Source organism: Orbicella faveolata, unplaced genomic scaffold, assembly GCF_042242905.1.
Source record: "Orbicella faveolata isolate gen_17 unplaced genomic scaffold, um_ofav_v1 contig_35, whole genome shotgun sequence".
NCBI lineage: Eukaryota > Metazoa > Cnidaria > Anthozoa > Scleractinia > Merulinidae > Orbicella > Orbicella faveolata.
The window spans coordinates 7,738,692-7,881,165 of NW_028301564.1; the positions used below are offsets into that span (position 1 = coordinate 7,738,692).

General features: G+C 39.4%; 7 protein-coding genes, 1 long non-coding RNA gene, 27 other non-coding genes and 2 pseudogenes across 37 annotated transcripts in view; 11 read left to right on the plus strand and 26 right to left on the minus strand.

The window, feature by feature from the left end:
• The window catches only part of LOC149102847 (uncharacterized), a 7,776-nt gene extending 5,467 nt beyond the window's left edge, over window positions 1-2,309 (minus strand). Inside the window, exon 1 of the mRNA XM_089274292.1 lies at window positions 1,610-2,309. Coding sequence (XP_089130418.1) covers window positions 1,610-2,232 — 623 coding nt within the window. The 5' untranslated portion in view covers window positions 2,233-2,309. The remainder of the gene's footprint in view (window positions 1-1,609) is intronic.
• Window positions 2,310-2,794: 485 nt separating this feature from the next.
• Window positions 2,795-4,717, minus strand: LOC149102848 (uncharacterized protein F54H12.2-like). The gene has a single exon (XM_089273554.1). The coding sequence runs from the start codon at window positions 4,331-4,333 to the stop codon at window positions 2,930-2,932; it is 1,404 nt and encodes a 467-aa protein (XP_089129680.1). The 5' UTR covers window positions 4,334-4,717; the 3' UTR covers window positions 2,795-2,929.
• A 9,174-nt stretch (window positions 4,718-13,891) lies between these two features.
• Window positions 13,892-13,964, plus strand: Trnai-gau (transfer RNA isoleucine (anticodon GAU)). The gene has a single exon. It is a non-coding gene; the product is annotated as a tRNA-Ile (tRNA).
• A 2,384-nt stretch (window positions 13,965-16,348) lies between these two features.
• On the plus strand, window positions 16,349-16,421 carry Trnaa-cgc (transfer RNA alanine (anticodon CGC)). Its single transcript has one exon. It is a non-coding gene; the product is annotated as a tRNA-Ala (tRNA).
• A 361-nt stretch (window positions 16,422-16,782) lies between these two features.
• Window positions 16,783-16,855, minus strand: Trnai-gau (transfer RNA isoleucine (anticodon GAU)). Its single transcript has one exon. It is a non-coding gene; the product is annotated as a tRNA-Ile (tRNA).
• A 9,206-nt stretch (window positions 16,856-26,061) lies between these two features.
• On the minus strand, window positions 26,062-26,134 carry Trnav-cac (transfer RNA valine (anticodon CAC)). The gene has a single exon. It is a non-coding gene; the product is annotated as a tRNA-Val (tRNA).
• Window positions 26,135-26,625: 491 nt separating this feature from the next.
• On the minus strand, window positions 26,626-26,699 carry Trnat-agu (transfer RNA threonine (anticodon AGU)). Its single transcript has one exon. It is a non-coding gene; the product is annotated as a tRNA-Thr (tRNA).
• A 2,317-nt stretch (window positions 26,700-29,016) lies between these two features.
• Trnav-aac (transfer RNA valine (anticodon AAC)) lies at window positions 29,017-29,089 on the minus strand. The gene has a single exon. It is a non-coding gene; the product is annotated as a tRNA-Val (tRNA).
• Window positions 29,090-34,081: 4,992 nt separating this feature from the next.
• Trnav-cac (transfer RNA valine (anticodon CAC)) lies at window positions 34,082-34,153 on the minus strand. Its single transcript has one exon. It is a non-coding gene; the product is annotated as a tRNA-Val (tRNA).
• Window positions 34,154-34,236: 83 nt separating this feature from the next.
• On the minus strand, window positions 34,237-37,667 carry LOC149102855 (uncharacterized; annotated as a pseudogene).
• On the minus strand, window positions 36,985-37,058 carry Trnat-ugu (transfer RNA threonine (anticodon UGU)). The gene has a single exon. It is a non-coding gene; the product is annotated as a tRNA-Thr (tRNA).
• Window positions 37,668-40,457: 2,790 nt separating the features above from the next.
• Trnav-uac (transfer RNA valine (anticodon UAC)) lies at window positions 40,458-40,530 on the minus strand. Its single transcript has one exon. It is a non-coding gene; the product is annotated as a tRNA-Val (tRNA).
• Window positions 40,531-41,273: 743 nt separating this feature from the next.
• Trnan-guu (transfer RNA asparagine (anticodon GUU)) lies at window positions 41,274-41,347 on the minus strand. The gene has a single exon. It is a non-coding gene; the product is annotated as a tRNA-Asn (tRNA).
• Window positions 41,348-43,591: 2,244 nt separating this feature from the next.
• Window positions 43,592-48,523, plus strand: LOC149102859 (uncharacterized). Of its 2 annotated transcripts, none has more exons than XR_016202110.1 (2): window positions 43,592-44,240; window positions 46,582-48,523. It is a non-coding gene; the product is annotated as an uncharacterized LOC149102859 (long non-coding RNA). The 2 variants fall into 2 exon arrangements; XR_016202109.1 differs by having other exon boundaries at window positions 43,592-43,892.
• A 2,998-nt stretch (window positions 48,524-51,521) lies between these two features.
• On the minus strand, window positions 51,522-51,594 carry Trnav-uac (transfer RNA valine (anticodon UAC)). The gene has a single exon. It is a non-coding gene; the product is annotated as a tRNA-Val (tRNA).
• Window positions 51,595-52,337: 743 nt separating this feature from the next.
• Window positions 52,338-52,411, minus strand: Trnan-guu (transfer RNA asparagine (anticodon GUU)). Its single transcript has one exon. It is a non-coding gene; the product is annotated as a tRNA-Asn (tRNA).
• Window positions 52,412-56,192: 3,781 nt separating this feature from the next.
• Trnai-gau (transfer RNA isoleucine (anticodon GAU)) lies at window positions 56,193-56,265 on the minus strand. Its single transcript has one exon. It is a non-coding gene; the product is annotated as a tRNA-Ile (tRNA).
• A 7,978-nt stretch (window positions 56,266-64,243) lies between these two features.
• Trnat-ugu (transfer RNA threonine (anticodon UGU)) lies at window positions 64,244-64,317 on the minus strand. Its single transcript has one exon. It is a non-coding gene; the product is annotated as a tRNA-Thr (tRNA).
• A 4,738-nt stretch (window positions 64,318-69,055) lies between these two features.
• On the plus strand, window positions 69,056-70,742 carry LOC149102864 (uncharacterized). Its single transcript, XM_089273600.1, has one exon. The coding sequence runs from the start codon at window positions 69,457-69,459 to the stop codon at window positions 70,405-70,407; it is 951 nt and encodes a 316-aa protein (XP_089129726.1). The 5' UTR covers window positions 69,056-69,456; the 3' UTR covers window positions 70,408-70,742.
• Window positions 70,546-73,416, plus strand: LOC149102865 (uncharacterized). Its single transcript, XM_089274147.1, has 4 exons — window positions 70,546-70,553; window positions 70,661-71,263; window positions 71,503-71,863; window positions 72,232-73,416. Exons 1-4 carry the CDS (start codon window positions 70,546-70,548, stop codon window positions 73,414-73,416), a joined length of 2,157 nt encoding a protein of 718 aa, XP_089130273.1.
• Window positions 73,417-75,245: 1,829 nt separating this feature from the next.
• Window positions 75,246-75,318, minus strand: Trnav-cac (transfer RNA valine (anticodon CAC)). The gene has a single exon. It is a non-coding gene; the product is annotated as a tRNA-Val (tRNA).
• Window positions 75,319-75,977: 659 nt separating this feature from the next.
• Window positions 75,978-77,288, minus strand: LOC149102867 (uncharacterized; annotated as a pseudogene).
• A 790-nt stretch (window positions 77,289-78,078) lies between these two features.
• Window positions 78,079-78,152, minus strand: Trnat-ugu (transfer RNA threonine (anticodon UGU)). Its single transcript has one exon. It is a non-coding gene; the product is annotated as a tRNA-Thr (tRNA).
• Window positions 78,153-80,491: 2,339 nt separating this feature from the next.
• On the minus strand, window positions 80,492-80,564 carry Trnaa-agc (transfer RNA alanine (anticodon AGC)). Its single transcript has one exon. It is a non-coding gene; the product is annotated as a tRNA-Ala (tRNA).
• Window positions 80,565-82,566: 2,002 nt separating this feature from the next.
• Window positions 82,567-82,639, minus strand: Trnav-uac (transfer RNA valine (anticodon UAC)). Its single transcript has one exon. It is a non-coding gene; the product is annotated as a tRNA-Val (tRNA).
• A 940-nt stretch (window positions 82,640-83,579) lies between these two features.
• Trnat-ugu (transfer RNA threonine (anticodon UGU)) lies at window positions 83,580-83,653 on the minus strand. The gene has a single exon. It is a non-coding gene; the product is annotated as a tRNA-Thr (tRNA).
• A 2,420-nt stretch (window positions 83,654-86,073) lies between these two features.
• Window positions 86,074-86,145, plus strand: Trnap-ugg (transfer RNA proline (anticodon UGG)). Its single transcript has one exon. It is a non-coding gene; the product is annotated as a tRNA-Pro (tRNA).
• Window positions 86,146-87,066: 921 nt separating this feature from the next.
• Trnav-uac (transfer RNA valine (anticodon UAC)) lies at window positions 87,067-87,139 on the minus strand. The gene has a single exon. It is a non-coding gene; the product is annotated as a tRNA-Val (tRNA).
• A 1,215-nt stretch (window positions 87,140-88,354) lies between these two features.
• Trnan-guu (transfer RNA asparagine (anticodon GUU)) lies at window positions 88,355-88,428 on the minus strand. Its single transcript has one exon. It is a non-coding gene; the product is annotated as a tRNA-Asn (tRNA).
• Window positions 88,429-89,112: 684 nt separating this feature from the next.
• Window positions 89,113-89,185, minus strand: Trnai-gau (transfer RNA isoleucine (anticodon GAU)). Its single transcript has one exon. It is a non-coding gene; the product is annotated as a tRNA-Ile (tRNA).
• Window positions 89,186-91,698: 2,513 nt separating this feature from the next.
• LOC149102876 (uncharacterized) lies at window positions 91,699-94,552 on the plus strand. Its single transcript, XM_089273423.1, has one exon. The coding sequence runs from the start codon at window positions 91,829-91,831 to the stop codon at window positions 92,903-92,905; it is 1,077 nt and encodes a 358-aa protein (XP_089129549.1). The 5' UTR covers window positions 91,699-91,828; the 3' UTR covers window positions 92,906-94,552.
• Window positions 94,196-96,818, minus strand: LOC149102877 (uncharacterized). Of its 2 annotated transcripts, none has more exons than XM_089273424.1 (2): window positions 96,671-96,818; window positions 94,196-95,289 (listed from the first exon to the last, which is right to left on the minus strand). In XM_089273424.1, exon 2 carries the CDS (start codon window positions 95,278-95,280, stop codon window positions 94,579-94,581), a length of 702 nt encoding a protein of 233 aa, XP_089129550.1. In that variant the 5' UTR covers window positions 95,281-95,289; window positions 96,671-96,818; the 3' UTR covers window positions 94,196-94,578. The 2 variants fall into 2 exon arrangements, with proteins under 2 accessions (XP_089129550.1, XP_089129551.1); XM_089273425.1 differs by having other exon boundaries at window positions 94,196-95,284; window positions 96,671-96,772.
• Window positions 96,819-96,992: 174 nt separating this feature from the next.
• On the plus strand, window positions 96,993-101,831 carry LOC149102878 (uncharacterized). Its single transcript, XM_089274148.1, has one exon. It carries the CDS (start codon window positions 96,993-96,995, stop codon window positions 101,829-101,831), a length of 4,839 nt encoding a protein of 1,612 aa, XP_089130274.1.
• Window positions 101,832-107,110: 5,279 nt separating this feature from the next.
• Trnat-agu (transfer RNA threonine (anticodon AGU)) lies at window positions 107,111-107,184 on the minus strand. Its single transcript has one exon. It is a non-coding gene; the product is annotated as a tRNA-Thr (tRNA).
• A 22,167-nt stretch (window positions 107,185-129,351) lies between these two features.
• On the plus strand, window positions 129,352-129,425 carry Trnat-agu (transfer RNA threonine (anticodon AGU)). Its single transcript has one exon. It is a non-coding gene; the product is annotated as a tRNA-Thr (tRNA).
• A 7,981-nt stretch (window positions 129,426-137,406) lies between these two features.
• On the plus strand, window positions 137,407-137,479 carry Trnai-gau (transfer RNA isoleucine (anticodon GAU)). Its single transcript has one exon. It is a non-coding gene; the product is annotated as a tRNA-Ile (tRNA).
• Window positions 137,480-142,465: 4,986 nt separating this feature from the next.
• The window catches only part of Trnat-ugu (transfer RNA threonine (anticodon UGU)), a 74-nt gene continuing 65 nt past the window's right edge, over window positions 142,466-142,474 (plus strand). Inside the window, exon 1 of the tRNA in view lies at window positions 142,466-142,474. This exon is cut by the window's right edge and continues 65 nt beyond it. This is a non-coding gene — a tRNA (tRNA-Thr).

The following is a 142,474-nucleotide window of genomic DNA, read 5'->3' on the forward strand; positions in this document are numbered from 1 at the left end:
CTCTCTTACAGCAAAATCTTCCTTTTCAGCTCTGAGATTTCTGAGCCTCTCCTCCTCTCGTACCAAACGCTTTTCTTCTTCTTGGGCTTTTTGAGTTTCAAACTCTCTTCTCTCCCTCTCTATCTCCCTTTCTGCCTGACGCCTTTCTCTCTCCACCTCCCTTTCCAACTCCCTAATTTCCCTTTGTTCCTGACTAATTTTTCTCCGCAGTTCTTGCATCTGCAGCTCACGCTCTTGTAACTGTAATCTCTGCTCAAAATTGAGACTAGTTTCCAAAGTCCCCTCTGCAAGGTTTTCCCTTTCCTGAGCATCGAAACTTTGGCCTATCCGATCGAATGTTCTAAGTTTGCTCGCTAAGGTCTTAACTCCATCCTTTGATGAAAAATAAATACTTCGTTTGGTAGCCTCATCTCTAAGATCTTGTAAGGACCAAGAATCATAGTCGATGGCTCTAGCAGCCATAGTAAATCCCTACTATTTGTTTGCGTGTCTCCTATTGAGCTGTTTATGCGAACTGTTAAAGAGCGATCCCACTTCTGACACCAAAAATCTGTGACGAAACCGCGCCACAAAGGTGGGCTCTCTCTAACAAAAAAAAAAAAACTAAGCGTAAACGAACCCGAGAAAACACGCAACAACTACCTAAGTCTACAAGCATTTATTACAACAATTACAATAAAATAACATTATACTTTAAATAGGGTAACTAACAATAATACAATAAGCTAAATAATTAACCTTAATTTATTTACAAGAATATAATAAACAAGCTAAATACTTCAGTACACTTAATCTATTTACAAGAATATTCCTTAAAAAAAATAGGCGTTTCCGTAGTTCAGTTCAGTTCACCTTGCGTTTGAAGTCCTTGTCCATGAACTTGACCCCAACAACGTTCCACCAACACATGACACACACAACGAACCAATTCAAACTCCCGTTTATAACTCCCACCTTTCAACTTACTTCTTCCGATTACGTCTTCACTCAGTCCGGTATATTTCAACTTGACTTCTCCGATTTACTCCAGCTGTCCGGTTTACAACGGCCGACTTCGACAGAACTTTACGCTTGTCCTTCGATTGCTTCGACCAGAACTTTACGCTTGTCCTTCGATGGCTTCGACAGAACTATTTAGCACTCACGTTCCCCGGCAAATGGCTCTTTGTCGTGAATTTAGGAATGGTTTACTGATGGTTTCTCAGTAATGAAAATGTGCTTCCGGACGTGTTCCTGCCACTTTCTAGCCTCGCTCGTAACTACACTTCAACTTGCTTCTTCTACACACAGAAAAACCTCTCAACACGTATCACCCCAAAAAACCCTAAATATGTAAACATGTTAAAATATGTTACAATCAAAGAAAGGAAAAGAAAACTATTGGTCAAGGACCAACTACAAAAGCACCGAACAGAACTGGTTACACAATCAAAGAATACAAATCACATAATCGAGTGCCACGGAATAAACACGATTCCAAATAAGCCGTTCCCATGGGATGTAATTAAGCATTCCATGACACCTACACCAAAACTATTGTTACGGAATAAATATGATTCTAAACATGCTGTTCCTATGGGATGTAATTAAGCATTCCATGACACTGAGAATCCTTTGATCGTCCAAACTACCAGGATGTAAATCCAAGACCATGTATCCGAACGGACGTTCTGTCAAACGTTGAAACGTGTCTTGTAAAACTTGCCATTGGGTGGGAAACGCCTGTAACAGTAAATTTCTTATGCCTAATTGATCTCGTGGATTCTTGAAGGCAACGATGTAGTGGGCGTTTCTGGAAATGCTCTTGGCATATTTTCCTGGCGGAAACATGTCTTGGCACAAGTAGAGCACTGTGACGTTTTGATGGTGAGAATGTTTGGTGAACAGATCCAACACCCGTTTATCGTTTCCTCCCTCAGCCATTAGATCGTCCAACACGAGTAATCCGCCTTTAGGAAACCACGTTTTCAATTGATCTGTGTCGGGAACGCCTTCGTGAAACTTGACTCCTTGTTCTTTCATAGGTTGAAACCCGTCTTGCCACACTCCATAGCAATAATGTATTTGGGAGGGTGGGATATGAAACAAATCGAGGTTGTTCAGTAACAGTTTGGTTGTGAACACCGTCTTGCCACACCCTGAAGGACCCACCACCAACAGACTAGAAGGGGTGTGAAATCGAAAAGCCTTGTGTCGTTCCATGAGTCCAAATGACCAAAGGGGCATGGGCATGCAGCTTTTGATACCACATGGAAAAATTGATCCTGCGGGGAATCAAGTGACAGTCGCGGATACTAACCATTGTACTACAAGATCATCACACAAAACATGTTTTCAATCGTATTTTAATGTCAAACCAACAATCATTGCACTAAATGTCTCGCACCGCAACGAGAAGTGTCTTGGTGATGTTTTACTTTGCACACTTTATCCCATTCTAACTCTTTCTCGATCAACTTCTTTAACATCTGGCCTACTTTGTGATCATTGTCTACATAATCATGCTTCGAGAAACGCCTCAAGAACTCGTTCATGCTTTGACCCCTCGCTCTGTCTTTTAAATAGAACAAGGCGTAATCACCACAACTTTTACTGTAAATCGATTGCAGAGACTGTCCGTTGTAAATGACATATTTCCATTGACTTTTTAACCAGTTATGCAGAGGCTCTGTTGTCGCGTAAGACTCCAAAGGTAGGGCGTAGCTGTCCATCACCTCGCACACATTCCCACTATAGGTCCAAAGCGCCAGCCAGTGTCGACCCGGTCTATGGTGTGGATCCGTGTTCACAATGTACCCACGAGGTTCTTTCTTGATCGGTCGACATGGTAATCGATCGCAAGCCACCGTCCCGTAAAAGTAGGGTTTCAAGATGGCATCCGCGGTCGCCAAATGATCCAGTTGTACGTTATTTAGGGGTACTTTCTCCATTAGCGTTGGTAAATGTCGTACAACACGGCTTTGTTCTTGTCTATTTCCAAGAGGTTCTCAAACTCTCCGTACAAGATGACTGTGATGTTGTTACCTGGTGGTACACCGAAGTTCAGCACGATCTGTAACTTTCCTGACTGCTTGGGGTTCAACACCGGACTGTCCAAACATCCGTTGGCTGCATTGTCAAATACAAACAGTGTGCAATTCTTGCCTTGACCCCAGTCCTCTCTTCTGACCATGTTTCCTTGATGTTTGCACAAACATCCTGTGGCTTGTAAGAACCGATAGTAACCTCTCAGATCTTGGGTACCGTCGTTGCGCACTAGCTCCAGGGTCTCGAAAGGGTACTCTTCTCCTCTGACCAGTTGCCTGATGTTACTCACGCCAAACTTTTGAAAACAGAAAGGGTCATGTGCCACAGTACCATTGAAGGCTTCTGAAAGCCCGAGTCCAACGATGACTCTGTTAGGAATTCGGCCTTGAAATAAACTGTTGCACTCGTATCGTTGCTGGTTCCCTTGCATGTTGAAGGTCCTAATTTCACTTTTGACGGTGGGGTAAGCCACTATGCTTCTGTTGACGTTCATTTTCGTCATCAACTCTCGGTAGACGCTGGAGTTGAGCCTTACTTGACACAGGTACATTCTTACTTTGACCTCTTCGTGCGACAATCTGCCAGCGACATTCACACCATTCAAAGACAAATTGGGAGAATTGAAGTACATCTGGATTCCAATCTGCACGCCAGGTACCAACAATTTGTTCAAGTGGAACACCTCGATGTGGGGTGTGAACCTTAGCACGTGTCGTTTTCCATCCGTGTAATTGCCTTGTTCTGCTTTCATGAGTTGCACTGAAGCTTGTTGGTTGGAGGACAATGCTTGGAAAGCCTCATGCCCATCTCCTTCCGTGTTTGTGTTGTTCACAGTCAATGGCGCTGGAAATTCCAGGGCATTGTGCCAACCTTGAGGTTTTAGCACGGTTTCTCCATCATCTCTGTTGTAGTTGAGCAATGTTTCCAGGTATGCTTTGTAGTGATAAGTGTCGGTTTGAGGACTGATCAAGGTACCATTGAGTCTCACAGTGATCTGTTTGAACAAAGTGTGGGCCAAATTGTTCGTGGGCCAGAGTCTCGTGGCCTTCACAACGTTATCACCATTCGCCAGTTTGAGTGCCAACTCAATCTCAAAGAAACTTCGACTGAGATCCACGTAATCTTCTTGAGGATCCACTTGGAATTCCACGGGGTTGATGCTTGTCGTGTAGGTCTGAATGGGTACAATGCGATAACTGGACATGCTGAGATCAGTGGGTGGAACGGTGAACAGGTTCAGGTGAGGATTCAGGACTGATTTGGAACCCGGATGTAACAATCCATCGTCCATCAAGGTATCCGTCATTTTTTTCTTCTTCTTCTCCTTTGTCTTCTCGCTAAGATGTGATCCCAATCGTAGCCAACAGGTTTACTGACCTCAGGGCTAATCCATCCGCCTTTTTGTACCTTTCGTTGACGTTTCGAGGTTTGTGGGAACCCTTCACGACGTAACGTTGACATCCCTTTTTTAGATTTGACGAGTCTCGAGCTTCTGGAGTAGATGAGATTCATTAGTCGCCGAAGATGTCGTTGAATTTTCGCTTGATGGTTCTGTCTAGGACTTCGTAAGCTTTACGTTTCACGGCTTGTTTAGCGCTCTATCTTGCACCCTCTTTGGCCTTTCGAATGCGATCTTGAACGCCGCGACCGCTTTTTAACCATTTCAGGCCTCCCATAACACTCGCCTTCAGCAATTCTTGAACAAACCCGCCTCCGTCTTGTGGGTCAGGTTTGAATCGCGTTAAACTTCCACCTTTCATGCTCGTTTGAAGTGAAGGGTGAGAATCGTGTTTCCTTCACCAAATTCGGTCAGTTCACCTGTTGTCTCCGACACTTGCGTGTCAATAATGTCCAACTGGGCCTTGCGCAACGGAATATATTGAACGTGGAGCGGTTCAAAATAGTGACTTTCATGCCCTGTGCGTCGATAATTGACCTCTCGCAGTAGATCCGTGACTTGATTTCCAACCATTGAACTTCCTCCCACGTCGGAATAAATGAATAAGGAACGTAATGTCGAACCCACCACGTTTTGAAAGGCTTTGTTGAGATTCGTGAAGCGCCAATCGCAAGTAACGCTCCGATGAAAAAGGTCTTCTGCTATCAACCAAAACAGAGGCTCACCCCTGTCGTTTTTCAGATCGTGTGTCATCGTTTCTAAATTGGGTACCGTGTCTGTAAAAAACTGTTGACGTAAATTGGGTCCCAAGTCATAATTTTCAGAGCTTCTCTCCTTCAACCATCCCATCTTTAAAGCCAACATCTTATTAATCTTCAATGCTGGTGAGCCATTGGAGCGTACGTGTGTCGCTTTGTTATCCGTCAACAGATCGTCTCCATCCCAACGAAATTTCACGTACATTCTCTTTCCATCGGATGCTGTATAGCTGCTACCGAGATGGGGTCCTTAGTAATTCAAGATGCGCCGCTGCTCGAAAAATGTCACCATACTTTTCATGAAACCAACACCATAAATGTACTCAACCACGGTTCGGAGATCGTTAGGGTCATAGTGAGCTCTACCAAACTTTAACGCACCAGAAGGGTATTTCATGATCCAGTCCATGGTAAACAGGATTTCGTTGCCTTCGACCAACTTGGGGAGATGCACTTTCACATCTGGTAACGAGATGCTAATCAATCCCACTTTCCAACTTGACCCTTGGAACCTGAAGGGGTGGGGTAATCGAATCTTGAAATTATTGCTTTGGTTCTGTGGAAACTCTGCGCGGTTGCTGTGACTAGGCAAGGTGATGTAAAACTCCTCATTCATCCTCAAAGCTTTTTCACGTCCTTCTTGTCAATCCAACTGTCGTATTTATCTGACCAACTTTTCCAACGTACAAGCAATTTATTCCCTTTTCGTTTCAGCACTTTTTCTACTCGATACAAATCGTCGTCCGATACGGTGACTTTCTGTAAGTCTTGAGAATAAAAAAAGTACCTTCCAAAGGTGTATCATCCATCTCTTTGATTTTGTAAGTGACCACACTTCCAGGGATGACTCTGGATACTATAAACACTTCTTCCGTCCAGGCTGGTAGGTAGCCTTTCTTAAAGGTTCTAAACGTCTTATTGAGTCTCACGCGATCATTGACTTTAAACTTTGGCTTGAGACGCTTGGCGTTCAAACGTTTGGCGTACAAGTTGTTCCAGACTTCTTTTTGATTACTTGCAGTCACTTTGTCGGTGGCCATCTTGATGCTGCGATGACACGATCGATTGTAACCCAAGACCAAGTCCTGCAACACGGGTAAGAACGTCAACGTATTCTTGATGGTAAAATATCGATACAATATTTCTTTCAAGGTGCGATTGAATCGTTCCACGACGCTGGCTTTGGTGTCTCCACTGGCGGAGAAATGATGGATATTTTTCCGTTTGATCAAGGTTTGGAAGTGTTTGTTGTAAAATTCTTTGCCGTCATCCGTTTGAAGATTCTGTGGTTGGCGACCTTGACTTCGTTTCAAAATCTTCTCGAAAGCAGTCGTCACGTCTTGACCACTCTTGGACTTGACGGGCTCCACCTAGGCGTACTTGGAAAACACGTCGACTACTGTCATTAGATACCTGTAACCACGATTGGATTTGGCAATGTTGATCACTTCGATCAGATCTGCCACCCATTGTTCGTCGATACCAAACACCATCACGGGGAGGGTCGGAAAATTTCGTCTTCGGGGTTTGTGCAAGGTATAACCCAAATCGCCCTCCAATGTCTCTCGAACTTTTCTGAACGGTAATTTTTGAGCTCGTGCGAAACGAGCCACACCCCCCAAACTACCTGGTGCGGTCGGATCTCGATAGGTCGTCAACAGAGATGCATAGGGATTCTTCTTTTTCCTTTTACTCTTCATAGCACCGCCAGTCTGTAAAGACATCGCCTCCAGAGGTCTGGGTAACGTTCACGAATAGTCAGAAACCACTCGAATGACTGAGATTGATGTTTCAACCACAAGATAAAGACCACGAAACGAAATACGTTTTTACTCACATCAACGACTTCAAATTCTCTTAAGGGGTTGTCTGAGGGTTCTGCAGGAAGGACTATATCGTTTCCATATTTGTTAACGATACGCTCGCATCTTTCGCATAAACTTGACCAATAAAGTCGACTAGACCAATATTGACCGTCAGGCATGATGATTCAAAATGATTGCTTTATTGACACGTTACACTTACTTATAGATAGTTTTACGTAGTTTCGGAATCCAAACAATCTTGTTTGTAATATCTACAGTTACGCCACACACAACTCCCTTGGCCAGGTCTCCACTTCAAAGCAGCCGTTCGATCTTCGTTATCGTAAAAGGTAAGACACATGGGCCGTTTACAGTCCTCACAAAGATCTTCATCCTCGGCGTCCATGGCACCGAAGAAGGAACGATCCTTCCACCGAGTGACCTCCTGATCGAGTGAAATAGCACACCCTCATCACGTGAAAGTCAAAGGTCGGATCACGCCACCCTTCCTAATATGGTCATGAAGTGATGTCAATGGTCAGATCCGAAAATCATGCGTTGGAAAAGTACTGAATCATGTAAAAGTCAAAGGTCGGATCATGTCATTTTCCTTATATGGTCATGAAGTGATGTGATTGGTTATGTTCGAAATCACGTCATGATACTTGGCATTCGCTGATTGGTTTGTCTCACTGGCATGAGCCGTTCACCCCCTCATTTGACATCATTCACAAGTTGAGAGTAGTGCCAGAACAACTTATGTCCGTCGAGCTTACCACAAACATGGAACACAAATCTCCTACTCGCTACATGTTGAGTGAAGGAAGTGTGTGTTTACCAAAACAAGAGAAAGAAGAAGACGCCATGATAGATTGCTCTTACAATCCATATTCACCAGCTACTTATCTGATTTCCACCCAAAAGGGAAAGAGGGTAGTCAAGAAAGAGAAAGCAGAAAAGAAAGCAAAGACCAAGAAGATCAAGCAGGAACCCGAAGGAAAGACATTTCACGAAGTTTTCCCGGTTGTAGAGAATGGGGAAATAGTGGAAGGGCAAGTCCTGGAGGAAGGAGAGATCTTTGACCCTGACGTCTTTTTGGACGGGCTCGCACAGCAATGGCAACCCCTAGCACCTAGTACTCCTCAAACCTCTACAGAACCCTTTAGGAATCCGTCACCACCGACCCGAGGGAACACGGAGATCCTGTACTCTTGCCCTGTGCATCCAAATGATGCTTTACTAAAGAAAGAGACTAACGCTCAGTACGGCCATTGGGAGTACTACAAGTGCCCCGTACAAAATTGTTTTGTCAGCTGCGGTGTAGACAATGTAGAGCCTTACTTAGACTCGGTCAAACGTCAACTCCACAAGTTCTACCTGGCCAAACCCGTACACATCATGAAGTGTTACTGCCATCGTCCATTGATCATGTCCTTGTCCCAGTCAGAGAAGAATCCAGGGAGATTATACCTAAAATGTCCCAAACGTTGGTGTGACTTTTTCCAGTGGGTGGATCAAGAACCCCGAGGCAAAGCCAAAGCTTGGATGGAAGGGGGTAGAATCCAAGAAGGGTATCCACGACCCCAAGGGTTGTTCATACCCCAGCAAAGACACTTCGAGAGGAAGAAGGCCGAAATTCGAGAAAGTGAAGAAAGAAGAAAGAGAAAGTATGCTGAACGATAAGAGAGGGAACGTCAGTATGTAGAGATAATGAGAAATGAAACTCTTGAAGAACGGGAACGAGAACGCATCAGGCAAAGACTTCATGACCAAAAGCAAAGAAAACTACGGCAGAATATCGTGCGTTTTGGGGCCAGGGACCAAGAATCTGTGAAACTGGAAACGAGTTTAGTTCAAAACACTTTGTAACCTGTCAAGACTTTAAGAGTTAAAATTATAATCAATTCTTTCTTTTGAGTTATTATTCAATAAACGTTGTAAAGACTTAGACTCTGTTTTGCTTATAACAATTTAATGACATTACTGTGCGGTATAACCCCTATCCCCCGTCTTCTCATTGATTCTTGACCACGTGATATCGCGTACCCCCCATCCCCCATCCTCTCATTGGTTGTTAACCACGCGACATTGTTTATTGTTTTGTGAATACCCGTTTATAAGTCAATCGGTCTTGAGAGAATTCATTTTACTTGTGACAACGTTCAGCACACGTCTTCTTTTCTAAGCGTAACATTCTTTCCTGTCTTCGTGGCTATGGAGTTGAGCGATTGCTAGTTGTGTGACGCTTTGAAGGAAAGGACTATATTTGATGTAAGTGATTTATTTTGGCGCTATTGGAAACCCGCTTAGACAACTATAATTGTTGAATTAGGAGCGATTTGCAGTGTTTGTAAATGAAGTTAAATCTTTACTTCAAGCGCGAAACGTTTGTTTGAAATTCCTTTGATTTTATTCTCAAGGGTTAAGATACAGTCTATCATGATTTCAGCTTCTAAACATGTGCTTTTCGGTTTTAATTTATTCCATGTTTCATCTCTGACTAATTATGTTAATTCTTCAATGGTCGCCCAAAATGCCTTTTGTTTGTTCAAGATTCCTTTGAATGATGCTTTTCTCAAGGGAACAGTCGAGATCAAGGAGTTTAGATTTTATTGCAAACTGCCATGAGCAATTCATTTTCACTTGAAGCATTTCAACGGTATTTTTTTCTTCTCACCTTTTAGCCTATAAATTTTTGTCTTCGCTTATTATTCGCTACTCGTCAAAGATTGCATTTACGCTAGATCAAATTGTTTCTGTTGCATTTCTTTCATAGTGTTATCTGATTTGAGACAATGACCAGCTTTCTGTAATTTTAGCGCAAACGTTTTGGACATAAAAGTTCATTTGAAACATTGTGCGATGACGATAGAAACCGCTCTTTTTACTCGATCAACATGGCAATGACGTCATATCTTTTAATGTTAGCGCAAAAGATTTGTTATTAAAGTTCGTGACAACTGACATTGTGTGATGTTTGGTTTAGTGCTCTCCTCAAGAGAATAGGACTGGGGAAGCCACTGTTTTAAATTCATTCTGATTTCATTCCTCTGATTGGATACCGGTGATGTCATTGTCCCTTGATGCTTTGCACCACCCCTATATAGGTTAGACTTGGACCCAAGTCTCTCGGTCTTCATCATGGCCGCTTGCCGGACAGACCCCTGTCGTTTAAGACCACAGGACACTGTAAGTATCGAGTTTGAAGTTGCATGACATTTTTTTGCGTGACCCTGGCGTGATTTGTGTCGCCATGGAAATCCGTGAGACCGATCCCAGTCCTCCGTCGAGGCTGGTGAGCTGTTTTCCAACATGGCCGACTTTCGTGGGCGCCGCAGTCTTGAATTCTTAATTCGGCTCCGGATTGGCTGAAATTTGTGGCGGCCATCTTGGATTTGGAAAACAATAGCATCCATTGTTCTTAATTCGACTCCTGATTGGTTACCGCTCATATTAGCGTCTATTACTACTAGCTATTACTATTACTATTACTATTACTACTACTATTACAATAGCATCCATTGTTCTTAATTCGGCTCCTGATTGGTTACTGCCCATACAAGCGTCCTATCCTACTGATATTCAAGGAAAGCGGGTCCATTTTGCTAACAAAAGGCTTTGTTATACAGCACAAAATTAACCTAATATGGCCATTTTTTAACAATGGCGGCAGCAGCTTAAAAATACTCAAGGGACTTTCAAAATTTCTCGTGCGATACGATTTGAACGATTGTAAAAAGCCAAGTAACGACAAATTCTCCCCGGGGGAGGCATTACGGGTACAATTTGTTGTGTGTAAGTCGTTACCCTGGGGCGGCTGGTAGGGGTCACCATTGCGGCTATCGATGATATCACCATTGCTGTTTGGTTTCTCTGTTGGAAATTTAGTGTGGCTTCAAACTGGAAAAAGAATTATTCCCCCCTTTCATCCCTCTTAAATTTTCTGATTGTAATGTACAACAGCTACAAGATGAAGGACATGCTGTAAAATATTTGCGGAACTTCGAAGAAAGCTGCCAGGTAATTAAGATTAAATAGAAGTGTGCTGTCCCCTTAAGCTGTTTATATTCATACTGGACCAAAATTCAGTTATGCTCAACAAGCGACAAATTTGCCGATTGTTTCACTTTGCTGCATTATTCTCTCGCCCAAAAGATTTCATGTTACTACTTGCTTTGATTATGGAAGCACTGCAAAGCCGGAGCTAGACCAGATCGACATTTTAAGCCAGTCTTTATCACCGACACCATTCGAGGACGTTTTTCAAAGGCCCCGCTCTTTATATCTGACTTAATTGGCCGCGTCACGGGTAACTTGATTTAAATATTAACAACTCTGATGTTCAGCAGACCGTTATAACCTACGACGTATAATGAACTTGTCTGAACGACTCGCCCCTTTCGGCAAAGAATAAAAAGTTTAATCGCTCACAGACCTCCGAATGTTATTCACGTAACAATTCCAAGACGGATAAAATGTTTATAGAGCGTTTTCACTGTGACGCAATAAAAAAAAAAATCGAAAATCATTTATTTAATTTGTGTTTAGAAATCTTACTGAAAACCCGACTGGAAGAAATATTGGTTGGTAAATTTCGTTGAAGGCACTCTCCATAATTACGCATGCGCTGATGCTTTCAGACTAACAGCGGTAACCACAATGATGGAAAACCAGTCGGTCTAAATAACTAGATTTTGCAGCATTCAATCTTTTCAAGCTTAAGATCGGCCAGAGGCCTCCTATGAGGGTTCCATGGTTTGCATCAAATACGCGGCAACGTTAAATGGGGTTGGTGTCCCGGTGCAAGTCCTCCCATTTAACCAATCTTAGGGCATTCCGCTCTCAAGCTTTGCGAAACTGGTGAGTTGCGCCACCACGTAAGTCGGTGAGAAGGGATGTTCCACTGCGGTTCTTTTAGCACTTTATTTAAACAAGGGTTTTACATTCAGTAGCCAGGGTAGTATTCTAAAAGAGCCCTGCGATAAGTAGATTTTAAATACTAGAATATAAAATAGTAGTCGGACGTGATAAAAAAATACTATTTAGCATTCTGTTATTGTTGCTGTTGTTTTTGTTGTTTGTATATGTTTGAACATTCTGAAACGAACAAACGAAACGCACGTCCGAAAATTTTAGTTTCCGCGTAAAGAGAAATAAGCTCCGTCAATTAATTTGGCTGATTAAACTAACACCGCGTGCCGTTAAGTATCAGAGTCCTGGCTTCCCTTGATACGCCGCACATGACGTACCCAGGCCATGATTTTTCCTGACACGCCGCAACGTACGTATCAGGAATATGGCACTCTCCGACACGTCACGTTTCTTGACACATCACGTTCTGATCTCGGACTCGCCGAGTGTCGGGGAATTTCACGGCCACGAAACTGGATGCGTGTTACAGAAGTGTGCGAAATAAGCTTAATGTTGAACTTGTTGTGAATGATCATCTCCGCTTTCCACAGGCAACGAAAAAAAATCCGAAGGAAGTCTGCGATCAGTTGGCAATATTTTGCTTGCACTAATGATAACTGAGTTGGGTAAACTTTTGCTCTGTTTTTTTTTTTTTTTTTCTTCACTTTTAAATTAGGTAAAAACAAAGCATCTTAATTCGTTAATCGGCTATTAGAAATCGCACTTGTTTCTTTTCTTTTGACTTACGCCGCCTGCTTTGGACGCGACAAACAAAGAAACGAACTGTTGTGCACAATGACCGCTTTTTCTCTTGCCTGATATTATCACAGCGATAAAATAAGTCAAAAAATTTATGAAGGCCAAATTTATTAATACATAGAAATGTATTACATCAATCACTCCTCAGCTTCTCTTCTTGTCCCGGCCGTTTAAGTTTAAGTTTAAGTTTAATAATACTTTGTCATGCTAGCACAAGTAACTAAATCATTTTATCTTTTGCCAAATCAAATCGATATAAAAGCGAACATTGCCAATCAAACTTGTAAGCTAATGCTTATTCCAAACGTCGTGCTACTGCAGTGATGAACTCAAATGAATTTGACACACTAGTGGTATGAGAAAAGAACGCCAGTGGTTTCAAACATCGAATTTAATTCAGTCGCCGAAGATGGGAAGAAGTTTGCCTTGCTGAAGACCATTTTAAATAATAGAAAGCAACGGCAGCTGGTAACAGGGTATGAATTCAGTTCGGCCCTGCAAGAGCACGCCGTTTGAAGCCAAGTCGCATGCCCGCAAGTAGCACTGAAAGGCTAATCTAGGCGGGCCATGCCTTGATAGCCGATTACAAAAATATACGTTGTGCAACTGCCGTGCTTAAGCCAAATTAAGTTCTCGAATTTCGTTCGGCATGGCAGTAGCACGACGTTTGGAATAAGCCTAAAGCTCTTACTTTATTGGTGAGAGTCTGGCCGATACTCATACAGCCGGTCAAGTGTCCCTTTGGGCTCCCCTGGTGGAAATTGATCTTGTCATAACAAAAATTACACTCCTCACTCCCCCAAGGTAGCTAATTCGTCACGCCGACAATTTTTCCGATGATCACAAGTTTTCTCGCTAAACTTCGGAAAAAGAACTCGGCGCTTCTAATAACAAAAGCGCTATTGTTTAGGTTTAACAAAAGGGCTATTGTTTAGGTTAAATCACCAAAATGGACCAAAATGGACCCACTGATATTGACGAGACATGATTATAAAATAACTGGGAAACAACTTCTAATAGATAATTTCGGGATAACTATATTTCAACAAAAATGTCCTCATCATTTGAGAAAGCACGTTAACAATATATACATAAATCTTAAAGAATAAAACCAAATCAGTTTGAACAAAGCCAATCAGCGGGTGCTGTTCCTCATTAGGCCAAACTTTTGACAACGTTCCTGTACAAAGGCAGTAGTATTTAATAAAAAACGGCACAAGGATAATGTGTCTGGTCCGTTAGTTCAGTCGGTAGAGCGTGGTGCTGATAACGCCAAGGTCGTGAGTTCGACCCTCACACGGACCAACTTTTCCTTTTAAGTAAACCACCTGGAAAATACTATTTTAAGATTTCTTACTGACTATACTCTGATTTCTCTTTTCCTGTATTTTTTAAAATTAGTTTATTCGCCCTGATCGGTTTAAAACAAGAGGACTAGATCAAAATTACTTTAGATTAATATTTTCCTAGAAGTCGTTGGAAACGTTTCCCGGCCAACAGAAACAGTTGGTTAAGTGATATTTTAATCTAGGGTTTTATGGTAGTCAGTTGGAATTGTCTGCAAAAAAAGGAGGCAGGTGTTCCGTTGTTTCATATGGCCATTGTGACGTCACAAAAGCCATCGTAATATTGCCTGCTTCGTTATTAGCATAAACTACTGATATTGACGAGACATTATTAGAAAATAAATGGGAAACAACTTCTAATAAATGATTTCGGGATAACTATATTGCAACAAAAATCCCCTCATCATTTGAGAAAGCACGTTAGCAATGTATACATACATCTTAAAGAATAAAACCGAATTAGTTTGAACAAAGCCAATAAGCGGGTGCTGTTCCTCATTTGGCCGAACTTTTAACTACGTTCTTGTACAAAGGCAGTAATACTTAAAAAAAAAAAAAAACAAACAAAAAACGGCACCGAGGTTAACGTGTTTGGTCCCTTAGCTCAGTCGGCAGAGCGTGGTGCTGATAACGCCAAGGTCGTGAGTTCGACCCACACATGGACCACGAAAATTACTATTTTAGTGTGGGTGGACCCAAATTATTAAATATTTTAAAAACACTCGAAAATTACTTTTTTGCTATTAAACAAACATGAGGTGATGCTATAGTCTGTGTTTTGCATTTTGTCGTTGGTTTTCGTTTTTTTGTTAATTTCTCTGTTTCTGCTTGTTTTTGTTTTTGTTTTTGTTTTATTTTTAGCAATTTTGATAATTTATTCATCCACGTCTTATTCAGCAATGCTGAGTTTAGTCTCCCAAGTAAACCAAGTTAAGATCGATTTTACAACAATAATAAAGCTTGAAATCTTGTTTTACCAGGTAAATGAAAACTTTAATTTAAAACTGCCAAGGACAAGTTTTGTGTCAAAATGTAGCAGTAACGTTATTAATAGTGTTCTACCAAGTAATCAGCTTTGTTTTAATATGCACTTGTTCCAGCAATTGGTCCGTTAGCTCAGTCGGCAGAAGGTGGTGCTAATAACGCCAAGGTGATGAGTTCGACCCCCACAGGAACCAGACAGTCGCCAATATTTTCCCCACATTTTTAAACAATTGTGTTGAATACATTTAATTTGTTTTCTGAGCGCAACTTGATCATGGTTTTTTCTTTGGTGATCGACGTTCCAAGATTCCTGACTGTAATAAACTGTCAGTTTTTCAAACAAAATAGCAATAAATGGAGACAGTTTAGAGCTCTGTTAGGAAGCTTTACTCTAGTTTAAAGGGTAAAGGTTGTTGTAAGAAACCAAACCATGTCGTGAATTCAAAGCGCCCAAGAAAATACAAGTGACAAGTGGGATATTCATGATATACCACGAGATGGCACTGCAAAACTATTTTATACTATGTCATAGAATATGCTATGTTACGTTTATTGTATTGCAGCTCTGGAACAAATGTGCTAGGTCGTTCCACGATTAAATAAAGATTCTGATTACCCTGCTGAACTAGCTTCAAATTGTCAAGCTATTTTGTGTCAGTATTGTCTGTTTATTTTCTTGTTAAAGGAATTAACCTATTCACCGCAGATAATGATCTACTAGATACCGTAATATAAATCATGTAAATCTCTAAATTTACTCAGTCAAAGTAATTTCACTCATAAGTTTCCCATGGGGGAAATATTCTGGGGAATTAGCTCAAATGGGCCGGTAGAGCGCTCACTTTGCATGCGGGAAGTACCAGGATCGATACCCGGATTCTCCAAAATAAAGATAATTTATTTGTCTTTTCTTTTTTTTGCAATTCTTTTTTTTTTTCTCATTTTTCTGCTCATAAAACGAAACTAAATGTGACATAATCTTATGAAAAAAATAGTTGTTTGCGGATAGCTGAATAGCTTTGACGAACTAAGAATATAAACTAGATCGTAAGATTTAAGTTCAAGTCGTGTATATATGCAATGAAAACTGGTAAAAAATGTTTACGTTGTTGAAATGTTTTCTCTGAATGGAAATACAAAATTCAGATCTATAGTAATTCTTTAATGTTATATGGTAAATTATCACTTCTTGGGTAATTTTAAAATAGCATTTTTAAGTGTTTTAAAATCAGAGTAATTGTATCGCATTAATATCTCCTCTTTATTTTCAGCCAAATTTGTCGAAAACATGGATATAGTTTCGCATTATAACTTTATTTCATTACATGACTTTCTTTTTCAATAAAACACCTGAGGAATGGGGAATTAGCTCAAATGGTAGAGCGCCCGCTTCGCATGCGGGAAGTACCGGGATCGATACCCGGATTCTCCATTTTTTGTAATATAACAGAAACTCAATTTAACTTTCGATTTTAATTTGCCAGTACATGACTTGAGACTGCTGCAAAAGTAGAAGAATCATTTCGTCGAAAAACTGAAAACGTTCGAAATTTGTGACTTCAGTTTCTATAACTGCATAGACTTAAAGTAGCTCAATTTTATGTTCAAATAGAGAAAACTGACTCAAAACAACATGGGAATTGTAAGCTAGTTCAGGCAGGGTAGCCTGTGTTCATGATTCAGGTAATGCTGTCAGGGTTGTCCTTATAAGAGTTTGCTTGAAAAAAAAAGAGACGAATATAAGCTTTAAAATGTTTTTGAATCAGCATACCATAAAAAAAAAGGAACTTTGGTGGTCCGTGTGAGGGTTTAACTCACGACCTTGGCGTTATCAGCACCACGCTCTGCCGACTGAGCTAACGGACCAACGGTTATTACTCAAGTGTTAAAATAAAAGACAAGTTCCTTAATTAGTCTACTACAGGACCGGAGTTTAAATGTTACCATCTAATTTTGATAAGGAATGAGCGCCTGGCATGTTAAAATAAAAGCCATATTAGATTCTAATCTACTGCAGGACCAGAATTTAGATTTTATCTGTGATCTAATTTTGACAAAAAATAAATGCTTGGCATCTTCGCTAGACTCCTTTCGGGATTTCGTATCACCCGAGTCATCAGACACTCCAAGGTCGTCATCTTCGCCATCCTCGGCTGCTGGAGATAGAGAGTAAACGACAACGACCAGGCTTTGTTCTAGTGCGAGTGGATAGCAGAGTGACTGGAATACAGTGATTTTGTACAGAAAGTCATCATCGTCCACTATCCGAGTTTTATGAGTGGATAAAAGTTGAAAAAATAACTGCCAAAAGAAAAGACAAAGAAAAGACAAAAAAAATATATTACTATGGGTCAAAAATCATGATCTTAGAGAATCCAGGTATCGATCCCGGTACTTCCCGCATGCAAAGCGGGCGCTCTACCATTTGAGCTAATCCCCCATTACACAGGGAATTCAATGAAAATCAAGACATGTAATGAATTATACTACTCATTGTTGTGAAACCATTTGAAAAAACTCGTCTCCATTTTTGGCTATACTGTTGCTATGGTAACCCTTTGTGTCACGAAAATGATAACAACGTGTTCATGTGATTGGGTAGTTTGTTGATCGGTTATCATGAGAGTGATAACAAAATCGGACGACCGCGCAGCAGGAGACCGATTCGTTTATCACGAGTTTGATTACTGACCAAAATTGGACGACACGAAGTCTTATTACCAATTAATCATAAAAATTACAATTTCCGAGAAAAGAAGAATAGCCAAGTTATGAAAGAAAGAGAAAGTTTCCATTAAAATACCTACAAAGGAGATGTAAACATTCTAAGGCCACCGCGCCTCCTACCGGCAATTAGGCACCAAAAACACAAAAGCAAGTGTACGCGCTTACGCACGCACGTAACTACAACTTTGAATTTGATTGGTTGATTTAAACTACAACTTTGAATGTGATTGGCTTATGGAACTGTCCGATAACAAACTGACCAATAACAAACTGTCCAACAACAAACTGTCCGATAACAACTTGACAAGTGAATTAGTGGAAAATAGGAGTTTTTTAAACCAATCACAATCGAGGAAATGGTAATTTTTATGTTTAAGAGTGGTTATAATGACCCATAAAAATCTAACTACTGGAAACTGTTTTAAGCCACCTTAAATTAGCCTTTTTATTTCTGTAAGCCTCGTCTCTCGACGTAATGTAAGAGCGCGGCGAGGAAAAAGCAAACTGTCACATCTGCCGAATTCTTTGTATACATTTTGTTTGATACATGTATCCTCAAACTCCACTAGTCTTTATTCACCATTGTGATTATTCACTATTCAGTAACCGCATGTTCTCTCTGTTTTACAATTGGTACTAGCAACTGGTCCGTTAGCTTAGTCGGCAGAGCGTGGTGCTGATAACGCCAAGGTCGCGAGTTCGACCCTCACATAGACTAGACAGACGAATATTTTCCCCAGTTTTTTTCTGTGTGCAACTCGATTATGATTTTCCTCTGGTGATCAACGATCCAAGATTCATAGCCTTTTGTGGGACTTAAGTAAGTGTAATTCCTGACTGTACTAAACTGTCAGTTTTCCAAACAAAATAACAATAATTCACTGAGAATGGAAACAATACAAACAAAACACTCCATTTTAAAGCTCAGTTTATGGGTAACGTTTGTCAAAGTCGCTGTAAGAAGCCAAACAATATCATGAAGCTTTCAAGTGGTATACCATAGAATATCTCACGCTGGAGATAGAGAGTGAACGACAAGGACCTTTGTTCTAGTGTCAGTAGATAGCAGAGTGACTGCAATACAGTGATTTTGTACAAAAATTCATCATGGTCCACTATCCGACTTTTATAAGTAGATAATTAAATGATGAAAAAATGTTGCCTTTCACAGCATTTGATGGCATTTCGGGCAGCGAAAGACACAAGTATAATGCTGAACAAAAAAAACACAAGGAAGAGGCTTTTTATTGGAGTTCTATCCGTATTCTATTGGTAATAATTGAAAATTCTCGTCAAAAACTAATGGCTGTCAATGAGATTAGGATAGTTGTTTACAAATATAGTGTGGAATGTTGTGCCTCGATCTCTTTGCAGACACAAAGGTTGCCATGTAAGAAATTCGTGTTAAACGGTACAGAATTCGGGACACATTTCATTCTCTGTTTATTTCTCCAGCCTCGTCTTTATCTATCTATTCAGTGTAACAAGTGTGGGCTCCGAAATTACTAACAAGGAGCTGCGTTACCTAACCTTAAAACCCCTAACATCTGATACAAAACGTTCATATTCCACCGTGATATAAGTACTAAGAGTCCAAAATAAATGCTTATAGCAGTTGACATACATTTATTTCATCCTAAATAGCTGACCATTGTTGAGGCCCCATTGTGGGGGAAGGGGGGGGGGGGGGGGAGGGTGTCGGTGTATCCCTTATCCTGTTAATTTTTGTCCTAAATATCTCGTATCCTGTTAAATCCAGCTCAACGATTTCCTACTCAATTAATGTCCTGTTTTATCTGATCTAAACATGCTCTACCCCATTAATATTTCTCCTAAATTTCTTGCATCCTATTAACTTTTAATTTTACCCAAATATCCAGTATCCTGAAAACCCCTAATAGGGCCTCACTGGCCTCAGTGATGAACTGATAAAGCTGATCAAGATACACAGACCATAATCTTTTGACCTGATACTGTCTCTCGTTTTCTTTTTTCTTTTTTTTTAATACACGACCTCCCCCCCCCTCCTCACCTACTCTGCAAAAATAACCTAGAAAATACCTGCAAGCAGAAGCTCATGTTCAAATCATTCTGGGAAAGGCAGTTACTAGTTTAGCCACAGAAATGCGTAAAATGGCTTTAATATAATGTCGGTTACATTTTCACTTCCTACCCACCCTACCCCTACCCGTTGGAATGCGCATTTGTCAAATGTAACGCAATCTGTGGAATGATGGCGAGTGCATAACAGGTCAAAACAGAACTGAGCTTAAACGAGTTCTTGATGAGAATCCTCGATTAAAAGGAAGATTTTAAAGGCTGCTAACAAACTTCTGGGTCAGTTAGGATCTCAGCAAACTGGTAAACTTCTTGTAAACGGCAGCTTATGAGGCAAAAGACAAATAATATTGATAGATGTTATGAAGCGGGCTTCGGAGAGTTGAAATCTGCTTAACCGTGGCGATGTCTGAGAGTGATTTCGTACACTAATCACCGAAAATGCGGCTGAAACATACTGGAAATATAACATGAGGCATCGTGGAACATCCAGTTGTCGACATGTCGCGAGGTAAGTGGAATATATCATTATTTTCTCTGTGCATCGTTATTTTCATGTTATTATGCTAATTAGGACGGCGGTCTTTGTTGACAAAAGCACAGCTTAAACTTCTTCTTCTAACATTTTACAGTTTTAACTGCCCCAAAATTTTATTACATATTTTTACAGGTGAGACATTGCTCTTTAAGTGGAGGGTAGTTTTGGGATCTCAAGTGATGTACTTTTGGCGATATTTTCCTTTAGACTTCGCCTATTTTGTGGCGCTTCATGAGTAGTCCGAAAGGGAAGAAATTTAAAGGGTTTTTACCCGGATTTAGATCGTTTTCTTTGTATGGCAAATTGTTAAAAATGTGCCCTAAAATGGCCGCTGAAAGCCCTCTCAGAGGGGCAAAACCAAGATGGTGGCCCCAGCGCTAAAATACGAATCGAATTGAACTGAAAGTTGTATTTTTGTGAATCACTTATCTAGACCATTCATCTGAGAAAGTTTGAGGAATTTGATTTTTTCTGGTCCAAATGGCCATAGTTGAAAATTACAGAGGGCACCTCTTAAGAGTCACTGACTGGATATATCGAGAATGGCTGGCCAGGTTGGAAAAATCGAAAATCCTGAAACTTTGCCTAAAGAACGCCTTTAGAGAGCCACTTTCGAAAAGATTATTCCGATTTCAATAGAATTTAAATTCTTCGAGAAATTCGCAAAAAACGAAAATATAGCTTTTTGCTTCATTAAATATGCAAAAAAAATATGCAAAAAAAAAAGTTCTCGGTATTCGCATTGAAACAATTTACAAAACTAGAACTCGGAGTAAACTTAGCATAAGAGCTATACTTTTCTTCTATCTAACAATAAGAAGTTTTAAATTTTTCAGGCATTTTGAAGAATTCCGTCGACCGTTGAAGAATTGCCTTCTAAAGCCCCTATGAAAACGGCAAAAATTGCGTAGTTTTACGGGCTTAAAACGCATCTTGGTATGTCCGATATGGAACTAAAACAAGTACAGTGCAAACGAGTGTCGTTTCTACTATAATAATATGGAAAAAAAAATTCTGGGCAATCGAGGTTCACACAGGTAAAATGCAAAAGTTCGCGACAGTCTCTTCTCAAATTTGCATAATGCGGTATGTTCAAAGAACTCTATTGTTGAGCACTCTAGTCTGTTTTTGTTCCATTTGTGGGCCTTGCTTTGTGGGAAATATACAAAAAGAGAGTTTATCCATGTCGTTGTTACAACATTGTTTCATTGTTTCACGCAAGGTTCATAAAACTACAGACAAAGCCCAAAATATAAGTTCAAGCTCGCTACATGTATTACGTGACTGGCGTCACGTAATATTTATTTTCAGTTAGCTCCAAGTGGAATTACTAGATTATTGAGGTTTAGACACTTGCTTATAATAGATACATAGCAGGGTTTGCCTTTCCCGTTTATATACAGTTGATTAGTCTGCAAATATTCGAAAGGAGACTGGTCTTTTAAAGTATTTTTTAACCATTGCGTGTCGATTTTGATCTTGATGGAAAACGGATTAATTAGAAGCACTAAATGAAACGAAGAGGCTTTATTAACGTGATCCAGCCAGAAAGCAAGTTTTCTTGAAAAATAGAGTAAGACTGTTTGAAATCGAGACTAATATACTAATATACTTATCAAAATTTGATAATATAAAAAATTCTCCATGTCGTTTATGAATTATAAGCCCCTAAACTTGTAATTAAGTGTGTTTTTAGCAGGTATTGCTATGGTAACCCATTGTGTCACGAAAATGATCACAACGAGTTCAGCGATGATTGGGCAGTTTTTTGATACAATGATTTTAGCATCAAGTGATAAAGAGCGGTTATAATAACCCATCAAGATATAACTGCTGGAAATTGTTTTGAGCCACCTTAAATTAGTCTTTTTATTTGTTTAAGCCTCGTTTCTCGACGTAATCTAAGGGTGCGGCGAGATAAATCAAACTGTCACATGTACTGAATTCCTTGTATATGTTTCTCTTTACATTTTCTTTGATACATGTATCCCAAACTGCACTAGTCTTTATTCACCATTGTGGTTATTGACTATTCAGTAACCACATGTTCTCTTTGTTTCACATTTGGTACCTACAACTGGTCCGTTAGCTCAGTCGGCAGAGCATGGTGTTGATAACGCCGAGTTGGAACCTCACACGGACCAGACAGTTGCCAATGTTTTCCCCAGATTTGTCAACAATTATGTTGAATAATTTTTTTTTTCTGTGTTCAACTCGATCGTGTTTTTCCCTTGGTGATCAACGGTTAAAAAATCATAGCCTTTTATATGACTTAAGTACCTGAATGTAACTCCTGACTGTAATAAACTATTAGTTTTACAAACAAATTACAATAATTAACTGAGAATGGAAACAATATAAACAAAACACTCCATTTAAGAGCTCTGTATATAGCTAGCTTTTGTTAATTCTAAAGGGTAAAAGTTGCTGTAAGAAGCGAAACAATGTCATAATGTTATGCAACGCTTTCAAGTGGTATACCATAGAATATTTTACGAGCCTCTTGAATTTCCTCGGTATATAAACGAGCCTTTAGGCCAGTGTGTATACCAAGAAAATACAAGTGACAAGTGGGATATTCCATGGTGTACCACGAGATAGCGTTACAGAACTGATTTATACCATGCCATTGTGAAGGCCTTATGCGTCCGATGGCGGGATGAGGACTGATGATGATATCGCTGACCAAGTTGTGTTCCCACGGATGCTTCTCTTACATGAGCTGTACATTACTCTACTTTAAATTTCACATATGTTGAAGATTAACAGCTCTTCCTTTACACAGCAAAAAACTAGCTGGATATATTTAGATATAGCAGAGCTTCAGGACTTCATAGTTTCCTAGGTCCTCTTGTCACAGGCTTGCGAGGAATTTGTCAGTCTATCGCGACCGAAAAGTAAAACAAAATAATTGCTAGTTTGAGTTTCGCTTGAATTGTAAGTAACGCTTGATGTTTCATCAAGGCCCAATAACTTTACGTCCGTAGATACTGCTCAGTTTTATCCTTGTATAAATCCAGTAAATTCTCAGTTGTCGATGAATGAGAGCGCCCGCCGATGCGTGTTTTGTACAGTCAGTAAACATGACAAATTGTACTTCCGCCGCACTTTCGTATGAAAGCGTATATCGAACTCAAACAATAACTATATAGTTTTAAAATACGTTTAAGATTGATAAATGTTTGAGAACATATTAAAAGCTAAGCTGAAAACATGTGAATAAAGCAGAAGTAATCAACAAAGTTACGATGACGCTTTCTTTAATCAACTTGGAATAACGATTTCGATTTTGTTGATCGAGTTATCAAAACTCCTTGTCTATTTTCATTTTCGCAGTGTAAAACTTCATTATGCTTATGTTGAAGAAACACACATGACGTTAGTAGCCTTTTTTGCGTTCGTGAAATTTGTTACAGCATCTCAGCACAAAAGATAACGAAAGAAATCTTTGTCAAGACTTGTTGACAACTGAAAACACCGACTCGCACTTGAAAGTGCACGAGCTGCACTATGCAAATGAGCTAATCGTACGCGTCAGACTTTCCTTTCAAAACTTTCGCAAACTCACCAAACAAGCAGAAACAATAAGAAACCGTCAAAACAGGTTTTGTTTATAATGAACCATTGTCTGAGAAACTCACAAATTAACTCGATACCAGAGTAGAGAGTTTTCTTGCTATATTCTTAAATCAGAACAAACGCAGAAACATACTCGTAAGCTAACAACTAGCGCGAGCAGATCTTATTATTCATTCCCAGCGCGAAATTAAAGTCTTGTTTTCGACCCTGAAAAACCCACCTTTTCCGTTAGCTCAGAGCATAAAACTACATATAAGCGCCCTGGTTCGTATTCCCTGCCTTATTCCCTGCTATCGCTGTGAAAAATACGCAAGAGAACCTCTCAACTCTCACCATTTGATCACGCAACGTGACAACATCCACGCGAGAGCCCCCGACATGTGCGTGAATCCGCGCAGATATATGACGTCAGGATGGCGCAATCTGTTCTAAAAATAGCAAAATTGTCCCATATCATAGGTGCGCGCGAATCCCGAGTTACGGTCTCCGTCCCCGATTATGGCTCCTGTGAACACTGATGATGTGTAATACAGTGATTTTGTGCAGGAAGTCATGGCACACTACCTGCGTTTTAAGAGCAGATAAATGAGGTAAAAAGAACTGGAAACAGAAAAGAAAAGCCCAAAAAAAATGTTAACATTGCTAGCAAAAGTTTTGATTTTGGAGAATCCGGGTATCGGTGCCGGTATTTCCCGTATGCTAAGCGGGCGCTCTACCATTTGAGCTAATCCCCCATTGTACAGATGCCTTAGCTATTGCGAGGCTATTTTGAAAAACAGGTTACCAGTTTTCGTCAAGTGTTACCGAGCATGAAAAAAGAGATTGAAATACACCACATTAACTAATTTAAAACTAGTAGTAATCAGAGATTATGAGAGTGCGTTCGACGCTCTCACTTTAATATATATATACCGTAAATAAATGATTTCACTAGCTGACTTTCAACTTTTTCAGCAGCAACCAAGGTTTTACAGTCAGATATGCATAGTGTCAAAGTCCATGCTAGTGAAGAGGTCACGATTTGTTGATACGTTGCGTGACGCTGCCAGTTTCTGTAGACTCTCAAGCTTCATAGAATATTTAAATTACGTACATTATTCTAAGCTAGCATTTGCAATGGCGTGTTCGTTTCGCGTGGTCGTTTATCGTAAACAAACTCCGTGCGACTAATTCGAGTATTTCCCCTGATGAATAAAGTAGTCTCATGGGTCTTGCCTTCAGAGTACTTTTCCACCGATTCCAAGCAATAAAATTTCGACCGGATAAAGACTGAGCTCTCTGTCGCGACTGGAACTAATCAACAAATGCAATCAAAATGTAGCTGTTCCCACGGTCATCATCCCAAAGCCAAGTCGTGTTAATAAACAAGGACAATTCCCTCTGAGAGCACATAATAGCGAAGCGTACGGCGACTGAATGGAGAGAAGTCAAAGAAAGATCCATCGGAAAGACGAGCTTACATGGCCTGCTCACATACTCACATGTTCGCCACATGTCTCATCACATGTCTTAGCATTAAATGGTACCAGTTTACTGGCCGTGACATGGCCCTGCAAAAATCAAGCGGGGTGGCCATTTTGGTGTCCTTACAGGAATGTGTTTTTTTCGGCCTATAACCGTGCACAGACACAGCAACTCTGAAAAGCCACAGGTCAAAATTAGGTGTGCGTTCCACTTCGTCGAAGGAAACAATTAAAAAGACTTACTGCTATTTGTAAAATTTGGAATAAAATAACTTGCCAAATAATACTTAAAAATCACTCGATCTGAATTTTGTCTTTTAGAGTGAAATAACATTATTTGGAGAATCCGGGTATCGATCCCGGTACCTCCCGCATGCAAAGCGGGCGCTCTACCATCTGGGCTAATGCCCCGATTGTTACATGAAAATCAGAGTCTTAGATAAAACGAATTACTAATTTTGGAAGAATTTTTGTCATAATATTACTATTGTCATAAGATTACAACAGGAAAATAACTACTAAATAATTGAAATGGCGCAGCAAAATCTTCTATTTAATTTTGACATCCCTCAACTGTGGTTAATTTACTTGACAAGATTACTATTACTTGAGTATATTTTCATTGCCGTAAAACAGTCCATAAAGAAATCGAGACGTACAATTATAAAAAAAAAACTGCAGAAGTCAAATAAAGAAATGAAAAGGAATGTTTCCGGCCGGGCTCGAACCGGCGACCTTCCGCGTGTGAGGCGGACGTGATAACCACTACACTACGGAAACTACGATGAACACGTTATTAAGAAACAAGGAAGCCTAAGTCGTGTGTTACACCGCGATAAAACACGATGGGCATTTGAGAACACGAGGGAAAAGTAGAAATGTAGATTTCTCGAGTGGTCTCAATTGTGCAGAGTGTTTTATCACATTGTAATACACGGCTTAGGCTTTTTCATTTGCTTAGTGATATAGATTTTACATGCGAAAAACAATAAAACATGCTTTTTCTATTCTTTATACTCTGATCTCCAGAGTAAAAAGCATGGGTTTTTGACTAATCAGAGCGTGCGCAGGGTCCTATCTATATTATAATGGTCATTAATTCGCAAGTTACGTTCCATATAATTCTTGAAATTTTTCAGTCGACTCTGGCGTAATCTTAAAAGTTAATCCATCGGATAACACAACCAAAAAAATTCCTAGGGGTACAACATGTGCAGCTTCGTTGAGCAATTTTCAAAAGTAATAACAAATTAAAAAGTGCAACATCTGTAAGGCACCGATGGGATTTGAACCCATGACCTCCTGTTTACTAGACAGGCGCTCTAACCAACTGAGCTACGGCGCCCTACATTAGATAACCTCGTGTATTACTGTTTATTTGCTAATGTTTTAAAACTAAAAAGAAAAAATATTTAAAAAAAACATTGTTTATACAAGTAGTACTAGGTTGGTCACATGTCCACTTTCACGCTTGGTAATTTCCAGCAGTACTAAGATAGCTCAATACTTAGGGTGTTCAGCCTCAAAAGGTCCACAGCGGGAGCTTTTATGTACCTTTTAGCGTATTGAGCCAAAAAAATATGACAGGAGATAATGTGTCGTTTTAGAATTGGCACCTCTTAGGGGTCCCTCGGGGACCACCTGGGCTTTGATTGGGCGTTTGAAAGGCGGGCTCCGAAAAGTCCCAGAGGTCAAAGTCTAAAAATAAAAAGATACTAGAAAGGGTTGAATCCTAGGGTTGGTATGGGAGATGGACGCTCTGGGTCATGAGCTCCTGATCTTGCTTTATTGACGGGACGCGGAAAATCAATCAGCGGAGTTGGACTGGTAACTACAAGACTGCACAGAACAATAATCATAATAATACATGTTTAGTAGGGCGCATACTTCATCAAAGGTGTTCTTCATTGGGGCCCTGCAACTGTTCTCAGATGAGTTTACACATTGTGCAACAACATTTACACGAATGTCAACATGGAAAAACATAGTATTAATTCCAAGTTGCAGGCAAAGATGGGACATTCACTCGATGTTTCCCTCGCTCGTTATCTTCCTGTTAGACTTTCAGTGAATCCGCTGACCAATTTAAATTGCTAAACTAGTAGTAATCAAAGATTATGAGAGTGCGTTCGACTCGGACGCCTTCACTTTAATATATATACCTTAAATAAATGGTTTCACTAACTAACTTTCAACCTCTGTCTATTGCTAAAATCAACGTTTTTCATCGACAACCGAGGTTTCACAGACAGATATATCATAGTGTCAAAGTCCTTGCCTGTACTAACTATAATTTCTTGATTCGTTGCGTGACAGCGCCAGTTTCCGTAGACTAAAATTTTGTGCTTCATATTCTCACATTAACTGGTAACGTTTAAGCGTAATGGTTAATTTGAAAATGTGTATTTTATATACATTATTCTAAGCTGGAAGCACAAATATAAGCAAGCATTTGCAATCGTGTGCCCGCTTATCGTCAGCGTAAACAAACCCCGTGCGACTGATTCGAGTATTTCTCCTGATGAATAAAGTAAACAGTATTTACATAATTTGCCGTTCCTCGGTTCAGGCACACTCTTAAGAATCTTTCCCCGCCCATTCCAAACAATATTTGACCGGATAAAGATTGAGCTACATGTATCTGTTGCGACCGGAACTAATCAACAAACGCAATCAAAATATAGCTGGTTTCCCACAATTAACATTCCAAACATACAAAATAAACAAGGACAATGCCCTCATATTTCGATAAATGCTACCATCGGAGCGTTTATATTCACTAGGATCCAACGCTGAGAGCACAAAATAGCGAAGCTCACAGCGCCTGAATGGAAAGAAGTCAAAGAAAACAGCGCAAAGTCGAGCTCGCATGGCCTGCCTCCATGCTCATATGTTCGCCACATGTCTTATCACATGTAATCACATGTCTCAGTATTAAACGGCACCAGTTTACTGGCCGTGACATGCCCCTGTAAAAATTAAGCGGGGTGGCCATTTTGGTGTCCTTACAGGAATGTGGAGTTTTTCTGCATATAACCGTGCACAAGGCAACCAACTCTGGAAAGCCACAGGCCAAAATTAGGTTTGCGTTCTTCGAACGCAAATACTTTACACCCTCAAAGATGTTCCCATCATGCTTTACAATAATAGAGGTTAAAGTTATGGGTTGTTTGGTATGGATTGGGTCGATGTCATCATCTTCCTGTTTCGCCAAATCTTATCAGCAAAACGTATAAAAGAAATTGATTAATTACTCCATTTAAAATACCCTGGAACACAACAAAGAGAATAGAAAAGTATAAAACGATGATTTTGTCGTTGGAGAATATGAAAGTTGAAATTGACATTTGACACAAAAATTCTAGTCAACCGTCAACTAATTGCCAATAGATTTTTGGTTTCTCCGACTAAAACTCGTACATTTTTGGTTACCAACCCACTAACAATCAATAACATAAGCTTCATTAAGATCATAGCTCGCTACCGTTATTTAAGGTATCGATCCTAATATGAAATTGCTAAAGGATAAAAGATTGATGGAGCTCAGTTACGTCAACACCTTTCGTTTTTTTCCTTTTGTTTTGTTTTCGCTGACCGAAAATTTTGTAAGAGCTGGCTAGAGTTGGGTAGCAAGATATAGTCTCATAGAAAAAAAAATCATATGTTTCCGGCCGAGCTCGAACCGGCGACCTTCCGCGTGTTAAGCGGACGTGATAACCACTACACTACGGAAACTGGCTACGAATGAAAGCTGCCATACTCTGTGGTGTGCTAATCTGGAACTGGTACTTTCTAGTTTTTTGATCAGGAAGACAGAAAAAAATAAGTCTACGAAGTACAGCAAACAGTTGAACATTTGCATACTTCTCACGATGCTCAAAACTGAAGTTTTTCAAAAACGATGCTATCCTTGTTTTAGCGATAGCCAGAGGTCTCAATGGGGTTAACCGTCAAATAACCAAAACATTAACTGTCAACCGTCAAAACCGCAATATTTTTACCGTCAACCGTCAAATGAGCAAGCCAATATTAGCCGTCAAATGCCTCAGATATCTTTAATTAAGAACTAAACGATTGTCTAGGGGCAAGGTATGCTGTTTATAAAAGAACGTTTTAATATATCACAAAAAGTATGCTTATGTTCAAGTCCTTCAACTTCTAGTCACGGGAGCAGGCGATTAATGCGCCCGGCGGTAATAAAGGTGATGTAATTACGTTAATAAGACAAACATTTGAAGACTAAAGACGTAATATTCAATGCACAAATTATAGTACTAATTGGATCATTCAAATATGGACAAATTTTTACCCTTTTATGAAAAATTAGAGCCAAATTTGCTTCAACTGTAAAAAAAGCCAATAATGATAACGATCACGATAACAACGGTTTATTTACATCACATCCGCGCAGGGTTTTTTTGTTTGAATAGACCTTCTTACATGCAATACAACTAACAATTACGCTAACAGGAAGGATGGATGGAATCCTGACGCTAACTATATAGAAAATAATTATCAAAAGAAAATGAACGGTCCTCGAGTGGGCTTGAATCGCCAACCTTTCGGTTAACAGCCGAACGCGCTAGCCGATTGCGCCACGGAGACTTCCATGGAGGGAGTATGTACGATTTTTATCAAATTGAATAGTGTGGATGAAGTTTTAACTAGTACATTACTGTATAAAAATACTGTAGTTGTAGTCAGGCATAGTAATAAAATCTTAAAAGTTGTTGTCACTGACTTAAAAATCTTAAAATAGACGTTTCGGCTAAAATGCTATAACCTTCTTCAGTGATGAAATGAATGTTAACGGCGTCTAAATATAAATGAGATGTTTATAAAAATGTGAGGAACTCGCTAGGGATTAATTTAGCATTTTATAAATGTCTGGAATATGCGCGTGGTCATTAATTGAGTTCGGTTCGCGAATGGAATGCCACGCTTCCAAGAACAATCCACGCGACCACAAGGGACAGCGGTCTATGACCTTGACATTATTAAAATCAAATTCGTGGTTGTTTTTCATAGAGTGTTGCGCCAAAAGAGAAATCTTGTCACATGTGAGGACGGCTCTTTTGTGTTCTTTTGTTCTGGATCTCAGTGCTCTGGATGTTTGACCGATGTAAAGTTTTTCACAGTTTTTACAATTGATTTTATACACGACACCAGTTGACAGGTCTTGATCGAATTTGTCCTGCGGCTTCTTCAGGATCGAACCAACCGTCTTGACGGGTTTATGAGCAACATTTACGTCGAATTGTCCCAAAGTTCTTGCAATTTTTTTTCAGAGATTCCTTGAAAATATGGCAAAGTAACAAAGCCTCTGTGGCTTTGTGGCTGATTATTTTGGGGCTGATTCTATGCTTTAGGTGGTTTGGTTCTTTGGCAGCGTTTTAAGAATTGGTCCGTGTAACCATTGGTTTTGAGTGCGTCCACCACGTGTTGTACTTCGGACTTTTTGTCTTCGTCAGTCGACGGAATATTCTTTGCTCTGTCAAGAAGGGTTCTGGCCACTGAGCGTTTGTGTTGCAAAGGGTGGTGGGAGTTGAAATGGAGACACTTGTCGGTATGGGTTGCTTTTCTGTAAACACTGGTTTTAATTGATCCATCAGTATTTCTAGTTGTCTTCGTGTCGAGGAATACGATGGATCTATCACTCTCTTCTTCGACTGTGAATTTGATGTGCTGGTTGATCGAGTTGAGATGGGAGTGAAATTCAGTGAGATGCTCACGGGCGAGGCAAACATGGCTATCATCGACATATCTGTACCACTACTTAGGGGGGTGTGGTGCAGTACTTAACGCTCTCTCTTCGACGCGTTACATCACCAAATTTGCCAAGATGGCGCTTACAGGTAAACCCATGGGACAGCCGAATATTTGTTTGTAGAAAACGCCACCAAAGACAAAGTAGTTGTTGTCAAGCACGAATTCGAGCAACTTCACGATGTTGTCTACGGACATATTAGCTCTTTCGGGGATGGTCGAATCGGACTCGTCTGGGCTTAGTCACCTCGAGTGCCAGTGCCGTGGGGATAGATGTGAAAAGCGATACAACATCAAAAGACACCATGATCTCATGCGGTTCGACTATTTTAAGATTTTTAAGTCAGTGACAACAACTTTTAAGATTTTATTACATTACTGTATCTTGCTCGAAAGACATGAAAAGCGAAAAACCAGGGAAGCTGGATGGTAACTAGAGGGTAACTAGTGTTATTTCGTACTAGTTCAACAGAGAGAAGTAGGTTAGGACCTTTATCAAATAGCCTTTATCATATTGGCCTGTTGATCTAGTGGCATGATTCTCGTTTAGGGTGCGAGAGGTCCCGGGTTCGACTCCCCGACGGGCCCCATGTTTACTATATTGTCAAAAAAATTTTACAAGTCGTAACAGTATCCATTTTTATGGCTTTTTTTTATCGCTGCTTATTGCATTTAAAGAACTGAGCGAACGAGCGAAAGAAGGAAAGCGAAGAAAGTAAGCGAAAAAGATACTTTATTCGCACGCGAAAGCTAGGGCTTGCGTTGAACTGTGAAACTCTCCCTTTAATTTGTTTCATTACCATATACAAAGCCTTCTTTGAACGTTTTTTAATAAATATCTGTTGCCATGAACATGTCTTTTTTAAATCAGGAAGGAAACATTTCCCGCGCAAAGAAAGCAAAATGAGAAACACAAATTTGGCTTGCTTTGGTTTGGGTGCAGTCCTTATCAAAACAGAAAAGGGAGTTTTTAAACTGCTTTTAAAGAAAGCACTATAAAAATGATAATAGAGATGTCGTTGGTTGTCCTATTACTGAAGTAAAAAGCTGCGCATGGTTAGGCCCAGTTATCACTAGAGACACAAGCACAAGCGCAAGTACGAAGGCAAGCATCAGGGATGACCCAAGTAAAAACGCAATTCAACGCAAACACAAGCACAAGGAAAATCATTTGAACTTTCCGCCATTTTGAAAAACTGTTTAGGCGTGAGGTGATCTGGATCCAGTGTTTTCATTGGGCAAACATAACCACGTGTAGTTAATATCCTTGGCTTGTGCTTTCCCTTGTGCATATGCCTGCGTTAAGGCCGTTTTGATGGTGAAATAAGAATTATTGTGTTTCCACTTGTGCTTGCGCTTGTACTTGCGTCACTAACGAAAACCAGGCTTTACTGCACGTGTGACTCTCTTGTCACCCTGTTTCCAGAGCAGGAATTAAAGGATTGAAAATTAACGGAAGGCAACGATAGATTTGCTAAGAATCTGGAATGACTGAATAAATAATCATTAATTATTAAACACGATGGAACTTAAGCCATAATGTGGTGGGTTCATGTCCATGTCGCGATAAGAAAACCCATCTAAAAATTATCCAAAAAAATCCACTTTGGGGAACGAGATGACGACGGGTGCATTTACCAATAATTCTTAGCGTCAAAATCCCTAAAAAACGCTCATGAAAAACGCGCAGAAAACTTCCTAAAGCTTTAAACCTAGCGTACACAATTAATGTAATACAGCGACAATATTGCAAAGATATGATTTTACGCCTACTTTGATAATCCATTTACGCAATGCATTGTGGTAAAATGTACAGCCGCCATTTTTTCCCACTGTGGATTTTGGCCCGCTGTTACTGACGCCATGACAACTTGTGTCGAAGAAGCCGTACTTAGGTTCCGCCACTAGTGAGTCAGCTCATCTTAAAGGTTTAAGAAAATAATAATCGCATTCAATAAATCTATTTTAATGAAAATCTGCTTAACATTGAGAATATTGTGCATTCACGGTTTCCTACGGAAATTTCAATGCACGTTTTAAGCTATAACAATGAAAAACAAATATCCAATGACAAAATTGAAAATCCGAATAACAGTCAGTACTGATGATGAGTAATACAGTAATTTTGTGCAGGAAGTTATGGGACACTACCTGCTTTTTATGAGCAGATAAATGAGGAAAAAGAACTGCAAACAGAAAAGACAAAAAAACAACAAAAGAAAAATGTTAACATGGGTAGCAAAAATCGTGAACTTGGAGAATCCGGGTATCGATCCCGGTACTTCCCTCATGCGAAGCGGGCGCTCTACCATTTGAGCTAATCCCCCATTGTATAGATGCCTTAGCTATTACGAGGCTATTTTGAAAAATAGGTTACCAGTTTTCGTCAGGTGTTACCGAAAATGAAAAAGGAGATTTAAATACACCACATTAACTAATTTCGAACAATAAAAAAAGACTTACTGCTATTTGTAAAATTTTGAAGAAAATAACTTGCCAAATAATATTAAAAAATCAGTGTTGATCTGAACTTTGTCCTTTGAAGCAAAATAATATTATATGGAAAATCCGGGCATCGATCCCGGTACCTCCCGCATGCAAAGCGAGCGCTCTACCATTCGAGCTAATCCCCCGGTTGTTATATGAAAAACAGAGTTTTAGATAAAACAAATTACTAGTTTTGGAAGAATATTTTGGACATTTTGAGAATATTTCGTACAAGCTATTGTCATAATATTACAACAGAAAAATAATTGCTTAATAATTTAAATGATGCAGCAAAGTCTGCTATTATATTATTTTGACATCCCTCGATTATGATTAATTTACTTTTCAAGCTTACTATTACTTGAGTGTCATTACTCTTAAAATACAAGGTGCCATAAAACAGTTCATAAAGAAATCGAGACATGGAATCATAAAAATGCAACTGCAGAAGTCAAATAAACAAATGAAAAAGAATGTTTCGGCCGGGCTCGAACCGGCGACCTTCCGCGTGTGAGGCGGACGTGATAGCCACTACACTACGGAAACCTCGGTGAACCTCTAGTGATCTTAAAACGAAGCATTTCTAAACCACGTTAACGTGGCACTATGATCAAATTTTACTCCTTGAATTTTTGGTGAATCACATGGAATTCCACGAAATATTAAAAAGGCCGTTTGCCGCTTGCAAATATCTACATTAGTTCCGGAGATATTTAAGTTTGAACTAGACGCATGACTGCGTGATCTCGGGCTTTTTTCCAACATCTTGCTATGTAAAAGTCGAACGCTACAGAAGTCGTCTTTAAGCAACGTGAAAATCTCAGTTATTTGACACCAGATTTGTTGGCCCTGTGTCAGGTGACGTCAGAAAATGTAAAGATAATGTTTGTCAAATATTAAATTGCCGGCAGTATCTCTTTATCACGTTGTATAGTTCATGTGTAAATAATGTTTTTCTTAAAAAAGATAAAAAAGACCTTACCAGAAGGAAAAGCATGAGCGCGGAATTGTTGGTGTAGAAGGCAGTGCGCGGAAGCAAGGAAATCTTCATATTATTGACATTAATGGTTTTATTAAAACAAGTTTTCTAAATAATTTGAATATGGCTCTTACAAAGACTTTCATTAATTCAATCTGTAATTATTGTCCAGACCCTATATAATACGGTCTTAAGATAAGGGATATTTTTAACGATATGAATATTGTTCAAATTCTATTGGATCTAATGTGACAAACGGTAACAAATCTCAACAACAAATATTTTCCGTACTCTACAGTATCATGCGCTTATAAGATATTTTATACATTATAATGTAATCTTCATCTCTTCAATAAACAGCAATATTTCAGTGATAGAGTCCTCATCCATTGTTAGGATTTCGGCATTGAGGATTTTTGGTAGTGATTCATCGCCGAACTTGATGGTAAGTTCCTCATCATTACTAAGTTTGACTTTCACTTTTAGGGTGAGGCCATATTTACATTTATCTGCTCTCATGCTCCCACACTTTTGGCAGTTGACCACCCGAGAAGAGCAATCTTGAACCTTACGGTCGCATTTTAGGCACTTCCGAAATTTGTCGCTGCTCTGGACTCGTAGAACTTCCTTTATGTTACCGTTGCAAGGTCGGGTTCATTTTCGTCTAGCTTGCTTGATACTAGAGAGATGTCTGAAAGAGTTTCGTCGGTGGTCTCAGTCACAGTTGTTTTAACTATAGTGCTGAGTTTTTTGGTACGTGACCAAACACGCACTTGGACTGGTGCTACAATGTAGATGGATCCAAGTTTGAATGTTGCGATATTGTTCTCCCATATATCTAATGGTATGGTTGTGGTGTTGTCTGCAATCAGTGCTTGGCAGAGTCTCAGTTTCTTTGATCCGACGATTGTGGTATCTTTTATTTGTGTAATCTTTCCTTTGATGGTAACAGTGTCCCATTGATTATGTTTGTTAAGTACGTCGATAATCGGGACTGGTGTTGTGCCCTCATGCTGCGCCACGTCTGCGTATTGGAAGTCGTATTTACTTGGCTTTGGAGTGGTGACTAAGGTCATGTCATTTATGACAATTTTTTTGCCGTCCGCGGTGTACGTGATGTTCTGAAATTTCACTGGTGTCCTGGTTTCCAAACTCTCTTCCAAGAACTTACTCTTTTAAGTTGAATACAGGAGGGCTTCACGATGTTGAGTACTCGATGTTTGCAGCGTCAGCGAATGGTACTCGATCGTGCGGGATTTATTCTTCTTGATCGGCGATAATTCGTGAACATATCCGATCACGGACTCTGATTTTGTCTTTGAAGGCGATTTTCTAGGGCTGTATGCCGTTTTGTTGATGACTTTGACACAGAAATAGAGCTTCGGATAATATTCGCAGTCACCAGCGAGACCTTAACACCATCCGCCATTACTCGCCCATGTGCTTCAGTAGCGTACACTACGCATGCGCACTATACAGATTCTACGCATGCGCCGTAACCTCGACGGCGATTTGTGACTGAACGCAAAAAAAAAAAAAAAAAAAAAAAAAAACGAAGCCGAATTTATACCTCGGGCGTTTCCTTCGGAAAGCCCGAGTAAAAATGTGTAGAATATGCAAATTAAAGACAGCTCAATATTATATGGAATATATAAACAGAGCTGTCTTGGTCAATTTGCAGCGGAAACCATTGAACCATTGTTCCCAGGGGAACTAACTGTTTTCCATTCCCCTCCAATCTGATTCAAATATTTTAGGGATTTTCAGCTCGAAAAACATTAAACAAGGCCACAAACACCACCTAACATATTTACATGTTTGCTGGATCATGCAGATGAGGCACCACTGGCAAATATATAAATGGAACGCCAAAGGTGGCCAGAAAAGCTTTCAATATGGAGGAGGTCTGGACCCTAGCATGTTCCCATGGTAACATAACTGTTTAGCTTATATTGTGGAGCACATCTAGTAGAATCTTGCCGCAAAGAAACAAAGATTTCTGATACAAATTGGCCGAGATATCTTTTTCATGAAATTTGATCAAAATTTGGTGGAGTTTATGACGTCATCACTTGGAAATTTGCACATTTTAAAATCTTGAATATCTCTGGAACGAAAGGAGATCTCTGAAATAGTAAACAAGGTTTTTCTTCTCGTACAGTCTCCTTTTTTGTGCTTTAAAATGGCTTAGATAGGAAAGATGCGAATTTCATGATATATAGTAGCACTTTAAATGAACCGTCATGTAATTTTTCAGTCGACCCCTGCGTGGACCTTAAAAATAAAATTCTTATTGGATAACACAACCTTACAAAAATTCCCTGTTAAACAATATGTGAAGCTTCGATGAGCAAAAGTGATGAAAAAGTATTGAGAATTAAAAAGTTTGACCCCTCTAAGGCACCGATGGGATTTGAACCCATGACCTCCTGTTTACAAGACAGGCGCTCTTACCAACTGAGCTACGGCGCCCTACATGAGGGGGAGAGAGACTTCATGGATTCGAGAAAGAAACATCTGGTAGGCAGGAAAGAGAATTGTGTTTTCTTCATAATAGAATTATTGTTAAAATTAAGAAGTGTGTGTGTTTTTCTTCTCATTATGTGGGTGTAATGATTGTGTTTCTATGTCTGTTTCATTGCTTGGCTTTTTTTTTTGCATTCTGATCAGATAAGGGGTAAAATTGGTTTTATTTTTTTCAGACATTTGACCAACTGATAGCAATCGTTCGCTTGTTGATATTCATGATTTTGTGACGTGTGTCAATCAAGACGGGCATGTTCTTTTTTTTTCTTTTTTCATCTTGTAGCTTGTACCGAGAAAGCAACAAATTTATTTGCGCTTTTGAAATATGTAATTTCTGACGATCGAGGGACGAATTAGTCAGAGATTACTACTCTGACAGCATGATGGAGAGGCTCGCGGGGTGTCCTGGGATGTTTAAGGACATTTTTGCCTTTGGCGGGAGATTTACGTCATTCTTGATCAGTCAGTCTTCGTGTTCGTCCAAAATGTTATTAAGCTTTGTTTTAACAGCGTCTTGTAAAATGTTCTAGCTTATTGATTTGTACCAGGAGCCATAATCGGGGACGGAGAACGTAACAGCGCAACATTTCTAGTACTGGGGCTGTCCCTATGATATGGCAAGATTTTTTCTATTTTTAGAAAAAATTGCGCCATCATGTCCGACACACGCGTGTACAATGCTGCGAGGATTTTTGCGGATGTAGCGCGGGGAAATGGCGTCCGAAATTCCCGAAATGTTTGATGCCTTAATTTTGGCCCACATATCAATACGTTCATGTCTGTTGGGAGTTTACTTCAGTATTTTCGTCGCAAGATGCTCCTGTTTAAGTGAAGGAAGACAGTGTCGAATTTAGTTATGTGCCGCTTTATATCCCTGATCAAGTTGTGTTCCTCAGCTTCTTTTACAAGGGCTCCACATCACTCCACTCTAAGTTTTACATATGTTGAAGATTGACAGCTTTTCCAAAACACCGCAAAAAAACTAGTTGGATATATTTGGATATAGCACCGTTTCAGGACTTCAAAGTTTCCCTCCTCTGGTCACACGCTTGCGAAGATTTCGCCAGAGTAAAAAAAAAGGGAGTAAAGAGAAGAGTAAAAAAAAAAAATAATAACAATTGCAAGTTTGAATTTCGCCTGAATTGTAAGCAACGCTTGATGCTTTATCAAGGCCTAATAAGTGACAATAAAGTTTATTTCTGTAGATGCTGCTCAGTTTTGTTTGTGTAAAAACCTAATAAATTGTCTGTCGTCCATGAATAAGAGCGACCGCCGATGCGTGTTTTGTACAGTCAGTAAAACATGACAAATTGGACTTCCCCACTTTCGTGTGAAAACGTACATGGAACTCATATAATATCTCTAATTTCTAAATACGTTTAAGGTTGATAAATGTTTCAGAACGTATTAAAAGCTTAGCTGAAAATATGTGAATACCGCAGAAATAATCAGCAAAGTTACGATGACGCTTTCTTTAATTAACTGGAATAACGATTTCGATTTTGTTGGTTGAGTTATCAAAACTCCTTGTCTATTTTATTTTCGCAGTGTAAAATTTCACTATGTTAAAGAAACACACATGATATTAGCAGCCTTTTGGCGTTGGTGAAAATTGTTGCAACATCTCAGCACAAAACACAACGAAAGAAATTTTTGTCAAGATTTGTTGACAACTGAAAACACCGACCTCGGACTTGAAAGTGCATGCGCTGCACTATGCAAATGAGCTAATTGTACGCCTCAGACTTGCCTTTCAAAAACTTTTGCAAACTCGCCAAACAAACAGAAACAATATGATTAAGTATTGTTTGGGAAACTCACAAATTAACTCGATACCAGAGTAAAGAGTTTTCTTACACAACTTTTCTTTACGGAACAAACGCAAAAGACTACGCGTACAACTAGCGCGACCAGATATTATTCATTTACAGCGCGAAATTGAAGTAATGTTTTGGACCCTTCAAAACTCACCTTTTCCATTAGCTCAGAGCATAACACTAAATATAAGAGCCCTGGTTCTTATTCCCTGCCTTATTCCTTGTCATCGCTGTGAAAAATCTGCAAGAGAATCTCTTAACTCTCACCATTTGATCACTCAACGTGACAACATCCACGCGAGAGTCCCTGACATGTGCGTGGATCCGCGCGGATATATGACATCAGGACGGCGCAATTTGTTCTAAAAATAGAAAAATAGTCCCATATCATAGGTGCGCGCGGATCCAAAGACTTACGGTCTCCGTGCCCGATTATGGCTCCTGCTACAACACAACGCAGAACAGGTATTAAAACACCAGCTGAGTTAAGGGAGTGGCAGATTAAAGGATTTGTCTAGAGAGTTTACTATATGTCTGGCTTGTTGGTCTAGTGGCATGATTCTTGCTTTGGGTGCGAGAGGTCCCGGGTTCGACTCCAGGACAGGCCCATATCAATTGTTTTTCTTTTCAAATAATAATTAAAATAATCATAATAATTTTTTAGCAAACTAGTATTTTCCAAATTTTAGTTATGGATGAGACATTCACTCGTTCTTTCCCTCTCTCCGTCGCTTCCTGTTAGACTTTTCGTGAATCCGCTCATCAATTTAAAGGGAATTTTAGTCACAGCCCAAGGGAGTCCAGAGCGGCTTTAATACGTGCATTTTCATCCTTAGAGAAAGCATCAACGCAACGCGCTTGCTAACATTATCCGCGGGAGAACCGGCTACTATATCTAAAAATAGTTTGAGAGGAATTACCTTGCTCTCCTGATACCGGCGAAATGTTTGAGCAACCTGCCAAAATACTCTACACCCTTAAAGATGTTCACATTAGGCTATACAATAATAGGGGTTAAGGTTATGGATTGTTTGGACTGATGCGATCATGAAATGGTCGATGTCATCATCTTTATATTTCGCCAAATCTTATTAGCAAAACGTAAAAAAGAAATTGATTAGTTATTCCATTTAAATTACCCTGGAACAAAACAAAATGAACGGAAAAGTTTAAAGCGATGGTTTTTGTCCTTGGGTCATTTGAAAGCTTTCATTTAACACAGAAATTGCATTCAACCGTCAACTTACAGCAGAGAGACTTTTGGTTTCTCCGGCTGAAACTCATACATTTCTGGCTACCAATCCACTAACAATCAGTGACATAAGCTTTGTTAAGATCATAGCTCGATAGCGTTATTTAAGGTATCGATCCTAACATGAAGTGGCTGAAGGATAAAAAATTAAATAAGCTCAGTTACGTCAACACCTTTCGTTTTTTTCTTTTTGTTTTGTTTTCGCTGACTCAAAATTTTGTAAGAGCTGGCTAGAGTTGGGTAGCAAGATTTAGTCTCACAGGAAAAACAATCATGTGTTTCCGGCCGGGCTCGAACCGGCGATATTCCGCGTGTAAAGTGGACGTGATGACCACTACACTACGGAAACCTGTTACGACTGAAAGCTGCCATACTCAGTGGTGTGCTAATCAGGAACTCGTAGTTTCTAGTTTTTTTGATCAGGAAGACAGAAAAAATAAGTCTCCGAAGTACAGCAAACAGTTGAACATTTGCCTACTTCTGACGATGCTCAATATTGAAGTTTTTTAAAAACGATGCTATCCTTGTATTAGCGTTACCAGAGAATCTCAGTGCCAAAAAAATTAACCGTCAACCGTCAATTGAGCAAGCCAATACTAGCCGTCAAATGTCTCAGATATCCTTAATCAAGAACTAAACGATTGACTATTGAAAATTTATGCTGTTTAGAAATGAACGTTAATACACCACAAAAAGATACACTTATGCTCAAGTCTTTCAACTTCTAGTTATGGGAGCGGAAGATTACTGCGCGCAGCGGTGAGGTGATGTAATTACGTTAATTAGACAAACAGTCGAAGATTAAAGAAGTCATAAGTAATGCACAAATTATAGGACTAATTGGATTACTCAGATACGGGCATATTTGTACCCTTTTATGAAAAATTACAGCCAAATTTGCTTCAACCGTCAAAAAACCAATAATGATAACGATCACGATAATAACGGTTTATTCACATCACATCCGCGCAGTGGCTGTTTGTTTGAATAGACCTTCTTACATGCAATACAACTAAAAATTACGCTAACAGGATGGATGGATGGAATCCTGACGCTAACTATATAGAAAATAATTATCAAAACAAAGAGAACCGTCCCCGGGTGGGCTTGAACCACCAACCTTTCGGTTAACAGCCGAACGCGCTAGCCGATTGCGCCACGGAGACTTCCATCAAAACATTTTGAACAATTTTCATCAAATTTTGTGGAAGAAATTTTAACTTGCGTGAGGTTTCTGTTACATTATTGTATCTTGCTCGAAACACGTGAAAAGCGAAAAACCGGGGGAGTTGGGTAGTAACTGTCTTGGCCAATGAGACAACACAAAACAGGTGTTATAGAACCAGTTCGACAGAGAGAAGTAGATTCAGAGTCCCTGTCCATAAAAATGGGAAATAACTCGGCAAGGGTCGAAATTCGATTTCGCTCATATTTTCATGGTAGATAGGCTAGGGCATGACAAAAACTACTGGATAGTTTTTTTTGGCAAAACATCCTTTCATTTCAAAGAAATATGCAAATTGCCAAATTCCGTTAAAATCGTCATTTAACGCACCATTTTATTAAACAGGTTTGAGAGCCTCGCATGCAAAACCGCATCAATCTTCCGTCTTTAAAACACTCGAATATTTTTGTGCAATGTTTCAATGTGTACTGGGTTGGTTTTAGGGAATGTTGCGTTGTCTTTTTGGGTGCAAAATAATTCAATTTCGAAGACATGTATTTCATTCACTTAAAAGTACTTCGTGTATAGAATTAATTTTCACCATGTGCGAAACCTTCAAATGGATTAAGCTTCTGGTGGTTGAATCGCAGAAGGATGATCTACAGATTCCTGTAAAAATTTCTTTGGGCAAATGATTGTGAGCGACGCGAGAGGTTTTCGAAGTGCGTCAAAAATGCAAATATTTGACCATTCCCTCATCAAATTTCAATTTACGGGTTAGACGTATATTTTAGCATGCGCCACATGACTTGACCAATGTTAAGTTGAAATAGACACAGAGCTGATAATTTCGAAATGCTCTTACCTCATGTGCTGTAATTTACATGGACATGTCAATTTTAATTTACAGTATGTAAATCTTGATTTACATTCTTTGTAAATTACAATTTACATGTTAGGGTTTTGTAAAATAAAATTACAGGAAATTTACAGCTTTTAGTGCAGCATGTAAATGTTCTGTAAAGAGTGATTTACATTGTCTTTGTCGACAATGATCATTTGAAGAACATGTAAAAACCCGTAAAATATTTTACGCACTTTTACAGTATCTGCCTTTGTAAAAAACATGTAAATTGCTTTGCTAAACCATGTGAGGAACGTGTAAATAATTCAAGCGAATGCTGTAAAAAGTCTGGAAATGTTATGTTTGTAACCCTGTAAAAAACATGTAAATGAAAAAAGGGGGCCTGTAAGAAACATGTAAAAACAATGTAAATGAAAAAAGGGGGGCTGTAAGAAACATGTAAAAACAATATAAATGAAAAAAGGGGGCCTGTAAGAAACATGTAAAAAGCATGTAAATGAAAAAAGGGGGCCTGTAAGAAACATGTAAAAAGCATGTAAATGAAAAAAGGGGGCCTGTAAGAAGCATGTAAAAACAATGTAAATGAAAGAAAGGGAGCCTGTAAGAAACATGTAAAAACCATGTACATGGAAAACCTAGAAGTTGCACGGGTGCGACACCGCACTAATTAAGCTGTCTTCTTGTGAACTTTCCGCGCACCCACAACGACAAAATAAAACTAGAATTGTTACTGCACATGCAGGCGTCCCAAGCTTACGTCTCTAGAAAAGAGAAAAATTAATTCTCGGACACGTACGTATTTATTCATGAAGGACCATGAAAGCGTCACGTGTTGTGTGAGTTCAAGACGGAAAGAGCCCTGGTGACCGAGTTTGAACTGACGCGGAGTTAGGTTAGGCAGGGAACCATAAGGGACACCCAACGACCGTTTCCTCTCGAATGCTTTTAAACGCTGTTTTAGGCTATCTGGTGTACTTTCAAAGCTCTGTAGGTTAATTTTAGATTGCGCAAAAAAAAAAAATTATCTGTTCGGTTATTCTAGAGGAGCTTGAGTATTCTCGAACTTATTAGGGCTTTTTTGTCCATTTCCCGAAAACGTTAGGTCTTATCGCCTTTCCGAAAATGATAGCTGACTTTTTTTCGGTACCCAACATGACATTTTTAACAATCCGAAAACAACAAACATTAAATTTCTCATATCGCGAAAGTTCGAGGTCACAGTTGTGCCCCTGAACCGCTGAGAATGAACGAAATATCATCGATTTAGAGCGTTAAATATTCCGAAACATGAACATTCTACAAGTAAGATTAATACAACTAAGTCTGCCCTTGCATGTTCACTGTTTCTTTGTTTTGTTTTGTTTTTTTTTTTAGGTGATTTCTACCGTTTTGTGCTTTCATTGCCATCACTGTTATCCCAGTCCCTTTATAAGAGCATACCAGCCTTGTGAGTGTCCGATCTCCAACAAGCAGGAATCAGCGGTCTTCATGTTAGGTACCAGGTTCTCTCGGTTCTCCCGGCATGTTTTGGCAGTTCGTTGCAACTTGCATCGAACTCGGGCTCTGTTTTAGCGGGCCAAAATCCACTCTACCTTCGCTTCGTCACCGTGCACGGTTTCAAGGCAAAGTTTACCGTTACCCAGAAGTTGAAGATAGCGATTACAGGCAACAAAAACAACAGGTAAGCAAGTTTTGCATAAATTGAACGAGCAGAGTAAAGTAACGTAAAGATACGTATACATTTCGTTTTGCCTTTGGTTGTGAATGTGTCATTATCAAGGAGAAGTTACATTGGTTGTGGAATCGACTTTGGTGATGTTTACCTGCCGTGCATAAAGAGCTTTATTATCTGTTATTATCTGTTCTCGATAACTGAGCATGAGCATGCGACATTTGTTATTGGCTTATATGCACCTCATGATTCTTTCTGATGCATGCTCTTGTAAGGTTATGTTGCCCTCTGATGTGAATGCTAGTAAGCTAAAATGTAATGTGCCATCTTCAGCAGAGAAATTTCTCTTATGCTAGAGTAAGTATTCTGAAGTTACTTAAGTGTCTACAGTTGTACCTACATGCAAGTTACAATATGCTGTTATACACAACTGTACATGGACATTGCACCCACTGGTGCTGATACTGTAGTAAGTTAAATGTTGTGGTATTTTCTTTCACAAAAAAACACTATGATACTTTATAAAGAGGTATACATGTACCTCAAACTGTCGTGAAAACTACACAGGACTTGAAAAAAAGGAAGAGTAACTTGCCCAGGCAGGAAAATCTACTTGTCTTGGACGACACAGTATAGTCAATCGATTATTTCATAACAATCAATAGAAATTAGTCAATGATATCAGAAATCAATAAAAAGATTCGTCATGAGTAATCGATTGTGATCAAATTTTCAATAAGCATAATCAATTTTGCTGTTACTAGCTTATCTTTTAAGCAACATTTAATAAGAAAGAAATGAACAAAAGATTTAAAGTGAAATATGAAATCATGAATACAATTGCATAAAAACATAACATTGTGTCTCGTAAACAGAATATTTTGCTGGCATACATGTATCAGGGACTATGTTTTGGGGATTTTTGGTAGTGCCTTTGAAATCTACATAAAAAAGTTACAATCAAACATTGTGTTGAGGGACACTACACTACACTACTTTCTACAGTTTAGGTGAACTAACAAAGAGAGACCAACTTTCAATTCAAGGCTGCTGGCTAACGGGCGCCTGGTCGCCTGAGGCGCCTAAGTTACAAGTGTGGGCGACTAAAGTTTCGTTGAAGGAGCCCGAGTGGGCGCGTAAACAATCGATTTCAATCGATTGCCTTACCCAGGGATGACCAGACAGCACTTTAGAGCCCTGTTACAGCTGTACATTTTACTTGTGCGAAATTGGGTTCTTACCAAATACATGTAGATTTCATGTGTCATGCATCTGTTCATGCATCTGTAGCAGGGCAGGAAAAAAAATTGTAAGTCACTTGCCCAGTGGGCCAGTCAATTTCAGTTTTCACTTGCCCCATTTAAATATTAGTTGCCAGTGTGGTGGCCAGTGAGGAAATCAGAGGATAAATGCGATTGAAGTACACTCAGATTCCAAACTAATTCTTGCTTTCAACCTAATAATTAACTAATCTGTAGGTCTTAAGTTTTGAAATGGAATGACTGGAAATTATCATTTATCAAGCTGGCATTTTTAGTCAGACTCACAAGACTACTGACGCTACATTGTAATTTCACTTGCCCACTGGGCCACTGAACTTCTATTTTCGCTTGCCCAAGAGCAAAATTTACTTGGCTGAGGAAATCAGACCTGGGTTTTTTCCTGCCTTGAGTAGATCACAGATAACATCAAAATGTGGTAAAAACAAAAAATAGTCACATAAGCCATTACCAGAGTGTGTCACAGAATCTGTGAATTTTTCAGGTGTGTCACTGATGTTTTTACCACATTTTGATGTCTTCTGTGATCTATTACTGAACAGATGCACGACAACATAGAATCTATCTGCTTCGTAATACATAACAAAGAAACAAAAACAAACTTTTATGACATCATCTGTACCTTTGTCCACCAATAGAGCGTAAGTGCACGTAAGAAACAATCAAATTGTGCCTGCAAATAACTTGACTTATTATTTAAACATTGTTTGATAGGAGTTTGATTTATTGTGTATGAATATTACAATGTAGGAGGTAGTGAACATTGAATACTTTCTGCCACAGATTTTGAGTTTAGTTCTTCTACATCCCCTGACATTCAGTGCCTTCCAATCAGAGATGCAAATTTTTTGTCACACAGTAGCTACAGATGTAGATGTAAGATCTGTTTGATTGATGAATATTCAGGGCTCAAAACTGTAAATTTGAGAGTTTTTATCTCTTTTTTATTATGACCTCTAATGAAAACATACACCAATGCATACATGTATCTGTTAGAATGGCTAAAGACCATTTGCTTGCTGTTTGTCATGCATTCAAGATCGATAGGAATGCCACTCGAGTGACTGGGGTTAAATCTGTTCAGAAAAATATTAAGCCAATCTTTAAACGGTCTAGCAGTGACTAGAACAAACAAACTATATTTGTGGGTTTAATTTGGCTCACATTACATGTACGTGATTTTTTCGTAAATATCTTGACCAGTCAGAAATGAGACGTGACCAAGCTAAAATTACTTTGGCCAGTCAACATGACCGGCTACAGTCCGATTTCAAATGTCACAGTATAAATTGGAATGATAAGAAACAAAATAATAACGCCAGTGTACAATTCGCTGATTGATATCATACACAGAATTTGCTGATTCATACTCAGACATAACTTATTTTATTTAACGAAATGTTTTATGTTACTTGTAGGATGAAGTAAAATTGAGAGTGGTCAATACATGCATACTCCTTGGCATTGATGCTTCATCTGGAAAAAATCAGCCACTGAGAAGACTACAGTACCTATGACTCTATAAGGGGTCCGAGGTCCATTTCTTGAAGGTCCTGGAAACTTTTCGGGCCCACAAAGCCATCTTTAATTGAGCTGTGTCTAAAAACTAAGAGCTATATATGCCTGACACTTCTTGTGTGAAGGAAACCTCTGTTCATATTGAGAATAAGTGAATAAAACAGCTCTGTAAGCATAAGATTTCAGATTTTGGTATGGCTTTCTGGGTGCAAAAACTTTTTGGGACCTTCGAGAAATGGGTCCCTGGTGCATTACAGTCTAACATGGTGACCTTCAACACTTTCTGGCATAAATTATTAAACATTATTTTTTATGCTTTGAAGTATCACCTACACTGTACCTGTATTAGTGAATTAGCATTAAATTTGAATATCTTGGATTGCTAGGTTGATACTTATTGTTCAATACAGCAGCTATAAGATTTCATCATAAAAAGCAAAGGCTATGTTTACATACATGTAGTACCAGAACAGTAATTTATTAACTTATGATGTGTTTTGGGAACTATCGTACTAGATAGGCCTTTCAATTTCAACAGGTCCCTATGAATTTTTTTTTTTTTTTTACGGTACAGTTTTTTTTATCACAAAAAGAAAAAGTGAAATTTTGAATATTGTTTACAGTGAATGTTTTGTCAGGGGTCCAAAATGTTTGTCCTGTTTGGATTCCGTACAGTTTTGGAAAAAGAAGGAAACTGTGACTTTGCAAACATAGCCTAAAAGATGTCAGAAGCCTTGTTTTATGTTATACAATGTAGTATTCCTTCGGCATGAATGTTTTTATGATGAATTTAAAATGTCAATCTCTATCTTGTGGTAAATGTTTTTTCTCCCTATTTTCTGTTATTTCAAAAGAACAATTCACTCTATGAAAAAAGTTGATCAATATTTCACACTTACATTGCAGTAATTTTCATACAGTGGGTAATAAGGTAAAGGTAAAGTCTGCATATGAGCCACGTGGCCCAACAGACTGGAGCTTATCACGCTTTCTGTAGCAGGAAGCAACTAGGACTATTTCTACTCCCCCTGGATGAGATGCCAGTCCATTGCGGGGTTACCCCACCATTAAATTCGCTGGTACCCACTTATACATGTGGGTGGGGAGGCACTGAGAGTAAAGTGTGTTGCCCAACAACACAACAGAATGTACCCGCCTAGGGCTTGAACCAGGACCACTCAATCAGGAGTTGAGCGCACTACATGTAACTACGAGGCCATCGTGCCTCCCACATTTTTCATAATAATTATTAAGGCTAATTTAATCCTGCATTAATTACTTAGAAAAAAACAGCTTATTCATTCATTTTATGACAAAGGTATTATCATTATGTTACATTTGACTTTGTGAATTTAGTATATATTTAAGACAGGTATCCATTTGCAAACAATTTTAATTTAGTAATACGCCTAAATTACAAAATTTTCTCTAGTTGTAGCTGACAACAGTATAGTTCTTAATCATTTTATTATTTATGAATTATATAGAGTTGAGTATGACATGGTTTTGCACAATCTTGAAAAGGTCTTGAATTTTAGTAGTCTTCTTGAAAAGTGCTTGAATTCGGTTAAAGGAGCTCACTCATGGTATTTGAAAATATCTTGGCCATGCACAAAATTACATTTAAGTCGTCTTGTTATGGATAGAAAGAAAAGAAAACATGTTTTATTTGTTGCAATGTGTACATTGTAAACCTTATTCATGGCATATAAAAACTATTTGAATTTTACTGAGTTTGTTCTGATTGCAATAAATTTCTGATTCTGTATAAATTTGCATGTTTTCTGTTATTATAGTTAAGGTCAACAGATTTGATTACAATAAAACAGTACATTCCATGCATTTTTCTTCAAGTTGTTATTTACAAGTTATCGTACAGGGTTTCTGCCTCCCTTTTTCGATTTACATGTTATTTGCAGGCTCCCTTTTTACATTTCCAGGTTATTTCCAGGCTCCCTTTTTTGATTTACATGTTATTTACAGGCTCCCTTTTTCAATTTTCAGGTTATTTGCAGGCTCCATTTTTCAATTTACAGTTTATTTACGGGTGCCCTTTTTCAATTTCCAGGTTATTTACAGGCTCCCTTTTTCGATTTACATGTTATTTGCAGGCTCTCTTTTTCAATTTACAGGATATTTACAGGCTCCCCTTTTCAATTTCCATGTTATTTGCAGGTTCCCTTTATCCATTTACATGTTATTTACAGGCTCTCTTTTTCCATTTACATGCTATTTACAGGCTCCCTTTTTCGATTTCCATGTTATTTACAGGCTCTCTTTTTCCATTTACATGTTATTTACAGGCTCCCTTTTTCGATTTACATGTTATTTACAGGCTCCCTTTTTCCATTTACATGTTATTTACAGGCTCCCTTTTTCCATTTACATGTTATTTACAGGCTCCCCTTTTCGATTTACATGTTCTTTATGGGCTCCTTTTTTGATTTCCATGTTATTTACAGACTCCCTTTTTCGATTTACACGTTAGTTACAGGCTCCCTTTTTCGATTTACATGTTATTTACAGGCTCCCTTTTTTGATTTACACGTTATTTACAGGCTCCTGTTTTCATTTTCCATGTTATTTACAGCCTCCTTTTTTTATTTACATGTTGTTTACAGCCTCCCCTTTTTATTTACATGTTATTTACAGTATTATGGCAGCCTCCCTGTATTAAATTTACATGTTATTTACGGGTTTCCAGGTTGAATCACAAGAAATTTACAGGCTATTTACAGTATTTGCAGGAACAGTTTACATGTTATTTACATTATCTTAGCCCTTTGCTTTGAAACATTTACAGTGTTTTCTTCATCATTTACATGTTTCACTTGAAATATTTACATGTTTTTTACATGAAACCTCCAAAACATGTAAAAGGGGAAAAATCATGTAAATTAATCTTTACAGTCTCTTTTTGATTATTTACATGTTAATTACATGTTATTTACATACTCTGTAAATTTTCAACTTTTCCAGTGAATAACGATTTCGATTTTGTTGGTTGAGTTATCAAAACTCCTTGTCTATTTTATTTTCGCAGTGTAAAATTTCACTATGTTAAAGAAACACACATGATATTAGCAGCCTTTTGGCGTTGGTGAAAATTGTTGCAACATCTCAGCACAAAACACAACGAAAGAAATTTTTGTCAAGATTTGTTGACAACTGAAAACACCGACCTCGGACTTGAAAGTGCATGCGCTGCACTATGCAAATGAGCTAATTGTACGCCTCAGACTTGCCTTTCAAAAACTTTTGCAAACTCGCCAAACAAACAGAAACAATATGATTAAGTATTGTTTGGGAAACTCACAAATTAACTCGATACCAGAGTAAAGAGTTTTCTTACACAACTTTTCTTTACAGAACAAACGCAAAAGACTACGCGTACAACTAGCGCGACCAGATATTATTCATTTACAGCGCGAAATTGAAGTAATGTTTTGGACCCTTCAAAACTCACCTTTTCCATTAGCTCAGAGCATAACACTAAATATAAGAGCCCTGGTTCTTATTCCCTGCCTTATTCCTTGTCATCGCTGTGAAAAATCTGCAAGAGAATCTCTTAACTCTCACCATTTGATCACTCAACGTGACAACATCCACGCGAGAGTCCCTGACATGTGCGTGGATCCGCGCGGATATATGACATCAGGACGGCGCAATTTGTTCTAAAAATAGAAAAATAGTCCCATATCATAGGTGCGCGCGGATCCAAAGACTTACGGTCTCCGTGCCCGATTATGGCTCCTGCTACAACACAACGCAGAACAGGTATTAAAACACCAGCTGAGTTAAGGGAGTGGCAGATTAAAGGATTTGTCTAGAGAGTTTACTATATGTCTGGCTTGTTGGTCTAGTGGCATGATTCTTGCTTTGGGTGCGAGAGGTCCCGGGTTCGACTCCAGGACAGGCCCATATCAATTGTTTTTCTTTTCAAATAATAATTAAAATAATCATAATAATTTTTTAGCAAACTAGTATTTTCCAAATTTTAGTTATGGATGAGACATTCACTCGTTCTTTCCCTCTCTCCGTCGCTTCCTGTTAGACTTTTCGTGAATCCGCTCATCAATTTAAAGGGAATTTTAGTCACAGCCCAAGGGAGTCCAGAGCGGCTTTAATACGTGCATTTTCATCCTTAGAGAAAGCATCAACGCAACGCGCTTGCTAACATTATCCGCGGGAGAACCGGCTACTATATCTAAAAATAGTTTGAGAGGAATTACCTTGCTCTCCTGATACCGGCGAAATGTTTGAGCAACCTGCCAAAATACTCTACACCCTTAAAGATGTTCACATTAGGCTATACAATAATAGGGGTTAAGGTTATGGATTGTTTGGACTGATGCGATCATGAAATGGTCGATGTCATCATCTTTATATTTCGCCAAATCTTATTAGCAAAACGTAAAAAAGAAATTGATTAGTTATTCCATTTAAATTACCCTGGAACAAAACAAAATGAACGGAAAAGTTTAAAGCGATGGTTTTTGTCCTTGGGTCATTTGAAAGCTTTCATTTAACACAGAAATTGCATTCAACCGTCAACTTACAGCAGAGAGACTTTTGGTTTCTCCGGCTGAAACTCATACATTTCTGGCTACCAATCCACTAACAATCAGTGACATAAGCTTTGTTAAGATCATAGCTCGATAGCGTTATTTAAGGTATCGATCCTAACATGAAGTTGCTGAAGGATAAAAAATTAAATAAGCTCAGTTACGTCAACACCTTTCGTTTTTTTCTTTTTGTTTTGTTTTCGCTGACTCAAAATTTTGTAAGAGCTGGCTAGAGTTGGGTAGCAAGATTTAGTCTCACAGGAAAAACAATCATGTGTTTCCGGCCGGGCTCGAACCGGCGATATTCCGCGTGTAAAGTGGACGTGATGACCACTACACTACGGAAACCTGTTACGACTGAAAGCTGCCATACTCAGTGGTGTGCTAATCAGGAACTCGTAGTTTCTAGTTTTTTTGATCAGGAAGACAGAAAAAATAAGTCTCCGAAGTACAGCAAACAGTTGAACATTTGCCTACTTCTGACGATGCTCAATATTGAAGTTTTTTAAAAACGATGCTATCCTTGTATTAGCGTTACCAGAGAATCTCAGTGCCAAAAAAATTAACCGTCAACCGTCAATTGAGCAAGCCAATACTAGCCGTCAAATGTCTTTGATATCCTTAATCAAGAACTAAACGATTGACTATTGAAAATTTATGCTGTTTAGAAATGAACGTTAATACACCACAAAAAGATACACTTATGCTCAAGTCTTTCAACTTCTAGTTATGGGAGCGGAAGATTACTGCGCGCAGCGGTGAGGTGATGTAATTACGTTAATTAGACAAACAGTCGAAGATTAAAGAAGTCATAAGTAATGCACAAATTATAGGACTAATTGGATTACTCAGATACGGGCATATTTGTACCCTTTTATGAAAAATTACAGCCAAATTTGCTTCAACCGTCAAAAAACCAATAATGATAACGATCACGATAATAACGGTTTATTCACATCACATCCGCGCAGTGGCTGTTTGTTTGAATAGACCTTCTTACATGCAATACAACTAAAAATTACGCTAACAGGATGGATGGATGGAATCCTGACGCTAACTATATAGAAAATAATTATCAAAACAAAGAGAACCGTCCCCGGGTGGGCTTGAACCACCAACCTTTCGGTTAACAGCCGAACGCGCTAACCGATTGCGCCACGGAGACTTCCATCAAAACATTTTGAACAATTTTCATCAAATTTTGTGGAAGAAATTTTAACTTGCGTGAGGTTTCTGTTACATTATTGTATCTTGCTCGAAACACGTGAAAAGCGAAAAACCGGGGGAGTTGGGTAGTAACTGTCTTGGCCAATGAGACAACACAAAACAGGTGTTATAGAACCAGTTCGACAGAAAGAAGTAGATTCAGAGTCCCTGTCCATAAAAATGGGAAATAACTCGGCAAGGGTCGAAATTCGATTTCGCTCATATTTTCATGGTAGATAGGCTAGGGCATGACAAAAACTACTGGATAGTTTTTTTTGGCAAAACATCCTTTCATTTCAAAGAAATATGCAAATTGCCAAATTCCGTTAAAATCGTCATTTGACGCACCATTTTATTAAGCAAGTTTGAGAGCCTCGCATGCAAAACCGGATCAATCTTCCGTCTTTAAAACACTCGAATATTTTTGTGCAATGTTTCAATGTGTACTGGGTTGGTTTTAGGGAATGTTGCGTTGTCTTTTTGGGTGCAAAATAATTCAATTTCGAAGACATGTATTTCATTCACTTAAAAGTACTTCGTGTATAGAATTAATTTTCACCATGTGCGAAACCTTCAAATGGATTAAGCTTCTGGTGGTTGAATCGCAGAAGGATGATCTACAGATTCCTGTAAAAATTTCTTTGGGCAAATGATTGTGAGCGACGCGAGAGGTTTTCGAAGTGCGTCAAAAATGCAAATATTTGACCATTCCCTCATCAAATTTCAATTTACGGGTTAGACGTATATTTTAGCATGCGCCACATGACTTGACCAATGTTAAGTTGAAATAGACACAGAGCTGATAATTTCGAAATGCTCTTACCTCATGTGCTGTAAAAGGCAGGTCCAAAGCCGATTTGACGTGTTTCTCTCACCATTCGTCGCACATAAAGCAGAAGTTTGCTTTTGTTTACACAACGTCCGATGTACATCGCCAACTGTCAACTTATTTAATGGTCGAATACCATGAATCTGTGACCCTCTTTCGACACATATGATCACCACTGCATCTAAGTCAAAAACGGCTAAGTCATTTGTAGATAGTTGCTTGCTTTGCACTGCACCAAAATATTACGTTTTGATCGTCATGGTTTGATGGCTTGAATCCTTGCTTGCAGCGGTTCCTTGTTCGTCACGCAATGCTGTCATCCCATTTGAGGGGGTAGGGGTAGGACAATTTCTATCCCAATACATAAGGCTCCGTAAGGCTGGGAACCACTGGGAGCACACAATCGTGTTGAGTAGGAAGAGATTAAATTAAGAAATGAGAAGAATGAATAGTTTACCATTACCCCTGTTGTTATCTTTCACTCGACCACCGCTACCTACATGCCCTGCGTAATACTGTAACGCTAAACTCATACCTAGGTCTTTTCGCGCTGTGCAATTATTTTTAGTTTACATGTAATACAGTGGGCTACCCCCGGGGAAATGGGTGGTGACCGCTTAATGGGGCTAGCCGCTTAAATAGAGGTTGGTGTACCTTGAATATTTAATTTTTCACTATCGGGTTATAAATTTCTTGGTGAACATGGAGTCAATTCAAGACAATCATGATCGACGTGTATTTGAATTATCACTCGTCATGCACCTTCAATTTCAGACTCTTATCTGCCATCACCCTTTCCAAAACAAAGTTTTTAAATTTTGGGTGGCCGCTTAATAGGGGTAAAGACAATAATGAAACCCTTATCGGAACGACCAAATGGTGGCCGCGGAGGTAACCGGTCAATAGGGGTTTTATTTGCAATATTTTACTGACAATAATTTTGGACTGTATTGACAACAGTCCTCTATTTCCTGTTACAAACATACCAATGCCTCGCCACAAGGCAAACAAAATACGCCAAATAAAATGGCCTGGCCAGGGCTATTTACTCACGTAATTACTAATTAAATTTAGTCTGTTTTTCTAACGAATTAGACACGTTGCGATTTTCTATTTTTATTTCAGCTAGTTCTTGCTTCATTGATCTATAATTTGTTTCATAGCGATTTTTTTAAAATTCTAGTGAGTACAGGCACTAGCTTTATCAGCTGTTGTCTGAAACATCAAAACTTAGAACAAACGTGATTTGGACCTAGGCCACGTACACTATAGAATACGATTATATAAATATACACATGTTATTATACATATGAATAAACAGATGAACAATTATTAAATTGTTTCATTTATCCTGAGAGTGCTCTATACAAAATAGATCAAAATGTGCAGCATATGCCGTGACAGCATTGCGTGACGAATAAATAACGGCTGTAAGATTGCGGCTGCGCCGACACGCTTATCAGCAATGGTCAGCAATCGATCAAACGTATTATTTTGGCGCAGTCCAAAGCAAGCAACTATCTACAAATGACTCAACCGTTTTTGACTTAGATGCAGTGATGTTCATATGCGCAGAAAGGTGGTCACAGATTCATGATATTCGACCAATAACAGGTTGACAGTTGGCAATGTACATCGGACGTTAACCTTGTGTAGACAAAAGCAAACTTCTGCTTTATGTGCGACGAATGGTGAGAGATCGACTAGAAACACGTCAAATCGGCTTTGGACCTGCCTTTTACAACAAATAAGGTTAGAACATTTCGAAATTATCAGCTCTGTGTCTATTTCAACTTATTATAGGTCAAGTCATGTGGCACATGCTAAAATATACGTCTAACCGTAAATTGAAATTTGACGACGGATGGTCAAATATGTGCATTTTTGACGTACTTTGAAAAGCTCTCGCGTCGCTCACAATCATTTGCCCAAAGAAATTTTTACAGGAATCTGTAGATCATCCTTCTGCGATTCAACCACCAGAAGCTTAATCCATTTGAAGGTTTCGCACATGGTGAAAATTAATTCTATACACGAAGTACTTTTAAGTGAATGAGATACATGTCTTCGGAATTTAATTATTTTGCACCCAAAAAGACAACGCAAGATTCCCTAAAACCAACCCAGTACACATTTAAACACTGCATAAAAATATTTCAGTGTTTTAAAGACGGAAGAATGATGCGGTTTTGCATGCGAGGCTCTCAAACTTGCTTAATAAAATGGTGCGTCAAATGACGATTTTAACGGAATTTGGCAATTTGCATATTTCTTTGAAATAAAAGGATGTTTTGCCAAGAAAACTATCCAGTAGTTTTTGTCATGCTCTAGCCTATCTACCATAAGAATATGAGCGAAATCGAATTTTCGACCCTTGCCGCGAAATTAAGAATTTGTCTGATTTTTACAGGCAGGCACTCTTAAGACCTTTGTTAAATGACGTTCAACCATGTTTGGCCTGCTGGTCTAGTGGCATGATTCTCGCTTTGGGTGCGTTGCGAGAGGTGCCGGTTCGACTCCCGGAGAGGCCCTTTGTAACACTCGTTTGTCAATGATCATGAACACAACATAATAACGAAACAGGCAATATTACGATGGTTTTTGTGACGTCACAACGGCCATATGAAACAACGGAGCACCTGCCTCCTTTTTTTGCAGACAATTCCAACTGATTACCATAAAACCCTAGATTAAAATATCACTTAACCAACTGTTTCTGTTGGCCGGGAAACATTTCCAACGACTTTTAGGAAAATATTAATCTAAAGTAATTTTGATCTAGTCCTCTTGTTTTAAACCGATCAGGGCGAATAAACTAATCAAAACAAATACAGGAAAAGAGAAATCAGAGTATAGTCTGTTAGTAATCTTAAAATAGTATTTTCCAGGTGGTTTACTTGAAAGGAAAAGTTGGTCCGTGTGAGGGTCGAACTCACGACCTTGGCGTTATCAGCACCACGCTCTACCGACTGAGCTAACGGACCAGACACATTATCCTTGTGCCGTTTTTTATTAAATACTACTGCCTTTGTACAGGAACGTTGTCAAAAGTTTGGCCTAATGAGGAACAGCACCCGCTTATTGGCTTTGTTCAAACTGATTTGGTTTTATTCTTTAAGATGTATGTATATATTGTTAACGTGCTTTCTCAAATGATGAGGACATTTTTGTTGAAATATAGTTATCCCGAAATTATCTATTAGAAGTTGTTTCCCATTTATTTTATAATGATGTCATAGTTTTTTATTTTTAACTTAGGAGAGAGGGCCACTGGTTCGTCCGTTTTTTTCACTATGTGTTACCCTGTGTAAATAAAGTTGTTACTTACTTACTTACTTACTAACATCAGCGGGTCCATTTTGGTCCATTTTGGTGATTTAACATAAACAATAGCCCTTTTGTTAAACCTAAACAATAGCCCTTTTCTTATTAGAAGCGCCGAGTTCTTTTTCGGAAGCTTAGCGAGAAAACCTGTGATCATCGGAAAAATTGTCGGCATGAGGAATTAGCTACCTTGAGGGTGTGAGGAGTGTAACTTTTGTTATCACAAGATCAATTCCATCGGGGGAGCCCAAAGGGACACTTGACCGGCTGTATGAGTATCGGCCAGACTCTCACCAATAAAGTAAGAGCTTTAGGCCTATTCCAAACGTCGTGCTACTGCCGTGCCGAACGAAATTCAAGAACTTAATTTAACTTAAGCACGGCAGTTGCACAACGTATATTTTTGTAATCGGCTATTAAGGCATGGCCCGCCTAGATTAGCCTTTCAGTGCTACTTGCGGGCATGCGACTTGGCTTCAAACGGCGTGCTCTTGTAGGGCCGAACTGAATTCATAGCCTGTTATCAGCTGCCGTTGCTTTCTATCATTTAAAATGGTCTTCAGCAAGGCAAACTTCTTCCCATCTTCGGCGACTGAATTAAATTCGACGTTTGAACCCACTGGCGTTATTTTGTCATACCACTACTGGGTCAAATTTATTTGAGTTCGTCACTGCAGTAGCACGACGTTTGGAATAAGCATTAGCTTACAAGTTTGATTGGCAATGTTCGCTTTTATATCGATTTGATTTGGCAAAAGATAAAATGATTTATTCACTTGTGCTAGCATGACAAAGTATTATTAAACTTAAACTTAAACTTAAACGGCCGGGACAAGAAGAGAAGTTGAGGAGGAGTGATTTATGTAATACATTTCTGTGTTAATAAATTTGGCCTTCATAAATTTTTTTGACTTATTTTATCGTTGTGATAATATCAGGCAAGAGAAAAAGCGGTCATTGTGCACGACAGTTCGTTTCTTTGTTTGTCGCGTCCGAAGCAGGCAGCGTAAGTCAAAAGAGAAGAAACAAGTGCGATTTCTAAAAGCCGATTAACGAATTAAGATGCGTTGTTTTTACCTAATTTAAAAGTGAAAAAAAAAAAAAAAAGAAAAAAAAGCGGCCTCCGAAAGAGCAAAAGTTTACACAACTCAGTTATCATTAGTGCAAGCAAAATATTGCCAACTGATCGTAGACTTTCTTCGGATTTTTTTTCGTTGCCTGTGGAAAGCGGAGATGATCGTTCACAACAAGTTCAACATTAAGCTTATTTCGAACACTTCTGTAACACGCATCCAGTTTTTGTGCTTCCTATTTTTCAAGTTCCTATGCCTTTCTGTTTGCCTTAAAAAAAGCGTGAACTGTGCTAAGTTTTGAGTTGTTTTTCGCTCGGTAGTTTTCATTGCGTGAAATGAGTAATTTCGTGGAATTTACGTGGCCGTGAAATTCCTCGACACTCGACGAGTCCGAGATCAGAACGTGATGTGTCAAGAAACGTGACGTGTCCGAGAGTGCCATGTTCCTGATACTTACGTTGCGGCGTGTCAGGAAAAATCATGGCCCGGGTACGTTATGTGCGGCGTATCAAGGGAAGCCAGGACTCTGATACTTAACGGCATGCGGTTTTAGTTTAATCAGCCAAATTAATGAACGGAGCTTATTTCTCTTTACGCGGAAACTAAAATTTTCGGACGTGCGTTTCGTTTGTTCGTTTCAGAATGTTCAAATATATAGAAACAACAAAAACGACAGCAACAATAACAGAATGCTAAATAGCATTTTTTATCACGTCCGACTACTATTTTATATTCTAGTATTTAAAATCTACTTATCGCAGGGCTCTTTTAGAATACTACCCTGGCTACTGAATGTAAAACCCTTGTTTCAATAAAGTGCTAAAAAAACCACAGTGGAACATCCCTTCTCACCGACCTACGTGGTGGCGCAACTCACCAGTTTCGCAAAGCTTGAGAGCGGAATGCCCTAGGATCGGTTGCATGGGAGGACTTGAACCGGGACACCAACCCCATTTAACGCTGCCGCGTATTTGATGCAAACCATGGAACCCTCATAGGAGGCCTCTGGCCGATCTTAAGCTTGAAAAGATTGAATGTTGCAAAATCTATTTATTTAGACCGACTGGTGGTTTTCCATCATTGTGGTTACCGCTGTTAGTCTGAAAGCATCAGCACATGCGTAATTATGGAGAGTGCCTTCAACGAAATTTACCAACCAATATTTCTTCCAGTCGGGTTTTCAGTAAGATTTCTAAACAGAAATCACGCTCTATAAACATTTTATCCGTCTTGGAATTGTTACGTGAATAACATTCGGAGGTCTGTGAGCGATTAAACTTTTTATTCTTTGCCGAAAGGGGCGAATCATTCGGACAAGTTCATTATACGTCGTAAGTTATAACGGTCTGCTGAGCATCAGATTGTTAATATTTAAATCAAGTTACCCGTGACGCGGTCAATTAAGTCAGATATAAAGAGCGGGGCTTTTGCAAAACGTCCTCGAGTGTTGTCGGTGATAAAGACTGGCTTAAAATGTCGATCTGGTCTAGCTCCGGCTTTGCAGTGCTTCCATAATCAAAGCAAGTGCTAACATGAAATCTTTTGGGCGAGAGAATAATGCAGCAAAGTGAAACAATCGGCAAATTTGTCGCTTGTTGAGCATAACTGAAGTTTGGTCCAGTATGAATATAAACAGCTTAAGGTTACAGTATACCTTCGGGTCGGCAATTTTCTTCAAATTTGGATCTTTGGGTCAAAATAGTGGTCGAAGAATAATCTCTAATTTCTGAAAAATTTTTTTGAAAAAGGCTAAATATTGGCGGAGAAATGGCGGTTTTACGTTTTCACCGGAAGTAAAAGTTTACCTCTTGATTGACAGCCTTATGGCGCGTAGGCAATCAACCGAGACGATTTCGGCGGGAATTACCTATATGGATGTCACGAATTGACTACTCAGTTGATCAGCATTGTTGTTCTGACTACCCAGCATTTTTTATTTTAGGCGTGTCTCTATTAAGTTATAACTAAACATAGACCACGTTTAAACCATGGAGCGGTTCGAAAAAGCGAAAACTGCGAAGAACGAATGAAAATACATCAATGAGTGAAGACGCGAAAGTTCGCCACGCGGATGAAGCTATAGTTATCGTATAAGGCGGGCAAATATTCGTGGTAAGAGAAAAGAAAGGTTCCTCTGTAAAAATTTCGGAACTTGACAGCAATAACAGGGATGCTGACAGAGACTCTTCTGATGAGTCCGATATCGACGAATCGTCGGACTCATTGAGACCATTTGAAATATTATCCATGCACAGTTGCCCACACACAGTTACTCTCCGCGCTGTCTTTTGTTTGTTTCCTTCGCTCAGCCACTCTAGCGTTCGTATCCTTTTTAGCCTTCCCCATTTTGCCAGACCAGCTTCAAGAAAAACCGAGCTACAGAAAAATTATCTCTCTGCCTTCGGTTCCTTGAGCACATTGCGAAACACAAGAGTTTTTTAGAGATTCGCGCGTAAATTTCACCAGGAGGTTAACGGTAGTAAAGTTTCCCTGCACTGATTGGCTTAGTTATCTGAGAACCCAGTTGAAGGCGTTTGTGGGCGGAGTTTGTTTGCGAAGCAGAAAATTTTTCTTAGCGCTGTTTTCTCGAATAAATTTGTTCACTTGAAGCAGACACTTTAAAGAGTTATAACTCAAAGGGAATTTGTTCAATTGCTCTTAAATTTGGACAGTGGCTAGTTTAACATATAAAGTACAAAAGCGTGTCTGGGAATTGTTAATTTCGAAATACTTTTTCTTCGAGAGCGATTTTTGTACGATCACTCCACATTTTTTAAATCCTATTTCGAAAATGTTCTGTAACGTTTTACTGCAATCGACTATGCCAAAACGCAGACACGTTTTTTAAGCGCTTTGGGCCCTGAAACCGAGGAAAAAATTAAATTCGCGAAAAACGAAATTCGCTTTGACTTGTAGCTTTCGAAAGGTGATTCGGGCGCTCGCATTTAGTGGTCGTGAAAAATTCGACAATTCATTTTCTTTCAAAATTCTTGGTATAGTTTGATAGCCAGCTCCATAAGCTTTAGTTCGATATAGGGGTTTAGGTATCTACAGCTTAAACTGCACGCGCTACATCGCTTGCGCGCGAGACACCCCTGAAGGTATACTGTAACCTTAAGGGGACAGCACACTTCTAGTTAATCTTAATTACCTGGCAGCTTTCTTCGAAGTCCCGCAAATATTTTAAGGCACTTCCTTCATCTTGCAGCTGTTGTACATTACGATCAGAAAATTTAAGAGGGATGAAAGGGAGAAACAATTCTTTTCCCAGTTTGAAGCCACACTAAATTTCCAACAGAGAAACTAAACAACAATGGCGATATCATCGATAGCCGCAATGGTGACCCCTACCAGCCGCCCCAGGGTAACGACTTACACACAACACATTGTACCCGTAATGCCTCCCCCGGGGAGAATTTGTCGTTACTTGGCTTTTTACAATCGTTCAAATCGTATCGCACGAGAAATTTTGAAAGTCCCTTGAGTATTTTTAAGCTGCTGCCGCCATTGTTAAAAAATGGCCATATTAGGTTAATTTTGGGCTGCATAACAAAGCCTTTTGTTAGCAAAATGGACCCGCTTTTCTTGAATATCAAGGAACTAGAATGAAAAGCAACATATTTCTTAAATTATCTGTTTTTCTAAAATGGAATTCTAAGTACATTTAGAAAAAAAAAATAAAACTAATCACCAAGTCATGCCTCTAACATTGTTTTTCAATAGTTATAGCAACTTGTATATTGAACCAAATGCTTACGGTTTGGGGAATAAGCTCAAATGGTAGAGCGCCTGCTTAGCATGCAAGAGGTTCCGGGATCGATACCCGGATTCTCCAGCAGTCTTTACTTTACTAGCTAATATGCAGCTTTACTTCTTTTTGAAGGCAGATTTTTTTCGGACCATTGTTGTACAAATAACGGTTTGTAAACTTTTTATTTGGCTAGTTTTCTCTAGCTATCAGAGAAGATGAAAATACTCCTATTAAAGAATTTTCCGCTGTCGCTCCAAAACAACGTGGACTTCAATCGACCAGCGGTAAACGGGCAATACCCAGAGCACCTTTCGGTATATTTGTCGCGCGGTACTCTTTTACGCTTTGTAGCGCAACCTTTCTCAAAACTGCTGTATAACACAGATAACACAAAGATTTAATTCGTTGAAGAATTACTCTTCCCTTTGCGACTTGCTTTATTGTAACCTTGCAGTTAAAGGCTTAATTTCATTTTTTAGAACTGACGCCCTCCTTTGGCACGGAATGGTAAGGAAAGGTTAAATGGCCGCAAATGGACCTTGCTAGCCCACACACTGCAGATCTAATCCCAGTCTCCGCTGTATTAAACAACTGAGAGTATTTTTCTTTTCCATGGATGGGATGCTAGTCCATCGTATTTATCCGCCCCCCCCCCCCTCCCCCCTTTGCAGCGACCTACTCTTACAGTAATGAAAGAAGAAAGAAATATAAACAGGAGCCATAATCGGGGACGGAGACCGTAAGTCTTGGGATCCGCGCGCAACTATGATATAGGACAATTTTTCTATTTTTAGAACAAAATGCGCCATCCTGACGTCACATATCCGCGCGGATCCACGCACATGTAGGGGGGCTCTCGCGTGAATGTTGTCACGTTGCCTGATCAAATGGTGAGAGAGGCGAGATTCTCTTGCAGATTTTTCACAGCGATGGCAGGGAATAAGGCAGGGAATTAGATCCAGGGCTCTTATATGTAGCTTTATGCTCTAAACTAATGGAAAAAGTGAGATTTTCAGAGTCGAAAACAAGACTTCAATTTCGCGCTGTGAATGAATAATAATATGTGCTCGCGCTAGTTGAACGCGTAAGCTTTTGCGTTTGTTCTGTAAAGAAAAGTTATGAAAGAAAACTCTTTACACTGGTATCGAGTTCATTTGAGAGTTTCCCAAACAATGCTTAATCATAACCAAACTCTGTTTTTGATAGTTTCTTATTGCTTCTGTTTGTTTGGCGAGTTTGCAAAAGTTTTTTAAAGGAAAGTCTCAGGCGTACATAAGTAGCTCATTTGCATAGTGCAGCGCGTGAACCTTCAAATCCGAGTCGGTGTTTTCAATTGTCAACAAATCTTGACAAAGATTTCTTTCGTTGTCTTTTGCGCTGAGATGCTGCAACAATTTTCACAAACGCAAAAAGGCTACTAACATCATGTGTATTTCTTTAACATAGTGAAGTTTTACACTGCGAAAATAAAATAGACAAGGAGTTTTGATAACTCAACCAACAAAATCGAAGTCGTTATTCCAGTTGATTAAGGAAAGCGTCGTCGTAACTTTGCTGATTATTTCTGCGGTATTCACATATTTTCAGCTAAGCTTTTAATACGTTCTGAAACATTTATCAACCTTAAACATATTTAAAAATTAGAGATATTATATGAGTTCGATGTACGTTTTCACACGAAAGTGGGGAAGTCCAACTGTCATGTTTTACTGACTGTGCAAAACACGCATCGGGGCGGTCGCTCTTATTCATGGACAACAGACAATTTATTGGGTTTTTACACAAACAAAACTGAGCAGCATCTACAGAAATAAACTTTATTGTCACTTATTAGGCCTTGATAAAGCATCAAGCGTTGCTTACAATTCAGGCGAAATTCAAACTTGCAATTATTATTATTATTTTTTTTCACTCTTCTCTTTACTCTCTTTTTTTTACTCTGGCGAAATCTTCGCAAGCGTGTGACCAGAGGAGGGAAACTTTGAAGTCCTGAAACGGTGCTATATCCAAATATATCCAACTGTTTTTTTGCTGTGTAATGGAAACGCTGTTAATCTTCGTTCAACATATGTGAAAGAGAGAGTGGAGTAATGTGGAGCTCTTGTAAAAGAAGCAGCAGAACACAACTTGGTCAGCGATATAAAGCGGGACAACTAAATTCGGCACTGTCTTACTTCACTCAAACTGGAGCAGCTTACGACGAAAATGCTGAAGCAAAATTCCAACAGACATGAACGTATTGATTTATGGGCCAAGAGTATCAAACATTTCGGGAATTTCGGACGCCATTTCCCCGCGCTATATCCGCAAAAATCCACGCAGCATGTACGCGCGTGTGCCGCACATGATCGCGGAATTTTTTCTAAAAATAGAAAAATTGTCCCATATCGTAGGGACAGCCCCAATACTAGAAATGGCGCGCGCTTACGGTCTCCATCCCCGATTATGGCTCCTGATATAAATTCATCAAACGAGACAAGTCGACCAAGGAAATGTCGTTGAACTAACGTGACAAATGTAATCCAGGGCGTTTATTTACATCAAAGTAATGTTTCAAAAGCGCTTTATATGCTGATAAAACATGGGTTTTTGACCAATCAGAGCGTGCGCAGGATCCTATCTATATTATAATGGTCATTTATTCGCAAATTACGTTCCATATAATTCTTGAAATTTTTCACTCGACTCTTGCGTAGATCTTCAAAGTAAATCCATCGGATAACACAACCAAAAAAATTCAAAGGGGTGCAATATGTGAAGCTTCGTTGAGCAATTTTCAAAAGTAATAACAAATTAAAAAGTGCAACAACTGTAAGGCACCGATGGGATTTGAACCCATGACCTCCTGTTTACAAGACAGGCGCTCTAACCAACTGAGCTACGGCGCCCTACATTGGATAACCTCGTGTATTATTGTTTATCTGTTTATTTTTTAAAATAAAAATAAAAAGAAAATTAAAAAAAAACATTGTTAATACATGTAGTACTAAGTTGGTCACATGTCCACTTTCACGCTTGGTAATTTCCAGCAGTACTAAGATAGCTCAATACTTCTTAGGGTCTTCAAGTACCTCAAAAGGTCCACAGCGGGAGCTTTCGTGTTTCCTTTTAGCGTATTGAGCTCAAAAAATTATGACAGGAGATATTGTGTTGTTTTAGAATTGGTACCTCTTAGGGGTCCCTCGGGGACCACCTGGGCTTTGACTGGGCGTTTGAAAGGCGGGGTGCGAAAACTTCCAGAGTTCAAATTCTAAAAATAAAAAGATACCAGAAAGGGTTGAATGCTAGGGTTGGTATGGGAGATGGACGCTCCGGGTCATGAGCTCCTGATCTTGCTTTATTGACGGGACTCGGAAAATTAATCAGCGGAGTTGGACTGGTAACTACAAGACTACACAGAACAATAATCGTAATAATAAATGTTTAGCAGGGCGCATACTTCATCAAAGGTGTTCTTCATTGGGGCCCTGCAACTGTTCTCAGGTGAGTTTACACATTGTGCAACAGCATTTACACGAACCTCAACATGGAAAAACATAGTATTAATTCCAAGTTTGAAGTGAACTTTTCTCTGCCAAATATTGTTTAAGTGGGCCTACTAAGTGAATTTAGTCAACTGGTGAGGTTCCTTAGTTTCACGCGCCTTGCAGCCGCAAGATAGCAGGATTCGATGTCCCGTGGAGAGAAATCTTGAATTTTTTTTTAACTGCCGACTTCCTACCTTTTTTTTTTTAACTTTCTATCTTTATTGCTAGAAAATATCATTTTTTTGTTTGTTTGTTTGTTTGTTTTCTTTAACTTCCTACCTTGATCTTCTGTTTATTTTTGGACAATGTGGAGATAATTGTCAATAAAATCTGTTTCTGGAAAGAAAAGTAGGGGTCCGCAAGCTCGTTAAATCCAAGCAAAGCTATAGCAGTGGCCATCTGCCCTATCATTGTTCATTTTAGTACTTAGCGCGCGCACTTGATGCATGACGTGCTCACTCTTTATCCTCTCCTGACACCGGCGAAATGTTTAAGCAACCTGCCAAGATACTCTCCACCCTCAAAGATGTTCTCATCATGCTATACGATAATAGGGGTTAAGGTTATGGATTGCTTGGAATGGATTGGTCAATGTCATCATCTCTCTTTTTCGCCAAATGTTATTAGCAAAACGTATAAAAGAAATTGATTAATTACTCCATTTAAAATACCTTGGAACACAACAAAAAGAATAGAAAAGTTTAAAACGATGGGTTTGTCGTAGGGGAATACAAAAGTTGAAATTGACATTTAACACAAAAACAAACGCTATCCTTGTTTTAGCGTTCGGCAGAGGATCTCAATGGGGTTAACCGTCAAATGGCCAAAACATAAACCGTTAACCGTCTAAACCGCAATATTTTTACCGTCAACCGTCAAATGAGCAAGCCAATATTAGCCGTCAAATGTCTCAGATATCCTTAATTAAGAACTAAACGATTGTCTAGGGGCAATATATGCTGTTTATAAAGCAACGTTTTAATATATCACAAAAAGTATGCTTATGTTCAAGTCCTTCAACTTCTAGTCACGGGAGCAGGCGATTAACGCACGCGGTTTTAATAAAGGTGATGTAATTACGTTAATAAGACAAAGATTTGAAGAGTAAAGACCCAGTATTAAATGCACAAATTATAGTACTAATTGGACAAATTTGTACCCTTTTATGAAAACTTACGGCCAAATTTCCTTTAACCATCAAAAAACCAACAATGATAACGATCACGATAATAACGGTTTATTCACATCACATCCGCGCAGTGGCTGTTTGTTTGAGAAGACCTACTAACATGCAATACAACTGAAAATTACGCTAACCTGATGGACTCCGCGCAGGGGTTTTTTGTTTGAATAGACCTTCTTACATGCAATACAACTAACAATTACGCTAACAGGATGGATGGATGGAATCCTGACGCTAACTATATAGAAAATAATTATCAAAAGAAAATGAACCGTCCTCGGGTGGGCTTGAATCACCAACCTTTCGGTTAACAGCCGAACGCGCTAGCCGATTGCGCCACGGAGACTTCCATGGAGGGAGTTTGTACGATTTTTATCAAATTGAATTGTGTGGATGAAATTTTAACTAGTACATTACTGTATAAAAATACTGTAGTTGTAGTCAGGCATAGTAATAGAATCTTAAAAGTTGTTGTCACTGACTTAAAAATCTTAAAATAGACGTTTCGGCTAAAATACTATAACCTTCTTCAGTGATGAAATGAATGTTAACGGCGTCTAAATATAAATGAGATGTTTATAAAAATGTGAGGAACTTGCTAGGGATTAATTTAGCATTTTATAAATGTCTGGAATATGCGCGTGGTCATTAATTGAGTTCGGTTTGCGAATGGAATGCCACGCTTCCAAGAACAATCCACGCGACCACAAGGGACGGCGGTCTATGACCTTGACATTATTAAAATCAAATTCGTGGTTGTTTTTCATAGAGTGTTGCGCCAAAAGAGAGTTTTTGTCACATGTGAGGACGGCTCTTTTATGTTCTTTTGTTCTGGATCTCAGTGCTCTGGATGTTTGACCGATGTAAAGTTTTTCACAGTTTTTACAATTGATTTTATACACGACACCAGTTGACAGGTCTTGATCGAATTTGTCCTGCGGCTTCTTCAGGATCGAACCAACCGTCTTGACGGGTTTATGAGCAACATTTACGTCGAATTGTCCCAAAGTTCTTGCAATTTTTTTTCAGAGATTCCTTGAAAATATGGCAAAGTAACAAAGCCTCTGTGGCTTTGTGGCTGATTATTTTGGGGCTGATTCAATGCTTTAGGTGGTTTGGTTCTTTGGCAGCTTTTTAAGAATTGGTCCGTGTAACCATTGGTTTTGAGTGCGTCCACCACGTGTTGTACTTCGGACTTTTTGTCTTCGTCAGTCGACGGAATATTCTTTGCTCTGTCAAGAAGGGTTCTGGCCACTGAGCGTTTGTGTTGCAAAGGGTGGTGGGAGTTGAAATGGAGATACTTGTCGGTATGGGTTGCTTTTCTCTAAACACTGGTTTTAATTGATCCATCAGTATTTCTAGTTGTCTTCGTGTCGAGGAATACGATGGATCTATCACTCTCTTCTGCGACTGTAAATTTGATGTGTTGGTTGATCGAGTTGAGATGGGAGTGAAATTCAGTGAGATGCTCACGGGCGAGGCAAACATGGCCATCGTCGACATATATGTACCACTACTTAGGGGGGTGTGGTGCAGTACTTAACGCTCTCTCTTCGACGTGTTCCATCACCAAATTTGCCAAGATGGCGCTCACAGGTAAACCCATGGGACAGCCGAATATTTGTTCGTAGAAAACGCCACCAAAGACAAAGTAGTTGTTGTCAAGTACGAATTCGAGCAACTTCATGATGTTGTCCACGGACATATTGATTCTTTCGGGGATGGTCGAATCGGACTCAAGTCTGACCTTAGTCACCTCGAGTGCCAGTGCCGTGGGGATAGATGTGAAAAGCGATACAACATCAAAAGACACCATGATCTCATGCGGTTCGACTATTTTAAGATTTTTAAGTCAGTGACAACAACTTTTAAGATTTTATTACATTACTGTATCTTGCTCGAAAGACATGAAAAGCGAAAAACCAGGGAAGCTGGATGGTAACTAGAGGGTAACTAGTGTTATTTCGTACTAGTTCAACAGAGAGAAGTAGGTTAGGACCTTTATCAAATAGCCTTTATCAAATTGGCCTGTTGATCTAGTGGCATGATTCTCGTTTAGGGTGCGAGAGGTCCCGGGTTCGACTCCCCGACGGGCCCCATGTTTACTATATTGTCAAAAAAATTTTACAAGTCGTAACAGTATCCATTTTTATGGCTTTTTTTTATCGCTGGCTTATTGCATTTACAGAACTGAGCGAACGAGCGAAAGAAGGAAAGCGAAGAAAGTAAGCGAAAAAGATACTTTATTCGCGCGCAAAAGCTAGGGCTTGGGTTGAACTGTGAAACTCTCCCTTTAATTTGTTTCATTACCATATACAAAGCCTTCTTTGAACGTTTTTTTGATAAATATCTGCTGCCATGAAAATTTCTTTTTTAAATCAGGAAGGAAACATTTCCCGCGCAAAGAAAGCAAAATGAGAAACACAAATTTGGCTTGCTTTGGTTTGGGTGCAGTCCTTATCAAAACAGAAAAGGGAGTTTTTAAACTGCTTTTAAAGAAAGCACTATAAAAATGATAATAGAGATGTCGTTGGTTGTCCTATTACTGAAGTAAAAAGCTGCGCATGGTTAGGCCCAGTTATCACTAGAGACACAAGCACAAGCGCAAGTACGAAGGCAAGCATCAGGGATGACCCAAGTAAAAACGCAATTCAACGCAAACACAAGCACAAGGAAAATCATTTGAACTTTCCGCCATTTTGAAAAACTGTTTAGGCGTGAGGTGATCTGGATCCAGTGTTTTCATTAGGCAAACATAACCACGTGTAGTTAATATCCTTGGCTTGTGCTTGCCCTTGTGCATATGCCTGCGTTAAGGCCGTTTTGATGGTGAAATAAGAATTATTGTGTTTCCACTTGTGCTTTCGGTTGTACTTGCGTCGCTAACGAAAACCAGGCTTTACTGCACGTGTGACTCTCTTGTCACCCTGTTTCCAGAGCAGGAATTAAAGGATTGAAAATTAACGGAAGGCAACGGTAGATTTGCTAAGAATCTGGAATGACTCAATAAATAATCATTAATTCTATTCTGTCACCGCACTGAGGGCTCACGTGAGATAGCATTGCGCCTGCGCGAACTCAGTGTGTTGCCGCCTTTGAAAGCGAACGGTGTTATATTATCGAGTAGCAATAATTTGCTCCTTGAGATGAAGGAAAAAAACACCGAAGTCAATACACGAAAACAAAGAATGAATAAAGAGCATTCGGGGAGAAAGAGGAAGCCAGACCCGACGGAGAATATCCTCTCTACATGCGAAAACATCGAAGGACCAACAGAGAGTTGAGCCATAAATGGCGCCTCTCGTGTTTCTGCTGATATGCAGCTCATGTTGACAGTTATGCGAGAAGGATTTGATAGTCTGAACCAAACACTATCAGCAACGTCTACCAGTACGGCTAATGCCATTGCTGAGGCGTTTGAGACGTTTAAAGGAGAGTTAGAAATCGCTCCCGAAGAGGAAAGCGTGCTAGAGAGCGGGGGAACGCAAGACCACGAGGTTGGCGAACCACCCGCAAAGAAGCGCTGTGAACAACTACCGGAAAAGTCCGATGAGGAAAAATCGGAGAAATCCCCAGAAATTGAAGCGCTTATCAATAGAGCCACTCACGCCTCTAATGAAGGAAACAGTGAGGTATTAAAAAGCCTAAAACAAGATCTCTTGAAAGAAGAAACGAGTCCTGAGGTGGACTGCGAGCTTGCGAGTGTAATTGATTCGATGCTCAAGGACGGGCTACCTGAAGAAAAGCTTCAGGACAAGATGAATAAATATCATCGCCCAAACAACTGCCAAAACCTAACTAAAGTTAGAGTTAATCAAGCAGTCTGGGATAATTTGAGCCCAGCAGTACGCTCACAAGATGTGAAATTGCAGAAAGTGCAAACTTCCTTGTTTAAAGGACTCTGTGCCTTGACGACTGCGGTAAACAAGTTGCTCGGAAATCTGTCCTCAATTCCCTCGGGAAATGAAATACTCCTGGAAGCCACTGATGCTTTTGCCCTGATAGCTAATGCAAATTTGGACTTAAACCAGAGGCGTCGAGAGCTGATGAAGCCAGACTTAAATAATGATTACAAACATTTATGTTCGTCTTCCTCGTCTGTTACTATCACCGACCAACTGTTTGGCGATGATTTAGCAAAGGAAGTGAAAGAGTTGACTGAAGTCAACCGCGTCGGAAAGAAAGTTGCGACAAATCATGGGTCAGCACAGAGATCACGTTATGACCCCAGAAACACGAGGAATTTCAGCAACTATGATTCAAAGTGACATGGAAATCGTAGCAGGAGGCCTTTTTTAGGCTATCGAAAGAACGATCGACAGTCTACCAACCCCAACCAGACAAGAAAACCAAAACAAGGGAAACCGAAATAAAGGCCACAGCTACAGACCCTGTTAACACAAATGATGTTGAGGTAAGAGCTCGTTCCCTATTTGTGTCTAATGACAATATAGGTGGACGATTGAAACAGTTTTTCCCCCAGTGGCGCTGTTTAACTTCAGATCAGTTTATTCTTGATAGTGTGCAACACTACAAAATAGAATTTGCCCAACTCCCTGAACAGGAGTCTGTGCCACAGGAAATAAATTTTACCCCTCAAGAACAGATTATCATTGAGGAGGAAATTTCAAAACTCTTAAAAAAGGGTGTTATTACAGAAGCAAGTCACTGTAGAGGAGAATACATTTCTACCACATTTATTAGACCTAAAAAAGATGGTGGACATAGGTTGATACTTAACTTCAAAAAGCTCAATGCATATGTTGAGTACCGTCATGTTAAGGTGGACACATTGCAATCAGCTATAAGGCTCATGAAGCCAAACTGCTATATGGCATCTGTTGACTTGCGTGATGCTTATTATTCAATACCCATTGATGAGGAATACCAAAAATTCCTCAGATTTCAATGGAAGGGAAAACTGTTTCAATTCACCTGTTTACCAAATGGACTTTCTAGTGCACCGCGATTGTTCACAAAGGTGTTAAAACCTGTTTATGCAACCCTGAGACGTAAAGGGCATTTGAATGTTGGATACATTGATGATTCGTACTTACAGGGAGATACTGTGCGAGAATGCCATGATAACATCACTGACGCAACTGATTTATTTGTTAGGCTGGGGTTTGTTATTCACTCCCTTAAATCAGTGTTACAACCTACACAAGTCCTTATATTTCTAGGCTTTGTTCTTAACTCAGTGAATATGACAGTTAGCTTAACTCCAGAGAAGATGAATCGCATAAAAGAAAAATGTTTTGACCTTCTTTGCAAGGTACATATGATAATTCATGACCTTGCAGAGGTAATTGGCCTGCTAATGTCCAGCTTTCCAGGTGTATTGCATGGGTCCCTTTTTATAGACATCTTGAGAATGATAAAACAGCTGCCCTAAGAGAGTGCAAAAGGAACTACTCTGCTCGTATGACACTATCTGCAGAAAGCCAACAGGAATTACAGTGGTGGTATGACAATGTAGATAACGCTGATTATAAGATCTGTATACCTACTTCCCATATTAACATCACTTTGTACACTGATGCCTCAAATGATGGCTGGGGTGCAGTGATGGGTACATCAAAAACAGGGGGTGGATGGAATGAGGAAGAAACCCTGCAACATATAAATTGTCTGGAATTAATGGCTGTTTTATATGCCTTAAAAGCCTTCTGCAGGAAGGAGCACTCTGTACACATTCGGGTTTATTCTGACAACACCACTGCGGTAAACTATATTAACTCTATGGGGGGTACACACTCCATGGAGTGCCATTCTGTTGCTAAGAACATTTGGCAATTTTGCATGGACAGACAGATATGGTTATCTGCAGCTCATATCCCAGGGAAAGAAAATATCCATGCAGACAGAGAGTCCAGGATTTTCAGTGATAATAAAGAGTGGGTGCTTTCACCTCGCTTATTTTGCGAGATCATTGACATATGGGGGAAACCCACCATAGACCTTTTTGCTTGTAGGCTAAACAAGCAATTAGATTGTTACGCATCCTGGAAACCAGACCCAGAAGCAACTTATGTGGATACCTTTTCAATCAATTGGGGTAATCATTTGTTCTATGCTTTCCCTCCATTTAGTTTGATTGCCCGATGTTTACAGAAAATAGTGATGGAGAAATCAGAGGGCATCATAATTGTTCCTATGTGGGAAACTCAGCCAGGGTACTCACAACTATTACGCATGATAACGGATGTTCCAAGGACTCTGCCACAAAAGTCAGACACTCTTCAAATGCCAGCAAGGAAGGAAATGACACATCCTCTAGTCAAGAAAATGACCATGATGGTCTGCAGAGTATCAGGCGATCCCTTGAAACACAGGGAATTTCAAAACGAGCTTCGGACATCATCTTACAGTCATGGAGGAAGGGAACACGTAAACAGTATGTTTCATACATCAAGCGCTGGACCAAGTATTGTCATAGCAAAAATGTCAGTTGGGTTGATCCCTCTATTTCCCAAGCTTTAGATTTCCTTGTCGAGTTATATGACCAAGGTCTTGGTCACAGTGCTTTGAATACAGCACGATCGGCTCTCTCCTATATACTAAAACCTGTAAATGGCATTACATTTGGTGCTCATCCTACAGTCAGAAGATTTCTGAAAGGAGTCTTCGAATCCAGACCAACAGTATCGAGATACACACAAACATGGGATGTGGGAACAGTCCTGAGACATCTTAAGACAATCCCTACTACCAGGGATGTTCCTCTTAAAGACTTGACATTGAAAACAGTTGTGTTAATGTCTTTAGTTTCAGCCCAGCATGGGCAAACCATACATATGCTAAATCTTGAGGACATGACAAGTACGGAGTCACAAATTACGTTTGTTATGTCTAAGCCTATAAAGCAAACCAAGCCTGGTACAAAATCAGTTCATGTTCAGTTTACTTCATATCCTGCTGACCCCCTCCTATGTGTGGTCACTACACTAAGGGAATATTTAGCACGCACAGAAGAGTTGCGTGGACAATGTAAACAAGTGTTTATTAGTTATCTCAAGCCTCTCCGTCCGGTGTCCAGAAGCACCATTAGTCGTTGGGTTAAAGTTATTATGAAGGAAGCAGGGATTAATGTAGACAAATTTAAGCCACATATAACAAGGTCTGCCTCCACATCTAAAGCCAGTTTGTGCTCTGTACCTTTAGACCAGATAATGTCAGCTGCTGGTTGGTCTTCAGTCACCACTTTTGCTAGGTTTTACAACAAGCCAATCGATGTAAACAATGGTTTTGCTGACAGCATTTTGTCACTTAAGTAATTCACTAATAAACCACCTTGCATATGGTTCAAATGGTTTCATGTGTGCAGTTGCTTTGAAGTCTCACGTGAGCCCTCAGTGCGGTGACAGAATAGAATTCAACAATTAAAAGAGACTTACCTGTAAGTTGAAGTTTGATTAGAATTCTATCTGTCACCAAGCACTGAGGGATTACGTGTCCACCCTAGGTTTTTAATGCCCAACCCTTTCGTGGCTTGGTGCTGGATTTTCCACTGCACACATGGTAAGTGCTTTAAAAACTGATGTCGCACAGGCGCAATGCTATCTCACGTAATCCCTCAGTGCTTGGTGACAGATAGAATTCTAATCAAACTTCAACTTACAGGTAAGTCTCGTTTAATTGTTGAATTATTAAACACGATGGAATTTAAGCTATAATGTTGTGGGTTCATGTCCATGTCGCGATAAGAAAACCCATCTAAAAATTATCCAAAAAAAATCCACTTTGGGGAACAAGATGGCGACGGGTGCATTTACCAATAATTCTTAGCGTCAAAATCTCTAAGAAACGCTCATGAAAAACGCGCAGAAAACTTCCTAAAGCTTTAAACCTAGCGTACACAATTAATGTAATACAGCGACAAATATCGCAAAGATATGATTTTACGCCTACTTTGATAATCCATTTACGCAATGCATTGTGGTAAAATGTACAGCCGCCATTTTTTCCCACTGTGGATTTTGGCCCGCTGTTACTGACGCCATGACAACTTGTGTCGAAGAAGCCGTACTTAGGTTCCGCCACTAGTGAGTCAGCTCATCTTAAAGGTCTAAGAAAATAATAATCGCATTCAATAAATTTATTTTAATGAAAATCTGCTTAACATTGAGAATATTGTGCATTCACGGTTTCCTACGGAAATTTCAATGCACGTTTTAAGCTATAACAATGAAAAACAAATATCCAATGACAAAATTGAGAGTCCGAATAACAGTCAGTACTGATGATGAGTAATACAGTAATTTTGTGCAGGATGTTATCGCACACTTCCTGCTTTTTATGAGCAGATAAATGAGAAAAAAAGAACTGCAAACAGAAAAGACAAAAAAACAAAAAAAAAACAAAAATGTTAATATGGGTAGCAAAAATCGATCGTGAACTTGGAGAATCCGGGTATCGATCCCGGTACGTCCCTCATGCGAAGCGGGCGCTCTACCATTTGAGCTAATCCCCCATTGTATAGATGCCTTAGCTATTACGAAGCTATTTTAAAAAATAGGTTTTTCAGTTTTCGTCAGGTGTTACCGAAAATGAAAAAGGAGATTTAAATACACCACATTAACTAATTTAGAACAATGAAAAAGACTTACTGCTATTTGTAAAATTTTGAAGAAAATAACTTGCCAAATAATATTAGAAAATCAGTGTTGATCTGAACTTTGTCTTTTGAAGCAAAATAATATTATATGGAAAATCCGGGCATCGATCCCGGTACCTCCCGCATGCAAAGCGAGCGCTCTATCATTCGAGCTAATCCCCCGGTTGTTACATGAAAAACAGAGTTTTAGATAAAACAAATTACTAGTTTTGGAAGAATATTTGGACATTTTGAGAATATTTGGTACAAGCTATTGTCATAATATTACAACAGAAAAATAACTGCTTAATAATTTAAATGATGCAGCAAAGTCTGCTATTATATTATTTTGACATCCCTAAATTATGATTAATTTACTTTTCAAGCTTACTATCACTTGAGTGTCATTACTCTTAAAATACAAGGTGCCATAAAACAGTTCATAAAGAAATCGAGACTTGCAATCATAAAAATGCAACTGCAGAAGTCAAATAAATAAACGAAAAAGAATGTTTCCGGCCGGGCTCGAACCGGCGACCTTCTGCGTGTGAGGCGGACGTGATAGCCACTACACTACAGAAACCTCGGTGAATCTCTAGTGATCTTAAAACGGAGTATTTCTAAACCACGTTAACGTGGCACTATGATCAAATTTTACTCCTTGAATTTTTGAGTGAATCACATGGAATTCCACGAAATATTAAAAACGCCGTTTGCCGCTTGTAAATATCTACATTAGTTCCGGAGATATTTAAGTTTGAACTAGACGCATGACTACGTGAACTCGGGCTTTTTTCCAACATCTTGCTATGTAAAAGTCGAACGCTACAGAAGTCGTCTTTAAGCAACGTGAAAATCTCAAAGTTATTTGACACCAGATTTGTTGGCCCTGTATCAGGTGACGTCAGAAAATGTAAAGATAATGTTTGTCAAATATTAAATTGCCAGCAGTATCTCTTTATCACGTTGTATAGTTCATGTGTAAATAATGTTTTTCTTAAAAAAGATAAAAAAAGACCTTACCAGAAGGAAAAGCATGAGCGCGGAATTGTTGGTGTAGAAGGCAGTGCGCGGAAGCAAGGAAATCTTCATATTATTGACATTAATGGTTTTATTAAAACAAGTTTTCTAAATAATTTGAATATGGCTCTTACAAAGACTTTCATTAATTCAATCTTTAATTATTGTCCAGACCCTGTATAATACGGTCTTAAGATAAGGGATATGTTGAACGATATGAATATTGTTCAAATTCTATTGGATCTAATGTGACAAACGGTAACAAATCTCAACAACAAATATTTTCCGTACTCTACAGTGTCATGCGCTTATAAGATATTTTCAAGGGTATGTGCGTGAACATTATAAGTAATCTTCATGTCTTCAATAAACAGCAATTGTTCAGTAATAGAGTCCTCATCCATTGTTAGGATTTCGGCATTGAGGATTTTTGGTAGTGATTCATCGCCGAACTTGATGGTAAGTTCCTCATCATTACTAAGTTTGACTTTCACTTTTAGGGTGAGGCCATATTTACATTTATCTGCTCTCATGCTCCCACACTTTTGGCAGTTGACCACCCGAGAAGAGCAATCTTGAACCTTACGGTCGCATTTTAGGCACTTCCGAAATTTGTCGCTGCTCTGGACTCGTAGAACTTCCTTTATGTTACCGTTTTCCATTCGGCTTGATACTAGAGAGATGTCTGAAAGAGTTTCGTAACTATAGTGCTGAGTTTTTTGGTACGTGACCAAACACGCACTTGGACTGGTGCTACAATGTAGATGGATCCAAGTTTGAATGTTGCGATATTGTTCTCCCATATATCTAATGGCATGGTTGCGGTGTTGTCTGCAATCAGTGCTTGGCAGAGTCTCAGTTTCTTTGATCCGACGATTGTGGTATCCTTTATTTGTGCAATCTTTCCTTTGATGGTAACAGTGTCCCATTGATTATGTTTGTTAAGTACGTCGAAAATCGGGACTGGTGTTGTGTCCTCATGCTGCGCGAAGTCTGCGTATTGGAAGTCGTATTTACTTGGCTTTGGAGTGGTGACTAAGGTCATGTCATTTACGACAATTTTTTTGCCGTCCGCGGTGTACGTAATGTTCTGAAATTTCACTGGTGTCCTGGTTTCCAAACTCTCTTCCAAGAACTTACTCTTTTAAGTTGAATACAGGAGGGCTTCACGATGTTGAGTACTCGATGTTTGCAGCGTCAGCGAATGGTACTCGATCGTGCGGGATTTATTCTTCTTGATCGGCGATAATTCGTGAACATATCCGATCACGGACTCTGATTTTCTCTTTGAAGGCGATTTTCCAGGGCTGTATGCCATTTTGTTGATGACTGTGACACAGAAATAGAGCTACGGATAATATTCGCAGTCACCAACGAGACCTTAACACCATCAGCCATTACTCGCCCATGTGCTTCAGTAGCGTACACTACGGATGCGCGCTATACAGATTCTACGCATGCGCCGTAACCTCGACGGCGATTTGTGACTGAACGCAAAAAAAAAAAAAAAAAAACGAAGCCGAATTTATACCTCGGGCGTTTCCTTCGGAAAGCCCGAGTAAAAATGTGTAAAATATGCAAATGAAAGACAGCTCAATATTATATCGAATATATAAATAGAGCTATCTTGGTCAATTTGCAGCGGAAACCATTGAACCATTGTTCCCAGGGCAACTAACTGTTTTCCATTCCCCTCCAACCTGATTCAAACATTTTAGGGATTTTCAGCTGGAAAAACATTAAACAAGGCTACAAACACCACCTAACATATTTATATGTTTGCTGGATCATGCAGATGAGGCACCACTGGCAAATATCAAATGGAACGCCAAAGGTGGCCAGAAAAGCTTTTAATATCGAGGAGGTCTGGACCCCAGCATGTTCCCATGGTAACATAACTGTTTAGCTCATATTGTGGAGCACATCTAGTAGAATCTTACCGCAAAGAATCAAAGATTTCTGATACAAATTGGCTGAGATATCTTTTTCATGAAATTTGATCAAAATTTAGTCGAGTTTATGACGTCATCACTTGGAACGAAAGGAGATCTTTGAAATAGTAAACAGCGTTTTTCTTCTCGTACAGTCTACTTTTTTGTGCTAAAATGGCTTAGATACGAAAGATGCGAATTTCATGATATATAGTAGCACTTTAAATGTACCGTCATGTAATTTTTCAGTCGACCCCTGCGTGGACCATAAAAATAAAACTCTTATTGGATATAACAAAACCTGACAAAAATTACCTGTTAAACAATATGTGAAGCTTCGATGAGCAAAAGTAATGAAAAAGTATTGAGAATTAAAAAGTTTGACCCCTCTAAGGCACCGATGGGATTTGAACCCATGACCTCCTGTTTACAAGACAGGCGCTCTAACCAACTGAGCTACGGCGCCCTACATTAGAGGGAGAGAGACTTCATGGATTCGAGAAAGAAACATCTGGTAGGCAGGAAAGAGAATTGTGTTCTCTTCATAATAGAATTATTGTTAAAATTAAGAAGTGTGTTTTGTTTTGTTTTTTCATTATGTGGGGGTAATGATTGTGTTTCTATGTCTGTTTCATTGCTTGGCTTTTTTTTGCATTCTGATCAGATAAGGAATAAAATTGGTTTCATTTTTTTTCAGACATTTGACCAACTGATCGCAATCGTTCGCTCTTTGATAGTCATGATTTTGTGACGTGTGTCAATCAAGACGGGCATGTTCTTTTTTTTTTTTCTTTTTTCATCTTGTAGCTTGTGCCGAGAAAGCAACAAATTTATTTGCGCTTTTAAAATTTGTAATTTCTGACGATCGAGGGATGAATTAGTCAGATATTACTATTCTGAGAGCATGATGGAGAGGCTCGCAGGTTGTCCTGGGATGTTTAAGGACGTTTTAGCCTTTTAGCGGGAGATTTACGTCATTCTTGATCGGTCAGTCTTCGTGTTCGTCTAAAATGTTATTAAGCTTTGTTTTAACAGCGTCTTGTAAAATGTTCCAGCTTATTGATTTGTCCCCTTTCCTCGGGGTTCTGAGAAATACGTTTCCACACATTTTTTGACCATGGTAGGTGGATTGACAGTGTTTGGAAATCGCGCTCTCACGCTGGCGTTTTGAAAGAAAACTATCAATCTATACATTTTCTGAAAGCTAAATAGTTATAGAATACAATCATATCTTTGAAATTTTCTAAAAAGTTATTGTCGCAGTGATATTATAAGAAAACACTGCTTCGCTTAAACTTGTTTGCTTCCGCGCGTGAATTATCGGAGCGGCGCGATTTAAATCGGAAATGTTTTCTCACACAACACCCTCAAAAATCGTGTCTGCGATTTTCCAGATGTGGTTTGGTTTTTTTCCTACACCCTCCTTAACTTTGATATTTTTAATGCGGACTTTTGCCATAACTTTGAAACGGAAGCGAAATGAAACAAATCCCGGCACGGTTTTTCGAAGGAGGTATCCTAGAACATACCTCCGATTTTCAGCCAATTCCATCGGAAGACGCGCGTAAACGAACTAAAAATGTTCATCCTTATATGCAGTTTTATTTTATCGAGAAAAACACGAAAAACCTTTTATGAGATTTGTATGAATAGGTGTTAAAAATCCCCTTCGCACTGACAGATGTCGGATGGGTCAGTTTACCACAACAATGGGTTATGACAACTTGAAATAAACAGACGACTAATATTCTGTAGTGTTTTAGTGTTTTTTTCCTCCCCAAACCCTCCCCCCCCGTTCCTCTTTTTGCTCTCGCCCCATGCGTTCGCGCGACTTCCCCTTGGCTCTCGCTTTCTCCCGCTAAGAGGAAACGGAAAAGACTACTACGCAGGCTAATTTGAGGCTTTCTTTACCAACTCCACTATTGTCCCGTTCCTTGTAGAATTCCCTGAAATGTTTAAAGACATTCTCTTTCCCAGATTCGTTACTTGGTAGCGATTGAAGATCTGCTGAACGTTGAAGTTTGTGCCAAAGCAAATGGCTTGTAACAAACTAAAGTAAGCCTTCCTGAAAGATGTCATCAAAGCAATCAACCTTTAATGCAAAGGGGTAATCAATTCTGTTGTCTATGAATGGCAGCAAACGCAATTTTAAAAAATGATTGAATCGTTCTTCGGAAAATGAAATTGATTAAGAATGAAATCTTGCGAAACTTTTTAATCCAGCTCGGTAGTTGGTAAGGCGATGACAGTTTTTATATTAATTTTGCTTTCTCCAGGGAGAAGAAATTAATTGAAAATGCGCCGATCGTAATCACTTAGTATTTATTTCATAGCGCGAAAGATTAAAACAAACAGAGCATTTAATCCACGTGCGAGAATCAGTTTTGTGTTCAGACTGCCATCTACTGCTTCATATATGAAGGGTAAATGTAATTACCGACTGATGTTATAGATCGCCATCGATTCAAAAATAGCCTAAGGTTCAGCCTACTATTATATGCTGTTCTTAGCAAATTTATACCGAGTTTTAGGTCTTTTAGGTTCAGTTCCTATTTGATGATGATGGACAGAAAGTAATGCTATTTTATTATTCTATTCATGCACACACTTTAATTCACTGATGTTATGTTCCGCTAGAATCACGATTTTAATTTTTTGCTATGTAAGCAAAAGCCAAACACCACACAGGTCCGACTGAGGTTCTCCCAAAGGTGATAGTTTTTAATTGCAAACATACACCCGTATTTACATAAGAAAGAATTGTTGAATCTGGGAAAATAATGATTTTGAAGAAAAAAAAAAATCTGGAGAATCCGGGTATCGATCCCGGTACCTCCCGCATGCTAAGCGGACGCTCTACCATTTGAGCTAACTCCCCGCAAGTCGTAACAGCATCGATTTCTTTGGCCCTTTTTTATCACTGGCTTATTGCATGTAAAGAACTGAACGAACGTGCGAAAGAAGAAAAGCGAAGAAAGTAAGCGAAAAAGATACTTCATTCTCACGCGAAAGCTAGGGCTTGCGTTGAACTGTGAAACTCTCCCTTTGATTTGTTTACCATATACAAAGCCTTCTTTGAACATGTTTTAATAAATATCTGCTGCCCTGGAAATGTCTTTTTCAAATGAACAACGAAACATTTCCCGCGCAAAGAAAGCAAAAAGAGAAACACAAATTTGGCTTGCTTTTGTTTGCGTGCAGTCCTTATCAAACAGAAAATGGCAGTTTTTTAACTGCTTTTAAAAAAAGTGGTATAAACATGGTGATAGAGCTGTACTTGGTTGTCCTGTTAGTGAAGCAAAAAGCTGCGCATGATGACAGCAGGCGTGACTCTCTTCACACCCTGTTTCCAGAGCAGAAATTAGAAGATTGAAAATTAACTAAAGGCAACGACAGCTTTGCTAAGAATCCGGCTGGAATGAATGAATAAATAATCATTACTTATTAAACACGATGAAATTTAAGCTAGAAGCTTGTGGGTTCATATCGATGTCGCGATAAGACACCCATCTAAAAATTATCCCGAAAAATCCACTGTGGGCAACAAGATGGCGACTGGTCCATTTACCAATAGTTTTTAGCGTCAAAATCCTTAAGAAACGCTCATGAAAAACGCGCAGAAAACTTCCTAAAGGTTCAAACCTAGCGTACACAATTAATGTAATACAGCGACAAATGTTGCAAAGATACGATTTTATGTCTACTTTGATAATCCAGGTACGCCATGCATTGTCGTAAAATGTACAGCCGCCATTTTTTCCACTGTGGATTTTGGCGCGCTGTTACGGACGCCATGACACTTGTGCCGAAGAAGCCATACTTGGGTTCCGCCACCAGTGAGCCAACTCTTGTTAAAGATTTAAGAAAATAATGATCCCATTCAATAAATTTATTTTCAGTGGAAATCTGCTTAACATTGAGAATATGGTGCATTCACGGATTCCTACAGAAAATTTCAATGCACGTTTTAAGCTATAACAATGAAAAACAACTATCCAATGACAAAATTGAGAATCCGAATAACAGTCAATACTGATGATGAGTAATAACGTAATTTTGTGCAGGAAGTTATGGCACACTTCCTGCTTTTTATGAGCATATGAATGAGGAAAAAAGAACTGCAAACAGAAAAGAAAAGCCCCAAAAAATATTAACATGGGTAGCAAAAATCTTGATTTTGGAGAATCCGGGTATCGATCCCGGTACTTCCCGCATGCGAAGCGGGCGCTCTACCATTTGAGCTAATCCCCCATTGTATAGATGCCTTGGCTATGACAAGGCTATTTTGAAAAATTGGTTACCTGTTTTCGTCAGGTGTTACCGAAAATGAAAAAGGAAATTTAAATACACCACATTAACTAATTTAGAACAATGAAAAAGACTTACTGCTATTTGTAAAATTTTGAAGAAAATAACTTGCCAAATAATAGTAAAAAATCAGTGTTGATCTGAACTTTATCTTTTGAAGCAAAATAATATTATATGGAGAATCCGGGCATCGATCCCGGTACCTCTCGCATGCAAAGCGGGCGCTCTACCATTATAGCTAATCCCACGGTTGTTACATGAAATCAGAGTCTTGGATAAAACAAATTACTAGTTTTGGAAGAATATTTGGACGTCTTTGAGAATATTTGGTACAAGCTATTGTCATAATATTACAACAGAAAAATAACTACTAAATAATTTAACTGATGCAGCGAAGTCTGCTATTATATTTTGACATCCTTAAATTATGATTAATTTACTTGTCAGGATTACTATAACTTCAGTATCATTACTCTTAAAATACAAGGTGCCATAAAACAGTTCATAAAGAAATCGAGACATGCAATCGTAAAAAAGCAACTGCAAAAGTCAAATAAATAAACGAAAAAGAATGCTTCCGGCCGGGCTCGAACCGGCGACCTTCCGCGTGTAAGGCGGACGTGATAGCCACTACACTACGGAAACCTCGGTGAACCACTAGTGATCCTAAAGCGAAGTATTTCTAAACCACGTTAACGTGGTACTATGATCAAATTTTACTCCTTGAATTTTTGGGTCAATCACATGGAAATCCACGAAATATTAAAAACGCCGTTTGCCGCTTGCAAATATCTGCATTAGTTCCGGAGATATTTAAGTTTGAAAAATGTGTAAAATATGCAAATGAAAGACAGCTCAATATTATATCGAATACATAAATAGAGCTATCTTGGTCAATTTGCAGCGGAAACCATTGAACTATTGTTCCCAGGGCAACTAACTATTTTCCATTCCCCTTCAATCTGATTCAAATATTTTAGTGATTTTCAGCTCGAAAAACATTAAACAAGGCTACAAACACCACCTAACATATTTATATGTTTGCTGGATCATGCAGATGAGGCACCACTGGCAAATATCAAATGGAACGCCAAAGGTGGCCAGAAAAGCTTTTAATATCGAGGAGGTCTGGACCCCAGCATGTTCCCATGGTAACATAACTGTTTAGCTCATATTGTGGAGCACATCTAGTAGAATCTTACCGCAAAGAATCAAAGATTTCTGATACAAATTGGCTGAGATATCTTTTTCATGAAATTTGATCAAAATTTAGTCGAGTTTATGACGTCATCACTTGGAACGAAAGGAGATCTTTGAAATAGTAAACAGCGTTTTTCTTCTCGTACAGTCTACTTTTTTGTGCTAAAATGGCTTAGATACGAAAGATGCGAATTTCATGATATATAGTAGCACTTTAAATGTACCGTCATGTAATTTTTCAGTCGACCCCTGCGTGGACCATAAAAATAAAACTCTTATTGGATATAACAAAACCTGACAAAAATTACCTGTTAAACAATATGTGAAGCTTCGATGAGCAAAAGTAATGAAAAAGTATTGAGAATTAAAAAGTTTGACCCCTCTAAGGCACCGACGGGATTTGAACCCATGACCTCCTGTTTACAAGACAGGCGCTCTAACCAACTGAGCTACGGCGCCCTACATTAGAGGGAGAGAGACTTCATGGATTCGAGAAAGAAACATCTGGTAGGCAGGAAAGAGAATTGTGTTCTCTTCATAATAGAATTATTGTTAAAATTAAGAAGTGTGTTTTGTTTTGTTTTGTTTTGTTTTTTTCATTATGTGGGGGTAATGATTGTGTTTCTATGTCTGTTTCATTGCTTGGCTTTTTTTTGCATTCTGATCAGATAAGGGATAAAATTGGTTTCATTTTTTTCAGACATTTGACCAACTGATCGCAATCGTTCGCTTGTTGATAGTCATGATTTTGTGACGTGTGTCAATCAAGACGGGCATGTTCTTTTTTTTTTCTTTTTTCATCTTGTAGCTTGTGCCGAGAAAGCAACAAATTTATTTGCGCTTTTGAAATATGTAATTTCTGACGATCGAGGGACGAATTAGTCAGAGATTATTATTCTGACAGCATGATGGAGAGGCTCGCGGGGTGTCCTGGGATGTTTAAGGACTTTTTTGCCTTTGGCGGGAGATTTACGTCATTCTTGATCAGTCAGTCTTCGTGTTCGTCCAAAATCTTATTAAGCTTTGTTTTAACAGCGTCTTGTAAAATGTTCTAGCTTATTGATTTGTACCAGGAGCCATAATCGGGGACGGAGACCGTAAGCGCGCGCCATTTCTAGTACTGGAGCTGTCCCTATGATATGGGAGAATTTTTCTATTTTTAGAAAAAATTGCGCTATCATGTGCGACACACGCGTGTACAATGCTGCGAGGATTTTTGCGGATGTAGCGCGGGGAAATGGCGTCCGAAATTCCCGAAATGTTTGATGCCTTAATTTTGGCCCACATATCAAGACGTTCATGTCTGTTGGGAGTTTACTTCAGTATTTTCGTCGCAAGATGCTCCAGTTTAAGTGAAGGAAGATAGTGTCGAATTTAGTTATGTGCCGCTTTATATCACTGACCAAGTTGTGTTCCTCAGCTTCTTTTACAAGGGCTCCACATCACTCCACTCTAAGTTTTACATATGTTGAAGATTGACAGCTTTTCCAAAACACCGCAAAAAAACTAGTTGGATATATTTGGATATAGCACCGTTTCAGGACTTCAAAGTTTCCCTCCTCTTGTCACACGCTTGCGAAGATTTCGCCAGAGTAAAAGAAAAGAGAGTAAAGAGAAGAGTAAAAAAAAAAAAAAAATAATAATTGGAAGTTTGAATTTTCGCCTGAATTGTAAGCAACGCTTGATGCTTTATCAAGGCCTTATAAGTGACAATAAAGTTTATCTCTGTAGATGCTGCTCAGTTTTGTTTGTGTAAAAACCCAATAAATTGTCTGTTGTCCATGAATAAGAGCGACCGCCGATGCGTGTTTTGTACAGTCAGTAAAACATGACAAATTGGACTTCCCCACTTTCGTTTGAAAACGTACATCGAACTCATATAAAATCTCTAATTTTTATATATGTCTAAGGTTGATAAATGTTTCAGAACGTATTAAAAGCTTAGCTGAAAATATGTGAATACCGCAGAAATAATCAGCAAAGTTACGATGACGCTTTCTTTAATCAACTGGAATAACGACTTCGATTTTGTTGGTTGAGTTATCAAAACTCCTTGTCTATTTTATTTTCGCAGTGTAAAATTTCACTATGTTAAAGAAACACACATGATATTAGCAGCCTTTTGGCGTTGGTGAAAATTGTTGCAACATCTCAGCACAAAACACAACGAAAGAAATTTTTGTCAAGATTTGTTGACAATTGAAAACATCGACCTCGGACTTGAAAGTGCATGCGCTGCACTATGCAAATGAGCTACTTGTACGCCTCAGACTTGCCTTTCAAAAACTTTTGCAAACTGGCCAAACAAACAAAAACAATATGATTAAGCATTGTTTGGGAAACTCACAAATTAGCTCGATACCAGAGTAAAGAGTTTTCTTACACAACTTTTCTTTACACAACAAACGCAAAAGATTACGCGTACAGCTAGCGCGACCAGATATTATTCATTTACAGCGCGAAATTGAAGTAATGTCTTGGACCCTGCAAAACTCACCTTTTCCATTAGCTCAGAGCATAACACTACATATAAGAGCCCTGGTTCTTATTCCCTGCCTTATTCCTTGTCATTGCTGTGAAAAATCTGCAAGAGAATCTCGCAACTCTCACCATTTGATCACTCAACGTGACAACATCCACGCGAGAGCCCCTGACATGTGCGTGGATCCGCGCGGATATATGACGTCAGGACGGCGCAATTTGTTCTAAAAATAGAAAAATAGTCCCATATCATAGGTGCTCGCGGATCCCAAGACTTACGGTCTCCGTGCCCGATTATGGCTCCTGCTACAACACAACACAGAACAGGTATTAAAACACCAGCTGAGTCAAGGGAGTGGCAGATTGAAGCATTTGTCTAAAAAGTTTACCATATGTCTGGCCTGTTGGTCTAGTGGGATGATTCTCGCTTTGGGTGCGAGAGGTCCCGGGTTCGACTCCAGGACAGGCCCAAATTAATTGTTTTTCTTTTCAAATAATAATTAAAATAATCATAACAATAATTTTTTAGCAAACTAGTATTTTCCAAATTGTAGGTATGGATGAGACATTCACTCGTTCTTTCCCTCTCTCCGTCGCTTCATGTTACACTTTTCGTGAATCCGCTGATCAATTTAAAGGGAATTTTAGTCACAGCCCAAGGGAGTCCCGAGGGGCTTTAACACGTGCATTTTCATCCTCAGAGAAAACATCAACGCAACGCTCGTGCTAACATTATCCGCGGGAGAACTGGCTACTATATCTAACAATAGTTTGAGAGGAATTACCTTGCTCTCCTGATACCGGCGAAATGTTTAAGCAACCTGCCAAAATACTCTACACCCTCAAAGATGTTCACATTAGGCTATACAATAATAGGGGTTAAGGTTATGGATTGTTTGGACTGATGCGATCATGAAATGGTCGATGTCATCATCTTTATATTTCGCCAAATCTTATTAGCAAAACGTAAAAAAGAAATTGATTAGTTATTCCATTTAAATTACCCTGGAACAAAACAAAATGAACGGAAAAGTTTAAAGCGATGGTTTTTGTCCTTGGGTCATTTGAAAGCTTTCATTTAACACAGAAATTGCATTCAACCGTCAACTTACAGCAGAGAGACTTTTGGTTTCTCCGGCTGAAACTCATACATTTCTGGCTACCAATCCACTAACAATCAGTGACAAGCTTTGTTAAGATCATAGCTCGATAGCGTTATTTAAGGTATCGATCCTAACATGAAGTTGCTGAAGGATAAAAAATTAAATAAGCTCAGTTACGTCAACACCTTTCGTTTTTTTCTTTTTGTTTTGTTTTCGCTGACTCAAAATTTTGTGAGAGCCGGCTAGAGTTGGGTAGCAAGATTTAGTCTCATAGGAAAAACAATGATGTGTTTCCGGCCGGGCTCGAACCGGCGATATTCCGCGTGTAAAGTGGACGTGATGACCACTACACTACGGAAACCTGTTGCGACTGAAAGCTGCCATACTCAGTGGTGTGCTAATCAGGAACTCGTAGTTTCTAGTTTTTTTGACCAGGAAGACAGAAAAAATAAGTCTGCGAAGTACAGCAAACAGTTGAACATTTGCCTACTTCTCACGATGCTCAATATTGAAGTTTTTCAGAAACGATGCTATCCTTGTTTTTAGCGTTACCAGAGAATCTCAGTGCAGTTAACCGTCAACCGTCAAATGAGCAAGCCAATATTAGCCGTCTAATAATACACATGAAAAAATTACTCGATTCTGATTGGCTAAGAGCAGTGCAGTTCAAGTGTAACACCAGTGCAAAAAGTGTAACATCAGTGCAAAAAGTGTAACACCAGTGCAAATTACACATCAAAATTCTGGATTATGATTGACTGAAAGATAATAGGAATTTTTCTAAGAAAATGATATCAGGTAAAATGACGAAAATTTTGTGTTGAAACTTTGAAAAAAGTTTTCTCAAATAAGAAAAAATGGCTCCAAGAAAGATCTTCCGGCACTTCCTCCGCGGGAATTTTTTCATGTTTATATTATTAATAAGTAATCATACGGTTTTTCTCGTTCAATTTGGAGTTAATTTGCACTTGTGAGTTTTTCAAAAAGCTGAAATTACACTCGCCGAAGCGGCTCGTGCAATTTCAGCTTTTTGGAAAACTCACTCGTGCAAATTAATTCCAAATTGAACTCGAAACCGTATGATTACCTATACAAATTTCTCAGATATCCTTAATCAAGAACTAAACGATTGACTATGGAAAATTTATGCTGTTTAGAAATGTTAATACACCACAAAAAGATACACTTCTGCTCAAGTCCTTCAACTTCTAGTTATGGGAGCGGAAGATTAATGCGCGCAGCGGTGAGGTGATGTAATTACGTTAATTAAACAAACAGTCGAAGATTAAAGAAGTCATAAGTAATGCACAAATTATAAGACTAATTGGATTACTCAGATACGGGCATATTTGTACCCTTTTATAAAAAATTACAGCCAAATTTGCTTCAACCGTCAAAAAACCAATAATGATAACGATCACGATAATAACGGTTCATTCACATCACATCCGCGCAGTGGCTGCTTGTTTGAATAGACCTTCTTACATGCAGTACAACTAAAAATTACGCTGACAGGATGGATGGATGGAATCCTGACGCTAACTTTATAGAAAATAATTATCAAAACAAAGACAACCGTCCCCGGGTGGGCTTGAACCACCAACCTTTCGGTTAACAGCCGAACGCGCTAGCCGATTGCGCCACGGAGACTTCCATCAAAACATTTTGAACAATTTTCATCACATTTTGTGCAAGAAATTTTAACTTGCGTAAGGTTTCTGTTACATTATTGTATCTTGCTCGAAACACGTGAAAAGCGAAAAATCGGGGGAGTTGGGTAGTAACTGTCTTGGCCAATGAGACAACACAAAACAGGTGTTATAAAACCAGTTCGACAGAGAGAAGTAGATTAAGACCTTCGTTAAATGAAGTTCAACCATGTTTGGTCTGTTGGTCTAGTGGCATGATTCTCGCTTTGGGTGCGTTGCGAGAGGTGCCGGTTCGACTCCCGGAGAGGCCCTTTGTAACACTCTTTTGTCAATGAACACAACATAATAACGAAGCAGGCAATATTACGATGGGTTTTGTGACGTCACAACGGCCATATGAAACAACGGAACACCTGCCTCCTTTTTTTGCAGACAATTCCAACTGACTACCATAAAACCCTAGATTCCAATATCATTTAACTAACCGTTTCTGTTGGCCGGGAAACATTTCCAACGACTTCTAGGAAAATATTGATCTTAAGTAATTTTGATCTAGTCCTCTTGTTTTAAACCGATGAGGGGGAATAAACTAATCAAAACAAATACAGGAAAAGAGAAATCAGAGTATAGTCTGTTAGAAATCTTAAAATAGTATTTTCCAGGTGGTTTACTTAAAAGGAAAAGTTGGTCCGTGTGAGGGTCGAACTCACGACCTTGGCGTTATCAGCACCACGCTCTTCCGACTGAGCTAACGGACCAGACACATTATCCTTGTGCCGTTTTTTATTAAATACTACTGCCTTTGTGCAGGAACGTTGTCAAAAGTTTGGCCTAATGAGGAACACACCCACTTATTGGCTTTGTTCAAACTTATTTGGTTTTATTCTTTAAGATGTATGTATATATTGTTAACGTACTTTCTCAAATGATGAGGACATTTTTGTTGAAATGTAGTTATCCCGAAATTATCTGTTAGAAGTTGTTTCATTTATTTTATAATCATGTCATAGTTTTTTATTTTTAACTTAGGATAGAGTGCCACTGGTTCGTCCGTTTTTTTCACTGTTATGTGTTACCCTCTGTAAATAAAGTTGTTACTTACTTACTTACTTACTAATATCAGCCGGTCCATTTTGGTCCATTTTGGTGATTTAACACAAACAATAGCCCTTTGGTTAAACCTAAACAATAGCCGTTTTGTTATTAGAAGCGCCGAGTTCTTTTTCGGAAGCTTAGCGAGAAAACTTGTGATCATCGGGAAAATTGTCGGCATGAGGAATTAGCTACCTTGCGGGAGTGAGGAGTGTAATTTTTGTTATCACAAGATCAATTTCCATCGGGGGAGCCCAAAGGAACACTTGACCGGCTGTATGAGTATCGGCCAGACTCTCACCAATAAAGTAAGAGTTTTAGGCCTATTCCAAACGTCGTGCCACTGCCGTGCCGAACGAAATTCAAGAACTTAATTTAACTTAAGCACGACAGTTGCACAACGTATATTTTTGTAATCGGCTATTAAGGCATGGCCCGCCTAGATTAGCCTTTCAGTGCTACTTGCGAGCATGCGACTTGGCTTCAAACGGCGTGCTCTTGCAGGGCCGAACTGAATTCATAGCCTGTTCAGCAAGGCAAACTTCTTCCCATCTTCGGCGACTGAATTAAATTCGACGTTTGAAACCACTGGCGTTATTTTGTCATACCACTACTGGGTCAAATTTATTTGAGTTCGTCACCGCAGTAGCACGACGTTTGGAATAAGCATTAGCTTACAAGTTTGATTGGCAATGTTCGCTTTTATATCGATTTAATTTGGCAAAAGATAAAATGATTTATTCACTTGTGCTAGCATGACAAAGTATTATTAAACTTAAACTTAAACTTAAACGGCCGGGACAAGAAGAGAAGGTGAGGAGGAGTGATTTATGTAATACATTTCTATGTGTTAATAAATTTGGCCTTCATAAATTTTTTGACTTATTTTATCGTTGTGATAATATCAGGCAAGAGAAAAAGCGGTCATTGTGCACGACAGTTCGTTTCTTTGTTTGTCGCGTCCGGAGCAGGCAGCGTAAGTCAAAAGAAAAGCAACAAGTGCGATTTCTAAAAGCCGATTAACGAATTAAGAAGCGTTGTTTTTACCTAATTTAAAAGTGAAAAAGAAAACAAACAAAAAAAAAACAACAACAACAACAACAAAAAAAAACAGCAGCCTCCGAAAGAGCAAAAGTTTACGCAACTCAGTTATCATTAGTGCAAGCAAAATATTGCCAACTGATCGTAGACTTTCTTCGGATTTTTTTTCATTGCCTGTGGAAAGCGGAGATGATCGTTCACAACAAGTTCAACATTAAGCTTATTTCGCTCACTTCTGTAACACGCATCCAGTTTTTGTGCTTCCTATTTTTCAAGTTCCTATGCCTTTCTGTTTGCCTTAAAAAAAGCGTGAACTGTGCTAAGTTTTGAGTTGTTTTTCGCTCGGTAGTTTTCATTGCGTGAAATGAGTAATTTCGTGGAATTTACGTGGCCGTGAAATTCCTCGACACTCGACGAGTCCGAGATCAGAATGTGATGTGTCAAGAAACGAGACGTGTCGGAGAGTGCCATGTTCCTGATACGTACGTTGCGGCGTGTCAGGAAAAATCATGGCCCGGGTACGTCATGTGCGGCGTATCAAGGGAAGTCAGGACTCTGATACTTAACGGCATGCGGTTTTAGTTTAATCAGCCAAATTAATTAACGGAGCTTATTTCTCTTTACGCGGAAACTAAAATTTTCGGACGTGCGTTTCGTTTGTTTGTTTCAGAATGTTCAAATATATACAAACAAAAACAACAGCAACAATAACAGAATGCTAAATAGCATTTTTTATCACGTCCGACTACTATTTTATATTCTAGTATTTAAAATCTACTTATCGCAGGGCTCTTTTAGAATACTACCCTGGCTACTGAATGTAAAACCCTTGTTTAAATATGTAATACTCTTCCTAATTATGGTTACAAGAGGCCCCGCGGGACATCTGATATTTTCGCGCGCGCGTGAGGTCAATATGTTAATAAGACGTAGTTTAAATTCTGTGGCAACGGTCAAACTAACATCTTTCGAAATATATCAGAGCTAGTCATCGTCGCTGTTCATATAATTTCCCTTTCGCGATCATCGTCCACCAGAGGTCAATCATTCATTTCGAGAAAAAGCTGTAAGTTTGTGTTTTTCGGGGTTTGTCCGTTCAGCCGTCTAATGTTGTAAATAGAGACCTTACGGAACAGGACGGTTCGATGTGGACGGCGACCTCAGATCGCGCGAGGACTGGGCTGAGCACGCGAGCAATGATGTTGCCGTCCTAAACGTAAACAAACCTTACGCAACACAACACGACATGGAGATGACTTGAAGCTAAAATGGCTACATTTAGGGAAGCAAGAGAAGCACTTTTACTCGCTAATGACCTGAATTTGATTGATGACGAAGAACTACTGTTGCTTTACGATGTGAACACTTCGAAGAACCTCGAAATCCCGTACTGGAAATACGACAAATTTGATCTTGACAGTCTTTCCGACGACGAGTGCAAAAGCGAATTTCGCTTTTTGAAACATGACATATACGCTTTAGTCGATGTGTTTAATCTTCCGGACAAAGTCACTTGCCCAAATCGTTTTTCCGTGTACAGCGATGAAGCACTGTGTATGCTTTTACGTCGATTTGCGTATCCGTGTAGATACGAAGACCTTGTACCGCGTTTCGGAAGACCTGTTCCCCAGTTGAGCATGGTGGTGGGAGAAGCGATGGATTTGCTTCATGTGCAGTTTGGACGTTTACTCTCACGTCTGAACCAACCGTGGCTGTCTCAAGCACAACTGGCTCAATTCTCTGAAGCAATCTACCGGAAAGGAGCGGCCCTTGACAACTGTTGGGGATTTATAGATGGGACGGTTCGACCAGTCTGTAGGCCTGGCGAAAATCAAAGAGTACTTTACAATGGGCACAAAAGAGTCCACGCAATTAAGTTTCAGAGTGTTGTTGCGCCCAATGGACTTATCGCAAACCTTTTTGGTCCCGTCGAGGGAAGAAGACACGACAGTGGGATGTTGGCGATGTCTGGCCTTCTACCGATGTTAGAAAACCACTGTGTTTCCCCAACTGGCCAACCACTCTGTGTGTATGGGGACCCTGCATACCCACTGAGAGTCCACCTTCAGGGACCATTTAAAGGCAATGCCTTAACACCGCAGCAGCAACAATATAATTTGTCCATGAGTAAAGTAAGAACAGCTGTGGAGTGGGTATTTGGAGACATTTTGCAATACTTTACTTTTTTAGATTTCAAAAGGGATCTCAAAGTTGGACTCAGTGCCGTAGGCAAAATGTATATTATTTGTGCCTTATTAAGAAATGCCCACTCATGTCTTTATGGGTCAAATACTTCCTCGTTCTTTGGTGTCGAACCGCCTTCATTACAGGGTTACTTTATTTAAGATATTATTTTTAATCAATCAGTACCTGGGGACTCCCATATGAAATTGATTGGAATGCTTGTCATCTCACTTGCATGTACAGTAGGGTGCAAGTCTTGGATGTTGTCTCAATTGGTGATAAACCACAAATATTTTCAGCTATTTTTTAGGATTGCAAACAAAGATCAAATTAAGTTCAAGCAACATCCGGATTTGTCTTCTTTAAGGGCATGGTTTATTACAGACAAGCAGCCTTATTCCTTTCATATGGGAGTTACCCAGGAGAGTTACCCCCTGGTCATCAGTAAAAAAGAAAGTCTGTATACGAGCCTAGTGGCCCATCAGGCCGGAGCTGATCTCGGTTTCTGTAGCATGAAGGGACTAGGAGTATTTCTACTCCCCCCCGGATGGGATGCTAGTCCATCGCAGGGTTACCCCCAAGCAGTAAATTCGCCGATACCCATTTATACACCTGGGTGGAGAGAGGCTCTACGAGAGTAAAGTATCTTGCCCAAGAACACAACACAGTGCCCCAGCCAGGGCTTCAACCCGGACTGCCCAATCTGGAGTCCAGCACACTAACCATTAGGCCACTGCGCCTCCCACCCTGGCCATTAGTTAAGCTTAATACATGTCAGTTTGAAGAATTTTTAAGCCATGCTGATTGTAGGCTTTACAAAATGAAGCATCCATTCTATTTGTTTTGAGGAAGTTTATGGACTGGGGGCACAACTGAGTTATGTCAAAAACTTAAATGTTCTCAGGTTTTCCTGTAATTTAATTGCAAAACATTGGTGTTTCATTTTTTTTGCTGTCAGATTTGTGGGTTTAGTCTTTTCAAGAAATAACAAATGTAACAAACTGGAATTTCAAATCGTTTACCAGGCATTTCTTTTCTTATTTCATTGTTTGAGGAAAAGTTGTACAAGGTTGCTGCTGTGGGAGTTAAGTTTTTGCACCCCCCCCCCCCCTTCCCCCTTCTGATAATGTTCATATGAAGTAATGGCATAATTAATTGCAGAGTGTTCTTAGAACCATAGTTGATTATGAAATGGCTTTGCTGTTTCGTTAAATGCTGCGATGTAACAGTGAAATGAGCATCAAAAAAGTTTGATATTCAACTTGTCTTAAATTTCAGTGTGGCAAGACTATGGTTTGCCAGATTGAGAGTACCCCAGACACTCAGCCCCTTCCCCTGTATGTAGAGAAGGTTTTTCTGAACCTAAATTCTTACTTAAAGGGTATTTAATTCCCTTAGTTTTTTTTAACTTTTCCCCTATTGGAAAAGTTTAATTGACAACATGATGAAGGTTTTTATAAGGAAATATATATTTTATTGTATAAATATGTGTTAAATAATGATCACAATGTTCAGAAGCCTTTTATGTGTATGAATGACTAAAAATTATGAAGGTGAACTTGTTCTTAAAGAATATTTGAAGTTTAAAGAAAACACCAGTCTAATGTCTAAATCCGTAAAAAAAATTGTTACAATAGAGGATGAAGACACATTCAAAGCATTGTACAATATTACTTTTTAAACCTTCAAATTATTAATATTAATTAAATAACTGATTCACATTTCAACAGACATTCATGTTTGTGGTTCAATCAAATCATAAAACAATTGCATGATATGAACCAATAAAAATGTGTACCCAAAACAAACCTTATCCATGTCTTAAATTATACACTTATTTATTAATTTTTTCAATAAGTGTCATGAGAAGTTGATTTTGAAGCTGCTGCTGCTGCTGTTGTAATTGCATTTGCTGCTGCTGCTGTTGTTGCTGTTGCTGTAGTTGTTGTTGCATGAACTGAAACATCTGTAGTTGTGCAGATTGTTCATCTTTCTTAACTTCCAGTTCTCCTTTCCTCAGGTCAAATTCCTTTTCAGCCTTTTCTCTCAAGTACACAAGGGTTTCCGACCCTGATGCTCTCTTTCTGGGTGTTACTTCACCGTCCTCAGCCTTTCTTTTCTTGGTCTCTCCAAGTTTCTCCATGGAACGCTTCCTCATCTCTTCTGCTTTTTTTCTGTCATTTTCTTTATTTTTCTCGCCCTGTTCTGAATTCTCACAAGCCTCCCTGTCGCTCTCCTCAAATCTCTCAATAATCTGGTCAAGCAGCTTGTCCGTTTCTGACATCTCGGGTGAAATTCCACTCGCACTTTCCTCTTCTGCCATTCTCTTCTTAAATTTCTTGGCCAACAGGGCATACCTGTCTCTCACAGCTCTTTTGTGTCCAAGTCGATTTCCAAATGCTTCAGTGGCATTCAACCTTTCTGTGATATCTTCCCATATCTTTCCTCTCTCCCTTGTTGAAGCCTTGTACTGGTAAGGTTCGGACACAACTATTTCTTGCAATAGAAGTAGATCACATTCTGTTTTCCACTCCATCTTTCTGTTCTAGGTTATGAAGAAACAAACATGTTGAAATTCTTGGTTTTTAATTATATAAAATGAAGATAAGAGGTTGATTACTTCACATGCAACGGTCTTTGGGATCAGAATTTCTTTTGCGAAAGGCACACTGCATTATTTTTGAAGAGGATTGAAGTACAGCATGTTGGCCTTATAATTCCGGACACTTTTTGCAATAACCACAATATCTTACCTCAACAGAGCACTAACAGAGTTATAGCAAGGGGGGTCCTGGGGTGCCCATGACCCCCTTTTGTGAGATTTTTTTTTCAGTAAACAACAAGCAAACCTTTTTATCCAGGAGGCGAAAAGTGTGAATCCGAAGAATCAACATGCCATAAATTTTTTCTAGTGCTAGGTAGTTATATACTCCATTTTCAGGAGTGAACATCTGCAGTGGACTATGTAAGTACCCTGGGCGTGACATAGTGTGACCCCAAATCCTAGCATTACGCCCCTGATTAACGAGCGGAAATTTACTCACAATGTAGCTTTCACTGCTGGTAAGTAAGTCATGAAGTTTTATCGCCTAAACCTGCTTGGTTTCTTAGTAATTACGGAAAAAGTTGGCCAAATTCGGTGCCCTAATATTTCTGACGATCGATTCGCTTCGAGATAAATACTCCCTTTTTCTTGGAATTATTCTTTTCGATCATTGCAAAATACGTCTAATAAAGTCAAATGAAAAAAGATTCACTTAAAAAGTTACCTATTTTCCGAAGCTTAAAGCATTTTCTTTCGATTTTAGCGAAGAAGTCATCAGTGTAATTCGACGTGCGATACGAATCACATTAGAAAACTTTTACATACCTCGACAAAAACTTGAATCTTTCTGTCTAAACGGAGCCCAACTCAGCCACGAAACGAAATAATGAAAGCAGACTAATCAACAAGTCTTCGAAACGTATCGTTCAGATTTCTTTTTATCTTTACTACGAAATACAGAATCGTAAGAGTGGAAGTGTCCGTAAATAGGGCAACATACTGTACAAATGTAATTTATATTTCAAAGTTGGTTTACAACAAATAAAAATATATCCCGCACTTACACTGCTGAAAACAACTCTCAAAGGCAGAAAAAGATTAGTTTACACCAGAATTGTAATTCGGACGATAAAGATGAAACAGAAACTGCCATAAAACTGTAAAATTACAGAGAAATAACTTAGAAAGAAGGAGAATTAAATTTTCACAAATAAGCCAGTCTGAGCACTTCGTCATGCGTTTACAAGTAGGCTTCATTTTCGTTTTAAAAAAAGTTATTTCCATATATACAAAGGCTGGTAACTAAAAAGGTAGACTGTTTCTATCGTTCAATCCAAAAAATTAAAGGTTAAGATGAAAATAAATGGATAAAAATACTCACGTTTTCCTCAGAACTTCAAACTCCTTGTTTTCACGTCGTGAACGCTAAGAGGACGGCAGTGATAAACCGGAAATGGCGTCAAATAGCTTACGAAGCAAGCAGTCACGCACATCACACAATGAAATTTTGCCGTCCTCTCCTTGAGCCGTCCTGTTGCGTAAGGTCTCTTATAATTGTTTATTTTTGTTCTATTTTCAGTCAAACTCGTTGTCGTGAATAAACTTTAACGTTTGTTCCCTTTTTAAACGATGTTTGGAGACCGATCGAGATTGGCTTCGCGATATGGCGGTAACATTGTTTGAAGCTTTCCTTAATGTTTGAGATGTCTGTGGATCGTGGAGTAAATTCGGCGACTGAAGCAGCGGAAGATGCAACCGGCGGAGTTCGGATGAGACATCCTAGTGTCACTATCGATCAACCCCAAGTCACATACGAGCGAAATCGTCGTTTGAAGGCCTCTAGAAGCGCCGCTAAAGGAGTTATTACCCGTAGGCGAAATGAAGCGAGAGAGATGATGTCAGATTTTGGCAACCCGTACGACATTGAACAAAAGCTTGCAGAGTTAGACGAAGCGATAACAGGCTTCGAAGCAGCGCACCAAGCGTATCATAATCAACTGGATGATCGAAACGAGATCGAGGATTCACTTGAATACTACGAAGTTACAATGCTTCTTGCTAGCGATTCCAAAAGAATTATTGAGGATTGGATACAGAAATTTAAACAACCGTCGAGAGCAACTAATCTGTCGAACTTGGACCCCGAGGACTCAATTAGCAACGTTGGCTCACGAGCTACATCAAAGGTTCCGCAGAAATCTAAGGCCAGTTCAAGAGCATGCTCCAGATCTTCCATACGAAGTTCGGTCAGTAGCGCTAGGATAGCAGCGGCGGCAAAAAGAGCATCTTTAACGGCCGAAGCCTCCATGCTACGAGAACAGCAAGCCTTACAACAGGAAGAATTACGCCTGCAACAAAGAAAGCAAGAGTTAGCACTTGAGACTGAAATAGCTAAAGCCAAAGCTGAAGAGCGCGCCCTCGCGGAAGCCGAAGCCGGGATTCCAGAGCGTCGGGCGAAAGAAGACTTTCGAAATTCGGCACCTGCCGTAAAAGTTGAATCCTGTTTAACTAAAGAGCCCAGGGCAGGTCAAGAACTCCCTATCAGGATCACACATCACCCGGTAGCTGAAGTAAATGTTAAAGAATCTCGGCATCGTGCATTTGAGGACAGGGAATCTCAATATTCCACTTCAAGTGAAGAGGGATTACGTCTATTATTGGATTTGCAACGTCAACAGCAGGAGCAGAATCGTAACATGCTAAATATTCAGCAACAGCAAAACCAGCAAGTGCAACAACTGCTAAAGCAACAACAGCTTCACACTTTAGCTCTAACTCTGCCACAACTTGAAGTTCCCACGTTTACCGGCGATCCTATCGAGTATTGCCGCTTTATTAGAGCCCTTGAGAGCATGATCGTGGCAAAGACCACGAGCTATAGTGCGAGAATGTATTACCTCGTGCAGTACACGGCGGGCGACGTTCAGGAGTTGATGCGCAGTTGTCTAGCAATGGATTCAGAGGAAGGGTATCGAGAGGCTCGAAAACTGCTCGCTAAACGGTATGGGCAGCCGTACAAGATTGCTTCTGCTTATGTAGAACGCGTAACTAATGGTCCAGCGATAAAAGCGGAAGATGGGGCAGCATTACAGTCGTTTTCTGCTCTCTTGACAACCTGCAAGAACACATTGAATGAGATCGGATACCTAAGTAAGATTGAGAACCCAGACAGTCTAAAGAAAATAGTGGCCAGACTTCCTTTCAGCCTACGACAGAAATGGCGCGAAGTTGCAGATGAAATAACGGAGGCAAAGGCAAGGGAGGTGACGGTTGCTGACTTCGCTGATTTCGTAGAGAAGAAAGCCCGCGTACTAACGCACCCGATATTTGGAGACATTATCAGCGAGCCGAAAAGCAAAAGTGTCCTTGACGGAAAAAGACCAGGAAATAGAAGACTCTCCTCGTTTGCGGCTGACGCCCATAACCTCAGTAGTAGTACTGACGGTGGCGTGTCGGATGACACCTTGGTGTTAGGACCCAGGGAGCCCACCCTCAGCTGTCCATTGTGTAAAGCTGCTCATTGGTTGTCCCAGTGCAAAGACTTCAGAATGAGAAACGTCAGTGATAGATACCAGATTGCAAGAGAGAAAGAGCTTTGCTACAACTGCTTGATCCCGGGTCATTATGCTGCAGCGTGCCCAAAGGCCAGCTTTTGTAAGGTGGATGGCTGCGAAGACAAGCATTCGACATTCCTGCATCCACCAGCTGTGCGTGCTACCAGCGGAACGCAGCCAGATGTTGGAACCCAGAGTGCGTATGTTAATGTCGACAAGTTGCAATGTGCCTTTTCTGGGGTCGGAGGCTCAGTGACAGGGCTACCGGTAGTGCCTGTAAAAGTGAGAGCCAAAGGGAGCGACATCACTGTACACACATATGCCTTTCTGGTTGGTGGCTCTAACACATCCTTCTGCAGTGAACAGCTAATGAAGCGGCTCGGGGTTAAAGGCATCAACACCACCATATCATTAACAACAATGGAGAGAGAGGGTAGTACGAGAAAGTGCGAACTTGTCCAGTTGGAAGTTTTCGACTTAGAGGAAGACAATTTCATTGAGCTGCCCTTTGTATTTTCTACACCTAGACTTCCAGTAGCCTCAGAGAGCGTCCCTCGCCAGGAAGACGTTGACAGGTGGCCGCATCTGAAGGGGGTAACGGTCGCGGAGATCAATGCCGATGTCGGGCTACTCATAGGCCATGACGTTCCTAAAGCTTTAGAACCGAAAGAAGTTAGAGAGAGTCAGAATGGAGGTCCATATGCGGCTAAAACGTTGCTGGGCTGGGCCATCAATGGCCCACTTGGCAGGAACGGAAGCGCTAAACGTACTTCAAACTTTGTTCGAGCGGACACTGCCCTTGGTCAACAGTTTCAGAGGTTCTGCAACATGGAATTCAACGATTCTCTGCTCGACAATGAGAAGGCGATGTCACTTGAGGACAAGAGAACCCTAAATGTCATGGAATCCACTGCTGTTCTAAACGAAGGCCACTATGAGATCGCGATGCCGTGGAGATACTCTCCACTCTGCCTGCCAAATAACAGAATACTAGCTTTACACCGTCTGGAACTGCTACGAAGGAGACTCGTCAAAGATCCAGTCCTCTTCCAGAAATACTCGGCCTTCACAGACAATCTTCTTGACAAAGCATATGCCAGAAAGGTCCCAGATAATCGGCTTTGTCGATCAGGCGAGGCTACCTGGTTTTTGCCGCACCACCCAGTCTTTCATCCGAAGAAACCCGGGAAAGTTAGAGTAGTGTTCGACTGTGCAGCGAAGTACAAGGGCGTGTCCCTTAACGATGTGCTGTTGCAAGGCCCAGATATGACCAATACCCTGATTGGTGTTCTGACTCGTTTTCGACAAGAGCGAACTGCTATTATCGCCGACATCGAATCTATGTTTTACCAGGTCCGTGTTCGCCCAGACGATTCTGATGTACTGCGTTTCTTGTGGTGGCCCGATAACGATCTCCAAAGACGACCCGAAGAATACCAGATGACAGTTCATCTTTTCGGCGCCGTCTCCTCTCCAAGTTGTGCAAACTTCGCTCTTAGGAAGACGGCCGAGGACAACTTTCAACGATTCGATTTCGAGGTGATCAATACAGTCAGAAGAAACTTTTACGTAGATGACTGCCTGAAATCTGTACCTAGCGAGAGTGAAGCTATCCGTCTGACCGCTGACCTCAGAAGACTGCTAGAAAGGGGAGGCTTTAAGCTGACTAAATGGGTCTCGAACTCTCGCAAACTTATCGAATCATTACCTGAGTCTGACAGAGCCGGATCATTCAAAGACCTTCCTGATGATCAAATGCCCATTGAGCGTGCTCTTGGGGTCCGTTGGGACGTAGAAGACGACATATTCTGTTTCAAGATCGAAGTCAACGACAAGCCCCTCACAAGAAGAGGATTGCTATCTGTCGTTTCCTCAGTGTATGATCCGCTTGGGTTTGCAGCCCCAGTGATACTCCCAGCCAAAGCGATATTGCAAGATTTATGCCGAAAGAGATTGGAGTGGGATGACCCAATCCCTACCGAGGAAAAGGAACGTTGGCTTAAATGGTTGAAAGATCTGCCCAAGCTCGAACGCTTCTCAGTTGATCGCTGCTTTAAGCCCCAGAACTTCGGGAGAACTGCGTCGCTGCAACTACACCACTTCTCAGACGCTTCGCAACAAGGCTACGGTGCAGTCTCTTATCTCAGATCTATGGATGACAAGGGTACAATTCACTGTTCATTTGTGATGGGAAAGGCGCGTACTGCTCCGCTGAGGTCCATAACGATACCAAGGCTAGAATTGTCAGCAGCTGTTCTTGCATCAAGGCTGGACAAAATTATTAGACGAGAGATTGACCTTCCAATACACGAGTCCGTGTTTTGGACAGACAGTAGCTGTGTGATGAACTACATAAGAAGCAATGACAAGCGATTTCACACCTTCGTTGCTAACAGAGTGGCGATCATACATGATGGATCTTCCCCGTCTCAGTGGAGGTACGTGAACACCGAAGCGAACCCGGCAGATGACGCCTCAAGAGGTCTGGCAATAGACTCGCTTATTAAGAAGAATCGTTGGATACGCGGTCCCGATTTCCTTTGGCAAAAGGAGTCAAGGTGGCCTACACAGCCGACTACCGTCCGAGAAATACCTGACGACGACCCTGAGATCAAGAGGGAAACTCGCACGTTTTCCGCTGTATCGGACTCTGGAACAAATAGTATAAACAAATTGCTCGAGAGATTCTCTTCATGGTCTCGACTCAAGAAGATTATGGCCTGGATCCTACGCTATCGGGACGGACTGAGAGCATCGTGCGAGAGGCGTAAAAGGGGGTCGACGTTAGCACCGAAATCCACCGTTGGCAGGGAGAGTGAGTCTATTGTGAATGGTAGACCGGTGACTAAAGTCTCAGACGACCCGAGAGATATGGAGGACCTAACACCAAATCATCTGCTGTTACTTCGCTCAGGACCTTCGGCACCACCTGGCCTCTTCTCCAAAGATGAAATTTACTCTCGCAAACGCTGGCGGCAGGTTCAATAGCTGGCAGACATATTTTGGCATAGGTGGATCAAGGAATACCTCCCTTCCCTGCAAGAGAGACAAAAATGGAATAGGCCTAGGAGGAATTTTGCTGTTGACGACATTGTCTTAGTAGCTGATCTGAGCTGCCTACGAAGCTGCTGGCCGATTGCTCGAATCTTGGATGTTCATAGGAACACCCAAGACGGCTATGTGCGAAGAGTAACGGTGCAGACCAAAGGATCGATCCTACAACGACCAATCGACAAAATTGTCTTGCTTGAATCCGCTGATTAGGTGTTGGATCATCTCCAGTTGTAGTATGGCGGAATTGTTTGGGACTCAGTGTGCAAATCACAAAGCGAACGGGCTATGACGTTGGAGTTCCTGTGGATTTCCGCGATAAAGAACCTTACCGAAATCAGAGGGGAATCCCCTTCTTTGAACGCTACCTAAGAACTGAACTTATTATTCTTCACTTAGCAGTATCGTTTGAACTATAAAATAGGTTTTGTTCTTTCGATTAGTTTACTATCACGCGAGCTGCGAATGTTACACTATTGTTTGGTAAATGCTATAGAATACCGCATTTAGGGGCGGGAATGTAACACTCTTCCTAATTATGGTTACAAGAGGCCCCGCGGGACATCTGATATTTTCGCGCGCGCGTGAGGTCAATATGTTAATAAGACGTAGTTTAAATTCTGTGGCAACGGTCAAACTAACATCTTTCGAAATATATTACAGCTAGTCATCGTCGCTGTTCATATAATTTCCCTTTCGCGATCGTCGTCCACCAGAGGTCAATCATTCATTTCGGGAAAAAGCTGTAAGTTTGTGTTTTTCGGGGTTTGTCCGTTCAGCCGTCTAATGTTGTAAATAATTGTTTATTTTTGTTCTATTTTCAGTCAAACTCGTTGTCGTGAATAAACTTTAACGTTTGTTCCCTTTTTAAACGATGTTTGGAGACCGATCGAGATTGGCTTCGCGATATGGCGGTAACAAAATAAAGTGCTAAAAAAAACCACAGTGGAACATCCCTTCTCACCGACCTACGTGATGGCGCAACTCACCAGTTTCGCAAAGCTTGAGAGCGGAATGCCCTAGGATCGGTTGCATGGGAGGACTTGAACCGGGACACCAAACCCATTTAACGCTGCCGCGTATTTGATGCAAACCATGGAACCCTCATAGGAGGCCTCTGGCCGATCTTAAGCTTGAAAAGATTGAATGTTGCAAAATCTATTTATTTAGACCGACTGGTGGTTTTCCATCATTGTGGTTACCGCTGTTAGTCTGAAAGCATCAGCACATGCGTAATTATGGAGAGTACCTTCAACGAAATTTACCAACCAATATTTCTTCCAGTCGGGTTTTCAGTATGATTTCTAAACACAAATCAAATAAATGATTTTCGATTTTTTTTGTTGCGTCACAGTGAAAACTCTCTATAAACATTTTATCCGTCTTGGAATTGTTACGTGAATAACATTCGGAGGTCTTTGAGCGATTAAACTTTTTATTCTTTGCCGAAATGGGCGAATCATTCAGACAAGTTCATTATACGTCGTAAGTTATAACGGTCTGCTGAGCATCAGATTGTTAATATTTAAATCAAGTTGCCCGTGACGCGGCCAATTAAGTCAGATATAAAGAGCGGGGCCTTTGAAAAACGTCCTCGAGTGTTGTCCGTGATAAAGACTGGCTTAAAATGTCGATCTGGTCTAGCTCCGGCTTTGCAGTGCTTCCATAATCAAAGCAAGTGCTAACATGAAATCTTTTGGGCGAGAGAATAATGCAGCAAAGTGAAACAATCGGCAAATTTGTCGCTTGTTGAGCATAACTGAATTTTGGTCCAGTATGAATATAAACAGCTTAAGGGGACAGCACACTTCTATTGAATCTTTATTACCTGGCAGCTTTCTTCGACGTTCCGCAAATATTTTACAGCATTTCCTTCATCTTGCAGCTGTTGTACATTACGATCAGAAAATTTAAGAGGGATGAAAGGGGGGAATAATTCTTTTTCCAGTTTGAAGCCACACTAAATTTCCAACAGAGAAACCAAACAACAATGGTGATATCATCGATAGCCGCAATGGTGACCCCTACCAGCCGCCCCAAAGTAACGACTTACACACAACAAATTGTACCCGTAATGCCTCCCCCGGGGAGGATTTGTCGTTACTTGGCTTTTTACAATCGTTCAAATCGTATCGCACGAGAAATTTTGAAAGTCCCTTGAGTATTTTTAAGCTGCTGCCGCCATTGTTAAAAAATGGCCATATTAGGTTAATTTTGGGCTGTATAACAAAGCCTTTTGTTAGCAAAATGGACCCGCTTTTCTTGAATATCAAGGAACTAGAATGAAAAGCAACATATTTCTTAAATTATCTGTTTTTCTAAAATGAAATTCTAAGTACATTTAGAAAAAAAAATAAAACTAATCACCAAGTCATGCCTCTAACATTGTTTTTCAATTGTTATAGTAACTTGTATATTGAACCAAATGCTTACGGTTTGGGGAATAAGCTCAAATGGTAGAGCGCCCGCTTAGCATGCAGGAGGTACCGGTATCAATACCCGGATTGTCCAGCAGTCTTTACTTTAATTTACTAGTTAATATGCAGCTTTACTTTTTTTTGAAGGCAGATTTTTTTCGGAGCATTGTTGTACAAATAACGGTTTGTAAACTTTTTATTTGGCTAGTTTTCTCTAGCTATCAAGGAAGATGAAAATACTCCTATTAAAGAATTTTCCGCTGTCGCTCTAAAACAACGTGGGGAATACCCAGAGAACCTTTCGGTATATTTGTCGCGCGGTACTCTTTTACGCTTTGTAGCGCAACCTTTGTCAAAACTGCTGTATAACACAGATAACACAAAGATTCTTTGCAGAATTACTCTTTCCTTTGCGACTTGCTTTATTGTAACCTGGCAGTTAAAGGCTCAATTTCATCTTTTAGAACTGACGCCCTCCTTTCGCACGGAATGGTAAGGAAAGGTTAAATGGCCGCAAATGGGCCTTGCTAGCCCACACACTGCAGATCTAATCCCAGTCTCCGCTGTATTAAACATCTGAGAGTATTTTTCTTTTCCATGGATGGGATGCTAGTCCATCGTATTTATCCGCCCACACCCCCAGCTCCCCCCCCCCCCCCCTTCCCCTTTGCAGCGAACTACTCTTACAGTAATGAAAGAAGAAAGAAATATAAACAGGAGCCATAATCGGGGACGGAGACCGTAAGTCTTGGGATCCGCGCGCACCTATGATATAGGACAATTTTTCTATTTTTAGAACAAAATGCGCCATCCTGACGTCACATATCCGCGCGGATCCACGCACATGTCGGGGGCTCTCGCGTGAATGTTGTCACGTTGCCTGATCAAATGGTGAGAGAGGCGAGATTCTCTTGCAGATTTTTCACAGCGATGGCAGGGAATAAGGCAGGGAATTAGATCCAGGGCTCTTATATGTAGCTTTATGCTCTAAACTAATGGAAAAAGTGAGATTTTCAGAGTCGAAAACAAGACTTTAATTTCGCGCTGTGAATGAATAATAATATGTGCTCGCGCTAGTTGAACGCGTAAGCTTTTGCGTTTGTTCTGTAAAGAAAAGTTATGAAAGAAAACTCTTTACTCTGGTATCGAGTTCATTTGAGAGTTTCCCAAACAATGCTTAATCATAACCAAACTCTGTTTTTGATAGTTTCTTATCGCTTCTGTTTGTTTGGCCAGTTTTCAAAAGTTTTTTAAAGGAAAGTCTCACGCGTACATAAGTAGCTCATTTGCATAGTGCAGCGCGTGAACCTTCAAATCCGAGTCGGTGTTTTCAATTGTCAACAAATCTTGACAAAGATTTCTTTCGTTGTCTTTTGCGCTGAGATGCTGCAACAATTTTCACCAACGCCAAAAGGCTACTAACATCATGTGTATTTCTTTAACATAGTGAAGTTTTACACTGCGAAAATAAAATAGACAAGGAGTTTTGATAACTCAACCAACAAAATCGAAATCTTTATTCGAGTACAGTGACTATTCGAGTTGATTAAAGAAAGCTGATTATTTCTGCTGTATTCACATATTTTCAGCTAAGCTTTTAATATGTTCTGAAACATTTATCAACCTTAAACATATTTAAAAACTAGAGATATTATACGAGTTCGATGTACGTTTTCACACGAAAGTGGGGAAGTCCAATTTGTCATGTTTTACTGACTGTACAAAACACGCATCGGCGGGCGCTCTTATTCATCGACAACAGACAATTTATTAGATTTTTACACAAAGAAAACTGAGCGTGATCTACAGACATAAACTTTATTGTCACTTATTGGGCCTTGATAAAGCATCAAGCGTTGCTTACAATTCAGGCGAAACTCAAACTTGCAATTACTTTGTTTTACTTTTCGGTCGAGATGGACTCTGGCGAAATCCTCGCAAGCGCCTGTGGTAAGAGGAGGGAAACTTTGAAGTCCTGAAACGGTGCTATATCCAAATATATCCAACTGGTTTTTTGTTGTGTAATGGAAACGCTGTTAATCTTTGTTCAACATATGTGAGACTGAGAGTGGAGTAATGTGGAGTTCTTGTAAAAGAAGCAGCGGAACACAACTTGGTCAGCGATATAAAGCGGGACAACTAAATTCGGCACTGTCTTACTTCACTCAAACTGGAGCAGCTAACGACGAAAATACTGAAGCAAAATTCCAACAGACATGAACGTATTGATTTGTGGGCCAAGAGTATCAAACATTTCGGGAATTTCGGACGCCATTTCCCCGCGCGATATACGCAAAAATCCACGCAGCATGTACGCGCGTGTGCCGCACATGATCGCGGAATTTTTTCTAAAAATAGAAAAATTGTCCCATATCATAGGGACAGCCCCAATAGTACAAATGGCGCGCGCTTACAGTCTCCGTCCCCGATTATGGCTCCTGATATAACTTCATCAAACGAGACAAGTCGACCAAAGAAATGTCGTTGAACTAACGCGACAAATGTAATCCAGGGCGTTTATTTACATTAAAGTAATGTTTCAAAGCGCTTTATACTCTGATAAAACATGGGTTTTTGACCAATCAGAGCGTGCGCAGGGTCCTATCTATATTATAATGGTCATTTATTCGCAAATTACGTTCCATATAATTCTTGAAATTTTTCACTCGACTCTTGCGTAGATCTTAAAAGTAAATCCATCGGATAACACAATCAAAAATATTCCTAGGGGTACAACATGTGAAGCTTCGTTGAGCAATTTTCGAAAGTAATAAAAAATTAAAAAGTACAACATTTGTAAGTCACCGATGGGATTTGAACCCATGACCTCGTGTTTACTAGACAGGCGCTCTAACCAACTGAGCTACGGCGCCCTACATTAGATAACGTCGTGTATTATTGTTTATTTGTTTATTTTTTAAAAAGAAAAATAAAAAAAAAAATAAAAAAAACATTGTTAATACATGTAGTACTAAGTTGGTGACATGTCCACTTTCACGCTTGGTAATTTCCAGCAGTACTAAGATAGCTCAATACCTCTTAGGGTGTTCAGCCTCAAAAGGTCCACAGCGGCAGCTTTCGTGGTTCCTTTTAGCGTATTGAGCTCAAAAAATTATGACAGGAGATATTGTGTTGTTTTAGAAGTGGTACCTCTTAGGGGTCCCTCGGGGACCACCCGGGCTTTGATTTGGCGTTTGAAAGGCGGGGTGCGAAAACTTCCAGAGCCCAAATTCTAAAAATAAAAAGATACCAGAAAGGGTTGAATCCTAGGGTTGGCATGGGAGATGGACGCTCCGGGTCATGAGCTCCTGATCTTGCTTTATTGACGGGACGCGGAAAATTAATCAGCGAAGTTGGACTGGTAACTACACGACAACACAGAACAATAGCCATAATAATAAATGTTTAGCAGGGAGCATACTTCATCAAAGGTGTTCTTCATTGGGGCCCTGCAACTGTTCTCAGATGAGTTTACACATTGTGCAACAACATTTACAAGAATCTCAACAGGGAAAAACATAGTATTAATTCCAAGTTTGAAGTGAACTTTTCTCTGCCAAATATTTAAGTGGGCCTACTAAGTGAATTTAGTCAACTGGTGAGGTTCCTTAAAGAACAAGTTCGCATTTAGCGACTATAGTTTCACGCGCCTTGCAGCCACAAGATGGCAGGATTCGATGTCCCGTGGAGAGAAATCTTGAATTTTTTTTTTTTAACTGCCGGCTTCCTACCTTTTTTTTTTTTTTAACTTTCTATCTTTGTTGCTAGCAAATATCATTTTGTTTGTTTGTTTGGTTTCTTTAACTTCCTACCTTGATTTTCTGTTTATTTTTGGACAATGTGGAGGTAATTGTAAATAAAATCTGTTTCTGGAAAGAAAAGTAGGGGTCAGCAAGCTCGTTAAATCCAAGCAAAGCTATAGCATGGGCCATCTGCCCTATCATTGTTCATTTTAGTACTTAGCGCGCGCACTTGATGCCTGACGTGGCTCACTCTTCATCCTCTCCTGATACCGGCGAAATGTTTAAGCAACCTGCCAAAATACTCTTCACCCTCAAAGATGTTCTCATCATGCTATACGATAATAGGGGTTAAGGTTGTGGATTGCTTGGAATGGTTTGGTCAATGTCATCATCCCTCTTTTTCGCCAAATCTTATTAGCAAAACGTATAAAAGAAATTGATTAATTACTCCATTTAAAATACCTTGGAACACAACAAAAAGAATAGAAAAGTTTAAAACGATGGGTTTCTCGTAGGAGAATACAAAAGTTGAAATTGACATTTAACACAAAAACAAACGCTATCCTTGTTTTAGCGTTCGGCAGAGGATCTCAATGGGGTTAACCGTCAAATGGCCAAAACATTAACCGTCAACCGTCAAAACCGCAATATTTTTACCGTCAACCGTCGAATGAGCAAGCCAATATTAGCCGTCAAATGTCTCAGATATCCTTAATTAAGAACTAAACGATTGTCTAGGGGCAATATATGCTGTTTATATAGCAACGTTTTAATATATCACAAAAAGTATGCTTATGTTCAAGTCCTTCAACTTCTAGTCACGGGAGCAGGCGATTAATGCAGGCGGTTGTAATAAAGGTGATGCAATTACGTTAATCAGACAAACATTTGAAGAGTAAAGACCCAATATTGAATGCACAAATTATAGTACTAATTGGATTATTCAAATATGGACAAATTTGTACCCTTTTATGAAAACTTACGGCCAAATTTGCTTCAACCGTCAAAAAACCAACAATGATAACGATCACGATAATAACGGTTTATTCACATCACATCCGCGCAGTGGCTGTTTGTTTGAGAAGACGTACTAACATGCAATACAACTAAAAATGAAGCTAACAGGATGGACTCTTGAAGCTAACTATATAGAAAACAATTATCAAAACAGAAAGAATCGTCCCCGGGTGGGCTTGAACCACCAACCTTTCGGTTAACAGCCGAACGCGCTAGCCGATTGCGCCACTGAGACTTGATTTTCATCAAGTTGAATTGTGTGGATGAAATTTTAACTTGCGTAAGGTTTTTGCTACATTATTGTATCTTGCTCGAAAGACATGAAAAGCGAAAAGCCAGGGAATTTGGATAGTAACTGTCTGAGCCAATAAGCCAACAAATAACTGGTATTATATAGTACCAGTTCAATAGAGAGAAGTAGGTTAAGACTTTTCTCAAATAAATATTCAACCACGTTTGGCCTGTTGGTCTAGTGGCATGATTCTCGCTTAGGGTGCGATAGGTCCCGGGCTCGACTCCCGGAGAGGCCCTTTTAATACTCTTTTATTGATGAACACGACATCAAAATGAAACAAGCTACGATGGCTTATGTGATGTCACAAATGCCTTATGAAACAGTGAATTACCTTCCCCCTTTAAAACAAATTTCTTTTATTTTTGTGCAAACAATTCTAACTGACCACAATGAAGCCTCTTTATATCAGAATATGGCTTAATCAAGTGTTTCTGTTGGCATCAATATTTTTCAAACCGGTACTTTCCAGCCCCCGGGAGGGGGGGAATACTGCCGTATATAGGGCTATATAGGTAAGTGCCGCAGTAAAGGGTATGGTTTTCAAGCAGTTTACTCTAGCATAGTGTATATAAACCAGAGCGTTTGGGTCTAGAATAGAGTATCATTTGTCACGAAACTGACCAGTTGGTTGAAGATTTTATCTAAAGTAAGGAAACCAGGAATTGCCACTCAAAAATATAAAAAAACTGAAATTGGCAAGTTTAAATTTTTGCAACTCAGCCTCAACGGCGTCGAAAGATGACTATCATAAAACACTACTGGATATTATTAACTGGGGTCCCAGCGGAACATCCCCAGCCAGAAATTTCTAAAGTACCCCCCTCCCCGGGTTTTCAGCTACATGTAGTAAAATTATAGACAAAGGTAAATTTGATATAGTCCTTTTGTTTTGTAGCGATCAAAAAAAATCTATAAAAACAGGTTTTTAATTGAAATAAAGGTCAAGAATTAGGAAAAGAGAAATCAGATAAATCAGATAAACATCTTAAGATAGTATTTTCCAGTTGACTTAGTTAAAAGAAATATTGGTCCGTGTGAGGGCCAAACATACGACCTGAGCTAACGGACCAGACACATTGACCTCAATGCCGTCTTTTATTAAGTTATTCTGCCTTTGTACAAGAAATTGACCATAAGTTCGATCAGGTGAGATATAGCAAAGGCTTAGTGGTGTCAGTTATTTTGATAGTCCATTGGGCGGTGGCCGGCAGATTATTGTTTCTATGAGATACTTTAATATCTTTAACAGATATTCAAATATGCAAATTAAAATTTGTCTGATAGTTGTAGCTTTTCAATAAAAATTCATTCCACACACTATATATAGCCTCAAGATCAAGTGTATAAATATATCAATGGGGGCCTTTCATTGAACACTGCCGTGAGCAGTTTCATTGTATCAGAAACGAGCGAAAAAGAACAATGCTTGGTTTGGGTGAAAAGATCAGGTCAGGGTTATTTTCTTCCTCGCGCGCGTTCCGAACTGTGTGTTTTGGATCTCCGAAATAGGCTCACCGAAGCAAAAGTAAATGGTCTGCTACACAAATTTTTTAAACCAAGAAAATTTATTTCAAACTTTTTAAAAACGGCTTGCTTTGTTTTCCATCTAGTCCTTATCAAAACAGAAAAGGGAATTTTAAACTGCTTTTAAAAAAAGCAGTATAAACATCTTAATAGAGTTGCGTTGGTTGTCCTATTAGTGAAGCAAAAAGCTGCCCATGATGACAGCACGTGTGAGTCTCTTCACACCCTGTTTGCAGAGCAGAAATAAGAAGATTGAAAATTAACTGAAGGCAACGATAGCTTTGTTAAGAATCTGCGATGAATGAATGAATATTACTTATTAAACACGATGGAATTTAAGTTATAAGCATCATTATTACCAATAATTCTTAGCGTCAATATCCCTAATAAACGCTCGTGAAAAATACACAGGAAACTTCCGAAAGCTTTAAACCTAGCGTACACAATAAATGTAATACATTGACAAATGTTGCAAAGATATCAATTTATGCCTACTTGTATAATCCAGGTACGCCATGCATTCAGAGTGGTAAAATGTACAGCCGCCATTTTTTCCCACTGTGGATTTTGGCGCACTGTTACAGAAGCCATGACACCTTGTGTCCAAGAAGCCGCACTTAGGCTTCGCCACCAGTGAGCCAGCTGATCTTAAAGATTTAAGTAAATAATAATCGCATTCAATAAATATATTTTCAATGAAAATCTGCTTAACATTGAGAGTATGGTTCGTTCACGGTTTCCTACAGAAAATTTCAATGCACGTTTTAAATTATAACGTGAAAAACAAATATCTAATGACAAATTGATTAAAAAAAAGTTGGAGAATCCGAATAACAGTCAATACTGATGATGAGTAATACAGTAATTTTGTGCAGGAAGTTCTGGCACACTACCTGCGTTTTATGAGCAGATAGATGAGGAAAAAAGAACTGCTATAAAAAAAAAAAAACAGAAAAAAAGACAAAAAGAGATGTTATCATGGGTAGCAAACGCATACGAAGCGGGCGCTCTACCATTTGAGCTGATTCCCCATTGTACAGATGCCTTAACTATTGCGAGGCTATTTTGATAAACTTCTCACCAGTTTTCGTCAAGTGTTACAGAAAATGAAAGAGGAGATTTAAATACACCACATTAAAGAATTTAGAACATTTAAAAATACTTACTGCTATTTGTAAAATTTTCAAGAAAATAACTTGCCAATTAAAAAGTCATAGACAAGTGAAAGCAAACGATATAATCTCCCGACGTTTCAGCGACCTCATGACGCCATTATCAAGGGTACAAATGAGAATTAAATTAACAAATGCGAGTTCAAGAGTTACAACTAATTAACATAGCGGAGGTGGCTGCACAAATACTTTAGCACGGATAGAATCCGTTTCCACGTTCAAACTCGGTGTTAATTGTTTGATGTAAAGCATCTCGTTGACAAGACAATCGAATTTGTTCGTGCATTTCTTGAGAACTTTGAAACAGCTGAGGAGTTCCCCAGGGACAGCACCCGCGTGGTCGTTGTCGTTGTAATTAGTTATAACTCTTGAACTCGCATTTGTTAATTTAACTCTCATTTGTACCCCTGATAATGGCGTCATGAGGTCGCCGAAACGTCGGGAGATTATATCGTTTGTTTTTACTTGTCTGTGTATTACTAAATCATTGTTAAAACGAATTAAAAAGGCACTCTTGATCTAAATTTTGTCTTTTGGAATAAAATAATATATATGTAGAATCCGGGCATCGATCCCGGTACCTCCCGCATGCAAAGCGGGCGCTCTACCATTTGAGCTAATCCCCCGATTAATTGTTATATGAAAAACGGAGTCTTAGATAAAATAAATTACTAGTTTTGGAAGAATTTTGGAACACATTTAAGCATATGTGGTACAAGCTGTTGTCATAATATTGCAACAGAAAAATGACTATTTAATAATTCAACTGATGTAGCAAAGTCTGCTATTATACTTTCACATCGCTCAATTATGGTTAATTTACTTGTCAAAATTATCATTACTTGAGTATATTTTCACCCTGAAAATACAAGATTGCATAAAACAGTTCATAAAGGAATCGAGCATGCAATCATAAAAGCACTGCCGAAGTCAAATAAAATCAAAGAGCTCTGTGAGCAAACTCGTGAATTGAACAAATGAATTAAAATATTTCCTGGATTATGTTTAATATTGTTTGGTTTAGGGAATGTCGTGGTTGATTTTCATATTAATTGTACGAGCAGTAGTTCAGTGTTCGCTAATAAGGTACCAAAGAAACAAAGTAACGTTTGGATAAGAAGGCATTACAATTGAAACGATCATGCTATTACATTTGACAAGGGTGGACGATGTCATGTGTTTTAAGAGCCAGTTCCTGTAAATACCGAGAATGAGATGACAGTCGCGAAATTTTCTATTTCTCCATATTTTGCCCAAATAACCTCTATAGTGAGTTGTTTTCGAAAATACCATTCAAAGGTCCTGAAGCGCTTTAGTTTTTTCGAAATCGAGGAAAGTTTGAAAATCGCCATTTTAGCTGCCTGACGCCGCCGAAAATGGCCGAAAATTGTGCATTTCTTTTCGCTCGTACAGATCAACGTGATGATATCTACCAATATACTCTGGGTAGCTCATAGTGCATGTCTCGTTGTTTCTAAAGCATTAATTTGATTAGTAAAAGCTTCAGGTTTAATAATATTTTAGGCCGATAAAAGTACCTTCATCGAAGCTCGTGAGCGAAATGGCTAATTTTAGCTAATTTCGATACCATCAAAAGCCCACTGGTACACTGAATTTGAACTCGAAACTAAAATTTTCTGAAAGCCCATACTCTATATTATGTTGTGTGAAAGTCTCTTTTGCGGCCCGAAAAAACTAACCCGTTGAGAGACATAAACGTGTGGTACATTTGTGTAAATTTGTCATTCGCAAAACCAATATGGAACTTGGCCAGCTACCTTCATCAAGAACAAAAATAAGCGAATGGAAACCTTTTTCGTCAATAAGGATACTTGTAATCTGTGTTTTTTTCCTTTTAGATTGACCAGATGATTAGCTTTCGCAAACATTTCCAGTTAAATCAAAATAGACGCTGCTTTTGGTACATTTTAATGTTATGCAAATTTATTTCGATCACCGGCACGTGCATATCGCCCGAAACTGATTTTCCTTCCGCCTACTGTATGTTTCTTTTTGAAGGTTACAACTGTAGCACACATTATTCGTTCAATATCAGCAGTTTAACTTTTGTGGAACACCCATGGCCACAGCCGAGCTTGTCTTTAAGTAAAAATAAACATTTTGAAACGTGAAGTTTGAGTAAACAATCGGTTACAGTTGCATCCATCACGTTTGGCGTAAATATTCGAACACAACCATTTCATGTAAACAGGTACACTCTACTTTAAAAACAACCATCTCATCGCAGCATTTCTTGGAATCCTGGTCTGAGACCAGGTAATGCCGTTAACAAAGCGCGAGCAGTTGACGAAACTTCATGATCAACTGTCGAAACGTTGTACTTGTGGAATAAGCAAGATGATTCAAGCTTTGTATTTCTAACCCGTGTGCTTGCAATTCTTATGGATACAGTTCCCCTGTCTTTTACCACCAGATTTATAGATGAATCGTTCGTTTCCTATCACTTAATATGGCACATACCTCTGAATAAAACACATACTGTGACTTCATTTTCCTTGGAGTGTTCCAACAGGCGTCCAATTGCAAAACGCAACCAACAAGACAGAAAACTACAAAGGCTTCTTTGTCAATCGCACTACGCTGTCCAGATTTCTTTCTTACAAAGTTTCCAGACTTCGGTTTTCTAAAATTCCAAGACTTCGCCGTTCTGTTAGCCAGTCCGAATAACTGTCATGGCATTAGTTGAGTAAGTACTTGACTTTGTTTGGTGGTCCCACTTCGGACAATTAGGCAAATGTGGATTGCGTGACAATCGGCCACCGTACCAAACAAGTCGATATCTGACGTTTTGCAAAGCGAGTGAAGATGGCGACGTGGACCTCGAGGGGAGGGAGACACCCGTATAAGAAAGACGGGGGTGCTCCTGAAAAATTTTGATCCCCTACGATCCCCTAAGAGGTACCAAAATCCTGTTTTTTCTCCTCTAAAAGATACCAATTCTTACATAACACATTATTTCACCGCGTCATATTTTTTTCGGCTCAATACCCTAAAAGGCATCGCAAAAGCTCCCACTTTGGACCTTTTGAGGCTGAACACCCTGCTACTAAAACTTCATTTTTAACCCCTAAAAGGTACGACGAGCTCCCCCGCCCCAGGGGAGGGGGGGGGGGGCGTGGACAGGAAATCCAAACTGCTCCTTGCTCGCCTCGTGTAGGCAAGGTGTTTTCTCTATGTCTGGCTGAAAAAATGGAAACTACAGTCGATCCTGCACAACCATCTCTCCAAAAAGGACCACCTCTCTGCAACGGCCACTTTTTCCATTCACTCTTATTTTCATCTCTCTACAACGGCCACCCCTCGACAACAGCAACAGCCACTAAAACACGTCCCAACTGCCAAAAAAACCTCTGCACTACGGCCATTTAATCAACAACTGACGAACGCTGTCTACAAAACTCCATATTTTATTGGACATGGTCACGAAACTTGAACCATGCCGCAGGTCGTTGGTCTCTATTTCTGTTTGGTTTCTTTCTTATTGATATGTTTTGATTGTGTTACGAATTTACTTGTTACACTAAGCCTTTTTTAAGATAGAAATGTTGAAACCCAAGAAAATATCGGTGTCATATTTCACCCCTACTGATACCGCTCCATAACGTCGACTTTCCTCTGTCCCCAAGGTGGCCGTTGTAGAAAGTTTCGACTTTATTACCGTTAATAAAAAAACACACCCTTCCTATTGAACTTTAAAATACAGGTATATTGCTCTAGGGCTTTGGTATAGAAATGCACCAGGGACATGACTGGGATGGAAAAAGAAGGCCTGGGAGGCACTAGTCTTAAATGGGTACGTGTTGAGAATTTACGCACATATTCACTACTGTTACCGGTTCTTTTTTAATCCTATATAAACTATACGGTCCAAAGTCCACTAACGGTCACCTCTTCACAGTGAACTCCTCTCTACAGCAGACACATTTTTTTTGTCCCGGTGGACAGTCCATACATTCGCTCTTATTTTTGCCTCTGAAATGCGCAAAATAAGGCTACAATACATAATGCCTAACTATTTTATACCGCCTAATTATTGATGGGAAGTTCGCTAGGTCAATAATTGTTAATTCTCAAGGTAAAATAAAAGAAAATTTTAGCTCTTCTGAGTGTCCGATTTTTGGAAAGCGCCCATATTATTGTCTATATAGTTTAGCAGAGGGCAACAGGGGTGAGCATTTGTTACGAGTATCGTTGTAGAGCAGGGTGGTTTCCAGACAGAACTCAGGATCGCCGGTAACAGCAACAAACTAATTTATTTCCGTAAGATAACTTCGCGACTTTACAGCACTAAGCTTCTTCAAATTTGAATCAATCTCTAATGTACATGAGGCTTATAGTTCTAGTAACTTCTATTAAGAGCTAAATTAAGTAGTTTGACACAGTTTCTAATCTGAGTAATTACATAAGGATCAGAATGTTCTGGAATGTTCTTATATAAATTGGTCACGGCTGAATGACTTCCGGCTCTAGATTGTTCTAGAACTAGACTTAGACAACTTTTCGTAACAATATGTATCTAAACTCACACCGCGTATCTAAGATCTGATGCCCTCTAGGTCTCCTTTGTCCTTTTTGTATTCCAACCCTATCACCGGTGCATTTCTATTCAAAAAGTACGAACGACAAACATGTATTTTAAAGGTAAAGAGGAAAGGTGTTTGCACAACTTTTGTGAACGCGGTAATACTTTCCATTAATCTACGTAGACATGCCGTGACAGCAGGACCCGCGCACGGCTCTGTCAGTTCGTCGAGTTCTGTCCTCTTGCGGAATTAAACAACACCCCCTTCCCCCTAAATCCTTCAATTTCGTCCAAAAATGTTTATTTAGGCTGACAGTGCGAACCACGTTACTTGCACGAGCAAACAGTTTTACTCGCCGCCATCTTCACCCACTTTGGACACTTTGCAAGTGGCCGTTTGTCACGCAATCCTCATTTGCCGGATGGTCTGAACTGGGACCACCAAACAAAGTCAAGAAATTACTCAACTAACACCATGACAATTATTCGGACTGGCCAACAGAACGGCGCAGTCTTGGAATTTAAAAAAAAACCGCAGTCTGGAAACTTTGTAAGAAAGAAATCTGGACAGCGTAGTGCGATTGACGAAGAAGCCTCTGTGGTTTTACTGTCTTGCTGCTTACGTTTTGTAAGTGGCCGCGGACGACTGTTGGGACACCCCAAGAAAAGTGATGTCACAGTATGTGTTTTATTTAGAGGTATGTACCATATTAGCTAAAGAAACGAAAGATTCATTTATAAATGTGGTGGTAACAGACAGGGGCAATTGTATCCATAAGAATTGCAAGCACACGGGTTAGAAATACAAAACTTGAATCATCTTGCTTATTCCACAAGTACAACGCTTCGACAGTTGATCATGAAGTTTCGTCAACTGCTCGCGCTTTGTTAACGGCATTACCTGGTCTCAGGCCAGGATTCCAAGAAATGCTGCGATGAGGCGGTTGTTTTTAAAGTAAAGTGTACCTGTTTACATGAAATGGTTGTGTTCGAATATTTACGCCAAACATGATGGATGCAACTGTAACCGATTGTTTACTCAAACTTCACGTTTCAAAATGTTTATTTTTACTTAAAGACAAGCTCGGCTGTGGCCATGGGTGTTCCACAAAAGTTAAACTGCCGATATTGAACGAATAATGTGTGCTACAGTTGTAACCTTCAAAAAGAAACATACAGTAGGCGGAAGGAAAATCAGTTTCGGGCGATATGCACGTGCCGGTGATCGAAATAAATTTGCATAACATTAAAATGTACCAAAAGCAGCGTCTATTTTGATTTAACTGGAAATGTTTGCGAAAGCTAATCATCTGGTCAATCTAAAAGGAAAAAAAAACAGATTACAAGTATCCTTATTGACGAAAAAGGTTTCCATTCGCTTATTTTTGTTCTTGATGAAGGTAGCTGGCCAAGTTCCATGTTGGTTTCGCGAATGACGAATTTACACAAATGTACCACACGTTTATGTCTCTCGACGGATAAGTTTTTCCGGGCCGCGGAAGAGACTTTCATACAACATAATATTGAGTATGGGCTTTCAGAAAATTTTAGTTTCGAGTTCAAATTCAATGTACCAGTGAGCTTTTGATGGTATTGAAATTAGCTAAAATTAGCCATTTCGCTCACGAGCTTCGATGAAGGTACTTCTATCGGCCTAAAATATTATTAAACCTGAAGCTTTTACTAATCAAATTAATGCTTTAGAAACAACGAGACATGCACTATGAGCTACCCAGAGTATATTGGTAGATATCATCACGTTGATCAGTACGAGCGAAAAGAAAATGCACAATTTTCGGCCATTTTCGGCGCTGTCATGCAGCTAAAATGGCGATTTTCAAACTTTCCTCGATTTCGAAAAAACTAAAGCGCTTCAGGACCTTTGAATGGTATTTTGGAAAACAACACACTATAGAGGTTATTTGGGCAAAATATGAAGAAATAGACAATTTCGCGACTGTCATCTCATTCTCGGTATTTACAGGAACTGGCTCTTAAACATTTATCATTTTTGTTTCTGGTTCACTAAGAAATAGTTGGCAGTAAATGTAGGTGAAAAGTGAACATCGGAAATATTGAAAAATCAAGGCAATACTGTCTTAATGAAAACATTAATCATTCTCTCTTTATCAAATGAGATAAACAGACACGAGTTTTGAGTTTTGTTGCAAAATGGCATTTTCAGGTTCTGCTTATAAGGACGTACAAGGACACTTTCATGACATTTTCGATGGAAGTTTCCGATGTAAGGATTTCGTGAAATGCAAAGTCTAGGCGATATTTTCATTTCAACTTGCGACAAGGCGTAAACGTAAACGAGCATACAAAAGGTTTAACTAGTATCTTTCAGTCTTTTCTCAGCTCTGCAAACAGTAAACTACACATAGTAGCTACTTTAAAAAGTAGTGAAAATCAAATAGCCTCTTCAACTCGCAGTTTTCTCTTTAGCGGCCGCTCGAGAGAACAACTAAAATGGCATCACGTGATCAGTGTTTTGCAAACCGCAGAGCCACAAGAAACATTGTCACGTGACCAGAATTTTTGAACCGCAAACTAAAACCAACGGTCTGTGAAGCGGGCCGAAAAAAAGCCCTTGTCCACGGACGTCTGAGATGGATAGTAATTTCCTCGCGTGCGACAAATAATTCAGGGCAGTGAAAGAAAAATGAAAGTTGTAAATAAAAAAGATGACAAACACAAGTCAATTATTTTGAGATAAATCGTATTTCAACTGTGCTAAATTAGGACCCACTTAGTTCTTTTCTCAGGAGTTTTATAGTAGCTGAATAAAACTAAAACAAAATGTATTTGAACGAAGCGAATAAACTAAACAAACACGGCTGCGGAGGTCGCCGTCATTAAATATACAGAAATCCACGGTGAAAAAATACTGTTAACTTTAAAACTCAAAAATTCACAAGAAAGGTAACCAAATGGAAGAAAGATGACAGGAAGTTCAATAACAATAAAGCTTCATTCAAAATGAGGCAAAAAACAAAAACTATCTAAAAGCAAAAAAAATGTTCAAAATTTCGCAGACGTGCTTCGCTGCGTGACAGCATGTTCAAATTAATTCTTCACGCTAAAGCGAAAGCTTGAGTTTTTATCGGCCGTGGCTTTAGTCGTCATTCAAAAATTTGAATTAAACTTCGAAGTAATACTGTACATTACCGCTTTTGTTTTCTAAAGTCCAGGAAGCTGCTTTAAATCCGCGATCTGTACTCAAAACCCACTTGAAAGCACACCGACTTTATAAACACAAGGTTGTATTTACCTTCAAAAGCATCCTTAATTTCCGTGTCAGAATTTTCTGGCCCCAAAACTATGGCTTTGACTCCTTTCTCGTTCAGGCTGGACACCTGGTCTTTCATCAAGGAAATCAAAGAAAAAAATAACAAGACAAACTGTCTCAACAACTTCTCTTTCACCATGTTCAAAAAAGTCCAACACAAACGGCCTAATGTGGAATGTTAAACTCTGTTCAGATCCAGTCGGTGATTGCGACGACTAATGTATCCTTCAACTACTACGTTGATTCACTCCGATTTCTTCGAAACCAAGCTTCTTGAACAAAACATCTTGTTTCATCTTCCCTGTTTTGTATGTAGCTTGCGAAGAGCCCCGGTGCAAAACGTGTCATGAAGACCTTCCCTCAAAACAAACGTTGCGACTCTATTTGCCGACGAATGAACACATGTGACCTCTAAGTTTTAAGAGGCTGTCTCTGCAAGAACCGACCACTGATTTTACGTCGAAAATTCGATTTTTCTCATAAGCTGGGATTTCGAAGCCCTTATCTAGTCAATCACTAAAATTATTTTTATTCGATTAAAAATTCTAATTGAAGTTTTCTAGTTTCATGCCTGCCGAAACTGGAAAAATAGCACATATTGCCGGCGCTCTAAAAAAAATAATATTCGCTCAAAAGTTCTAATTCTTTTTCTCAACTATAGATGTATCATAGCAGTTTGTTTAGCCATATTGCAATTATAATTCAATGTTGTTCCTTCAACGGTTAAAAGAAGATTTTCTACCCGTTAAATCGAGTTTTGAACCAAACGCGAAAATAGCTCTACTTTCAAGACACGTTTTAAAAATGTGGCACCTGTTTGAAACTGCCGAACTACATGAATAGAAAGTAGAAATGGCCCTTTCTTTAAAACAATAAGAAAATTTTTCTCCCTGCTAGGTTTTCAAAACTAACGACCGCTTAAAGTTCAGGAAATTTTGAAAATATTTCAGTGAGTAACTAACACACTCGCCTTCGTAAATTGCTCCGATAAATTCAAGATTAAAGATTTGGTCCTTTGTAGCGATCCTTGAAACCTAGGTAGCATTAAAAGTGTCAGCTTTTCCTTCCAGCTGCAGGGTTTGTATATAAAGTACATTCAATACGTTCCTCATCTGTGTCGAGCGTGTCTGACCGTCACATACTTCGATGTTCTTTGTATTACTGACCATTGTTTTTCTCGAAGCCGGTTTAATCACGTAGACTCCTCTTGAAAGGTTTGTAGAAGTACTCTTTTGGACAACTCTCGGCACACATACCTGAACAGTAAGCGGTGATCCGGGCAGCCAAGGGAGGATTGAGGTTTGGTTCAAAACTCGATTCAACGGGTAGAAAATCTTCTTTTAACCGTTAAAGGAGCAACATTGAATTGTAATTGCAACATGGCTAAACAAACTGCTATGATACATCTATAGTTGAGAAAAAGAATTGGGACTTTTGAGCGAATATTATTTTTTTTAGAGCGCCGGCAATATGTGCTACTTCTCCAGTTTCGGCAGGCATGAAACTTGTGTCCAGCGGACCGAACTTCAATCAATCCTAGAAAACTTCAATTAGAATTTTTAATCGAATAAAAATAATTTTAGTGATTGACTAGATAAGGGCTTCGAAATCCCAGCTTATGAGAAAAATCGAATTTTCGACGTAAAATCAGTGGTCGGTTCTTGCAGAGACAGCCTCTTAAAACTTAGAGGTCACATGTGTTCATTCGTCGGCAAATAGAGTCGCAACGTTTGTTTTGAGGGAAGGTCTTCATGACACGTTTTGCACCGGGGCTCTTCGCAAGCTACATACAAAACAGGGAAGATGAAACAAGATGTTTTGTTCAAGAAGCTTGGTTTCGAAGAAATCGGAGTGAATCAACGTAGTAGTTGAAGGATACATTAGTCGTCGCAATCACCGACTGGATCTGAACAGAGTTTAACATTCCACATTAGGCCGTTTGTGTTGGACTTTTTTGAACATGGTGAAAGAGAAGTTGTTGAGACAATTTGTCTTGTTATTTTTTCGTTGATTTCCTTGATGGAAGACCAGGTGTCCAGCCTGAACGAGAAAGGAGTCAAAGCCATAGTTTTGGGGCCAGAAAATTCTGACACGGAAATTAAGGATGCTTTTGAAGGTAAATACAACCTTGTGTTTATAAAGTCGGTGCGCCTTCAAGTGGGTTTTGAGTACAGATCGCGGATTTAAAGCAGCTTCCTGGACTTTAGAAAACAAAAGCGGTAATGTACAGTATTACTTCGAAGTTTAATTCAAATTTTTGAATGACGACTAAAGCCACGGCCGATAAAAACTCAAGCTTTCGCTTTAGCGTGAAGAATTAATTTGAACATGCTGTCACGCAGCGAAGCACGTCTGCGAAATTTTGAACATTTTTTTTGCTTTTAGATAGTTTTTGTTTTTTGCCTCATTTTGAATGAAGCTTTATTGTTATTGAACTTCCTGTCATCTTTCTTCCATTTGGTTACCTTTCTTGTGAATTTTTGAGTTTTAAAGTTAATAGTATTTTTTCACCGTGGATTTCTGTATATTTAATGACGGCGACCTCCGTAGCCGTGTTTGTTTAGTTTATTCGCTTCGTTCAAATACATTTTGTTTTAGTTTTATTCAGCTACTATAAAACTCCTGAGAAAAGAACTAAGTGGGTCCTAATTTAGCACAGTTGAAATACGATTTATCTCAAAATAATTGACTTGTGTTTGTCATCTTTTTTATTTACAACTTTCATTTTTCTTTCACTGCCCTGAATTATTTGTCGCACGCGAGGAAATTACTATCCATCTCAGACGTCCGTGGACAAGGGCTTTTTTTCGGCCCGCTTCACAGACCGTTGGTTTTAGTTTGCGGTTCAAAAATTCTGGCCACGTGACAATGTTTCTTGTGGCTCTGCGGTTTGCAAAACACTGATCACGTGATGCCATTTTAGTTGTTCTCTCGAGCGGCCGCTAAAGAGAAAACTGCGAGTTGAAGAGGCTATTTGATTTTCACTACTTTTTAAAGTAGCTACTATGTGTAGTTTACTGTTTGCAGAGCTGAGAAAAGACTGAAAGATACTAGTTAAACCTTTTGTATGCTCGTTTACGTTTACGCCTTGTCGCAAGTTGAAATGAAAATATCGCCTAGACTTTGCATTTCACGAAATCCTTACATCGGAAACTTCCATCGAAAATGTCATGAAAGTGTCCTTGTACGTCCTTATAAGCAGAACCTGAAAATGCCATTTTGCAACAAAACTCAAAACTCGTGTCTGTTTATCTCATTTGATAAAGAGAGAATGATTAATGTTTTCATTAAGACAGTATTGCCTTGATTTTTCAATATTTCCGATGTTCACTTTTCACCCACATTTACTGCCAACTATTTCTTGGTGAACCAGAAACAAAAATGATAAGTGTTTAAAACACATGACATCGTCCACCCTTGTCAAATGTACGAGCATGATCGTTTCAGTTGTAATGCCTTCTTATCCAAGTGTTACTTTGTTTCCTTGGTACCTTATTAGCGAACACTGAACTACTGCTCGTACAATTAATATGAAAATCAACCACGACATTCCCTAAACCAAACAACATTAAACATAATCCAGGAAATGTTTTAATTCATTTGTTCAATTCACGAGTTTGCTCACAGAGCTCTTTGATTTTATTTGACTTCGGCAGTGCTTTTATGATTGCATGCTCGATTCCTTTATGAACTGTTTTATGCAATCTTGTATTTTGAGGGTGAAAATATACTCTAGTAATGGTAATTTTGACAAGTAAATTAACCATAATTGAGCGATGTGAAAGTATAATAGCAGACTTTTCTGCATCAGTTGAATTATTAAGTAGTCATTTTTCTGTTGCAATATTATGACAACAGCTTGTACCATATATGCTTAAATATGTTCCAAAATTCTTCCAAAACTAGTAATTTATTTTATCTAAGACTCCGTTTTTCATGTAACAATCGGGGGATTAGCTCAAATGGTAGAGCGCCCGCTTTGCATGCGGGAGGTACCGGGATCGATGCCCGGATTCTACACGTATATTATTTTACTCCAAAAGACAAAATTTAGATCAAGAGTGCCTTTTTAATTCGTTTTAACAATGATTTAGTAATACATAGACAAGTAAAAACAAACGATATAATCTCCCGACGTTTCGGCGACCTCATGACGCCATTATTAAGGGTACAAATGAGAATTAAATTAACAAATGCGAGTTCAAGAGTTATAACTAATTACAACGACAACGACCACGCGGGTGCTGTCCCTGGGGAACTCCTCAGCTGTTTCAAAGTTCTCAAGAAATGCATGAACAAATTCGATTGTCTTGTCAACGAGATGCTTTACATCAAACGATTAACACCGAGTTTGAACGTGGAAACGGATTCTATCCGTGCTAAAGTATTTGTGCAGCCACCTCCGCTATGTTAATTAGTTGTAACTCTTGAACTCGCATTTGTTAATTTAATTCTCATTTGTACCCTTGATAATGGCGTCATGAGGTCGCTGAAACGTCGGGAGATTATATCGTTTGCTTTCACTTGTCTATGACTTTTTAATTGGCAAGCTATTTTCTTGAAAATTTTACAAATAGCAGTAAGTATTTTTAAATGTTCTAAATTCTTTAATGTGGTGTATTTAAATCTCCTCTTTCATTTTCTGTAACACTTGACGAAAACTGGTGAGAAGTTTATCAAAATAGCCTCGCAATAGTTAAGGCATCTGTACAATGGAGAATCAGCTCAAATGGTAGAGCGCCCGCTTCGCATGCGTTTGCTACCCATGATAACATCTCTTTTTGTCTTTTTGTCTTTTTTTTTTTTTGCAGTTCATCTTTCCTCATCTATCTGCTCATAAAACGCAGGTAGTGTGCCAGAACTTCCTGCACAAAATTACTGTATTACTCATCATCAGTATTGATTGTTATTCGGATTCTCCAACTTTTTTTTAATCAATTTGTCATTAGATATTTGTTTTTCACGTTATAATTTAAAACGTGCATTGAAATTTTCTGTAGGAAACCGTAAATTACGCACCATACTCTCAATGTTAAGCAGATTTTCATTGAAAGCATATTTATTGAATGCGATTATTATTTACTTAAATCTTTAAGATGAGCTGGCTCACTGGTGGCGGAGCCTAAGTGCGGCCTCTTGGACACAAGGTGTCATGGCTTCTGTAACAGTGCGCCAAAATCCACAGTGGGAAAAAATGGCGGCTCTACATTTTACCACACTAAATGCATGGCGTACCTGGGTTATACAAGTAGGCATAAATTGATATCTTTGCAACATTTGTCACTGTATTACATTCATTGTGTACGCTAGGTTTAAAGCTTTAGGAAGTTTTCTGTGTATTTTTCACAAGCGTTTATTAGGGATATTGACGCTAAGAATTATTGGTAATAATAATGCTTATAGCTTAAATTCCATCGTGTTTAATAAGTAATATTCATTCATTCATCGCAGATTCTTAACAAAGCTATCGTTGCCTTCAGTTAATTTTCAATCTTCTTATTTCTGCTCTGCAAACAGGGTGTGAAGCGACTCACACGTGCTGTCATCATGGGCAGCTTTTTGCTTCACTAATAGGACAACCAACGCAACTCTATTGAGATGTTTATACTGCTTTTTTTAAAAGCAGTTTAAAATTCCCTTTTCTGTTTTGATAAGGACTAGATGGAAAACAAAGCAAGCCGTTTTTAAAAAGTTTGAAATAAATTTTCTTGGTTTAAAAAATTTGTGTAGCAGACCATTTACTTTTGCTTCGGTGAGCCTATTTCGGAGATCCAAAACACACAGTTCGGAACGCGCGCGAGGAAGAAAATAACCCTGACCTGATCTTTTCAACCAAATCAAGCATGATTCTTTTTCGCTCGTTTCTGATACAATGAAGCTGCTCACGGCAGTGTTCAATGAAAGGCCCCCATTGATATATTTATAAACTTGATCTTGGGGCTATATATAGTGTGTGGAATGAATTTTTATTGAAAAGCTACAACTATCAGACAAATTTTAATTTGCATATTTGAATATCTGTTAAAGATATTAAAGTATCTCATAGAAACAATAATCTGCCGGCCACCGCCCAATGGACTATCAAAATAACTGACACCACTAAGCCTTTGCTATATCTCACCTGATCGAACTTATGGTCAATTTCTTGTACAAAGGCAGAATAACTTAATAAAAGACGGCATTGAGGTCAATGTGTCTGGTCCGTTAGCTCAGGCCGTATGTTTGGCCCTCACACGGACCAATATTTCTTTTAACTAAGTCAACTGGAAAATATTATCTTAAGATGTTTATCTGATTTATCTGATTTCTCTTTTCCTAATTCTTGACCTTTATTTCAATTAAAAACCTGTTTTTATAGATTTTTTTTGATCGCTACAAAACAAAAGGACTATATCAAATTTACCTTTGTCTATAATTTTACTACATGTAGCTGAAAACCCGGGGAGGGGGGTACTTTAGAAATTTCTGGCTGGGGATGTTCCGCTGGGACCCCAGTTAATAATATCCAGTAGTGTTTTATGATAGTCATCTTTCGACGCCGTTGAGGCTGAGTTACAAAAATTTAAACTTGCCAATTTCAGTTTTTTTATATTTTTGAGTGGCAATTCCTGGTTTCCTTACTTTAGATAAAATCTTCAACCAACTGGTCAGTTTCGTGACAAATGATACTCTATTCTAGACCCAAACGCTCTGGTTTATATACACTATGCTAGAGTAAACTGCTTGAAAACCATACCCTTTACTGCGGCACTTACCTATATAGCCCTATATACGGCAGTATTCCCCCCCTCCCGGGGGCTGGAAAGTACCGGTTTGAAAAATATTGATGCCAACAGAAACACTTGATTAAGCCATATTCTGATATAAAGAGGCTTCATTGTGGTCAGTTAGAATTGTTTGCACAAAAATAAAAGAAATTTGTTTTAAAGGGGGAAGGTAATTCACTGTTTCATATGGCATTTGTGACATCACATAAGCCATCGTAGCTTGTTTCATTTTGATGTCGTGTTCATCAATAAAAGAGTATTAAAAGGGCCTCTCCGGGAGTCGAGCCCGGGACCTATCGCACCCTAAGCGAGAATCATGCCACTAGACCAACAGGCCAAACGTGGTTGAATATTTATTTGAGAAAAGTCTTAACCTACTTCTCTCTATTGAACTGGTACTATATAATACCAGTTATTTGTTGGCTTATTGGCTCAGACAGTTACTATCCAAATTCCCTGGCTTTTCGCTTTTCGTGTCTTTCGAGCAAGATACAATAATGTAGCAAAAACCTTACGCAAGTTAAAATTTCATCCACACAATTCAACTTGATGAAAATCAAGTCTCAGTGGCGCAATCGGCTAGCGCGTTCGGCTGTTAACCGAAAGGTTGGTGGTTCAAGCCCACCCGGGGACGATTCTTTCTGTTTTGATAATTGTTTTCTATTTAGTTAGCTTCAAGAGTCCATCCTGTTAGCTTCAGTTTTAGTTGTATTGCATGTTAGTACGTCTTCTCAAACAAACAGCCACTGCGCGGATGTGATGTGAATAAACCGTTATTATCGTGATCGTTATCATTGTTGGTTTTTTGACGGTTGAAGCAAATTTGGCCGTAAGTTTTCATAAAAGGGTACAAATTTGTCCATATTTGAATAATCCAATTAGTACTATAATTTGTGCATTCAATATTGGGTCTTTACTCTTCAAATGTTTGTCTGATTAACGTAATTACATCACCTTTATTACAACCGCCTGCATTAATCGCCTGCTCCCGTGACTAGAAGTTGAAGGACTTGAACATAAGCATACTTTTTGTGATATATTAAAACGTTGCTATATAAACAGCATATATTGCCCCTAGACAATCGTTTAGTTCTTAATTAAGGATATCTGAGACATTTGACGGCTAATATTGGCTTGCTCATTCGACGGTTGACGGTAAAAATATTGCGGTTTTGACGGTTGACGGTTAATGTTTTGGCCATTTGACGGTTAACCCCATTGAGATCCTCTGCCGAACGCTAAAACAAGGATAGCGTTTGTTTTTGTGTTAAATGTCAATTTCAACTTTTGTATTCTCCTACGAGAAACCCATCGTTTTAAACTTTTCTATTCTTTTTGTTGTGTTCCAAGGTATTTTAAATGGAGTAATTAATCAATTTCTTTTATACGTTTTGCTAATAAGATTTGGCGAAAAAGAGGGATGATGACATTGACCAAACCATTCCAAGCAATCCACAACCTCAACCCCTATTATCGTATAGCATGATGAGAACATCTTTGAGGGTGAAGAATATTTTGGCAGGTTGCTTAAACAATTCGCCGGTGTCAGGGGAGGATGAAGAGTGAGCCACGTCATGGATCAAGTGCACGCGGTAAGTACTAAAATGAAGAATGACAGGGCAGATGGCCACTGCTATAGCTTTGCTTAGATTTAACGAGCTTGCTGACCCCTACTTTTCTTTCCAGAAACAGATTTTATTTACAATTATCTCCACATTGTCCAAAAATAAACAGAAAATCAAGGTAGGAAGTTAAAGAAAACAAACGAAAAAAATGATATTTGCTAGCAATAAAGACAGAAAGTTAAAAAAAAAAAAGGTAGGAAGCCGGCAGTTAAAAAAAAAAATTCAAGATTTCTCTCCACGAGACATCAAATCCTGCCATCTTGTGGCTGCAAGGCGCGTGAAACTATAGTCGCTAAATGCGAACTTGTTCTTTAAGGAACCTCACCAGTTGACTAAATTCACTTAGTAGGCCCACTTAAACAATATTTGGCAGAGAAAAGTTCACTTCAAACTTGGAATTAATACTATGTTTTTCCATGTTGAGATTCGTGTAAATGTTGTTGCACAATGTGTAAACTCATCTGAGAACAGTTGCAGGGCCCCAATGAAGAACACCTTTGATGAAGTATGCGCCCTGCTAAACATGTATTATTACGATTATTGTTCTGTGTAGTCGTGTAGTTACCAGTCCAACTCCGCTAATTAATTTTCCGCGTCCCGTCAATAAAGCAAGATCAGGAGCTCATGACCCGGAGCGTCCATCTCCCATACCAACCCTAGGATTCAACCCTTTCTGGTATCTTTTTATTTTTAGAATTTGAGCTCTGGAAGTTTTCGCACCCAGCCTTTCAAATTAACGCCAAATCAAAGCCCAGGTGGTCCCCGAGGGACCCCTAAGAGGTACCAATTCTAAAACAACACAATATCTCCTGTCATAATTTTTTTTAAGCTCAATACGCTAAAAGGAACCACGAAAGCTCCCGCTGTGGACCTTTTGAGGTACTTGAACACCCTAAGAAGTATTGAGCTATCTTAGTGCCGCTGGAAATTACCAAGCGTGAAAGTGGACATGTCACCAACTTAGTACTACATGTATTAACAATGTTTTTTTTTTTATTTTTTTTATTTTTCTTTTTAAAAAATAAACAAATAAACAATAATACACGAGGTTATCCAATGTAGGGCGCCGTAGCTCAGCTGGTTAGAACGCCTGTCTAGTAAACAGAAGGTCATGGGTTCAAATCCCATCGGTGCCTTACAGTTGTTGCACTTTTTAATTTTTTATTACTTTTGAAAATTGCTCAACGAAGCTTCACATATTGCACCCCTTTGAATTTTTTTGGTTGTGTTATCCGATGGATTTACTTTTAAGATCTACACAAGAGTCGAGTGAAAAATTTCAAGAATTATATGGAACGTAATTTGCGAATAAATGACCATTATAATATAGATAGGACCCTGCGCACGCTCTGATTGGTCAAAAACCCATGTTTTATCAGAGTGTAAAGCGCTTTGAAACATTACTTTAATGTAAATAAACGCCCTGGATTACATTTGTCGCGTTAGTTCAACGACATTTCTTTGGTCGACTTGTCTCGTTTGATGAATTTATATCAGGAGCCATAATCGGGGACGGAGACTGTAAGCGCGCGCCATTTGTAGTATTGGGACTGTCCCTCTGATATGGGACAATTTTTCTATTTTCAGAAAAAATTCCGCGATCATGTGCGGCACACGCGCGTACATGCTGCGTGGATTTTTGCGGATATAGCGCGGTGAAATGGCGTCCGAAATGTTTGATACTCTTGGCCCACAAATCAATACGTTCATGTCTGTTGGAATTTTGCTTCAGTATTTTCGCCGTAAGCTGCTCCAGTTTGAGTGAAGTAAGACAGTGCCGAATTTAGTTGTCCCGCTTTATATCGCTGACCAAGTTGTGTTCCGCTGCTTCTTTTACAAGAGCTCCACATTACTCCACTCTCAGTCTCACATATGTTGAACAAAGATTAACAGCGTTTCCATTACACAACAAAAAACCAGTTGGATATATTTGGATATAGTACCGTTTCAGGACTTCAAAGTTTCCCTCCTCTTGCCACAGGCGCTTGCGAGGATTTCGCCAGAGTCCATCTCGACCGAAAAGTAAAACAAAGTAATTGCAAGTTTGAGTATCGCCTGAATTGTAAGCAACGCTTGATGCTTTATCAAGGCCCAATAAGTGACAATAAAGTTTATGTCTGTAGATCATGCTCAGTTTTCTTTGTGTAAAAATCTAATAAATTGTCTGTTGTCGATGAATAAGAGCGCCCGCCGATGCGTGTTTTGTACAGTCAGTAAAACATGACAAATTGGACTTCCCCACTTTCGTGTGAAAACGTACATCGAACTCGTATAATATCTCTAGTTTTTAAATATGTTTAAGGTTGATAAATGTTTCAGAACATATTAAAAGCTTAGCTGAAAATATGTGAATACAGCAGAAATAATCAGCTTTCTTTAATCAACTCGAATAGTCACTGTACTCGAATAAAGATTTCGATTTTGTTGGTTGAGTTATCAAAACTCCTTGTCTATTTTATTTTCGCAGTGTAAAACTTCACTATGTTAAAGAAATACACATGATGTTAGTAGCCTTTTGGCGTTGGTGAAAATTGTTGCAGCATCTCAGCGCAAAAGACAACGAAAGAAATCTTTGTCAAGATTTGTTGACAATTGAAAACACCGACTCGGATTTGAAGGTGCACGCGCTGCACTATGCAAATGAGCTACTTATGTACGCGTGAGACTTTCCTTTAAAAAACTTTTGAAAACTGGCCAAACAAACAGAAGCGATAAGAAACTATCAAAAACAGAGTTTGGTTATGATTAAGCATTGTTTGGGAAACTCTCAAATGAACTCGATACCAGAGTAAAGAGTTTTCTTTCATAACTTTTCTTTACAGAACAAACGCAAAAGCTTACGCGTTCAACTAGCGCGAGCACATATTATTATTCATTCACAGCGCGAAATTGAAGTCTTGTTTTCGACTCTGAAAATCTCACTTTTTCCATTAGTTTAGAGCATAAAGCTACATATAAGAGCCCTGGATCTAATTCCCTGCCTTATTCCCTGCCATCGCTGTGAAAAATCTGCAAGAGAATCTCGCCTCTCTCACCATTTGATCAGGCAACGTGACAACATTCACGCGAGAGCCCCCGACATGTGCGTGGATCCGCGCGGATATGTGACGTCAGGATGGCGCATTTTGTTCTAAAAATAGAAAAATTGTCCTATATCATAGGTGCGCGCGGATCCCAAGACTTACGGTCTCCGTCCCCGATTATGGCTCCTGTTTATATTTCTTTCTTCTTTCATTACTGTAAGAGTAGTTCGCTGCAAAGGGGAAGGGGGGGGGGGGGGGGGGCTGGGGGTGTGGGCGGATAAATACGATGGACTAGCATCCCATCCATGGAAAAGAAAAGTACTCTCAGTTGTTTAATACAGCGGAGACTGGGATTAGATCTGCAGTGTGTGGGCTAGCAAGGCCCATTTGCGGCCATTTAACCTTTCCTTACTATTCCGTGCCAAAGGAGGGCGTCAGTTCTAAAAGATGAAATTAATAATGGTAATTGAACTGAGTGGAGTGCAATTTGGTCTGAAATAACAAGTATAATTTCAGACCAAAATTGCACGACACGAAGTTCAATTGCCACTTGATTAGATCCATTTTGAAATCGCACAATTTTATCGCGTTAAATGTTAGATTTTTGGTGTATTGTTCCAGTAGCCGGTTTGTTAAAAAAAAAAGCGGAACCGGAAACGCCTTTACGTCTAATTTAGTATGCAAAACGATGTCATGTGACGAAAACTCATTCGAGCATGACAAAGAAACAAGCAGTTCTGATCTGAAGTCGAAAATAGTCTACTTCAGATGTAAGAGTGCAATTCTCGTCGCCTGAATCAATTATGGAAGGCCTACCTTTCTTCTGTGGTTGAGGCTGAGACTTTTCATTGTCTTTGGAGAAGGAATTTGAAGGTGCATATCCTGTGTAATTCTGCGAGCGATTTCTTTTGGGTTGTGAAACTCCCTCGAGTGCACGATGCCCAGTGGATAGTACATTTTTTTTCTTTTAAATACCGTTCAATGGCATGATTTTAAGGGGTCCAGCTCGTTATCATCTCCGTTTCTTTTTGTAACCTCCGCGTGGGACTCAATACTCAGGACGTTGTCAAGTTCTTGCAGCGCCATTTGTTTTAAGTTATTTCCAAGACGGCGGGACTGGCACCGGCTTCGTAAGACGTTCGTTCATGCACTATTTTGTGCAGTGTGGCGTATTTTGACTATGTTTATTCACAACAACAGAGTTGAGGTGTTTTGTTGCTTCGTTTGAAACTACCGGAAACCTGGAAACATCTACCTTCTTGAGATGACTCTGAATTTGTTGTTGTGTGGTTTTCGTTTGTTTATGTTTTACTGGACTCAGTATCATACGGATCTTGAGCAGATGTTGAAGAAAAATCGCCAAAATGTTCGTCAAAATGGACACTGAAAGTTGGGAACTTCCATTAAAGTAGGTCCTCAGCCTAAAGGAGCTCATAATCGTCATTCAGAAACTGTAATTAATTAAATTTGTCAATTTTTTTTGGAAAAAAAGCTACAATAACAACAAAGTTTTGGCAATAGTATTTGCAAAATTCTCCACACAGTGGCTTTTTGCCTTTCATTTTCCTGAAATTTTATTGATTACTTTAAACTAATCTTGAAATCTGATTGGTTGTTTTGTTTTACTGGCCCATTCTCATTGGCTGAGAAAAAGATGCGATTTAGAGCAAAAAATAGTGCGATTAGTGAATAAATCGCACCACTGAGAGCGAAACAGATTCCAAGGATCACCAGTGATTTCAAAATGGATTTAATAAATCCTTTAACTGCCAGGCTACAATAAAGCAAGTCGCAAAAAAAAGAGTAATTCTTCAAAGAATCTTTGTGTTATCTGTGTTATACAGCAGTTTTGCAGTTTTGCAGTTTTTTTTTTTGTTTTGCCTTTTTAACCTTTTACCTTTTTTAAATTTTTAAATCTTACAGGACCCCTTTGATAACAGTACTTTATAGTACTGATGGGTTAATCCTGTCTAAAGATTCGTTATTATTATTTATTATTATTATTTGTTGCGCTACAAAGCGTAAAAGAGTACCACGCGACAAATATACCGAAAGGTGCTCTGGGTATTGCCCGTTTACCGCTGGTCGATTGAAGTCCACGTTGTTTTAGAGCGACAGTGGAAAATTCTTTAATAGGAGTATTTTCATCTTCCTTGATAGCTAGAGAAAACTAGCCAAATAAAAAGTTTACAAACCGTTATTTGTACAACAATGGTCCGAAAAAAATCTGCCTTCAAAAAAAAGTAAAGCTGCATGTTAGCTAGTAAAGTAAAGACCGCTGGAGAATCCGGGTATCGATCCCGGTACCTCCTGCATGCTAAGCGGACGCTCTACCATTTGAGCTTATTCCCCAAACCGTAAGCATTTGGTTCAATATACAAGTTACTATAACTATTGAAAAACAATGTTAGAGGCATGACTTGGTGATTAGTTTTATTTTTTTTTTCTAAATGTACTTAGAATTTCATTTTAGAAAAACAGATAATTTAAGAAATATGTTGCTTTTCATTCTAGTTCCTTGATATTCAAGAAAAGCGGGTCCATTTTGCTAACAAAAGGCTTTGTTATCCAGCCCAAAATTAACCTAATATGGCCATTTTTTAACAATGGCGGCAGCAGCTTAAAAATACTCAAGGGACTTTCAAAATTTCTCGTGCGATACGATTTGAACGATTGTAAAAAGCCAAGTAGCGACAAATCCTCCCCGGGGGAGGCATTACGGGTACAATTTGTTGTGTGTAAGTCGTTACCCTGGGGCGGCTGGTAGGGGTCACCATTGCGGCTATCGATGATATCACCATTGCTGTTTGGTTTCTCTGTTGGAAATTTAGTGTGGCTTCAAACTGGAAAAAGAATTATTCCCCCCTTTCATCCCCCTTAAATTTTCTGATCGTAATGTACAACAGCTGCAAGATGAAGGAAATGCTGTAAAATATTTGCGGAACTTCGAAGAAAGCTGCCAGGTAATTACGATTAAATAGAAGTGTGCTGTCCCCTTAAGCTGTTTATATTCATACTGGACCAAAATTCAGTTATGCTCAACAAGCGACAAGTTTACCGATTGTTTCACTTTGCTGCATTATTCTCTCGCCCAAAAGATTTCATGTTACTACTTGCTTTGATTATGGAAGCACTGCAAAGCCGGAGCTAGACCAGATCGACATTTTAAGCCAGTCTTTATCACGGACAACACTCGAGGACGTTTTTCAAAGGCCCCGCTCTTTATATCTGACTTAATTGGCCGCGTCACGGGCAACTTGATTTAAATATTAACAATCTGATGCTCAGCAGACCGTTATAACTTACGACGTATAATGAACTTGTCTGAATGATTCGCCCCTTTCGGCAAAGAATAAAAAGTCTAATCGCTCACAGACGTCTGAATGTTATTCACGTAACAATTCCAAGACGGATAAAATGTTTATAGATCGTTTTCACTGTGACGCAACAAAAAAAATCGAAAATCATTTATTTGATTTGTGTTTAGAAATCTTACTGAAAACCCAACTGGAAGAAATATTGGTTGGTAAATTTCGCTGAAGGCACCCTCCATAATTACGCATGTGCTGATGCTTTCAGACTAACAGCGGTAACCACAATGATGGAAAACCACCAGTCGGTCTAAATAAATAGATTTTGCAACATTCAATCTTTTCAAGCTTAAGATCGGCCAGAGGCCTCCTATGAGTGTTCCATGGTTTGCATCAAATACGCGGCACCGTTAAGTGAGTTTGGTGTCCCGGTTCAAGTCCTCCCATGCAACCGATCCTAGGGCATTCCGCTCTCAAGCTTTGCGAAACTGGTGAGTTGCGCCACCACGTAGGTCGGTGAGAAGGGATGTTCCACTGTGGTTTTTTTAGCACTTTATTTAAACAAGGGTTTTACATTCAGTAGCCAGGGTAGTATTCTAAAAGAGCCCTGCGATAAGTAGATTTTAAATACTAGAATATAAAATAGTAGTCGGACGTGATAAAAAATGCTATTTAGCATTCTGTTATTGTTGCTGTTGTTTTTGTTTGTATATATTTGAACATTCTGAAACGAACAAACGAAACGCACGTCCGAAAATTTTAGTTTCCGCGTAAAGAGAAATAAGCTCCGTTAATTAATTTGGCTGATTAAACTAAAACCGCATGCCGTTAAGTATCAGAGTCCTGACTTCCCTTGATACGCCGCACATGACGTACCCAGGCCATGAGTTTTCCTGACACGCCGCAACGTACGTATCAGGAACATGGCACTCTCCGACACGTCACGTGTCTTGACACATCACGTTCTGATCTCGGACTCGTCGAGTGTCGAGGAATTTCACGGCCACGTAAATTCCACGAAATTACTCATTTCACGCAATGAAAACTACCGAGCGAAAAACAACTCAAAACTTAGCACAGTTCACGCTTTTTTTAAGACAAACAGAAAGGCATAGGAACTTGAAAAATAGGAAGCACAAAAACTGGATGCGTGTTACGGAAGTGTGCTAAATAAGCTTAATGTTGAACTTGTTGTGAACGATCATCTCCGCTTTCCACAGGCAATGAAAAAAAAATCCGAAGAAAGTCTACGATCAGTTGGCAATATTTTGCTTGCACTAATGATAACTGAGTTGCGTAAACTTTTGCTCTTTCGGAGGCCGCTGTTTGTTTTTGTTTGTTTTTGTTTTTTGTTTTTGTTTTTGTTTTTTTTCACTTTTAAATTAGGTAAAAACAACGCATCTTAATTCGTTAATCGGCTTTTAGAAATCGCACTTGTTTCTTTTCTTTTGACTTACGCTGCCTGCTCCGGACGCGACAAACAAAGAAACGAACTGTCGTGCACAATGACCGCTTTTTCTCTTGCCTGATATTATCACAACGATAAAATAAGTCAAAAAATTTATGAAGGCCAAATTTATTAACACATAGAAATGTATTACATAAATCACTCCTCCTCACCTTCTCTTCTTGTCCCGGCCGTTTAAGTTTAAGTTTAAGTTTAATAATACTTTGTCATGCTAGCACAAGTGAATAAATCATTTTATCTTTTGCCAAATTAAATCGATATAAAAGCGAACATTGCCAATCAAACTTGTAAGCTAATGCTTATTCCAAACGTCGTGCTACTGCGGTGACGAACTCAAATAAATTTGACCCAGTAGTGGTATGACAAAATAACGCCAGTGGTTTCAAACGTCGAATTTAATTCAGTCGCCGAAGATGGGAAGAAGTTTGCCTTGCTGAAGACCATTTTAAATAATAGAAAGCAACGGAAGCTGATAACAGGCTATGAATTCAGTTCGGCCCTGCAAGAGCACGCCGTTTGAAGCCAAGTCGCATGCCCGCAAGTAGCACTGAAAGGCTAATCTAGGCGGGCCATGCCTTAATAGCCGATTACAAAAATATACGTTGTGCAACTGTCGTGCTTAAGTTAAATTAAGTTCTTGAATTTCGTTCGGCACGGCAGTGGCACGACGTTTGGAATAGGCCTAAAACTCTTACTTTATTGGTGAGAGTCTGGCCGATACTCATACAGCCGGTCAAGTGTCCCTTTGGGCTCCCCCGATGGAAATTGATCTTGTGATAACAAAAATTACAGTCCTCACACCCTCAAGGTAGCTAATTCCTCATGCCGACAATTTTTCCGATGATCACAAGTTTTCTCGCTAAGCTTCCGAAAAAGAACTCGGCGCTTCTAATAACAAAAGGGCTATTGTTTATGTTAAATCACCAAAATGGACCAAAATGGACCGGCTGATATTAGTAAGTAAGTAAGGAAGTAACAACTTTATTTACAGAGGGTAACACATAACATTGAAAAAAACTGACGAACCAGTGGCACTCTATCCTAAGTTAAAAATAAAAAACTATGACATGATTATAAAATAAATGGGAAACAACTTCTAACAGATAATTTCGGGATAACTATATTTCGACGAAAATGTCCTCATCATTTGAGAAAGTACGTTAACAATATATACATACATCTTAAAGAATAAAACCAAATAAGTTTGAACAAAGCCAATAAGCGGGTGCTGTTCCTCATTAGGCCAAACTTTTGACAACGTTCCTGTACAAAGGCAGTAGTATTTAATAAAAAACGGCACAAGGATAATGTGTCTGGTCCGTTAGCTCAGTCGGAAGAGCGTGGTGCTGATAACGCCAAGGTCGTGAGTTCGACCCTCACACGGACCAACTTTTCCTTTTAAGTAAACCACCTGGAAAATACTATTTTAAGATTTCTAACTGACTATACTCTGATTTCTCTTTTCCTGTATTTGTTTTGATTAGTTTATTCCCCCTCATCGGTTTAAAACAAGAGGACTAGATCAAAATTACTTTAGATTAATATTTTCCTAGAAGTCGTTGGAAATGTTTTCCGGCCAACAGAAACAGTCGGTTAAGTGATATTTGAATCTAGGGTTTTATGGTAGTCAGTTGGAATTGTCTGCAAAAAAAGGAGGCAGGTGTTCCGTTGTTTCATATGGCCGTTGTGACGTCACAAAAACCATCGTAATATTGCCTGCTTCGTTATTATGTTGTGTTCATTGACAAAAGAGTGTTACAAAGGGCCTCTCCGGGAGTCGAACCCGCACCTCTCGCAACGCACCCAAAGCGAGAATCATGCCACTAGACCAACAGGCCAAGCATGGTTGAACGTCATTTGACAAAGGTCTTAATCTACTTCTCTCTGTCGAACTGGTTCTATAACACCTGTTTTGTGTTGTCTCATTGGCCAAGACAGTTACTAACCAACTCCCCCGGTTTTTCGCTTTTCACGTCTTTCGAGCAAGATACAATAATGTAACAGAAACCTTACGCAAGTTAAAATTTCTTGCACCAAATGTGATGAAAATTGTTCAAAATTTTCTGATGGAAGTCTCCGTGGCGCAATCGGCTAGCGCGTTGGGCTGTTAACCGAAAGGTTGGTGGTTCAAGCCCACCCGGGGACGGTTCTTTTTGTTTTGATAATTATTTTCTATATAGTTAGCGTCAGGATTCCATCCATCCATCCTGTTAGCGTAATTTTTAGTTGTATTGCATGTAAGAAGGTCTATTCAAACAAACAGCCACTGCGCGGATGTGATGTGAATGAACCGTTATTATCGTGATCGTTATCATTATTGGTTTTTTGACGGTTGAAGCAAATTTGGCTGTAATTTTTCATAAAAGGGTACAAATTTGCCCGTATCTGAGTAATCCAATTAGTCCTATAATTTGTGCATTACTTATGACTTCTTTAATCGTCGACTGTTTGTCTAATTAACGTAATTACATCACCTCACCGCTGCGCGCATTAATCTTCCGCTCCCATAACTAGAAGTTGAAGGACTTGAGCATAAGTGTATCTTTTTGTGGTGTATTAACGTTCATTTCTAAACAGCATAAATTTTCCATAGTCAATCGTTTAGTTCTTGATTAAGGATATCTGAGACATTTGACGGCTACTATTGGCTTGCTCATTTGACGGTTGACGGTTAATTTTTTGGCGATTTGACGGTTAACTGCACTGAGATTCTCTGGTAACGCTAAAACAAGGATAGCATCGTTTTTGAAAAACTTCAATATTGAGCATCGTGAGAAGTAGGCAAATGTTCAACTGTTTGCTGTACTTCGCAGACTTATTTTTTCTGTCTTCCTGATCAAAAAAACTAGAAACTACGAGTTCCTGATTAGCACACCACTGAGTATGGCAGCTTTCAGTCGTAACAGGTTTCCGTAGTGTAGTGGTCATGACGTCCACTTTACACGCGGAATATCGACGGTTCGAGCCCGGCCGGAAACACATGATTGTTTTTCATATGAGACTAAATCTTGCTACCCAACTCTAGCCGGCTCTTACAAAATTTTGAGTCAGCGAAAACAAAACAAAACGAAAAAAACGAAAGATGTTGACGTAACTGAGCTTATTTAATTTTTTATCCTTCAGCAACTTCATGTTGGGATCGATACCTTAAATAACGTTATCGAGCTATGATCTTAACAAAGCTTATGTCACTGATTGTTAGTGGATTGGTAGCCAGAAATGTATGAGTTTCAGCCGGAGAAACCAAAAGTCTCTCTGCTATAAGTTGACGGTTGAATGTAATTTCTGTGTTAAATGAAAGCTTTCAAATGACCCAAGGACAAAAACCATCGCTTTAAACTTTTCCGTTCATTTTGTTTTGTTCCAGGGTAATTTAAATGGAATAACTACTCAATTTCTTGTTTACGTTTTGCTAATAAGATTTGGCGAAATATAAAGATGATGAAATCGACCATTTCATGATCGCATCAGTCCAAACAATCCATAACCTTAACCCCTATATTTGTATAGCCTAATGTGAACATCTTTGAGGGTGTAGAGTATTTTGGCAGGTTGCTTAAACATTTCGCCGGTATCAGGAGAGCAAGGTAATTCCTCTCAAACTACTTTTAGATATAGTAGCCGGTTCTCCCGCGGATAATGTTAGCACGAGCGTTGCGTTGATGTTTTCTCTGAGGATGAAAATGCACGTGTTAAAGCCGCTCGGGACTCCCTTGGGCTGTGACTACTTTTCCCTTTAAATTGATCAGCGGATTCACGAAAACTCTAACAGGAAGCGACGGAGAGAGGGAAAGAACGAGTGAATGTCTCATCCATACCTACAATTTGGAAAATAAAAAAAAAATTACTGTTATGTTTATTTTAATTATTATTTGAAAAGAAAAACAATTAATTTGGGCTTGTCCTGGAGTCGAACCCGGAACCTCTCGCACCCAAAGCGAGAATCATCCCACTAGACCAACAGGCCAGACATATAGTAATCTCTTTAGACAAATGCTTTAATCTGCCACTCCCTTAACTCAGCTGGTGTTTTAATAGCTGTTCTGTGTTGTTTTAGCAGGAGCCATAATCGGGCACGGAGACCGTAAGTCTTGGGATCCGCGAGCACCTATGATATGGGACTATTTTTCTATTTTTAGAACAAATTGCGCCGTCCTGACGTCATATATCCGCGCGGATCCACGCACATGTCAGGGGCTCTCGCGTGGATGTTGTCACGTTGAGTGATCAAATGGTGAGAGTTGCGAGATTCTCTTGCAGATTTTTCACAGCGATGACAAGGAATAAGGCAGGGAATAAGAACCAGGGCTCTTATATGTAGTGTTATGCTCTGAGCTAATGGAAAAGGTAAGTTTTGCAGGGTCCAAAATATTACTTCAATTTCGCGCTGTAAATCAATAATATCTGGTCGCGCTAGTTGTACGCGTAATCTTTTGCGTTTGTTGTGTAAAGAAAAGTTGTGTAAGAAAACTCTTAACTCTGGTATCGAGTTAATTTGTGAGTTTCCCAAACAATGCTTAATCATATTGTTTCTGTTTGTTTGGCGAGTTTGCAAAAGTTTTTGAAAGGCAAGTCTGAGGCGTACAAGTAGCTCATTTGCATAGTGCAGCGCATGCACTTTCAAGTCCGAGGTCGGTGTTTTCAATTGTCAACAAATCTTGACAAAAATTTCTTTCGTTGTGTTTTGTGCTGAGATGTTGCAACGATTTTCACCAACGCCAAAAGGCTGCTAACATCATGTGTGTTTCTTTAACATAGTGAAATTTTACACTGCGAAAATAAAATAGACAAGGAGTTTTGATAACTCAACCAACAAAATCGAAATCGTTATTCCAGTTGATTAAAGAAAGCGTCATCGTAACTTTGCTGATTATTTCTGCGGTATTCACATATTTTCAGCTAAGCTTTTAATACGTTCTGAAACATTTATCAACCTTAAACATATTTAAAAACTAGAGATATTATATAAGTTTGATGTACGTTTTCAAACGAAAGTGGGGAAGTCCAATTTGTCATGTTTTACTGACTGTACAAAACACGCATCGGCGGTCGCTCTTATTCATGGACAACAGAGAGTTTATTGGGTTTTTACACAAACAAAACTGAGCAGCATCTACAGAGATAAACTTTATTGTCACTTATTGGGCCTTGATAAAGCATCAAGCGTTGCTTACAATTCAGGCGAAATTCAAACTTGCAATTATTATTATTATTTTTTTTTTTACTCTTCTCTTTACTCTCTCTTTTTTACTCTGGCGAAATCTTCGCAAGCGTGTGACAAGAGGAGGGAAACTTTGAAGTCCTGAAACGGTGCTATATCCAAATACATCGTACTAGTTTTTTTGGGGTGTTTTGGAAAAGCTGTCAATCTTCAACATATGTAAAACTTAGAGTGGAGTGATGTGGAGCCCTTGTAAAAGAAGCTGAGGAACACAACTTGGTCAGTGATATAAAGCGGCACATAACTAAATTCGACACTGTCTTCCTTCACTTAAACTGGAGCATCTTACGACGAAAATACTGAAGTAAACTCCCAACAGACATGAACGTCTTGATATGTGGGCCAAAATTAAGGCATCAAACATTTCGGGAATTTCGGACGCCATTTCCCCGCGCTACATCCGCAAAAATCCTCGCAGCATTGTACACGCGTGTGTCGCACATGATGGCGCAATTTTCTCTAAAAATAGAAAAATTCTCCCATATCATAGGGGCAGCCCCAGTACTAGAAATGGCGCGCGCTTACGGTCTCCGTCCCCGATTATGGCTCCTGGTACAAATCAATAAGCTAGAACATTTTACAAGACGCTGTTAAAACAAAGCTTCATAAGATTTTGGACGAACACGAAGACTGACTGATCAAGAATGACGTAAATCTCCCGCCAAAGGCAAAAAAGTCCTTAAACATCCCAGGACACCCCGCGAGCCTCTCCATCATGCTGTCAGAATAGTAATCTCTGACTAATTCGTCCCTCGATCGTCAGAAATTACATATTTCAAAAGCGCAAATAAATTTGTTGCTTTCTCGGCACAAGCTACAAGATGAAAAAAGAAAAAAAAGGAACATACCCGTCTCGATTGACACACGTCACAAAATCATGACTATCAACAAGCGAACGATTGCTATCAGTTGGTCAAATGTCTGAAAAAAATGAAACCAATTTTATCCTTTATCTGATCAGAATGCAAAAAAAAAAAAGCCAAGCAGTGAAACAGACATAGAAACACAATCATTACCCCCACATAATGAAAAGAAAAACACACACACTTCTTAATTTTAACAATAATTCTATTATGAGGAGAACACAATTCTCTTTCCTGCCTACCAGATGTTTCTTTCTCGAATCCATGAAGTCTCTCTCCCTCTAATGTAGGGCGCCGTA

Excerpts from the sequence above, each read along its gene's own strand:
- LOC149102848 (XM_089273554.1), bottom strand. The coding sequence starts at position 4,333 with ATGACGGATACCTTGATGGACGATGGATTGTTACATCCGGGTTCCAAA.
- LOC149102864 (XM_089273600.1), top strand. The coding sequence starts at position 69,457 with ATGCAGCTCATGTTGACAGTTATGCGAGAAGGATTTGATAGTCTGAAC.
- LOC149102865 (XM_089274147.1), top strand. Across the intron at positions 71,264-71,502 it reads GATTTATTTGTTAGGCTGGG|ACATCTTGAGAATGATAAAA; the intron begins GTTTGTTATTCA and ends CCCTTTTTATAG. Across the intron at positions 71,864-72,231 it reads ATTCTGACAACACCACTGCG|TTTGATTGCCCGATGTTTAC; the intron begins GTAAACTATATT and ends CCCTCCATTTAG.
- LOC149102876 (XM_089273423.1), top strand. The coding sequence starts at position 91,829 with ATGGCTACATTTAGGGAAGCAAGAGAAGCACTTTTACTCGCTAATGAC.
- LOC149102877 (XM_089273424.1), bottom strand. The coding sequence starts at position 95,280 with ATGGAGTGGAAAACAGAATGTGATCTACTTCTATTGCAAGAAATAGTT.
- LOC149102878 (XM_089274148.1), top strand. The coding sequence starts at position 96,993 with ATGTCTGTGGATCGTGGAGTAAATTCGGCGACTGAAGCAGCGGAAGAT.